The sequence below is a fragment of the Zingiber officinale genome, chromosome 4B (genome assembly GCF_018446385.1).
Source record: "Zingiber officinale cultivar Zhangliang chromosome 4B, Zo_v1.1, whole genome shotgun sequence".
NCBI lineage: Eukaryota > Viridiplantae > Streptophyta > Magnoliopsida > Zingiberales > Zingiberaceae > Zingiber > Zingiber officinale.
Genome location: NC_055993.1, coordinates 97471485 through 97615663, shown reverse-complemented (window position 1 = coordinate 97615663; position 144179 = coordinate 97471485). Strand labels below are relative to the sequence as shown.

General features: G+C 39.8%; 10 protein-coding genes across 16 annotated transcripts; 6 read left to right on the top strand and 4 right to left on the bottom strand.

The window, feature by feature from the left end:
- The first annotated feature begins 2510 nt into the window (after positions 1–2510).
- Positions 2511–5255, top strand: LOC121978430 (benzyl alcohol O-benzoyltransferase-like). Its single transcript, XM_042530778.1, has 2 exons — positions 2511–3833; positions 5214–5255. The coding sequence occupies exons 1-2, from the start codon at positions 2520–2522 to the stop codon at positions 5253–5255; spliced, it is 1356 nt and encodes a 451-aa protein (XP_042386712.1). The 5' UTR covers positions 2511–2519.
- A 44678-nt stretch (positions 5256–49933) lies between these two features.
- On the top strand, positions 49934–51436 carry LOC121977755 (benzyl alcohol O-benzoyltransferase-like). The gene has a single exon (XM_042530188.1). The coding sequence runs from the start codon at positions 49955–49957 to the stop codon at positions 51353–51355; it is 1401 nt and encodes a 466-aa protein (XP_042386122.1). The 5' UTR covers positions 49934–49954; the 3' UTR covers positions 51356–51436.
- Positions 51437–60762: 9326 nt separating this feature from the next.
- On the top strand, positions 60763–62286 carry LOC121977754 (benzyl alcohol O-benzoyltransferase-like). Its single transcript, XM_042530187.1, has one exon. The coding sequence runs from the start codon at positions 60805–60807 to the stop codon at positions 62179–62181; it is 1377 nt and encodes a 458-aa protein (XP_042386121.1). The 5' UTR covers positions 60763–60804; the 3' UTR covers positions 62182–62286.
- Positions 62287–70357: 8071 nt separating this feature from the next.
- LOC121978429 lies at positions 70358–70864 on the bottom strand. The gene has a single exon (XM_042530776.1). The coding sequence runs from the start codon at positions 70862–70864 to the stop codon at positions 70358–70360; it is 507 nt and encodes a 168-aa protein (XP_042386710.1).
- A 9488-nt stretch (positions 70865–80352) lies between these two features.
- On the bottom strand, positions 80353–82607 carry LOC121978427. The gene is made up of 2 exons (XM_042530775.1): positions 80469–82607; positions 80353–80400 (listed from the first exon to the last, which is right to left on the bottom strand). The coding sequence occupies exons 1-2, from the start codon at positions 82605–82607 to the stop codon at positions 80353–80355; spliced, it is 2187 nt and encodes a 728-aa protein (XP_042386709.1).
- Positions 82608–101244: 18637 nt separating this feature from the next.
- On the top strand, positions 101245–101762 carry LOC121978426 (probable transport accessory protein MmpS3). The gene is made up of 2 exons (XM_042530774.1): positions 101245–101344; positions 101398–101762. Exons 1-2 carry the CDS (start codon positions 101245–101247, stop codon positions 101760–101762), a joined length of 465 nt encoding a protein of 154 aa, XP_042386708.1.
- A 25915-nt stretch (positions 101763–127677) lies between these two features.
- LOC121975651 (nucleobase-ascorbate transporter 2-like) lies at positions 127678–131189 on the top strand. The gene is made up of 14 exons (XM_042527425.1): positions 127678–128165; positions 128231–128328; positions 128458–128634; positions 128727–128827; positions 128930–129005; positions 129248–129307; positions 129382–129566; positions 129636–129732; positions 129813–129899; positions 129987–130045; positions 130134–130225; positions 130310–130387; positions 130485–130645; positions 130801–131189. Exons 1-14 carry the CDS (start codon positions 128072–128074, stop codon positions 131011–131013), a joined length of 1578 nt encoding a protein of 525 aa, XP_042383359.1. The 5' UTR covers positions 127678–128071; the 3' UTR covers positions 131014–131189.
- Positions 131190–133608: 2419 nt separating this feature from the next.
- LOC121975648 (shaggy-related protein kinase GSK2-like) lies at positions 133609–136914 on the top strand. Of its 6 annotated transcripts, none has more exons than XM_042527423.1 (9): positions 133648–133769; positions 134258–134340; positions 134469–134531; positions 134619–134891; positions 134966–135040; positions 135117–135173; positions 135614–135708; positions 136282–136613; positions 136775–136914. In XM_042527423.1, the coding sequence occupies exons 1-7, from the start codon at positions 133670–133672 to the stop codon at positions 135650–135652; spliced, it is 690 nt and encodes a 229-aa protein (XP_042383357.1). In that variant the 5' UTR covers positions 133648–133669; the 3' UTR covers positions 135653–135708; positions 136282–136613; positions 136775–136914. The 6 variants fall into 6 exon arrangements, with proteins under 6 accessions (XP_042383356.1, XP_042383357.1, XP_042383354.1 ...); XM_042527420.1 differs by having other exon boundaries at positions 135117–135528; XM_042527421.1 differs by having other exon boundaries at positions 135117–135708; positions 136282–136365; positions 136519–136613.
- Positions 136915–137042: 128 nt separating this feature from the next.
- On the bottom strand, positions 137043–139864 carry LOC121975649 (cytochrome c oxidase assembly protein COX19-like). Its single transcript, XM_042527424.1, has 4 exons — positions 139458–139864; positions 137891–137979; positions 137692–137789; positions 137043–137343 (listed from the first exon to the last, which is right to left on the bottom strand). The coding sequence occupies exons 1-4, from the start codon at positions 139465–139467 to the stop codon at positions 137220–137222; spliced, it is 321 nt and encodes a 106-aa protein (XP_042383358.1). The 5' UTR covers positions 139468–139864; the 3' UTR covers positions 137043–137219.
- Positions 139865–140166: 302 nt separating this feature from the next.
- On the bottom strand, positions 140167–143492 carry LOC121975647. Of its 2 annotated transcripts, XM_042527416.1 has the most exons (6): positions 143220–143492; positions 141686–142195; positions 140986–141289; positions 140779–140856; positions 140536–140586; positions 140167–140390 (listed from the first exon to the last, which is right to left on the bottom strand). In XM_042527416.1, the coding sequence occupies exons 1-6, from the start codon at positions 143222–143224 to the stop codon at positions 140331–140333; spliced, it is 1008 nt and encodes a 335-aa protein (XP_042383350.1). In that variant the 5' UTR covers positions 143225–143492; the 3' UTR covers positions 140167–140330. The 2 variants fall into 2 exon arrangements, with proteins under 2 accessions (XP_042383350.1, XP_042383351.1); XM_042527417.1 differs by lacking the exon at positions 140536–140586.
- Between the last annotated feature and the right edge of the window lie 687 nt (positions 143493–144179).

Below are 144179 nucleotides of genomic sequence, written 5' to 3'. Positions count from 1 at the left end.
TTCTAGGCTCTCGTGCCATCCGGTAGAGTTACAAGCAAGGTTGCTCTCACACCCAAATTCTAGACTCTCGTGCCACCCGACGGAGATATAAGCGTGTTTGCTCATGTGCCTAAATCTCAGACTCTCATATTGTTCGGTCGAGTTGTAAGCGTGCTTGCTCATGCACCCAATGATCATTCAATCGGACGATCACTTGACTAATATTACCCAAATGAGTTGTCATAAACTAGTGTCGAATGGAAGATAATCTAGTCAAGCACTTCACGAATACATTAAGGTGGAAACCTTTTTGATCGGTCGAGGTAAGGCTTGCTCAAGTTAGCAACTGTTTAAACACTACTTACATGAATTGGTGTGCACATATTAACATAAGACCAAGGAAGAAATGTAAAGGCCGAGAAACACAAAACGACATGAATGTCTAGCCAGTCAAGCTTGTATCTTCCTTCGACTAGACTTAAAGGGGAGGCTTGTGATATGGCGGATTGTGGGGGGCCCAAGGATAATGTGGGGTCGATAGTCAAGGTGATATTGTAGTCAAAGTCAATGTAAAGTGGCAATCAGGGTGTGTGTAGTCGGATAGACCACTCATCTTTGGGACTTAGTTCCCCACCCCCAGCAAATGCCCAGTCAGTCCCAGAGCCGATCGGACCTACATGGCTCGGCTCCCCATACTTCAGGGGATCAGTGCCCAACATACATCTGCCCAGCCCTAGAGCTGGTTGGAACTCCAGACTTAGTTCCTCTACTCATGAGCGCATCTCCCAGCATATGTCGAGTCGGTCTCAGAGCCGGTCAAACCTATGGAGATCGACTCCCCATACTTTTGTGGCTCAGCGACCAACATACATCCGCTTGACCCCAAAGTCGGTTGAACCTTCAGACTCAATTCCTCTACTCATGAGAGCAGTTTCCAATATACACTCGGTTGGTGTCAGAGCCGATTGAACCCCAGACTTTGTTCTTCACTACTCATGAGCGTGACTCCCAGCATACATTCGCTCGGCCCTAGAGTCGATCAAACCTCCATCCTTAGTTCGTCACTACCCATGAGTGCAGCTCCCAGCATACATCCGGCCTGCCCTATAATTGATCAGACCTTCAGACTCAGTTCCTCACTACTCACGAGTGCGGCTCCCTGCATACATACGCCCGACCCTAGAGCCGATCGGATCTCCAAAGTTTAGTTCCTCACTTCTATTGGACGCAGCTCCTAACCTACATCCGCTTGATCCCAGAACTGGTCGGATCTCCTCTAGGAGACAACATTGTCAGAGAATTGCAATAACTTAACAGAGAATAACAACTACTCATCAACAAACATTCAACTATTCTGACATATACATACAACAAAACCTTTTGGGAGAGGGATGCAGTACACCCTCTGTTACCAACAATATTTTGACACTAGACATTCTCTTACACTTCATTATTATGGACGTTATGAGGATCAGTATAAAAAGGAGGTCATCTCCATTGGCCAGGTACACTCTCTTACGTGCACACACCCACACACGCATCCACATTACTATTCTATTGTTAATCTTTTTCTCCATTGAGCTACGTTTCTGACTTGAGCGTTGGGGTGTCTACGCTAGCTAGAGACTCCCTCCTTGATTCTCGTTCTAATGTTCTTGTTGGCTCTCTGTGTGGTGCGCACGCAGGCTTGCAGTCTCCAATCCCAAGTTCACCCGGCCACATTCTGCTTGTTCATAGTTTTCACATGATCAACATTAGAGCCACCTCGACGTCCCATGCCTAGTGCCCCCTTTCATCGATTTCAGATCGGATCAATTATCACATGTCTTTGAGATCGTGAATTTAAGTTGAAGAAATAATTTTTTTATACAATATAAGGTAAAACTGAGTTAATTAAATAGATTCACTGGCATCGCATCCTTCTCCTGAATCCATATTAACATAAGCTTCGGGATCCTTCTTAGGGAAAGTATGATTTCTTTTATAAATTTTGAAGTGATAAATGATTATTTAATTCCACTTTGTTAATCCTATCAAATGATAATTTCAGTTAATCTTATTGATTATCTCTAAGGTCATCGGTCCGATAATACGAAATATTTTCATCGGTCATCAAGATAAATTCGGAAATACACGTGATGGTCAATCCATACATTCAACAACTTTTGATTAAATCTTCATTTTGAGCAAAAATTTCTATAAATATATTATAATTGGGATTTAAATTTTAAGTACTTGAATGATAATTTGAGGCCCACCAGAGGATTGTTCATTGAATATAACTTTTCAACCGCCATTGCGCTCGATAATATTATAAATATCCCCACGAATAATCGAATTGAGATTTGTTAAATTATCACGTGAAAGCAGGGGTCGATTCTCCGAAGAAATAATCCCAGGATAAAATCACTCCCAGATATCGCAGGCATGAAGGGGTGAGCGTATCATTACTTTTTTTGGCCAATCGATAATATTATAAATACAGAGCATTCCCGTTTCATAGGCCAGATCATAGAGCAGAGTAACTTGTTTCTACTGCCATGGCATCCTCCTCCCTCACCTTCACCGTTCGCCGGCGAGAGGCCGTTCTGGTGGCTCCTGCAGAGACCACCCCTCGCGAGTTCAAGCGCCTCTCCGACGTGGATGACCAGGATGGGCTGCGCTTCCACGTCCCGGTCATCCAATTCTACCATGACCACCCTTCCATGGCAGGGCAAGACCCTTGCATGGTGATCCGGGAAGCCTTGGCCAGGGCTCTCGTCTTCTACTACCCCTTCGCCGGCCGGATCAGGGAGACGGAGGGAAGGAAGCTGGTGGTGGAGTGCACCGGTGAGGGCGTGCTGTTCATCGAGGCCGACGCTGATGTCCGTCTTGATCAGTTCGGCGATGCCCTGCAGCCGCAGTTCCCCTGTTTGGAGAAGCTCCTCTGGAACGTCCCTGGATCGGATGGCGTCCTCCATTGCCCGCTGCTGTTGATTCAGGTGACCCGGTTGCTGTGCGGCGGCTTCGTCTTCGCGCTCCGCCACAGCCACACCATGTCCGACGGTTCCGGCATCGTTCAGTTCATGAACGCCGTGGCGGAGCTGGCTCGAGGGGCGGCCAGCCCTTCCTTAGCTCCGGTCTGGTCGCGTGAGCTATTGGAGGCGAGACACCCTCCCCGAGTCACCTGCGTCCACCGAGAGTATGAAGACGTCCCCGGCACCATCGTCTCATTCGACGACATGGTACACCGTTCCTTCTTCTTCGGCAAGGCCGAGGTGGCTGCCCTTCGGCGCCGCGTTCCGGAGCACCTCCGGAACAGCTCCACCTTCGAGATCCTCACTGCCTTCCTCTGGAAGTGCCGCACCGTCGCCATCGGAGCCAACGCCGAGGAGGAGGTCCGGATCATCTTTGTCGTGAACGCTCGCGGCAAATCCGGCCTTGGCCTCCCGGCAGGGTACTACGGGAACGCATTCGCCTTCCCGGTGGCGGTGTCCACGGCGGGGAAGCTGTCCGGCAACCCCATCGGGTACGCGCTGGACCTGGTAAAGAAGGCCAAGTCGGCGGTGAGCGACGAGTACATGAGGTCGCTGGCGGACCTGATGGCGCTGCGCGGGCGGCCGCACTTCACGGTGGTGCGGTCGTACGTGGTCTCCGACGTGACTCGGTTAGGGTTCAGAGACGTTGATTTCGGGTGGGGGAAGGCGGCGTACGGAGGCCCAGCGAAGGGCGGAGTCGGAGCCATTCCTGGATTGTCAAGCTTCTACGTATCTATGAAAAATAGCAAGGGGGAGGAGGGGATCGTCGTCCCAGTGTGTTTACTGGCCCCTGCCATGGACAGGTTCACACAAGAAGTGCACAACCTGATGGAGGAGGTCGACGACAAGGACGCAACGGAGCAACAGTCACAGGGCGGGGCGCCAACATTGTCTCTAAAGTCTAAAATTTGATTTCCATATTAAATGATATTAATATGTAATATTTGAACTCACCAATAAAAATAAAGTTTAAGCTTGTTACTTTAAGAGCTTATTTCTCCCAACATCCCTTCCAATGGAGGATTCTTGAGATTGAGTGATATTTAAAGAAATATCCCCACTAATGATGCACTAAAAAATGACGAATTATAATTATTCTTATATTGTACGGTCAAAATTTAATAAATGAATGATTGCTTCCCAAGCTTATTAAAAATTAATACGATTGACTAACTTTAATGTACATTCTTCCATTTTGAGCATTTCTCATTTTAATCTATAATCTCATTTCTTTAAATTTCTATGCTCCCTCATTTCGATCTGCTCGTCCTTATCTTCCTAATTACTGCTACTGCCTTCTCATATTTCTATTATATTGACAACAAGTTTGATTTGATTTTTTATTGAAGATAGAACAGAATTTTTTCGAAATATCACAACCTGAATCTATAGAAAAAATTCCTGCAGGGCTCATGCATTATTTTTCAAAACGGGATTTCATCTACTTTATTTGCATATTCTACAAGCCAAATACCTACTTTGAAGGCGAATATTATTGCCCCCAGGGCGTAGCACAGACGGTGGGCGCATGGTATCTCTGGCGTAATGGTCAGGGGTCGATTCTCAGGAACTGACGACCTGGGGTTTACCCCGCCATGCGCCTATGGCCTGTGTACCTGCATGAACCTCCCTCCATATCCGTGGGGCCGGCACTAGGGGGGCCGCTAAGGTAGCGGATCTACCTTTTTTTGAAGGCGAATATTATAAGTTTGGGACAGCTAAATGCGGACATTCTTATCTGTTTGGATTTTTGGGATATTATTGATAACAACAAGTACAAAACCCAAATCAGCCACCATAAAGATTATGAAAAGTTACTAAAACAATAAAAAGCAAGACCCTAAATCACTACCTTACATTCAATAAAGAGTTGGGAAAACTATTTGTCCTCATATTTTTGATTTCATGAACACAAAAGAGGCATTGCAAATATATATTAAAGGAAGAATTTTAAGTAACGAAGAGGACTATTGCGGAGAGATTTTGATAATTTGAGAATGAAAGAATATAAGATTTTTCTTGATGGTCTCAAATATTGTCAATCAAATAAAAGGCTACGGAGATACGATTCAAGATAAAAGAATTATTGGAAAAAAAATACTTCAATCTTTGACATATGACAGAATTATGATTATCCTATGGACTATTAAAATCGTTGATTTAATATTAAAAGTAATCTTTTAAACGTGTTGATTCAGAAGCACTATAAAAAATTAGGGAAATAGCGACGAATTAATAGCGACGAAATATATATCGTAGCTAAATATAGATATTTGCGACTAAATATAGTATCGACGCAAACGTTTTCCTTTTTTTTTAAAAAATATATGTTTGCGACGAATCTAGCGGCGAATTAAGTCGCCGCTAAAATGTTTGCGACGACAAGTGTTTGTTTTCGCCGCAAATGGTTTTTTTAAAATAAAAAATATATGTTTGCGACGAATTGAGCGGCGAATTAATTCGCCGCTAAAATATTTGCGACGAAATTGTTTATTTCGTGGCTAAGTATTTGGGTAGCGACGAATTTAATGGTTTTGCCGCTAAGAAGTTTGCGGCGAGAATAACAAAATAGCAACGAATTTAATTGGTTTGCTGCTAAGATGTTAGCGACGAAACAATTAAATTCGTCGCTAACATAAATCTTAGCGACGAAATATTAAATTTCGTCGCTAATACTCGTTATAATCCCTAATCGACCCTTTCTTTTCTCCCGTGCGAGCCCCGACCCTTTCTTTCTCCCCCAACCCTTTCTTTCTCCCGTGCGAGCCCCGACCCTTTCTTTCTCCCGTCGCACGCGATTCTTCCTCCCTCATTCCTGCGCCCTCCCTCCTCCGACGAGACTCCCTCGACGCTGCACCGTCGCACGCGATTCTTCCTTCCTTCCGGCGAGGCGAATCTTCCCTCCTTCTTGCTCCTATTATTGCTGTGGATTTGTGTTCTTCCTCTTGAACGTGCTTCACATAAGTTCTTTCCACCAAATAGGTTTGTAATGTAGTGTTTATTATACTCGTGCCCATTTGTGTCAAAGCTTGCTCTTTTTCATTCAAGCCTGCACTGTTTTGCTTCTTGTTCCTTTAGTTTTTGATTTGATTCAAAACTACATAGTAGACATGAAACATCTAGGTTCAGTTAATTTCGCAGAAGGAGGACATAGTATAGAAGATAATGTTAATTTCGCAGAAGGAGACATGAAACTCGAAACCTTCTGTCAGTTGTGTTTTTCATTTTTATTCATCTTTTTGTGCTTCTGTCTAGTTTAGTTCTTTAGTCCTTGGTGATCTCTTGTCTACATTTTTGTTATCCCCGTCCACTCCTCATGTTTGTGTCAAATCTTAGCTTGGTAATTAAAATTAATCTTAGCTTTGTGTCAAATCTTGCCTACCTAGTTCACAATTGTAATATTTTTTTTGGTAATATAGTCATTTATAGTATAGATGATAATATCTAGTTTACTTCTTTATAGTATAGATGATAATGATAATGATAATATAGTCATTTTAGGCCACATGTGTATAAAATTTCTTAATCATCCAGCCTATCTTTAGATATAATGATAATTTTTTTATTTTAATGCTTAGATGATAATTTTAGGGTTCTTTTGATGCTATTAATTAATTTTAGGATTATTTTATTGAATAATATGATTTTTTATATTATTAATCAGGTTATAAATATGGATAAAAGTTGGATAATGATTGAGAATCGGATTGAGCCTGAATATATAAATGGACTAAATCAGTTTTTAAAGGCGGCAGAGAATTATATGATAAGTTTGAATTTATCTAAAATTCGTTGTCCATGTCGAAGGTGTGGCAATTTGTTTAAATATGAGTTGGATTATGTTCGAGGACATCTTTATAGGTGGGGATTTGATAAATTATACAAAGTTTGGAACTTTCACGGAGAAGCTACTACATCATCTATTAATATAAATATTGTCAATGAAGAGGAACATGATCAAGAGGATGATTTTGAAGATATGTTTACTGATTTAAGAAATGCAGAAAATATCAATACCAGTGGACCTCAATTAGATGATTTTAATGCAGATGATATTAGAGGAAGTTATACCTCAATGTTTGAAGAAGCACAAAAAGAGTTGTATCACACTTGTACTAATTTTTCTGCATTCAGTTTTTTGGTCAAGTTAATGCATGTGAAGGTGTTAAATGGGTGGAGCAATAAATCTTTTGATATGTTACTTCAGTTATTGCAAGAGGCATTTCCAAAACCGAATGTGATTCCAAACTCTCATTATGAAGCAAAAAAAATGTTAAAAGAGTTAGGATTGACATATGAGAAGATACATGCATGTAAGAATGATTGTATATTATTTTGGGGTGAGCACGAGAATAAAGATATATGTCCAGTGTGCAAGGAGCCCAGATACAAGTATGAAGGGATGAATAAGAAAAAGAATGCTCAGAAAATTCTTAGATATTTTCCTTTGAAGGCCAGACTTAAGCGGTTGTTTATTGCCAAACATACAACAAAAGATATGAGATGACATAAAGAAAAACGGGTTGAAACAGATGGTGTATTAAGACATCCAGCAGATAGTGAATCATGGAAAGAATTTGACACATCACATGAAATATTTGCTAGTGATCTAGGGTTGGCTACTGATGGTTTTAATCCATTTGGAAACATGTCAAATGCTTATAGTATGTGGCCTGTTATACTTGTAAATTATAATTTACCACCATGGAAAATGATGAAGCCATCATATTTGATAATGTCTCTTTTAATTCCTGGTCCTAAATCACCTGGGAAAGAGATAGATGTGTACTTACGACCTTTGATCAACGAACTAAAGGAGCTATGGGATGATGGGGTGGAAACATATGATGCATCGACTGAACAAGTATTTCAATTACATGCTGCTGTGATGTAGACCATTCATGACTTTCCAGCATATGGAACAGTATCTGGGTGGAGCACAAAGGGTTATAAAGCATGTCCAGTATGTCTTGATGAAACTAAATCCCAAAGATTACGGAGTAAAATATGCTATACATGCCACCGTCGATTCTTGAATGTACAACACCCATGGTGTAGAAATAAGAATTTCAATGGAAAGGTTGAACAAGAAGGACCACCACGAAGACTTAATGGTTATGAGATTTTAGCACAGTTAAATGCATTACCCCAAGTGACATTCAGTAAGGATCCTACATTCAGTAAAAAGCGGCAACGATCTTTGGATGAAACCAATTGGGTAAAAAAGTCTATATTTTTTGAGTTAAAGTATTGGCCAGATTTAAAGTTGAGACACAATTTAGATGTGATGCACATAGAAAAAAACATCTGCGATGCTTTGGTTGACACATTATTTAATATAGATGGAAAATCAAAGGATACATTTAAAGCAAGGTTGGACTTGCAGGATATGGGAATTAGAAGTGAATTGCATTTAAAGAAAGTTGGAGACAAATTTAGTAAACCATATGCAAGTTATACATTGACATTAGAAGAAAGACGTGAATTTTGTCAATTCTTAAAATCCGTGAAGTTTCCTGATGGATATGCTGCTAATATATCTAGAAATGTGAATACAAATGATGGAAAGTTACATGGACTAAAATCACATGATTGTCATGTTTTGTTGCAAAGAATACTTCCAGTGGCTGTACGAAAATTCTTTCCAAAAGACATATGCGGCACACTAATTGAGTTATGTGATTTTTTCAAAAAGCTAACTGCAAGAACTTTACACTTAGCGGACTTATGTAAAATGGAGGAGGAAATAATCTTCATATTATGTAAGATGGAACAAATATTTCCTCCAGCATTTTTTGACATTATGGTTCATTTGGCAGTTCATTTACCTCGTGAAGCTATGTCAGCTGGACCTGTTTCTTCACGATGGATGTATCCTTTTGAACGATATTTGGGCAGACTAAAAAAGTATGTATGTAATAAAGCAAGGCCTGAAGGATCTATTGCAGAAGGCTATATTGTAAATGAGGCATTGACTTTCAGTTCCTTATATATGAGTCAAATTGAGACAAGATTTAGTAGGCCAGAACGAAACCAAGATGTTCAACCAGTAACATGCAACTTAAGTGTTTTCTCACAACAAACAAGAGTATTTGGCAATCCACATAATCTGAAATTGCCTTTGACTTTGTATAAGAAAGCACATTGGTATATTCTCAACAATTGTAAGGAAGTTGACCAATATAGGAAGTAAGTTTTTACATTATGTAATTTTATGGTTTATATTTCATTATACAATTGTAAAATAATTATTTGTTTCTGCAGTGAACATCTACAACTTCTATCACATAAAGTTCATTCAAATCAACTTCTCCAATACCATGAGCGAGATTTTCCACAATGGTTTAGGGATAGAATGATAAAGTTAAAGAATTTAACAAATTCAGAAATCACAAATGAGTTATATTATTTAGCAATGGGACCTGATGTTGAAGTTCAACTGTATGATGCCTGCATTGTAAATGGTATTCGATACCATACAAGATCTCGTGATGCTCGCAGAACTACTCAGAATAGCGGGGTTAGCGTACCATCATCCGATGATGGTGACAATTTAGATTTTTTTGGAGTGTTGAAGGATGTTGTTCAACTATTTTACTCTTTCAGATATAAAGTACAATTATTTTGGTGTGAATGGTTTCAATGTAATCCGAAAAAAAAATCAATAGTTGAAGAGTTTGGTATGTTATCTATTGACACTTCTAAAACATGGTACGTTGATGACCCATTCATTTTGGCCAACCAAGCAAACCAAGTGTATTATTTAAATGATCTAAAGCGTGGAGGCCATTGGAAGGTAGTGCAAAAGGTTCAACACCGAGAAATATATGAAGTAACTGAAGTTGATGAAGTATCAGAAGAGATTGAATCCGGAAATAATTTCAATATTGAGACTAACCAAGATAATTCTTCTAATGAAGCAACTTTAGTAGTTGGTGAAGAATTAGAGATATCCCAACTTTGTAGATTAGATGTTGAGCATCAACATATAAATATGTCAAATGCACAAGTGGAGCTAACTAGGGATGCTCAAAGTTTGCTTAATGATGAGGATGAAGATACTGAAATTGATAGTGACACAGATGATCAATTATCTCTTTCAGATGATAGTGGTGATTAATTTTTATGAACATGGTAAATATGTTTTCCTTTATTTTTAATTCATTACTTGTAGATATCTATATATGTTGATACATATTTGTTGATCTATATATGATGAATATGTGACAGCCATGCCGTCTAAGAGGATTGAGCATTTACCAGTTTTGGAGACACCTGTAGATGATAGTTCTTCCAGTGGTTAGTTGTTTTGTATTTAATTTAGAAAAATTGTATTTAGCTATTTCATCTGTTGATTGTTAACACTATTGCATTTACAGGCCGACCGCTACATAGGGAGACACGTGGCACTCATTCTGATCGACTGCGACGCCAGATCAGTGCTCGGGGTAGATTGCCCGTTACTTTTCGTCAGAGCGATGGACATCCCATTGGCCCTAATGCAGCTTCATTTATGACCGAGTTAGGCCTCTCGGTAAAGAAGTTTGCACCATTACAAGCTAAGAGTTGGAAACACATCCCCGCTGAGAATAAAAAGATGATATACGATCGAATATCAGTAAGTATAAGTAATTCAACATATTTATAATGACTCTTTTATTACTAACCATTTTTTCAGGCTGCTTTTGATATAAGTTTTCCGGAGGGCTCATCGTCGGTCATGAAGGAGACCGACCGATTGATGAGCGCACGATATAGAGACAATAGATCTAAAATGCATAACCATTATAAGAAGCTATCTCACCTTCCTCCTGCTGAGCGTCGACAGCATATTCCGATTGAGTTATGTGAGACTCAAGACGATTGGGACTACATGTGTACTCTGTTTGAATCTGAGGCATTTCAGGTAACTCATTCTATAACAAATGTCTTATTTATATAAAAATTTAATTATTTGTTCCATAACTATTGTTTTGTTTATACAAAATTCTGTGTTATAGAAACGATCTGCAATAAATGTTGAAAATCGAAGAAAACTCCCATATAACCATCGTGGAGGTTCTAAATCATTCATCCAGTATAGTTACGACGGTGTAAGTGTTAATTTTATAATTATCTTATATTGTTTGTAGATTAAAATATTAACACATTATTTTTTTTTAGACTGATCAGTCACAAAGAAAAGATCGGATTACTCTCTTTAATGAAACTCATTATAGCTCGAAGAAAGGGTGGATTGGGGACACGACAAAAACTGCATATGTATATTATGATCTTATTTAATGGATTTGTTTTGAACTGTGCAAAATTATTTTTTAAACTATTTTTAACATATTTGCTTTTTCTAGGATGATATGGTGAGACTACGTGATGAGTGTATTCTATCACAAAATTCAGAAGATGTCATTGATGTATTCCAAATTGCATATACAGTTTATGATCAGGTCCGTGAAAATATATATGACATGTCGTCTCAATATTTTTATATGAAATGTTGCCCTCAGTGTCAAATTTATGATAATTTAATAACTAATTCCAATAATAAATAGCACATAGGATTCCTGTTAGTTAAGGCTGTCTCGAATCCATGATGATAACCAATTTGTTTGCAACACACTTATATTGCTCACTGCACAAAGAGAAAGCAAAGCCAAGCAATAACTCCACTACTCGGCAGGAACAAAGCTAATTTGTTTGCAACAAACTTATATTGCTCACTTATATTTCTGTGGCTTTGCTTGTGATATTTCTTCTTATCTTCATAAATACTAGTAGCTGCAAAGTCATCAGCGTTGCTTGTGATATTTCTGTGGCTTTGCTTGTGATATTTCTTCTTATATTGCTCACTTATATTTCTGTGGCTTTGCTTGTTGAAGTTCTGGTGGCAATGGATGAATTGGTGCTATTCGTGTCATGTTTGCTTCACATTGTCCATACTAGCAGTCCCATGCTTTTAGCTTATTATTGTAGTTAAATCATGCCACTTCTTTGACGGTCCATTTACCTCAGAGGTGGACAGAATAGGGAAAATAATTGAAAAATTGTTAATTGTGATTTGTGAAAAAGAAAGAGGAAAACTAGTAAAAAAAGGCAAATATTTCAGTTGGATCATGTCGTGAGCTATAATGTTGATGCTTGCCACTCACCTTCTTTCAAGCTCCCACTGATAGTAGTGTTCTATTTAAAGTATTTCATATAAACTAGTGATTAGATTGTTATATTTGGTTGTTATGCACTGTTGAGTTAAACTCTTATCCATATGCTCAATATATCATCATATCATATGTTTTATTATCTTCAAAATTTTGTATTAGGTCCTCAGTACTCGGTCTGGATACATCAGAGGACTTGGAAGTGGGCCGAAGCCAGTTAGGTCTATTTCTTCAGATGCCACATCCTCATCCAGATCAACTAATGCTGCATTGCGTGAAAGACTTGAATCGACCCAAGATGAGTTAGCGAGCACCAAAATTCAGCTAGCAAACATGCAAGATGAGTTAGCATCAATTAAATCAAGACAAGATAAGTTTGAACAAATACTTAACCGATTGGCACCTGGAGCATTAGATTCCTTGATCCATGCTTCTTCTTCAACTCCACCTCCTCCTCCTCCTCCTCCGTCTTAGGCTTTGACGTTATAGACTTTTGGATAGAAACATGATGTTCTGACTTGTTTTTAACTGGTTTGGATTTCTTGTTGTGAATTTGTTTGGATTGTTGGTTGTGAACATATTTTGAATTTGGTTTGTGAATATTGTTATTATATTTGTGATGAAGTATGTATAAGTTAATTGTTAGAGTATTTTTGAATCTGTTGTTATATTTTGTTTTAGTTGTGATGATTGATTTGTATGTATATAAATCTGTACACAGGAAACAAATAATTTTTTTTAAAATAAAATTAGTGGTTAGCGACGAATTAAATAAAATTCGTCACTAACCACCCTGCATTTCGGAAAACAGTGTTTAGCGACGAATATATATAAAATCGTAGGGAATATAGTAGCGACGAAATGGATAAATTCGTCGTTAATTATAACTTTAGCAACGTTACTACTTAAATCGTCGTTAAATATTTTACAGCGAAATAATTTACTTTAGCGACGCATTATTTAACGTCGCTAATATTTTTGCGACGATACACGAAATTTCGTCGCTAATGTAAGTTTACGACAAGCTTATAACGACGACTCTAACGACGAAATTTTATCGTCTCGAATATTTTTTAACGAGGGAAAAAAAGTATTAGCGACGAGAAAAATCGTCGCAAAATATCTATTTTCTTGTAGTGAAGAATATCAAAAAATAGGTAAATAAACAACACTAACAAAAATTATTATTAAACCTAAAACTTTACCCTAAACTTCAACTAATAAGACACTTATATAGATTCAAAATTCTAACTTGTAAGGAAAGAAATTTTTTTTAACAGACTCACAATTTTAAAATATCTAAACAGACTCAAAATCCAAAAATATAAAAGAGAAAAATTACCACAAAATACCTTAAATACAAAAAAACCTTAAAAAATACTATGAAAGATATTCGGATCCTCTTGCATCAGGGCTCGGGATTGGGAAAACTCGTCCTTGAGTTTAGAGTAGTGCTTCTACTAAGAGTTCCTCCAAGGTCAACTTGTTGGATATAATTATCCCTATTAGGTGAGTTTATTTGTAAGTTGCACACGTGAATACAATCCGAACCCTTTAAAGTGATTTAACTTATGTCTAGTGGGTTTCGGGTAATTGGATATAGATCTCATATGTGTAGAACCTATAGTCCCGTATCTATTATTATCGATGAGTTGATAATAGTTGTACACTATATAATTGGTTGGTCCCCAGAGGATCAGGGTAATCTTGAGATGTCTCTTCGTTCCCCATTGATGAAGAGAATTCGACGCCGTCAACCCTAACTCCTCCGGAAGGCCAACCTTCTTCTCCTTCTTCTTCCGCAGAATTGTTGGATCGACGAGCTCTACATGAAGAGCAATGATAATTTCGCTGCATTCAGGTTCTTTGTAATTACAGTATTTATTTTCTTATGTCATGTTCTCGATGAAACGAAGATCCATGCTCATATGTTCTTTTTTTTCTTATACGAATTCTTATTTTGATTGTCTAGAATTCATGCGGCTTAGGTTTTTACGAGAACCATCAATTGGTATCAGAGCACCAGGTTTTGTTTCATCGTTTTCATTAGCAATAAAGTTTAAGTTTTTCGTCAATTTATTATTTGTATGCTAGATCAAGTTTTTCTTGTTAATACAAATTTTTAATCGTCGAAAATCATATAAGAGAAAATTAAGATAGACTTGTTTTTTCGAATTTTTCGTATTTCTGAGAAGAATATGAAGAACGAAAAAAAATATCATTGTTTAATCTAATTTTAAGTAAAATTGTGATGATTTAATCAATTGCTTTGGTCGAGCAATCGATTGTCAAGTCTAAAATAAATTTTGAACAGAAATGATTGAAATTTTCAATCGATAAACAATCTTAAATTCGTGACTCCGTTAATTATCAATCAATTAGAATTATTTTTAATCAATTGATTGTTTACTGTTTTAATTAAGTTTTTTTTAAAAATTGATTCGATTAAATTTTCTGTTAATCGATTACACGGTTTCAACAAAACAGTGTTCGTTAAAAAAAAATATGTACTGTTTCAAACATGAAACAATTATTAAACAAACTGTTTTGTTGAAACAATAAAAATACTGTTTCATTGAAATTCTAAAAGCAAACAAAAAAATAAACTAATTATTTCATGCATAAAAAAATTACATTAAATATATATATTTTTTATAATGCACATGAATAATTAAAGATTAAATAGTATTAAATAATACTATTTAATTATAGAACTTAAAAAAAAATTTAACTTCCTAAAGAAAGATTCTATATATAATCATGTAGTCATATATAGTAGGCTTTCAAATCGATTGGGATAATCGATTGTATCATATCAATCGACTACTATAAGGTATCAATCGATTAATAAGCATAATTTTATATTATTAAGGCTGATTAAGTAATTTCTGTTCAAATTAAGTTCCTAGTATTTTCTTGGGTCAATCTACACAATATGCAACTAAGTTGAACTAATGTGTTGGCCCAAAGGAATATACACCTTAGGTAGGTTTAGTACATTTTGTGTTGGTAGACGTATATCTATGCTAAAAGTAATCGGCCTAAAGGAAGATTATTTTTATGCCAGATATATGCATAAGGTATCTTACAACTATAGAACAAAATATTATTTTGTTCAAATCATACACAAAATATGTCGGCCCAAAGGAAGACATATTATGTGGTCGATTAAGGTTGTTGTAAGCTATGAATCAAAATATAACTCATATAAAGTATCATATTATGCGCACAATGGGTCGGCCCAAAGAAAGACACATTGTGTGGTCAATTAAAGTTTGAGTTATATTAGATAGTATTGCTAACAAATAATATGTCGACCCAAAGGAAGGTACATTATGTTGTACTTGATATCTCATAAAGAGTCCATTTATATGCATTTAAAATTTTATTTTATTTGCATAATTTTATATTACTTATATGATTCTTGGCTTTAGTTAAATCGTGAGCTTAAATAAATTTTTTTCTTTAATTTTAGTGCAATCTGTAACTGTCAGCATTAATAACATCCCAACACTAACTGGTTCGAATTTTGCTGAATGGAAAGAATACACAACCATAGTCTTAGGCTGCATGGACTTAGACTATGCATTAATAACATCCCGTCTTACCGGAATTGCACATCCGGTCTTCATCCATCGAGAATCACACATCCTGAATTGTCGGAATCGCACATCCGAGCTTCACTAATCGGGAATCGAATATCCCGAAACTTGTATACTCGGTAAATGCATTAAATCATGATAGCACCAACTTAACTCACTTGTCATCCATCAAAACTTGAGCTAGACCATTAGTGCAAATTGCACCAACAGGGCCTACCTGCCCCATCATAGATTGACCCGTCTAACAGTTCTATTCCTGTGCTAGTTATCAACCTAACTCCACTTCAGCATGATGTCAGGTCCCATCAAGTCTTTCAATCCTTCACACTTGGTAAATAGATTAAAACACACAATGTCTAACTTTAATTATTTATCATATATCAAAATCTGAGTTTGATTATTAATACTAACTATACCAACACAATGTTTACATCCAGTTCAGGTCTTAACTTAGTATTCCCATAAACGGTACTAATTTGATCTTGCTCGCAAACATCGACAAGTGAATCATAGGTGAGTGGCTCTATCGCCAACTTGATTGTCAATCGCCTATTAACAACGAGGATGATGACATGCCGAGAACCTAGATAAAGGTAAACAAAAAGAAAAGAGTTAGAATGATAGTCAGGGAGTGCTTCTACCTCAAATCCCTCTTCTTCCCCTTTGCTAAATGATAAGTGTGTCTCCCGTGAAGTGGCCAAGTGAGGGATTTGAGGTAGGAGCACGATCCTCAAGATCAGATGGAGCCGATATCTGAAAATCTCCTTCATCAGTCTGCAAGTGATCATGTAGTACTAAACTAGCACCTGACACTGTCCACTACTCGTGATCCATATCTTTGTTTTGATAATCCATCCATCATATGACAATCCGTTTTCTTTCGCACAAAGCTCAACAATAATTTCATAACAGATCAGATTAAGGAAAACATCTACATAAGTTCAAAGTCAGCAAATTAGACCTTTCCCACTAGCATCTGTTGAACATAAATCTCTTTATATAATCTGCTAAAATTTGTAAATCTATCATCAACAAATTAGTGATACTTATAAGTGGTATTGCCTAGAAAAAGGTCATGTAACCTCATTGCCAATTAATACAACTAATTACAACTAGGTAATTTTTTTTGGAGAACAAATCAATATAAGATTTGGGGTGGGTTCTTCCCCATCACCTTTAAGTTTTTCTTTATGTTGTTTCTGCCGTGTCCAAAATTTACTAGTTTCTTATGCACACTTAGAGACTATTTGTGATTCGTATCCTCTTGTTTGTTCCTTTACTGAAATATGAACTTAATGGATGGTGAAGAATGGAAGGAACATGTATTAAATGTATAATAGATATTTTAATTTTAGACAATTCATTCTTTCGAGAAAATGATCATACTAAGAGATGAATTATGTGGATGTTTCTCATAGTGATTTAATACAATGCTATTGTGTTTTAATCCTAATATCATGGGCAATATGAGTTGGATTTTCATTTCCATTTCCATAATTTAAGTAACCATGATTTTCTCTATTTCATTTCTTGTACCAGTGCTGCAGGAACCTCAAGCATGTTGAGAAGCAATTCTCCACCAAATTCGCTGGCCCCTAGCACCTTCAGCTCAACAACAACCAACACACAAATTGAGCTTTGTAGGGTTTTTATTTTTATATAGACTTAACATGAATCTAAAGTTTGGAATTGTCTACATATTTTTTGTTTGAATTATATAACGCATTTCTGGTTCAATAGCAAGGAGATTGATCAGTTGTACTTTCATTCTATTTTAATTGGTGTTATTTATAAGAGTTTAATTAAGCAATTTATTATGTAAATATAATAGACAACAGTTTTGTAAATAGAAAAAAATAATACTTTTTATGTGTTGTAGAAGCATTGTCTTTATAAAAAAAATGACAATACTTTTTATGCATTGTAAAAACGTTGTCTTTAAGAAAAAGACAAATCTTTTTAGACATTGTCTTTTAATATACTTTTAACAACAATACTTTTAACAACACTTTACAATCACATAGACAATGTATAAAAAAAATTATCTTTCAGCTTTTCTCTTGTAATGTGTAATGAACTAATTATTAAATTAACTAGTCATGAAGATTAAACATGTTAACACATAGTATCTAGCTAGTGCATACATTGATAAAATATGAAGTTAAAAAGTATTCATACATAATGACAATTTCTTAAACCCATAAACAACGTTGCTTTAAACTAGATAGGATATCACTACTCTAATTAGGACACACTAGGATTGTAGTAGATAGGTTATTGCTACTCGCACTAGAAAAAATAGTAATTACCATAATCCCTATCTTTCTTGGCTTAGCTAGGGCATTCTTTGACAAACTGACTTTTTGATCCTCTGGATCCACACATGGATCCTGTTTTGGATCCACACATGGATCCTGTTTTGGATACTTCTTATTTCTTCGGGATCCTCATTTGAGGTGGTATATTTCTTGATCGACATGATGAAGTATATACATTACTGTGCATATGTGATACGCTCTTCGTGGAGCCCCCATATATGGCGCGCTACTTCATTGAGATGTATCAATACTGATCGAATCGAAGCCCAAATCTAGTAATTATCCAAGATTAGAAAATCTTGCTGCTCAAGACTTTCAATGTGCCCCTGACTCTACAAGAAAGATCATACACTATCTCTAGGTTCCCTCAGTTCATTTTGTGAGACATCACGATGAGTCATAGTGTATATTATCCATGACATTTGAAATTAAAAATAATAAAATTAGTACAATATTAACAAATCAGTAAAACAAAATAAAATTGGTTCATTGCAATTCAAAGTAGGCATAAAACCAATACACTAAGAATACAAAAATAATCCATAGGTACAGAAAAAATTTCATAAATATTTCAAACTCAAATACTAACCATTTTCCCTCATTTAAATTTATTTTTCAAAAAGAAAATTTTAATTTAAAAAATCCTTAAAAAATCAGAATATTAATTTGAACCGGCCCATGATCATATAATGCTGCCGAATAGTCTCAATGAAGGCATACTGCTCAAGTCGAAGCAGAGTCCGAGTTGATTCATCTCGGTGTCGACTCAGCTAGCGTACCCACTCGGCAGATCCGAATCATGCTGATAACCATTTAAGCAGGTTTAAAACACCCACTCAACATACCCGAATCACTCGGTCTAAGGTCAATGCCGACTCCATCATACAGTCGAGTCCGAATATTAGCATGGTTCTAATATAACTTCAAGCTCAAGCCAAGCCAAGCCCAATTAATTTCAACCAATATTGCATTAATTAAAATCATTATTATTTTTTACCCTGCTGTCCACGCCAACAGATGCAAAAAAAAAAAAAAAAAAAAAAAAAAAGCGCAAACCTAACATAATTCATTTTTTTTATAATTTTTTTTTGGTTAACACCCACGCAGCCATCGTTTACTCTTCGCCCGCCGCCAAAATGTCAACGGCAGCGGCAGGTCATGACAAGGACGCGATTTCACCTGTTGACGGCGGCAGATCACTACACATTCAAAATGTTGCACGGTGACAGCAGAAGCCGGTAATGGTAGAACACAATGGAGCAACTCCGTCGGCGATTCCTACGGCCTCAAATAGGTGTGCATTGAGGCATAGCGATTCTTTGACCGAATTTTGGCAACAAAATTGCATCGCAGAGGCATTTTTATGCATTCTACAATAGAGATGTTCATAATAAATTGCAATCGCATGCAATCATTTGATTCTTTTTCAAGAACGAACAGAATTTTCGAAGTGCACATTATCATTTGAAAGCATCATAACTCGAACATGGACTTGAAAGTATCATTTCGAAGTTAACAATATCATTAAAAAAATGCTCAGTGATCATAACTCGAACATGCATTTCAAAAATGCTTTGATACCATTGTTAATAAAAATGAATGAAACACAAAACCTAAAAACACTTAGAGCGATTCACAGCTAATGGTGGAGTCATGTTCAAGGCTACCCGGGCTATAGCTCAGGGCCCAATGATAGTAAAAAAAGGTGAAATCTTATATTTACCATAAGAGAAAGAAATGTTGAAATTTTTGGTGGAACTAGGATGAGGAAACAAGAATGTAGGAGACTTTGCAACAAAGAATGAGGATGAGAGAAAAACTCTATGAAAAGAAATGTTTACTAGCTACCTGCTTCATCATCATACAAGGTCCCTATTTATCCACTTAGATTCATACTTCTACATTCTTCTACAAGTACGTCACATCATTAAACACAAGATAATTATATTTTATTCTTTTATATAGTAATGACATTTGTCATAAAGAGTTTCATTGAACTTAGTAGGATAATTGAACTTTGCTTAGTTGATGAAAAGTCACATGAAGTCAAATTGATTTTGACAACTCCCTTGCATGGTTGATGAAGTCAAGTTGTTCTTAGCATTGTTCTTGCATTTGAAGAAGTCAATTTATCTTTGAAATAAGTTTATATGTCAACATCTGCCCCCCTTAAACTTGTTCCTCCTTGGACTCTCAGCAAATTCCTTAGGTATTGGAAGACTTATACTTTTAGAGGCTTTATAAATATATCAGCTACTTGATCGCTTGACTTCACATGGAGCAATTCTATTTCTTTTGACTTAACATACTCCCTTATGAAATGAAAGTGAATATCGATTTGCTTTGATCTTTCATAATGAACTGGGTTTTTGGCTAAAGTAATTGCTGATTTGTTATCCACATAGATCTTGGTTGTAGCTTTTTGTTGCAATCTAAGGTCCTAGAGTAATCTCCTTAGCCAAATAGCATGATAAACACAAGAGGCTATAACAATATATTCAGCTTCACAAGTTGATAGAGCAACAATTGATTGTGTCTTTGAAGACCAAGTGAATGCAATATTACCAATATAAAACACATATCCAGTAGTGCCCTTACGATCATCATAACATTCAGCCGAATCGCTGTCACTGAAACAAAAAAACTTAATATCTTTCGTTGATGAATAAAGAAACTCATAATCAATTGTCCCTTTGATATATCTAAGAATTCTCTTAGCTGCATATAAGTGAGAAATTTTTGGAGTTTCCATGTACCTACTTACCAAACCAACTCCAAATAATATATCAGGTCTTGTACGTGTCAAATACCTTAGGCAACTCACAAGACTCTTGTAATACGTTAGATTCACAAGTTTTCCTTCTCCATCTTTAGTCATTCTAATGCCATATTCAACTGGCGTATCCATAGCATAACAATCTTCCATTGAGAATTTCTTCAGAATCTCTTTAGCATATTTTTCTTGTGATACAAAGATTCTCTCTTCTCTTTGTTGTACTTCAATGGCAAGTAAGTATCTCATCAATTCTAGATCTATCATCTTAAACTCCTTCTCCATTGATTGCTTGAATTCTCTAATCATGGAGATATTATTACCTGTAAATATTAAATTATCCACATAAAGACATACTAGTATAATATGTCCATATGAGTTCGAACTCATATGGACACTTTGTGAAGCCTTCTTTTATAAAGTGCTCATCAATTCTTGAGTTCCAGGCTCTAAGGGCTTGCTTGAGTCCATAAAGAGCTTTTTTTAAAAAAAATTTGTATACCTTTTCTTCTTACCCTTTGATGATAAAATCAGGTGGTCGCTCAATATAAACCTCTTCTTCAAGATTTCCATTTAAGAATGTAGATTTTACGTTCATCTGATATATCTTCCATCTTCTTTGAGCTGTAAGAGAGATGAGTAGCCTTACTGTTTCAAGCCGGGTACTAGTACGAAGACTTCTTCATAGTCAATCCCATACTTTTGCTTGTATCCTTTAGCAACCAACCTTGCTTTATGCCTTTCAACTTCTCCTTTTACATTTGTCTTTGTTTTGAACACCCATTTGACTCCAATAGCTTTGTGTCGTTGCGGAAGTGAAGTGAACTCCCATGTATTATTTTTTTTATAGTATGAATCTCTTTTTCCATTGCTTTTCTCCAATTTGTATCCTTGGATGCTTCTTCATAAGTTATAGGATCATATCCTACAAATAGGCACAACTTATTAAGATCAAAGTCAACATCAATCACTTGCCTGGAGTCATATATATCTTGGATGCTCTTCATCTTTTTCACAATTGGACGGTTTGGATCATCACTTTTTGACTAAGTGTTAACTTGTTGGGTGATGATACTTCTTCACTCTCTTCTTGCTTGTCTTTCTTGTCTTTATAATCTTCTTCAAATGAGTCATGTCATCATTATTGTTGTTGTTTCAATTTCATGATAGTTCTTCATCAAATTCCACATCTCTTGATACCACAAGCTTTTGAGTTATGGGATTGTACAATTTGTACCCACTAGCATTCTCGCAATAGCCTAAGAGGATACACTTTTGACTTTTATCTTCAAGTTTTGTCCGCTTCTCTTCTTGTACTTTTGCATATGTTACACTCCTAAAAATACGAAGAGGATCCACCTTTGGTTTGTGTAAACTCCAAGCTTCCTCCAGAGTGATGTCTCCAATTCTTTTAGTAGGAAACTTGTTTAATAAATATACAACACAAGTAACAGTATCTTCCCAAAATTCTTTTGGGATATTTTTCTCTTTCAACATACATTGAACTATTTTAGAATAGTTCAATTTTTTCTTTCTGAAACACTATTTTGTTGTGATGTTTGAGGCATTGTGAGTTGATGAAGAATACCATTTTCTTTGCAAAAATTTTTAAACTCTAACGAGGTGCACTCACCTCCTTGAACAGTTTGTAGACATTTTATCTGATATCCACTTTATTTTTCAACCAAATTTTAAATTACTTAAATTTAGTGAAAACTTATTTCTTCTCTTTCAGCATATATACCCAAGTTTTTCCACTATAATCATCAGTACAAGTCAAAAAATACCTATTTCCTCAAAAAGAGATAAGTTTGATAAGTCCACAAAGATCGAAGTGCACAAGCTCAAGTTGTGAAGATGCTCGCCTCTGATTGTACTTTTTGAATGGCTTCCTTTACTGCTTTCCAACAATACATATTTCACATAGATGGTTGAAACTTTCAATCTTTAGCAATCCAAATACCATGTTATTTTTTGAAAGTAGCTTTAATGCTTCAAAGTTTAGATGCACATATCAAAGATGTCAAAGAGTGGAACTATCCATAGTGCTTGCCTTGAAGCAATTCTCTTCATTAATGGTTAACTTCAGTGGGAACATTCTATTTTTGCTCATTGTGACATGAGTAATAAGATTATTACTTTTATGATGAATACTAAGAGTCAAGTATTTCATTTGTATATCATATCCTTTCTCCAATAATTGACCAATGCTCAAAAGATTAATTTTTATACCAGAAACATAATAAACATCTAAGATCAATACCTTCTTTCTATTTTGCAATTCAAACAAAATGTCACCTTTTCCTTTAATTGGCCTTTGTGATAGATCTCCGAAGGTGATATTACCTATTGGCCTCTCATCAAACTTTGTGAACAACTCCTTTCTCCCACATATGTAGTTTGCTGCTCCTGTGTATAGGAACCATGTAATAGGTTGGACAGATTCTGGCCCATCGCATGCCATCAACAATATTTGTCCTTCATTGTCCACCTCCTTATTGACAAGGTCCATTTGTTCTTCTCCATTGTTAGTGTTATACCAACATTCATTATAGTGATGACCATACTTCTTGCAAATACAACATTGATATTTTGTTTTATCATACCTCCATCTAGTGTTTCTACCACGTCCACGGCCTTGACCTCGGCTTCCACCACGGCCTTTTCCATGTTCATGTTCTTTATTTCCATCATTCTGATTTTGAGTGTGCCAATTGGAGTTAGAAGTACGATCACCTCTTCCTCTCTATGTAGAAGCCCTTCCTCGTTGAGGACTTCCTCTTGATGATTCATTCTGCCTGAATGATACTTTGGTTTGGAGTGCTTGCTCCAAAGTCCTTCCTTAACTTTTCTTCAATATTCTTTGTTCATATTCTTGAAGGGATCCCATAAGCTCTTCCATAGCCATCACCTCCAAATATTTTGTTTCCTTGATCGCTATAACTATGAAATCAAACTTTGAGTCTAAAGACCTTAAGATCTTTTCAGCAACTCGAACATCTTTTAGCTCCTCACCATTTCTTCTCATTTGATGAATAATAGAGATAACTCGGGAGAAATAATCAGAAATTGTTTCTGAAGCCTCTGGTTGTAGTGCTTCAAACTGAGCTCGTAGGGCTTGTAGGCGAATCTTTTTTACTTTATCTACTCCATCATATGCTATCTTCAATATCTCCCAAGCCTCTTGTGAGGTTATTGTTGGTTGCTACTCGGAAAACCTAATGGTTCCCCTGTACAAAAATTTTGTAGAAGTCCTGAACCTTTCCTAGCTACCATGTGTTCTTTTAAATTAAACTTGAATCGCAAGCGGAACTTAACACTATTGATTCTAAGTTTAACTTATATGTTCTTATAGGTTTAGACTTGGATCGCTTGAGGAACTTAACACTTTTGATCCAAATCAACCCAGGTTTCAAAGTCGATTAAATTTTTATTTCTAAAATTAGCTTCCAGTACTGCATGGCGAGGCACTAGGCCTTCTTGGGTATGGGATCATCCACCACCGACTAGACAAAGCCTTTTAAAGAAATTCAATATTTAATCACCCTACAGAAACCCTAAGTTTAACGACTAAGAACAATCGAATCACAAGATTGAAAAAGAAAAGAAACACATATCGAAACATAAATTCGAAACCTAGAATCACATGCCTCTTGTATTTGGTATTCATACAAAGAAACCTAGTATGATGCGGAAAAGAATTACTAGTTATACCTTTCTTTGTAAGCAACGACCTCTAGATCTTCTATCGTATTCCTCTTCTTATCTCGGACATTGTGTGGGCAACGATCTACCAAGACGAGAACCACCAAGCCTTCTTCCACTAAACAAGTTTCGGCCACCAACTAAAAAAAACTCCAAGGGATGCAAGAGCAAAGCCTCCTTTCTCTCCTTCTTCTCCAAGCTAGAACCGGCCACCAAAACAAACTCCTAGAGGTTGATGAGTTTCGGCCACCAACAAGAGAAGAAGAGAAGAGAGGAAGAGAATATGGCCGGCCACACCAAGGAAGAGAGGAAAGAAAAATAGAATAGGGTTGTGTCTCATGAAGGCACCCCTACCATTTCTTTTATATCCTTGGTCATGCTAAATAAGGAAATTTAATTATAATTAACACCTCCTTATTTACCTTGTCTTTGATTAATAAGGAAAAATTAATTAAATTTCCCTTTTAATCCCTCTTGTGGCCGGCCCCTTCAAGAGCTCCAAATAAGGCAAGTTTCGAACATAAAATTAAAACTTCTTCCTTATTTGTTTCCAGAAATTTTTAAAATAAAAATTTCTCTTTTAAATCCCTTAATGGTTAGTTATAAAAGGAAATTTTATAATTTAAAAACTCTCCTTTAAACATGTGGATGATTTACTAAAAAGGAAAGTTTTCGCCAAAATTAAAATCTCCCTTTTAACTACAAATAAGGAAGAATATCAAACCCTTCTCTTAATCTTTTGTAAAAAACTATAAAAGGAAAGATTTAAATTTTTAACTCTCTTTTAAAATCATGTCTTCCACATAAGGAAAAATTTTAAATAAATAAAATCCTTTTTATTATGATGTGGTCGGCCACCTTGGCTTGGACTCCAAGCTATGGCCGGCCCCATCTAGCCATGGTTTGGCCGGCCCTAGCTTGGGCTCCAAGCTAGCTTGGCCGGCCACCTTGAGGTGGGTAAGAAAGTGGTAAAGGTGGGTATAATACTTTATAAATAAGAGGCTACGATAGGGACCGAGAGGAGTGTTAGGATCGTTCGTACTCGGCTAGAGAGGGGGGTGTGAATAGCCGACCCCAATTTCTCGTTTTTCTTCCTACAATTCGTTAGCGCAGCGGAAAAACAAACAAGGAAACAAAAACAAGAAGATCAAACCTCAACGCGTCGATGTAACGAGGTTCGGAGATTAGGGCTCCTACTCCTCGGCGTGTCCGTAAGGTGGACGAGTCCAGTCAATCCGTCGGTGGATGAGTCCCCGGAGAACCGGCTAATACAATATACTCCTTGTGGGTGGAGAAACCTCGCCACAATATTCTTGCAACAGCAAGAAAGGAATACAACAAGAAATACAAGAAGACAAGAACAATGAATGTAAAAACACAGGTTTTCTTGCCTCCTCGCCGACTGGATTTCGTTGAAGCAGCAGCTCCTCAGAACACCTACAACAGCAGGATATCCCAGTCGAGAAGCTCACGCGAAGCTTGCAAAGAAGAGCTCAACAAAGCTCAAGCACCAGAACAGCAGCTCTGTAGCAGAAGAGAAGAGGAAGAAGTAACAGTGCAGCAGCAGCTCTCGACCCCTTTATACCTGCGAAGAAGACAGCGAAGAAACTAGCCGTTGCGTCGCAACGGCTAGAACCCTGATCGGTCTGCAGACCGATCAGCCTAGGCGCATGAAGCTTCTGTTTGTTACCTGATCGGTCCCCAGACCGATCAGGTGTCGCGATCGAAGCCCTGATCGGTCCACAGACCGATCAGGCTTATGCCTGATCGGTCTTGCCGACCGATCAGGCCATGCGTGGATCGGTCAGCAGACCGATCCACGGCTTTCTTCTCGCGAGGTTGCGTTGCCTCCTGATCGGTCTCCAGACCGATCAGATTACAATCAGAGCCATCGATATGATTCGATCGGTCACCGCACCGATCGTGGCAAACAGATATCCGGATCGGTCACGCACCGATCCAAACTTCTCACCCTAGACCTAAGGCTTCCACACCAACATTCGGTCAACCTTGACCTGTTGGTACATCATTCCTAGCATCCGGTCACTCCCTTGACCTGCTAGCACTTCTCGCTAATTGTCCGGTCAATCCTTTTGACCCACTTAGACTTCTCCACACCAGATGTCCGATCACCCTTGATCCATCTGGATTTTTCCCTTGCCCGGCTTCACTCACCAGGACTTTCCACACTGCCTAACATCCCAGTTAGGACTTTCTCACCGCCCGGCTTCACCCCCCAGGACTTTCCCACTGCCTAACATCCCAGTTAGGACTTTCTCACTGCCTGGCTCCACTCACCAGGACTTTCCACACTGCCTAACATCCCAGTTAGGACTTTCCCACTGCCTGGATTCACTCACCAGGACTTTTCAACTGCCTAACATCCCAGTTAGGACTTTCCCGTGCCAAGTCTCCATACTTGGACTTTTCTAGTGCCAAGCTCCCTGCTTGGACTTTTCCGTTGCCAAGTCTCCATACTTGGACTTTTTCCCGAATCAGGTCAACCAGGTCAACCTTGACCTACGGTTGCCCCAATAATCTCCCAAACATCTATTCTTGTCCCATATCAAGAATACAACTCTTCCACGAGTGTCAAACATCAACATGCAACTCAACTAGGTCAACCTTGACCTAAGGTTGCACCGACAATCTTCCTAAGTCAAACATCAAAATACAACTCGAGTCAGGTCAACTCGAGTCAGGTCAACCAGGTCAACCTTGACCTAAGGTTGCACCAACAATCTCCCCTTTTTTAATGTTTGACAAAACCCATAATCAAGTTAGGTTAACCCGATAACCTAACTTAGGTTTTCCAACCATCTTCCAATGTCCAATGTTCTTTCCTTGAACATTCTCTAGACATTCTCCCCTTAGGTTAACCCGATAACCTAACTTGGGTTCTCCAATAATTCTCCCCCTTTTTGACACACATCAAAAAGAATTCCAATGTTCTTCCTCGAACATTCCTTGACATTCTTCCCCTAGCTTAGGTTAACCCGATAACCTAACTTGGGTTCTCCAATAATTCTCCAATGAACACTCTCCCCTTTTTGACACACATCAAAAGGAAAAGAGGGTATCAAGGTCAAGAGTTTCTTCCTAATGAAAGTCCCATACCTTTCATTGAAACTCTTAATTTCCCCTTGATACTAAACTCAACAATCAACTTAGTGATAATCCCATATCACTAATCCTCAAAGAGTAAAAACTCCCCCTAAAAGTCAACTCCCCCTTGACAATTAGGTAAAACTCCCCCTAAAGGTCAACTCCCCCTTGACCATTGCACCAACAATGTCTTTGTGAGTTCCAAACCTTTAGAAATCCACAAAACCCAACTTCCAGCTGAAATTTCAGACCAACAGCTGAAAATCAGAAACTGGCACGCTCTGATCGGTCCCCAGACCGATCAGAAACCCCATGGATCGGTCCCCAGACCGATCAGGCCTTCACCAGATCGCACCAAGCTCTCTGGTTCTTACTGGATCGGTCTGCAGACCGATCCACGCTTCACTGGATCGGTCCACAGACCGATCAGGACTTACCTGGATCGGTCCCCAGACCGATCCAGACTCTGATAGGCAGATTTTTGAAATTTCCTTCCCGAAATTCAGAAACTCCTAGAAAATTCCAGAAAATTCGAAAAATTGTGAAATTTTGAGGATACATTCCTCATAACATATACTATCATGGAAAAATAGTTTTCTATGAAAATAACTTCCATTTTTCAATCTTGATACAAAGTTCAAAAACTTTGAAATAGTTCAAGTTTAACTCAACTTTGTATCACAATGTTCAATGATGAATGCTATCACTAGGAAAGCTTCATCAAGGTTTTTCAAATCAATTTTAAAATGCTTTTAAAACCATTTGAATTTAGGACCATAATCTTAGGGCTAGATGTACATGACTTGTACACAAGCTTTCCCTATGATCCTTAATTTCTTGAATTAGGGTCATCTAGGTACAAGGACAATGCACCTTGATCCTAACTCATGATCCTAATATCTCACACACATCTAAGGTGTATCAAACCACATTCAAGTCAATTTGATGTGAGATATGGGTTTAGGTATCTTAGACTAAGTTCTCATGCATTTTCTAAACACAAATTTGATCTCAATATCAAAATGTGTTTTTCATCCTTAAATCAATTCAATTGATTATTAATGCAAGAGATGATGACATGGCATAAAATGGTATCATAAATGAAAACATGTGCCAATGTCATGATGTCATGGCATAAAGTTTGAAACTAAACTAACACATGACATATAATAACCTAAGCATTATCATGGCATTTCAAATGATCATAAATTAAATATGATGTCATGACATGGCATATGGCAAACAACCATGGTAAGTTAACACAAATAAAATACCTAGATTACCTATCTAAGTATCCTTAATCACTTAGCTAACTTAAATTCTAATCCTAGATTGCCCAAAGTGCTCCAAGAAAATGTCAAAACCCAAATTGACATTTCTTGATCTCTTGTTTGATTTATACCATTTAAAAATTCTACAAGAGTAGCACTTCTAAGTTAAGGCCCGGATTGCCTTGATTACCTAAGAGAATATCAAAATCCCAATTTGATATTTCTCTAGGTTTTTCCAAATTGTGTCAAATTAAAGTAAGATTAATATATTCTCACTTTGGCACACTTTACTCTTCCAAGGAGTGAATGATAAAGATTATTCCATTTCATTTTCAAAGGTTCCCAAAAACCTTGAAAATGCTCCTTGAGTGTCAATTTCCTCAAAGTTGGGTTAACTATCCTTCTTATTGGAGTTGACACTCTCTAACCCATTTATGGGGTAGAGAAGATGCTCCTAGGAACCCAATACCTATTTGAGCTCATTGGGTTCACTAAATATTCACTAGGGATGACTTCCCTAGCAACCCTCCTAATGACCCTCTTAGGCTTTGAAGCCTTGGTCATTTGGGTCTCGTCAAGGTCAACTATAGGGGTGACTCCTCTTGTAACCTTGGTAATGGTCTTCCTAGCCCTAGGTTTTGTTCCATAATCGAATGGAACATTGTGGTAAGTGGGCTTGACCATTTGGGACTTAGGTTTGTGACCCAAACCTTTCTTGTCCTTGGACTTGAGTTTTTGACTCTTAAACCCTAGAGATGACTTCTCCATGTTTTTAAGAGCCTTTTCTAAATTATCAAGTCTTGACCTCAAGACTTGATTTTCTCTCTCTAATACCTCAAGTTTTAATTTGTCATTTTCTCTTGAGATATTCCTAGGCATGTGTCTAGTCTTCTTGGGATTTCTACCTAGGTTTTCCTTAACTTTAGAAGCGTTAATCCTAGGGTTGATATTTCTAGTGTTATCCTTACCTAGGCTAACATGTTTAGCTCCTAAGCACATGTATTGGTTCCTAAAGTTAACATGCTTATCATTATTAACAATTGCAACAAAACTACTAGCATGAGTTTTATTAGAATTGCAATAATGAACCTTAGAGGTTACCTTAGGGTTTGCCTTAGCTCCCCCTATCGTTGTGCCCGGTCTCTTGCCCTTGTGAGGTTGCCTCCCCCTCGGACAATGGCTCCTATAGTGTCCCCTTTGCTTGCATTGGAAGCACACGATGTGCTCCTTGCCCTTGCGTTTCGGGACTCCGGCTTCCTTGACCTTTGGCGCCGGTGGAGTCTTTCTTACCCTCTTTGGACACTTACTCTTGTAATGTCCATGTTCCCTACACTCAAAGCACATAATGTGTAATTTAATTGAACTTAAATTGCTTGAGTTACCTAGGGTTGAGGGTGGAGATGAGCTTTCTTCTTCAACCCTTCCGGAGGTGAAAACTTCTTCTTCTTGCTCCGAACTTGAGCAAGAGGAACTCTCCTCCTCTTCTTCCTTGGATGTTGAGTAGCCCTCAACTCCCAATTCGCTCCCTCCATGATGTGAGCTACTTGACTCACTATGCTCCTCTTCATGGCTTGAAGTGGAGCTCTCCTCATGGTACTTGGCCAAGTTATCCCACAACTCCTTGGCATTGTTGTATTTACCTATCTTACACAAAATATTAGTAGGTAATGAAAATTCAATTGTTTTCGTTACCTCTTCGTTGATTTCGGATTTGTGAATTTGTTCTCTGGTCCACTCTTTCTTCTTAAGAGGTTTTCCTTCCCTATCCACCGGAGGAGAAAAGCCTTCTTGTACACAAAACCAATTCATTATGTTAGTCATAAGAAAGTACTTCATCCTTACCTTCCAATACGCGAAGTCGCCGCATTCGTAGAAGGGTGGAATGGTGACGTCTTCTCCATAGAGATCCATTCTCTAGCTTTGCTCCCACGGGTGTTGATCCGATGAAGAGCGACCTCGCTCTGATACCACTTGTTAGGATCGTTCGTACTCGGCTAGAGAGGGGGGTGTGAATAGCCGACCCCAATTTCTCGTTTTTCTTCCTACAATTCGTTAGCGCAGCGGAAAAACAAACAAGGAAACAAAAACAAGAAGATCAAACCTCAACGCGTCGATGTAACGAGGTTCGGAGATTAGGGCTCCTACTCCTCGGCGTGTCCGTAAGGTGGACGAGTCCAGTCAATCCGTCGGTGGATGAGTCCCCGGAGAACCGGCTAATACAATATACTCCTTGTGGGTAGAGAAACCTCGCCACAATATTCTTGCAACAGCAAGAAAGGAATACAACAAGAAATACAAGAAGACAAGAACAATGAATGTAAAAACACAGGTTTTCTTGCCTCCTCGCCGACTGGATTTCGTTGAAGCAGCAGCTCCTAACACCTACAACAGCAGGATATCCCATCGAGAAGCTCACGCGAAGCTTGCAAAGAAGAGCTCAACAAAGCTCAAGCACCGGAAAGCAGCTCTGTAGCAGAAGAGAAGAGGAAGAAGTAACAGTGCAGCAGCAGCCCTATACCTGCGAAGAAGACAATGAAGAAACTAGCCGTTGCGTCGAACGGCTAGAAACCCCGATCGGTCCGCAGACCGATCAGCCCAAGCGCATGAAGCTTCATTTGTTACCGATCGGTCCCCGCACCGATCGGTGTCGCGATCGAAGCCCCGATCGGTCCACGCCGATCAGCGATGCCGATCGGTCTTGCCGACCGATCAGCCATGCGTGGATCGGTGACCGATCCACGGCTTTCTTCGCGAGGTTGCGTTGCCTCGATCGGTCTCGCACCGATCAGATTACAATCGATGAGCCATCGATATGATTCGATCGGTCACGCACCGATCGTGGCAAACGCAGATCACCGGATCGGTCACCAGACCGATCCAAACTTCTCAGCCCTAGACCTAAGGCTTCCACACCAACATTCGGTCAACCTTGACCTGTTGGTACATCATTCCTAGCATCCGGTCACTCCCTTGACCTGCTAGCACTTCTCGCTAATTGTCCGGTCAATCCTTTTGACTCACTTAGACTTCTCCACACCAGATGTCCGATCACCCTTGATCCATCTGGATTTTTCCCTTGCCCGGCTTCACTCACCAGGACTTTCCACACTGCCTAACATCCCAGTTAGGACTTTCTCACTGCCTGACTTCACTCACCAGGACTTTCCAACTGCCTAACATCCCAGTTAGGACTTTCTCACTGCCTGGCTTCACTCACCAGGACTTTCCACACTGCCTAACATCCCAGTTAGGACTTTCCCACTGCCTGGATTCACTCACCAGGACTTTTCAACTGCCTAACATCCCAGTTAGGACTTTCCCGTGCCAAGTCTCCATACTTGGACTTTTCTAGTGCCAAGCTCCCTGCTTGGACTTTTCCGTTGCCAAGTCTCCATACTTGGACTTTTTCCCGAATCAGGTCAACCAGGTCAACCTTGACCTACGGTTGCCCCAATAATCTCCCAAACATCTATTCTTGTCCCATATCAAGAATACAACTCTTCCACGAGTGTCAAACATCAACATGCAACTCAACTAGGTCAACCTTGACCTAAGGTTGCACCGACAATCTTCCTAAGTCAAACATCAAAATACAACTCGAGTCAGGTCAACTCGAGTCAGGTCAACCAGGTCAACCTTGACCTAAGGTTGCACCAACAAGGAGGAATTGGTTTTGGTCTCCCGATGAAATTTAGCTTCCCGTATTCGCCCCGAACGCCCACCTTAATTTCATCAATAATAATTCATACCACTAAAGAATTATTATTGAACTACCGCACCAATCCCAAATTACATTTTGGGCTCCTTCTTATCATAAGTGTGTTAGTCTCCCTGTGTTTAAAATATCGAATGTTCATTAATTAAATGAGTCACTGACAACTCACTTAATTAATATCTAGCTCCAAGAGTAGTACCACTCAACCTTATAGTCATGTCGGACTAAGTCCACCTGTAGGGTTTACATGACAATCCTTATGAGATCCTCTTGGGGATATTATCAACCTAGATTATTAGGACACAGTTTCTTTCTATAATCAACAACACACACTATAAGTAATATCATTTTTCAACTTATCGGGCCTTTTGATTTATCGAACTAAATCTCACCCATTGATAAATTAAAGAAATAAATATTAAATATATGTGCTTGTCATTATATTAGGATTAAGAGCACACACTTCCATAATAACCGAGGTCTTGTTCTTTTATTTATTCAGTATAAAAAGAACTACCTCAAATGATCCTACTCAATACACTCTAAGTATACTAGTATAATTATATAGTTAAGATAAATTAATACCTAATTACACTACGATTGTTTTGATGGTTTGTTCCTTTCCATCTCGGTCGTGAGCTATTGTTTATAATTTATAAGGAACTGATAGCATGATCTTCTGTGTGTGACACCACATACCATGTTAACTACAATATAAATTAATTGAACAACTACACTTAACATATAAATGTAGACATTTGATCAATGTGATTCTTTATTTCAAAAATAAATGTTTACAAAAAACTAGGCTTTTAGTATACACTCTAACAGTTATTGCTAGAGCAATCAACTCAAAAGCGGCTTCATCTACACCTTGATAGATAGTGAATAAAGCCTTCTTCTCTCTTTTCTTCATCGCCTTAAGAGCTTGCTCATTCCCTTCGCTTGTTTCGGCTATAGCATAGCCGGTCTCCACAAGGTCCCATACATCAAGGGAACCTAATAGAGCCTCCATTTGTATACTCCGCATTCTATAGTTGTCTTTGGTTAACTTTGGCACTTGAAGGGAGCTCGCCGAAGACATTGGTGTATATGGCTCTGATGCCAGATTTGTTGAAATTTTTGGTGGAACTAAGATGAGGAAACAAGAATGTAGGAGAGACTTTGTAACAAAGTATGAGGATAAGAGAAAAACTCTATGAAGAGAAATATTTACTACATGCTTCATCATCATACAAGGTCCCTATTTATACACTTAGATTCATACTTCTACATTCTTCTACAATTACATCACACCATTAAACATAAGACAATTAGATTTTGTTCTTTTCTATACTAACGACTCTTGTCATAAAGAGTTTCATTGAACTTAGTAGGATAATTGAACTTTTCTTAGTTGACAAAAAGTCACATGAAGTCAAGTTGTTCTTATCATTGTTCTTGCATTAGAAGAAGTCAATTTATCTTTAAAATAAGTTTATATGCCAACAAGAAAGAAAACGCAAGAGGAGGAGGGAGTAGCCCGGGTGACAGTGTCGATGTAGCCCACGGCCAAGGTAGATCACTGGGTTAGCTCCGCCAATGTTCACAGCAAGTCTTGTTCTTCATTTTTATTATCGAAAGAACTATTATGAGATTGAACCCTTCTTAGTTCACAGCAACCTCCTTGCAGTTGCAGTGATTCTCTTCTCATCCACATCCTCACTTGATCCATGCATATATCATGCATTCAAATAGTTTGAGTTGTACTACGTGCAGTAACAGTGGTTGCAGTAACTGAACATCACACTAGTGCAATACTGTTAACATCGAGAAGTGCGCTAAAGGGGGGAGAATAACGCTCATGTTTTTTCTTCATTATTTCTAGCAAAGTGCTTGTAGTAACGAAACATAAAAGAACTTGAAGAAATGACAAATGATACAAAGATTTTACTTGATTCGTACCCCTAGTGTGCTAATCCAAGGTCTATGTATTTAGCATGAGTCCACTATATTCTTCTCTTTTTCAGACACTTTTTGAAAAACCACTTACACTTTACTAAGGTACAAGCACAAATAATAAATTAAAGATTAAAGCTTTAATAAAGAAACAAACTCATGTTTATGGTCTAAAGCCCTCAATGTCGCAACACTCCTCATGATACTTCCCAGATCACACAAACACAACTTAAAAGACTTCTTGAGCATTATAATGAATAGTGATACGGTGCATAAAGGTGGGGTCCGATAAGGCCAGGCAGTCAGAAGTCAAGGAAACGTGGTAGTCAGAAGTCAAGGAGACGTGACAGTCAGAAGTCAAGGGGACGTGATAGCCATGAGTCAAGGGGACGCAGCAGTTAGTAGTTAGGGGAAAGGAGTTAGGCCGCTTGATGTCATCAGCCGCATAATTCCCGGTCGGGTACTGACAGGTTAGGAGTCAGATCAGAGACATGAGACGTGGCTTGGAGTAAGGCCTAATCTTACCCGACTAGTCTGGTTTCCTCAACCTGATATGCATAGATAGGCCTGGTACTTTCAGCAAGACAACTCCCGATTAGCCCTTCAATACTCCAAGTGTGAAAGATGAGACCCTCGTCGCAGCTCGTCTTTCTCATCAAGACTCGGGCCAGGTGCCACACCATAACGGTCAACCTGAATGGCTCGTAGCTAAACCCTGGCGAGACAGAAGGCACTAAGCGACAACAGGGTCAGGGAATCGTAACCGCCTGTCAAGGAATAATCGTCATATGTAGGAAAATATTCCAATGGGTTGCTATCATCTATGAATAGAACCTTCTCTCAATCCATAAGAGGGCACCACATGTCCTCCATCACCCGACAGGCCTTGACACCAGACATTCTCTGATATTGGTCAGGCTCCAGAGGTATGCATGGTCATATAAAAAGGGAGGTCCTCTCCCTTGAGCAGGTACGCGAACACTAGCACTTATCTTCTACAGTTCTTTTTCCTTCGTACATTATTTCTTTGGGGAAAAGTACCTGATTTAAGCGTCGGAGGGCATGTGTCAAGGACTTTTTCCCTGGTGTTTGGTCTCTAACGTTTCATGTACTTTTTTAAGTGTGCGCAGAGCCTAAGTACCGCCGGTTATGTCATCGCCCTATTTTAGTTCCACGTGGGGGTATGTTTTCCAGTGCACATATGCCAGGTGTCTCCGAGTCGCCTCTCCGTCAACGCCGACGACACTTCAGCCGGCCTTTGTCGGACTTAGATTTTGGACTGGATCAATTTGGTACCGTCTGTGGGAACTTCCTTCTTCTGTTCTTGAGCATAAAGATGGAGGAAACTAGAAGAATCAACGTCACCATGACAACAGGGGAGTACAAACTGTTCAAGGAGGCCAAGAGGCGAGCGACTTCCGAAAAATAGACCACTGTTTCACACCCACACAAAATGTCCGTAGTTTCCAAAGACCCGACTCGTGTCTCAGATAGGGGATCTAAAAGAAAATAGCCTGAGAATTTCTCTCAAGTTTTCTATCAGGATCCCTGCCCAGCCTATTATAATAAGAAAGAGCAACGGCAGGCCTCTATAGCTGAGAGTTCCCCGCCTAGAGACTCAAAGAAGTGGAAGGTCATAGTTCTCTGGGAGGAGCCCAGGGAGTTTCCTGAGGAGCAGGTGTCCTTCTCTCTAAGGGTGCTCGAGGAGAAGTTATTGAAAGGGTACAAGCCCCTAGCTATTGGGGAGTATGATGGTAGCAAGGACCCGGAGGGTCACCTCTGAAAATTTCATAATGTTGCACTGCTGCACCAATACAGCAATGTCATTAAGTGCTGAGTGTTCTTAAACACTCTATCCGGCTTAGCACAGAAATGGTTCGATAGATTGTCGAATGGATCCATCACCTATTTCCAAGACTTCAAGATCACTTTCCTGCGCCATTTCACTAGTAGCAGGAAGTATCAGAAGACAGACCATTGTCTCTTTGCCCTCAAGCAAGGGTCCGCTGAGCCCTTGAGAAGCTATATCAAATGCTTCAATCAGGTAGCCAGGACGTCCTGTCCTCTATCTCAGAGATATTGATGAGCCCCTTCTCTCATGGTCTGGTGGAGGGGGTGTTCTTCCGGGCTCTCATCCGAGAGCCCGTACGGAACTTTGATGAGATGATGGGAAGGGCAGCTAACTATATCAATGTAGAAGAGGCTCAGGCGGCTCGGCGGAAGGTGGGCAAGGTGCCTGCTCCAGCCAACAAGCCAAAGAGAAGGCCGCCCCAACCTCCAGCTTAGCCTTTTCCCCGCTCCAAGGATGCTCGACCAGGATTCCTGCCCGATCAGGACTACAGGATGGCTCAACGGGTAGAAGTTGTCCAAGCCTCAAGACCCGGTCAGTGGGGGCCTCGCTATTGCACTTACCATAGGTCTCACACCCATGCCACGACGGATTGCATCCAGTTCGCTCATGACTCTTAGCACGTAGCTGAACTGGGCCTGTCTTCACCTAAGACCGCGCCTAAGCTTCAGAGGCTGTTGGCTAGCCAGCCTACTGCAACAAGTCAGTCAGGTAAATCCCTGCCCAAAAATACAGGTCAGGGAAGCCAGCAGCTAGGCCGAGGCAAGGATTCGGGGGAATCCCCGGAGGAGGACAACAGGGGAAATGCGGCTATCCAAGAGATCGACATGATCTTCAAAGGACCCACGGATGGAGATTCCGCTAGGGCTCGGAAATCTCATAAACGCCACTTAGAGATACATGCTTGGAGCTCCCGCACGATGATGCCCTAATAATCAAAGTCATCATAGTCAACAGTCGTATGTCCCGAGTTTTCGTTGAAACCGGAAGCTCTGTCAACGTGCTATTTAAGAATGTGTTTGAGGGCAAGCAAATCGATGCTAATGAGCTCTAGACCGTAGCCACTTCATTGTACGGGTTCACCGGCAATGAGGTAAGTCCAATGGGCCAAATCAAGTTAGCCATATCTCTAAGTAGTGAGCCCCTAGTGAGGATGCAGAGAAGTACTTTCATTGTGGTGGATTCACCATCCTCTTATTACGTCATCCTGGGAAGACAAACATTGCACGAGTTCCAGGCGACAGTCTCCACCTTCCATCAGAAGATTAAATTCCCGGTGGGAGTCCAGGTTGGGGAAGTCAGAGGCGAGCAACTGGTTTCTTGCAGGTGTTATATTGACATGGTGAAAGTAGAGTCCCGGAAGGCTCAAAGAACCCAGGATGGCGGAATCCACGTCATCCAAGACGAGCTTCTACTTATAGCAGAGGAACTTATCCCTCGGGAGGAGGTCTAGATCTATCCAGAGCGTCCAGAGAGCATCACCTGCATATCAGGTAATCTGCCGATTGAGATCAAGATAGATCTGGTCAAATGTCTGACATGCAATAGGGGCATCTTCTCCTGGTCCCCTGATGAGCTACCGGGAGTCAAACCTGAGGTAGTTGAGCACAAGCTACACCTCCTGCTTGATTCCTGGCCGGTCAAGCAGAAGAAGCGGAACTTCACGGCCGAACAAAATAAGATCATCTGAGCTGAAGTGGACAAGCTCTTGAAAAGCAGTAGTTCCCATCCTAGCTCTCTAACGTGGCCCTTGTGTCCAAGTCTAATAATAACTGGAAAGTCTGCTTGATTTCTTCAGACGCACCGAGCTCGTCGGCTCCCTTCCTGTGTCATCCTTCTCCCTAGCTGCGTCTTCTGCTCGACTTCCTGCGCTCCTAAGCTCTGGCACACTTAGACACAGGGATTAAAATCAAACAGGACCTAATCTAACTTAGTTGATCACATCAAAACAACCATAGGGTCCAACAGAAGCGTTAGATAAACAACTCATCTAGCTTTAGCCTATTTGTCATACATCCAAATCAGACTGTTAGTGCAACTTGCACCAACACAAATAAGTTTTCAAGAGTACATATCTCAAGGTCCTTAGAGATGTAGTAAGCATCTATTAAGGCTGGCCACTCTTGAGTTCTCGGAAAAGAGTTAAGTGTGTACCTTAAGGAGTCACGATTTGTTATCTTTTCTCCGAGGTTGTTGAGTTGGGTGATCAGGTCTTTGATCCTTGCATGGAGTTGGGCTACCTTCTCTCCCTTGTTCATCCGAAGGTTCATCAGTTAGCTTTGGAGGATGTCCCGCTTTGCCGATTTGGCTTCCGAAATACCTTCATGGAGCTCCAGAAGTTTCTCCAAGAGATCTTTGGTAGAGTCATAGATTTCGATCCGGCTGACCTCCTGGGGCGAAAAAACTCTAAGCAGATGGAACTCTACTTTTCCATTAGCCACGGAGTCAGCTTGCTCCTTTTTCGTCCATGTGTACTTTTTTTTCTCGGCTCTGTGCTGATCCGTAGGTGCTAAAAAATCGTATTTTATAATTAAAAGAATTTCGAAGTCGATTTTGAAAAAGACCTCTATGCACTTCTTTCATGTTGCAAAGTCTCCTTCAAATTTCGATGGGTAAATGCTGGATCCAGCCATTTTTTTTGTTTTGAATGGCGGTTAGTCCTTCTGAAGCGAGCTTGACTCTAATACCTCTTGATAGGACTCATGCGACCGGCAAGAGGGGTGAATTACCCTTTAAAAAGGAAATAGTGTTAGGACCTTCGGATGGCTAGAGAGGGGGGGTGTGAATAGCCGACCCTAAATTTTCGTTTCTTCCTACAATTTAGGTTAGCGCAGCAGAAATAAACGTAGAAACGATAATGGAAAAGGGCAAACCTCAAACGCAACGATATAACGAGGTTTGGAGATGATACTCCTACTCCTCGGCGTGTTCGTAAGGTGGACGAATCCTATCTATCCATCGGTGGATGAGACCCCGAAAAACCGGCTAATAAGAACTCCTTCTAGGTGGAGAAACCTCGCCACAATCTCTTTTGCAACAGCAATAAAGGAGTACAAGAAATAAAGCAAGAAACAATGGATAATATGAATGTAAATACACTCTACCAAGTTATCTTGCCTTCTTCTCGTTGACTGGAGTCCGTTGATGAAGCAGCAACTTCACGGATGATGCCAACAGCAGCTGATCAACCAGTCGAGGGAAGCTCACACGAAGCTTCAGCAAAGAGGAGCTCAGCAAAGCTCAAATCGCAGTAAGGAGGAAGAGCAAGAACTGTTCCTGTAGAGGCCCTCGACCTCGATATATATCCTGCACCTGCTGCACCTGTGAAGAAGACAAAGAGCAACACAGAAATCTAGCCGTTGTGTCGCAACGGCTAGGCCTGGACCGATCAGGCTCCACCTTGATCGGTCTGGAAGCCATCTGATCGGTATGTGGACCGATCAGGCCCTAGGCTGATCAGTCCCCAGACCGGTCAGCCATCTCTATGAGGGTTGGCTTTAAAGCCTGATCGGTCTGTGGACCGATCAGGCAACGATCAGTAGCTTCCTGATCATTTTATGATCGGTCTGTGGACCGATCAGATAACCTACAGCGAACCACTGTTTGATTACTGATCGGTTACCAGACCGATCCAATGCCTTAGAGCTTCCCAGCCCTAAATCCTAAAGCCTTCCCGGTCTAGAGAACGAGCTACCGAGCCCTCTCTGACCTAGTCCGGAGAACGAGCTGTCGAGCCCTCTCCGACTTCGTCTGGTCCAGAGAACGAGCTCCCGAGCCCTCTCTGACCTAGTCCGGAGAACGAGCTACCGAGCCCTCTCCGACTTCCCATGCCAAGCTTCCATACTTGGACTTCTCCCGTGCCAAGCTCCCTGCTTGGACTTTTCCGTGCAAGTCTCCATACTTGGACTTTTCCCCGTGTCAAGCTCCCTGCTTGGACTTTTCCGTGCCAAGTCTCCATACTTGGACTTTTCCCCGTGCCAAGCTCCCTGCTTGGACTTTTCCGTGCCAAGTCTACTCAAGTCGGGTCAACCTTGACCGAAGGTTGCACCCACAATCTCCCAAGTTTGTATTCTTGTCAAACATCAAGATACAACTTTTCTATTCTCATCAAACATCAAATACAACTCGAGTCAGGTCAACTCGAGTCGAGTCAACCAGGTCAACCTTGACCCAAGGTTGCACCAACAATCTCCCCCTTTTTGATGTTTGACAAAAACCATAATCAAGTTAGGTTAACCCGATAACCTAACTTAGGTTTTCCAATAGTTCTCCAATCAATGTTCTTCCTTGAACATTCTCCCCAAACTCCAATGTTCTTCCTTGAACATTCTCTAGACATTTCTCCTCCTTTTTGACACACATCAAAAAGAGTAAATCAAGGTTAAGAGTTTCTTCCTAATGAAAGTCTCATACCTTTCATTGAAACCCTTAATTTCCCCCTTGATACTAAAGACAATAATCAACTTAGTGATAATCCCATATCACTCATCCTCAGAAATCGAGTAAAAACTCCCCCTAAAAGTCAACTCCTCTTGACCAATAGGTAAAACTCTCCCTAAAGGTCAACTCCCCTTGACCATTGCACCAACAATGTCTTGGAGAGTTTCAACCTTTAGAAATCAAAAACCAACTTCCAAGGCTGAAATTTCAGACAACAATCGAAAATCAACATTTGCACGTTCGACCTGCTACTGCACGATCGACTCACCGATCGGTCACCGACCGATCCATTTCTTTGGATCGGTCCGACCGATCCAGACCTCGGACCGATCAGGATCCTCCGATCGATCCACAAATCTCGATAGGATTTCTAATTTTCTCCGAAATTGAAAACCCTAAAAATCACAGAAAATTTCAAAAATTGTAAAATTTTTAGGATACATTCTTCATAACATATATTATCATGGAAAAATAGTTTTCTATGAAAATAACTTCCATTTTTAAATCTTGATACAAAGTTCGAAAGACTTTGAAATAGCTCAAGGTTAATCCATCTTTGTGTCAACTTGATCAATGATGAATGCTATCATTAGAAAAGCTTCATCAAGGTTTTTCAAATCAATTTTGAAATGATTTTAAACCATTTAATTTAGGACCACAATCTTAGGGCTAAGTGTACATGACTTGTACGCAAGCTTTCCCTATGATCCTCAATTTCGAATTAGGCTCATCTAGGTACAAGAACTATGCACCTTGATCCTAACTCATAATCCTAATATCTCACACACATCTAAGGTGTATCAAACACATCCAAGTCAATTTTGATGTGAGATATGGGTTTAGGTCATCTTAAGCTAAGTTCTCATGCATTTTCTAAACAATAATTTGATCTCCATATTAAATTATGTTTTTATCCTTAAATCAATTTAATTGATCATATATGCAAGAGATGATGACATGGCATAAAATAATATCATAAGTGGAAACATGTGCCAATGTCACGATGTCATGGCATAAAGTATGAAACTTAAATAAGGCATGACATATAACTAACCTAAGCATTATCATGACATTTCAAATGATAGTAAATTAGATATGATGTCATGACATGGAATATGGCAAACAATATATGGCAAATAACATATAAAGGTATAGAAAATACCTAATTCTAGCTTTAGTTGTCATTTTTGATAATTTTGATCATTTTGCCATAACTTCTATATTCCTAAGTGTAATAGATCTAAAATCATATACTAAAGGTTTTTAGATCACTATGTGCCAATTAGATTGACTCTAGAAAATTCCTCAAGTGTGGTTGGCACATCCTAATCACCTTAGGAATGAGTAAAATTTTAAATTTCATTTTCAAGGCTTGATTACACCTTGAAAATTCCTAAAATGCCACATTTTGCCATGATTAGGTTAACTACCTATTCAATTAAGGTTGGCACACCCTAACCCATCTAGCGTGATGGAATCACGCTCCTAGGAACCCAAAACCTATTTGAGCTCATTGGGTTCACTAAATATTCACTAGGGATGACTTCCCTAGCAACCCTCCTAATGACCCTCCTAGGCTTTAAAGCCTTGGTCATTTGGGACTCATCAAGATCAACTCTAGGGGTGACTCCCCTTGTGACCTTGGTGATGGTCTTCCTAGCCCTAGGTCTTGTTCCATAATCGAATGGAACATTATGATAAGTGGGCTTGACCACTTGAGACTTAGGTTTGTGACTCAAACCTCTCATGTCCTTGGGCTTTTGTTTTTGACCCTTAGACCCTAGAGTTGACTTCTCCAAATTCTTAAGGGCCTTTTCTAAAGTGTCAAGTCTTGACCTTAAGACTTGATTTTCCTTCTCTAATACCTCAAGTTTTAATTTGTCATTTTTCTTTGAGGTATTCCTAGGCATATGTCTAGTTGTTTTGGGATTCCTATCTAGGTTTTCCTTAACCTTAGATGAATTAATTCTAGGGTTGGTACTTCTAGTATTATCCTTATTTAGACTAACATGTTTGGCACCTAAGCACATGTATCGGTTTCTATAGTTATCATGCTTATCATTATTGACAAATGTAATAAAGCTACTAGTATGTGTCTTATTAGAATTGCAAGGATATGCCTTAAAGGGTACCTTAGGGTTTGCCTTAGCTCCCCCCATAGATGTGCTTGGTCCCTTGTCCTTGTGAGGTTGCCTCCCCCTCGGACATTGACTCCTATAATGTCCCCTTTGCTTGCATTGGAAGCACACCACGTGCTCCTTGCCCTTGCGTAACGGGACTCCGGCTTCCTTGACTTTTGGTGCCGATGGAGTTTTCCTAATCCTCTTTGGACATTTACTTTTGTAATGCCCATATTCCCTACACTCAAAGTACATTATATGTAATTTACTTGAAATTAAGTTGCTTGAATTACCTAGGGTTGAGGATGGATATAAGCTCTCTCCTTCATCCCTTCCGGAGGTAGAGGCCTCTTCTTCTTGCTCCAGTCTTGAAGAAGAACTCTCCTCCTCTTCTTCCTTAGATGTTGAGTAGCCCTCAACTTCTAATTCCATACCTCCATGATGTGATCTACTTGGCTCACTTGACTCCTCTTCATTGTTGGAGCAATCCCAATGGTTCGTGGGACCATGTGTTTTGGTGTTTGAGCAAAGGGTTTAAGTTAGGTTTACCCTTGTTATTTAATATGTGTACTTGAGTTGTGCAGGACTGCAGGTGACACATGTGACTCAGGTTGACGGCTTCGGGTCCGGTGAAGGATGGAGCATCCGAGGGACCGTGGACAAGGCAGCAAGGACAAGGGCCGAGGGAAGCGACTTCGAGGCATACGCCAAGGATGGCATTGGGACGAGCCGCGGGCTTGGATGCATCCGAGGGACGAGAGCCAAAGGAAGTAGGCTTGAAGGCAAGAGGTCAAGGCTACAAAGAAGAGTCAAGTGAGTCGTGAGGGTCCGAGTGCGAGTGAAATGTACTCGGGATGGGAAACCCTAAGTTTAGGGTTGTACCAGTCGACTGGTACTGGAACCAGTCGACTGGTGGTGAGCACAGAAGCTTGCAAGTCGACCATACATCGATCTGTTGGATCACCGACACGGTCAGTACCATCTCGAGGACACTATCTACAAGAGATCCAGGTGATGGCTGGAGTCCTGGATCCGTTGTGAAACTACAGAAAGGATTTGTCCAAGCTCTATAAGAAGGAGCTTGGGATGGCCGGTCAACCTGACGAAATTAGACTTGGTTAAAGTCTAATTAGTAGTCACAAGAGTTCTCAAGTGTTTGTGGAATCCAAGAGGTCTTGGTGTGTTGTGGTGAGGTTTCTCCACCCACAAGGAGCGACTTGAGATAGCCGGAGTTTCCAGGGGCTAATCCACCGAAGGATCGGGATCGTCCACCTTACGGACAGCCGTGGAGTAGGAGCATCATCTCCGAACCACGTTACATTGACGTGTATTGGTTTGCTAGTTCTTTTCTTTGTCTTTAGCTTTCGTATTCATTGTTTTAGTATTTGTATTTCCGCTTGCGCACTAATGAATACGTAGGAAGCGAGGATTTGGGGGTGCCATCTATCCAACCCCCCTTCAAGCCGGCCGCAAGATCCTCCAACATTCATGACTTGAATTGGAGCTCACCTCATGGAACTTAGCCAAGTTGTTCCACAACTCCTTGGCATCGTTGTATCCACCTATCTTATGCAAGACATCATTAGGTAATGAAAATTCAAAGATTTTCGTTACCTCGTCGTGGATCATGGATCGGTGGATTTGTTCCTTCGTCCACTTCTTCTTCTCAAGAGGTTCTCCTTCTTTATCCACCGGAGGAATAAAACCTACTTGTACACAATTCCAATTTACTAGGTTAGTCATAAGAAAATACTTCATTCTTACCTTCCAATACGCGAAGTCGTCGCGATCGTAGAAGGGTGGAATCGTGATGTCTTCTCCAAGTCTATCCATTCTCTAGCTTGTGCTCCCCCGGGTGTTAATCCGTCGAAGAGCAACCTTGCTCTGATACCACTTGTTAGGACCTTCGGATGGCTAGAGAGGGGGGGTGTGAATAGCTGACCCCAAATTTTTGTTTCTTCCTACAATTTAGGTTAGCGCAGCAGAAATAAACGTAGAAACGATAATGGAAAAGGGCAAACCTCAAACGCAACGATATAACGAGGTTCGGAGATGATACTCCTACTCCTCGGCGTGTCTGTAAGGTGGACGAATCCTATCAATCCGTCGGTGGATGAGACCCCGGAAAACCGGCTAATAAGAACTCCTTCTAGGTGGAGAAACCTCGCCACAATCTCTTTTGCAATAGCAATAAAGGAGTACAAGAAATAAAGCAAGAAACAATGGATAATATGAATGTAAATACACTCTACCAAGTTTGTTTGCCTTCTTCTCGTCGACTGGAGTCCGTTGATGAAGTAGCAACTTCACGGATGATGCCAACAGCAGCTGATCAACCAGTCGAGGGAAGCTCACACGAAGCTTCAGCAAAGAGGAGCTCAGCAAAGCTTAAATCGCAGTAAGGAGGAAGAGCAAGAACTGTTCCTGTAGAGGCCCTCGACCTCGATATATATCCTGCACCTGCTGCACCTGAGAAGAAGACAAAGAGCAACACAGAAATCTAGCCGTTGTGTCGCAACGACTAGGCCTGGACCGATCAGGCTCCACCCTGATCGATCTAGGAGCCATCTGATCGGTCTATGGACCGATCAGGCCCTAGGCTGATCGGTCCCCAGACCGGTCAGCCATCTCTATGAGGGTTGGCTTTAAAGCCTGATCGGTCTGTGGACCGATCAGGCAACGATCAGTAACTTCCTGATCATTTTCTGATCGGTCTGTGGACCGATCAGATAATCTACAGCGAACCACTGTTTGGTTACTGATCGGTTACCAGACCGATCCAATGCCTTAGAGCTTCCCAGCCCTAAATCCTAAAGCCTTCCCGGTCTAGAGAACGAGCTACCGAGCCCTCTCTGACCTAGTCCGGAGAACGAGCTGCCGAGCCCTCTCCGACTTCGTCTGGTCCAGAGAACGAGCTCCCGAGCCTTCTGTGACCTAGTCCGGAGAACGAGCTGCCGAGCCCTCTCCGACTTCCCATGCCAAGCTTCCATACTTGGACTTCTTCCGTGCCAAGCTCCCTGCTTGGACTTTTCCGTGCCAAGTCTCCATACTTGGACTTTTCCCGTACCAAACTCCCTGCTTGGACTTTTCCGTGCCAAGTTTCCATACTTGGACTTTTCCCCGTGCCAAGCTCCCTGCTTGGACTTTTCCGTGCCAAGTCTACTCAAGTCGGGTCAACCTTGACCGAAGGTTGCACCCACAATCTCCCAAGTTTGTATTCTTGTCAAACATCAAGATACAACTTTTCTATTCTCATCAAACATCAAAATACAACTCGAGTCAGGTCAACTAGAGTCGAGTCAATCAGGTCAACCTTGACCCAAGGTTGCACCAACAAATAGAACCTTTCTCGATCTTTTGAAATAATAAGATATTTGTATACAAAGAATTTATACACTAAAAAAAATAAAGAGGCTACCGATTTTACTTGGTTACAACCGAGAATGTTATTAATCCAAGACTTTGAAGCACTAAACAAATTCTCCTTTCATTGTAGGCGGAGAAACCTCTTACTAGCATTGGAAGCACACAAAGTAGTATAACACTTAAAGAAACTTATGTACAAGCAATTCTAACCTACTGGGATCAGGGTTGTATTTATAGCCCTGATCGGGATGCCTGGAAGGGTTCCAGGAGCTTGGACATGGATAAAATTTTATCTAGGTCGCAACGGATCGCGACACGTTGAGTTTTGATAAACTTTCTATTTCGGGCACCCAGACCGTTGTGATTCGACCCCCGCTGGGCAAGGCGCCCCGGGGGTGCCCAGTTGATCCGAGCGCCTGACCAGGTCTGGGCGTCTGGACCTAAGTCAACTTCTCAGTTGACTTTTTGGTTTGGACTCTTGCTCCGGTTCCGTTCGCTTAGATGATTTTGGTCATCCGAAATAGGCTCACCCGAACCCATTTTTCGGCTTCTCATTCCTCGGAAAGCTGCACACTTGCTTCTCATCTGCCAGCGTACTCTTCCGCAGCGCCTTGTCCCTCGGACACACCGAGCCCATCGACTCTCTCTCATGACATCCTTCTCGCTAGCTGTGTCTTTCGCTCGATTTTCTGTGCTCCTAAGTTCCTACACACTCAGACACAGGGCATCAAAACATAATAAAACCTAACTCTAATTCGGTTGACCACATCAAAATTACCTCGGGGTACTAACAGGGAAGGCTTGTGATACGGTGATAAAGATGGACCCCCTTAAAAGTGGGTCAAAATAGTGAAGACTGGCTGACATGAAATTCAAAGTCAAACAGTCAAAGTCGTAGGGTTGGGTGGACTATGAAATTGCGAACTGTGGGTGGCCGAGCAAGCCTCTAGAAACTTTTGTTGTTTTTTCTTTTTTTTCCCCTTCTACTTCTCCCTCGGCAGGTGGTGATCGGTCGATGGAGGCAACCAGAGATGGATCTAGAAAAGTGGGCTATAGCCCAAGACAGTTCTTGCTTGGATTCGATTATGGATAGAAGTAGTAATGCAAAATAATATCAGTACCACTATATTTGTCTGACTAAATACGTTGGTCCGATCGATCGAAAACCTTGTTTTAGTTGACCCAACCTCTCACTACCCAGGGTTTATTCTCCGAGGATTTTTTTTCTTTGCCAATTATCTGATCAACCTTAATTTATGTGGATTTTTCTCTTACCAAATATTTGGTCAACCTTGAATTATTTAGACTTTTCTCTACTAAATATCTAATCATCTTTGATCTGCCTTGACTTGCAAACATTTGATCATCCTATAGTTACTTGGACTTTTCACATTTGATTAACCTTAATTTTTTTGGTTTTTTCCCTTGCCAAGTATATGATCACTCATGATTTGCTAGAACTTCTCATCTATTTGTCAATCATTTGATCAATATTGATCTGCTTGGATTTCTAACCAACTCATTTTTAAGCATCTAGTCAATTTTGACTTGCTTGGATAATCTCATTAACTTTGTCAATTTTAACCAAATTACTTGACCAATCAGACTCTACTAAATATATTATCATCTAAAGTTTGGAGGTCGATTGCCCTAACATTAGGATCGGACTTATAGTGTAACAAGTGAGACAAGTGCCTCATGCCTAAAAAAATTTGGGGCACAAATTTTTTTTAAAAAACTTATTAGTTTGATATGTTCATGAGCCTATTTTTAAGAAGTCCATAAGTAATAGTTGATAAATAAGTCATATCTTAATTTGTATCCTAAAAAATAGTCTATCTTCCTTTTAAATGTGATTATGTAAAAAAAATTGACATATTCAAAAAAAAATAAGAGAGAAGAAATCAACAAATTAATCAAATATTCACATGCTGAATAGAGAGAGGAGCTTATTTCTTTTCTCTAAGAGTTCAGAAAATCTAGATTTGATCAAATCTTGGTTGTAGTTGAACATATTGTAAGTGAAATAGGAATTGAACCTATTTTTTGATAAAAGCGCATCATTTAAAGAAAAAGACAATTTGATGAGATCAACAGTGAAAAAGTACCTCAATCTCCTAAAAAATCTTTTTGAGTTAATTACTTCATATTTATAATTGATCAAGCTCTTTCTTCACTTCAAATTTGGTTTGAGCAATTTCAAAAGTACAAAAAAACCTTTGGATTTTAATTTAGTTCGGAGAAGTTGTAATCTATTGATGATGATGGTCTCTTGAGCTCATGTGTCAATCTTTAAATTCATTAACACATGATGGGTGTTCCAATATTGATGAATCAGATCTATTTCTAGAAATAAAGTTATTAAGACAGTCATTACCTGGAGAAGCAAAAAGAGCGATTGGCGTGCTGAATTATTTGAAAATAATCGACGGTTGTTATCCAAATGGCTACATCGCTTATCGAGTTTTGCTAATTATACCAATTATAGTTGTGTCTAACGAAAGGAGTTTTTTCAAGTTAAAGTTAATTAAAATTTATCTTCGATCAATTATGTTGTAAGAAAGACTAAATGAGTTAGCTATATTATCTGTTTAGAAAATAATTATTGAGAAAGTTGATTATGTAAATTTAATCAATACTTTTAATTCAAAAAATGCGCGACAAATAATATTCAAGTGACTATGTATTGATTAAAACATGAATTTTATATTTTGTTTAGATTTTTTTTATTTTTTTAGTATTTACTTACGACATTATTTTTGATGATATAGTTTGTCTACATGTTATTTCTAGATTTCCTGTTACAAATATTATTATATTTATATTGATAAAAAAATATGAATATTAAGCTTTGAGGGGATCATATTTTGTGCTCGCCTCAAATCTTAAAATCTCAGGTCCGACACTAACTAACACCTTCCCCTATAATAATATAGATTTTGTCTTCTTTGACAAAGAGGATGAGAAATTATATTAGGATTAGATCATAAAATGAAGAAGAGTTTTGACGCAATAGTAAAGTTCTCGCGTGATTTTAAGATCAATCATGAAAATAACTTATTGTAAAATGTAAAGATAAAACTGCATTTTCCGTCCGGTCAAAATAAACTTAAGAGTGTTGATCATTTGAATGAGTCTCCATAAATATTTTCTGATTTACCATAATAATTATTATTTTTTTTTTTGAAATTCAATTAGTTAGTTTTAAAATTAATCCCTCACTACACAGTGTAAATAAAAAAACATCTGGACTTTTTGCAAAATTCAGACAGACGTTTCTGGCACCTAGCCTCCTCCTTGCGGTCAAGATGATCTCTTTAATAAATTTTGAAAAAATAAATAATGAATTAACCTACCAACGAAATGTTGTTTTTTTTGTTTTTTTTTTCCTTAGGGACTTGTTGACGGAGACGAGGGCGAGAGTCATAGGTCTTTCGACGACCGTTGCCACAGTGGGCTTGATAATATTCATCTGCATAATGCCTCCACGTAGGTATGAATACGATGTAGCGTTAACAGTAGATGCACAGATGCTCTAAACACAGAGCATTAATTCTTGTTTCAAAGGCCAGATCGTAGAGCAGAGTAACTTGTTTCTACTGCCATGGCATCCTCCTCCTCCCTCACCTTCACCGTTCGCCGGCGAGAGGCCGTTCTGGTGGCGCCTGCAGAGGCCACCCCTCGCGAGTTCAAGCGCCTCTCCGACGTGGACGACCAGGATGGGCTGCGCTTCCACGTCCCGGTCATCCAATTCTACCATGACCACCCATCCATGGCAGGGCAAGACCCTTGCATGGTGATCCGGGAAGCCTTGGCAAGGGCTCTCGTCTTCTACTACCCCTTCGCCGGCCGGCTCAGGGAGACGGAGGGAAGGAAGCTGGTGGTGGAGTGCACCGGGGAGGGCGTGTTGTTCATCGAGGCCGACGCTGACGTCCGTCTCGATCAGTTCGGCGACGCCCTGCAGCCGTTGTTCCCCGGTTTGGAGGAGCTCCTTTGGAACGTCCCTGGATCGGATGGCATCCTCCATTGCCCGTTGCTGTTGATTCAGGTGACTCGGTTGCTGTGCGGCGGATTCGTCTTCGCGCTCCGCTTCAACCACACCATGTCCGACGGTTCCGGCATCGTTCAGTTCATGAACGCCGTGGCGGAGCTGGCTCGAGGGGCGGCCAGCCCTTCCTTAGCTCCGGTCTGGTCGCGTGAGCTATTGGAGGCGCGACACCCTCCCCGAGTCACCTGCGTCCACCGAGAGTATGAAGACGTCCCCGGCACCATCGTCTCATTCGACGACATGGTACACCGTTCTTTCTTCTTCGGCAAGGCCGAGGTGGCCGCCCTCCGGCGCCGCGTTCCGGAGCACCTCTGGAACAGCTCCACCTTCGAGATCCTCACCGCCTTCCTCTGGAAGTGCCGCACCATCGCCATCGGAGCCAGCCCCGAGGAGGAGGTCCGGATCATCTTTGCCGTGAACGCTCGCGACAAATCCGGCCTGGGCCTCCCGGCAGGGTACTACGGGAACGCCTTCGCCTTCGCGGTGGCGGTGTCCACGGCGGGGAAGCTGTCCAGCTACCCCATCGGGTACGCGCTGGAACTGGTAAAGAAGGCCAAGTCTGCGGTGAGCGATGAGTACATGAGGTCGCTGGTGGACCTGATGGTGCTGCGCGGGCGACCGCACTTAACCGTGGTGCGGTCGTACGTGGTCTCCGACGTGACTCGGATGGGATTCAGGGACGTTGATTTCGGGTGGGGGAAGGCGGCATATGGAGGCCCGGCGAAGGGCGGAGTCGGAGCCATTCCCGGAGTGGTAAGCTTCTACGCATCTATGAAAAACAGAAAGGGGGAGGAGGGAATCGTCGTCCCAGTGTGTTTACTGGCCCCTGCCATGGACAAGTTCACACAAGAAGTGCACAACCTGATGGAGGAGGTCGACGACAAGGACGCAAAGCAGCAACAGCCACAAGGCGGGGCGCCAACAGCACCAACATTGTCTCTGAAGACTAAACTTTGATTTCCATATTAAATGATCTTACTATGTAACCTTTGAACTCACCAATAAAAATGAAGTTTGACCTTGTCATTCTAAGCTGCATAATTAAGAAAATGAAGAATTATAATTTTATTTTTATTTTTATTTTTTAAGCTGTCATCCGTTATCCAAACTTGCGCCAATTAATAAAGGGTGATAAACATGATCCGACAAAAGTTTTCTCCATCAAAATAAATTGAAAAACACTGATAGTAAAATTGATCAATCTAATATTTTTACAACATCTTTAATATTTTTGATCAATCGTCTATGAAAAAAATTTATTCATGGAATTGATTCATTCGTCAAAATTTAATAAACGAAGAATTGTTTCCGAAACTTTCAAAAATTAATATGATTGACTACCTTTAATTTACCATGTTCCATTTTACCAATTCTCATTTTAATCTATAATTTGATTTCTTTAAATTTCTGTGCTTCCTCACCAAACAAAGTTGATGTGGCAATTTACCAAAGAACATACTTAGATTTATAAATTGACCTTATACTTTAATATTTACTAAAGAGCACACTTAATTAAACTAATCTTCTCATTTTAACTTTGAATCATTGCTCAATCATTACTCTCTTTTCTTTCTCTCACATGTGTATAATTTCTCTTCTCTTTCCTCTAAAGGGATGAGATTTTCTGGTCTGCAAAGGCTAGATCAATCTCTAGTTTAGCCTTTACATTGGTGGTGGGCAATACTAGATTTAGTTTAGCCTAGTTTAGCCTTTTAGGTTAAGTTTAAAGTGGTTTTAGGCTAAGTTTAAAGTTAATTTTACTTTGAAGTTTTAAATTAGTTTTAGGTTAAGTTTTAAATTTAATTTTTATTTTAATTTATTTTATTTTATTTTTTAATTTAATTTAATTTTTAATTTTTAAATTTATTTTATATTAATTTAATTTAATTTAATTTAATATTAATTCATTTAATTTAAATTTAAATTTAATTTATTTTATTTTATTTTTTATTTACTTTTTGTATATTAATTTAATTAATTTATTTTAAAGTTTAGGTTCTAAATTTTTAATTTTGAATTAAGATCCTTAGTCATCTCACCCGATCTATATTTTTAATCAGAGAATCCTATAAGTTTGTGAGATGAGGTAAGTTGAATTTTAAGGTTGAGTTTAACTTTGTGTTAAATTCGAGTTTAACTTTGGGTTCAACAAATAGACATTTCTCGGATAAATTTCTAAGTTGTGGTGAGTCACCTAGACATTATTAGAGTAACCATACCTTCAAAAATTTTCAAATAGTCCTATTCGCTGAACTTAATAACAAAACTTTAGTCTAACCAGTTAGGATTCGTAAGGGGTAGATTCTGTTAGTTCCACTAAACCAAATGCACCAGGTCGAAGTCATATCTTCCTAGACATGCATAAGCAGAGTTTCCCTAACCTATTATCATCCAAAACTTCACCAGTACCGTTTATCAAGTTAAACTTTTATCCCTATTTATACTAGTCCTAATTACCCTCTTGGGTAAGTTATTGATTTTGAAGGTACCAGCTAGTTTGGAGCCTCCCTCTGAATTATTGAACGTTTATGTTTAAGTTTTGGTTTTGTGTTGATTTGTTTTATAGTTGTAGTATACTTGGTTATAGCTTGTGTTTAGATTGTATTTATTTAAGTTGGGTTTATTTAATTGAATTTTATTATTTGGATTTGTACTTAATTTTGGAGCTTTAATTTTAGAAATTAAGGGAGAGTAATTTGATTTAATTTTATTTATGTAATGAATTTTATCTTTTGGTATATAGTATTGATTGATTTCTACTTGCGTGGTTAACTACACTTTCGAAACCCAAACCTTAGTTGATTTTGTATTTTGAGTTAAATTTAAGAGTGATTTATATTTTATGTTGGGTTTGTATCTAAGTTCGGATTTATTGTACACCACTCTTTGGGATCCAAGCATCATCTTTAGGTACTTGATTCCTAAGGTAAACTTTTCCAACTAGCCTTTGAACTCGTTGACTTGACTTTCAGGATAGAGTTTTCTTCCTCAAGTTTTACAACTTGAGTTGAATCTTTGTTTTGAACTTGGCTAGTCACTGAGCTCATGTTCAGTTGTTCCTTAAGGAGATTATTTTCCTTTAGGAGTTGTTTAGCGTGTTCCTCGGTTTTATCTAATTTTTTATTTAGACAGACAATTATTTTGAACGAATTTACACTTATAAAGGAATTTACCTCAGGTCGGTCTGACCCGGATGAAGATTCGTAACTCGACTCATTTTCAGACTCGTCGTCTTGATCTGTTTCTCCTCCAGTTTCCATCAATGCGAGGTAGCTTGCTTGCTTCGGTTCGTTTGCTCCTGATCCGTCTGAAGAAGATTCATCCCAGGTCACCTTAAGGCTACGTTTGGTTGGGTGTAATGTAATCTAGCTTGTAATGTAATCAAATTTGTAATGTAATGTAATGTAATCTTGATTACATTACTACGTTTGGTAATGTAATGTATGTAATCTTTGATTACAAAGGTGATTACATTCTTTTGTTTGGTGTCCATTATTTTTTATAAGGAATGTAATTCATATTATTATAAAATGACAAAAATATCCGGTGACCTCTATCTGCGGTCGGCGACCGGCGGCCGACGGCCGGTGACCGGCGACCGGCGACCGGCGGCCGACGGCCGGTGACCGGCGGCCGACGGCCGGTGACCGGCGGCCGGCGACCGACAACAGACTAGGGATATATTCGGCATTTAAACTTTGGTGAAATAATGACCTCGTAATGTAATCAGATTACATAGCATTTGATTTGTAATCCAGATTACAAATCTTCACTACCTTTTGTAATCCAGATTACATTACATTACAAGTTTTAAATCAAACCAAACAAAATAATCGACTTTGTAATGTAATCTGGATTACATTACAAGGTAGATTACAGGCTACCAAACGCAGCCTTAGTGCTTTCTTCTGCTTCCTTTTGATTTGGTCTTCATTTGGGCATTCGTGTTTGAAGTGTCCCTTTTTGTTGCAACCATACCATGTGATGTTTGCCTTTGGGTTGTTGGATACTGATTTGGACGTCTTCTTCATGCCACATTGGTGAAGCTTTTCTTGAGCTTGGTGAACATTTTCCTTACCATGTTCACTAGTTGCTCTTCTTCACCTAATTTTGATTCAGCTTCAATTTCTGCTTTGGGTTTAGTTTCCTTTAAAGTGCTTATAAGAAAAGTAATTTCTTTCTCGACCTTTGGACCGTTAATCTGTTTATGTAATTCAAGCTCATAAAACAATTCATCTAATTTTAACTTGGAGAGGTTCCTTGAAACCTTATAGGCATCTACGATCGATGCCCATAATGAGTTTCGAGGGAATGAGTTCAGAGCGTACCTGATAACGTCGCGATTCTCGATTTGGTGTCCTATCATGTGCAGTCCATTGAGGATATCCTTGATCCTTACGTGTAGTTGGCTAGCGGGTTCTCCGTCCTGCATTTAATATTAAATAAAGAATTTAGGAGTATGTCATTACCTTTGAATCAGGAGTTCCTTCATATAGCTCGATAAGCTTGTCCTAAAGCTCCTTTGCGTTCTCGTATGGGCTGACTCAGTTGAGCTCTTCCTTTGTGAGTCCTCACTGGATCATGTTCAAAGCTTTGGAATCAGTTTGAGCTTTCTTTTTATCTTCCGGACTCCATCTTTCAGGATCGAGCGGTGCTTTTGTTACTTTGCCTACAAGTGCACGGTACCCTCATCAGATGATAAATCATTGCTCGATGTTTGTCTTTAATAAACCTCCATTCTTTTCTTCCAGTATGGAAAGTCATTTCTATTAAAAGGAGGAGGGCGAGTGGTGCTAAATCCCTCAAGTTGAGCCATTTGATTCTTGAAAAAGAAAACTAAAGAGAGGTACCAAGACTTGGTCTTGGATTAGTAGTGCTTGAAAAAATATTGATGACTCGAGTGGTGTTGCACCAATCTTCGAATAAAAATCGAACAAGAAAGAGTTATTTGAATAGGCAAAATTTATCGATTCAAATAAGGTATGAAAAGTTGAAATCCGAAAAGAAAGTAAGGCAATTCCCTCGGGCTTGATTGGTGGTTGCACCAATTCAAAGCAGAACCGGCTCTGATACCACTTGTTGGATATAGTTACACATGAGAGGGGGGGTGAATCATGTGATTTTTAAAAACTAGTTTTCTTCATTTTAAAGTATACGCAGCGGAGAATAAGTAAAACAATCAAAAATAGAAAACATCAGAAAAGCACAGGAGGTTTACTTGGTTCAGAGCCTATGCGACTCCTACTCCAAGATCCAGGTCCCGCAGACCTATCGATGGGTAATCCACTAAATGCTTCTTCCGGAACGACCGAAAGAGGTGATCGAGTACAAAAACAAGGATAATGTAACAACCTACACTTCCCTTTTAAAAACATTAATAATTAGAAATACAACACTTAATAAAAGGATACCAACAAGTTGGAGTACTCGACGTGTTGCAGTCGGTCTACCGGAGATGATCCGATGTCTCAGAAGCGTAGCTTGGTGGCAAGCAGACTTTCTGGAGCAGACGAAAGCTCAATCGGATGTGCAGTATCTCGTATCGAAGTTGTACATCAAAGTGTGGGCATGCACCTCTTTTATTGAGTGTGGAAGGCGCCTTCCAAGGCCTTGAAAGCGCCTCTAATGGGACAAATATAATCCCGAAACTTGCTGAAGCTTATCTCCGAGAAGGTCAAACTTTATCATGTGGAAGGCGCTTTCCATAACATTGAAGGCACCTTTCATAAACAGTGCGAAGGTGCCTTCCATCTCCTGGAAGGCACCTCGGGTGAACAGTACCCGAGACCTTTTGTGTTTTTCTTACCCTGCAAGATGTGTTACTCCAATAAACCTACAAGAAAAATATTAGCACAGTAATAAAGATTAGTAATTAGATTATGTCTCCCCGAGACTAAGATCTAGTCAAGGTCTCGATTTAGGTTTCCGAAATGGACATAAATCGGACCGACGCCTACTGTCCCTTCAAACGGGAACACGTCCTCACTTAGTTACTCTCCTTCAGTGACTTATCTCTACTCACCAGGTGTAGAGTTACCCTCCGGAATCACACATCCAGACTTCGGGAATCAAACATCCCGACCTACCAGAATCGCACATCCGATCTTCATCCATCGAGAATCGCACATCTCGACTTACCAGAATCGAACATCCGATTTTCACCCATCGGGAATCGCACATCCCGTCTTATCGGAATTGTACATCCGGTCTTCATCCATCGAGAATCGTACATACTGAATTGTCGGAATCACACATCCAAGTTTCAATAATCGGGAATCGAACATCCCAAAACCTGTATACTCGGTAAATGTATTAGATCACGATAGCACATAACTTAACTCACTTGCTATTCATCAAAATTTGAGCTAGACCGTTAGTGCAAATTGCACCAACAGGGTCGACCTGCCCTATCATAGGTTGACCCGTCTGACAGTTCTATTCCTGTGCTAGTTATCAACCTAACTCCACTTCAGCATGGTATCAGGTCTCATCAAGTCTTTCAATCCTTCACACTTGATAAATATATTAAAACACACAATATCTAACTTTAATCATTTGTCATATATCAAAACCTGAGTTTGATTATTAATACTAACTACACCAACACCATCTTTATATTCCAGTTCTGGTCTTACCTTTAATTTACCATGTTCCATTTTACCAATTCTCATTTTAATCTATAATTTGATTTCTTTAAATTTCTGTGCTTCATCACCAAACAAATTTGATGTGGCAATTTACCAAAGAACATACTTAGATTTATAAATTGACCTTATACTTTAATATTTACTAAAGAGTACACTTAATTAAACTAATCTTCTCATTTTAACCCTGAATCATTGCTCAATCATTACTCTCTTTTCTTTCTCTCACATGTGTATAATTTCTCTTCTCTTTCCTCTGACGGGATGGGATCTTCCGGTCTACAAAGGCTAGATCAATCTCTAGTTTAGCTTTTACATTGGTGGTGGGCAATACTCTTTCCTTTACCTAGTTTAGCCTGTTAGGATAAGTTGAAAGTGTTTTGAGGGTAAGTTTAAATTAATTATACATAAGTGAAAATTAAGAACAACAACGCTAACACAAAATCAATTTACTTGGTTCGGAGCCTTCGTCGACTCCTACTACAAGGCTCGCACTTGTTGAGTACTTTCGTTGGGCAATTTACTAGCAATTCGAAAAGATGATTATACAGTTTAAATTACAGGAATGCTAATAAATAAACAATACCGACAATAATAAGAAAAAGGAAAGACAACACTTGTCGGAGAGGCTTCGCAGCGTTGCAGGAGCACAACACAGCAGAGCAAGCGTTGGAAGATCTTGTTGTGAGTTGTTTTTTTGCTCCATGGCTCACCCTTCTTATATAGGAGACTCCAAGTGCCTGGATCCCTTCCGGGCGCCTGAAGTGTGACGTAGCCCAGCCAACCAGGGTGCTTCATGTGGCGTTGCACGTTTTGAGGGTAAAATTTGCACTCCAGGCGCCCAGAGCCTTCCGGGCGCCTGGACCTTCGGGCGCCCAGATCCCTTCCAGGCGCTTGGACCTCTGGGCGCCCAGATCCCTTCCAGGCGGTTGGACCTCCGGGCGCCCGGACCTTTGTTTTCCAGCAGTCTCCTTCTTGCAAGAAACCGTTAGTTCGAGGTAAATATAAATTATACTACCCTATAAAACAAAGTGTTAGCACAGTTTAAAGAAAGAACAGTAATTATATTCCGTCTCACCGAGACCGGAATCTAGTTACGATCTCAACTTAGATTTCCGAAATAGATCTAAGTTGGATCGACGCCTAAGTTCTCTTCCCGGGAACGCGTCCTCACAGTCACTCTCCTCCAATGACTTACCTTAACTCACCTGTCAGACGTCCGGTCAGCCCGTCGACCCGTTTGGACTTCGTGCCAGCTATCCGGTCGGCCCTTTGACCTAGCTGGACTTCGTGCCAGCTATCTAGTCGGCCCGTCGACCTAATTGGGTTTCGTGGCCAACATTTGGTTAGCCCGTCGACCTGTCTAGGCTTCGTGCCAGCTATCCGGTAGGTCCGTCGACCTAGCTGGGCTTCTCCTACACACTTGGTCAAAGTGTTAGATCACAAATGAAACTAACCTAACCTACTTTATCATTTATCAAAACTTAAGTTAGACCGTTAGTGCTAACCGCACCAACAATCTCCCCCTTTTTGATGCAATGACAACATGATTAAGTTAATGAAAAATATGCAATAAATAAACACTCACAAGCAATGATATGATTGTTAAGTTAGTCTTGTTTTATTTTTGGTAATATTGTTTCTAACTAACTTAAACCACCTTCCCTCCCCCTTTGACATTCATCAAAAATTAACATAAAAATGATAGATATAAATGACTACATAAAAATACAAGCTTAAGTCAGATTGTCTTGGGGGAGTTAAATTAGAAAACATAAAATATTTTTCTTTAAACTTTATCTTTTATCTTTTTCAAAAAATAGTCAACTTTATAAAGATAACTTTATAAATTTTAGAGTAATTTTAAAAGATAAACTTTGTAAAATTAATCTAATTTTCAAAAATAAGCTTGCAAACTTAATACACTTTGAAAAACTCAATTTTTAAAATTAAGTTTAAAAAAATCTAATTTTCAAAACTAAGTAAAATTCTATTTTTCAAAACTAAATTTGAAATTTTTAATTTTCAAAACTGAGTGAAATTTATTTTTCAAAACTAAGCTGGTAAAATTCAATTTTTTAAAACTTAGTTTATAAAATCTAATTTTCAAACCTAAGTTTGTAAAATCTAATTTTTAAAATTAAGTTTGAAAAATCTAATTTTCAAAACTAAGTTTGTAAAATCTAATTTTACAAAATCAATTTTCAAAACTAAGTTTAAAAGGAATCAACTTTTTAAGAACCAAATTTTTTAAAAAACTTAGTTTTATAAAAGTTAGTTTTAAAATAGATTTATCAAATTAGATTTGTAAAAATAATAAGTCATATTTTTTAAACAGACTTAAAATATTTTTAAGGAAATATTTTTCAAAAGCTAATTTCAAAATAAGTATGAAAACAATTAATCCTCCCCTGAACCACATGAATTTTTCAAAATATTAAATTTTAATTTTAATTTTAATTTTTTTTAAAAAAAAATGAGGTAGGATTTTCAAAAGAGATTTTAAAAACAGAGTAGTAATTTTTAAAGAGAAATCTATAATTTTTTAAGTAAAAAAAAATTTGAGTAACCAGGTTGGGAGATAACGGAGCGCCCTTACCGCTACACTATTTCCCCAGGGGTAAAATGAGTAACCAGGCTAGGTAACGTCGAGCCTAGGGTGACCAGCCTAGCCCTACGAAAGTTTTCCATCAACCATCAGGGTAAATCGGGAAGCATTTGTGCCGTAGCTGGGACTTGAACCTTGAGTGCGTGCCGCTGCACTATAGCCTCGGGACTCTTTCCTCTCCACTTAAAAAAAAAATGATTAACCGCGTTGTGTAACGTCGAGCCTGGGGTTACCGGATTGACCCCAAGAAAGTTTCCACCCGCCATTAAGATAAATCAGGAAGCACTTGCGATGAACGGTCAGAAGCCCAGCATCCCTGAGTTGTAAGTCCATTCGAAAGAATCTTATCCGTCCACTTATGTGGCAAATGATAATTCGCTTGTCCTAACGCTTTCGTCAACTGTCCCTAGGCCGACACAGAACTTACCTATTCACTTAGAAACCCGACAATGAAAAAGAACTGCACTAATCTTTTGGTAATCACACATAATTAGTTGCTTAGTGGTTGAATCATGTCAGACTTCAGTCATCTCAGTCTTTGTTTAACTTGTATTTCTTTTTCTTTATCAGTGCCCATGAGCCTTCGACCTTTGACCGAAGACAATTCTTTTCTTTTCTTATGACTTGGAAAATAAAAACTTAATTATATATATAATAATAGTGAGAAAAGAAAGACTTAAGTTCAAGCATCTGAAAGTTAAGTGCTTTTACGAATCAATTACAAGGAAAGGTTAGAAGACTCGGACGGAAGACTGAGCGAACTGTACTTTCTCCTTCCAACTCCAAGAATTTGTGGAAAATGGAAATTAAAGAGGAGGAGAAGTCAAGGAAGACCCCTGGTATTTGGCACAAGCCTTCTCAGTAATTCATATGAACTTTCCCCTACAATTGTACAGGTTTTGTGTCTTCTTTGACAAAGAGGATGAGAAACTATACATTTGATTAGATTGTAGAGTGGAGATGATTTCATTTATAAATTTTGAAGGGATAAATGATTATTTATTTCCACTCGATTAAATTGTTCATTGGATAGATCTTCCAACCATCATAACCACTGTCTGCTCTTTAAATACAGAGCATTCTTGTTTCAAAGGGCAGATCATAGAGCAGAGCAAATTTAGTAGCAGTTGCTTGGATCACTTGTTTCGACTGCCATGGCATCCTCCTCCCTGACCTTCACCGTCCGCCGGCAAGAGGCCGTTCTGGTGGCGCCTGCAGAGGCCACCCCTCGCGAGTTCAAGCGCCTCTCCGACGTGGACGACCAGGATGGGCTGCGCTTCCACATCCCGGTCATCCAATTCTACCGCGACCACCCTTCCATGGCAGGACAAGACCCCTGCAAGGTGATCCGGGAAGCCTTGGCCAGGGCTCTTGTCTTCTACTACCCCTTCGCCGGCCGGCTCATGGAGACAGAGGGAAGGAAGCTGGTGGTGGAGTGCACTGGGGAGGGCGTGCTGTTCATCGAGGCCGACGCTGACGTCCGTCTCGATCAGTTCGGCGACGCCCTGCAGCCGCCCTTCCCCGGTTTGGAGGAGCTCATCTGGAACGTCCCTGGATCGGATGGCGTTCTGCATTGCCCGTTGCTGTTGATTCAGGTGACGCGGTTGCTATGCGGCGGCTTCGTCTTCGCGCTCCGCCTCAACCACACCATGTCCGATGCTCCCGGCCTCGTCCAGTTCATGGACGCCGTGGCGGAGCTGGCTCGAGGGGCAGCCGCCCCTTCCTTGGCTCCGGTCTGGTCGCGTGAGGTATTGGAGGCGCGACACCCTCCCCGAGTCACCTGCGTCCACCGCGAGTACGAAGACGTCCTCGGCACCATCGTCCCATTCGACGACATGGTACACCGCTCCTTCTTCTTCGGCAAGGCCGAAGTGGCCGCCCTCCGGCTCCGCCTGCCGGAGCACCTCCGTAAAAGCTCCACCTTCGAGATCCTCACCGCCTGCCTCTGGAAGTGCCGCACCGTCGCCATCGGAGCCAACGCAGACGAGGAGGTCCGGATCATCTGCATCGTGAACGCCCGCGGCAAATCCGGCCTGGACCTCCCGGCGGGGTACTACGGAAACGCGTTCGCCTTCCCAGTGGCGGTGTCCACGGCGGGGAAGATATCCTGCAACCCCATCGGGTACGCGCTGGACCTGGTAAAGAAGGCGAAGTCGGCGGTGAGCGACGAGTACATGAGGTCGCTGGCGGACCTGATGGCGCTGCGCGGGAGGCCGCACTTCACAGTGGTGAGGTCGTACCTGGTCTCGGACGTGACTCGGGCGGGGTTCGGGGACGTGGATTTCGGGTGGGGGAAGGCGGCGTACGGAGGCCCGGCGAAGGGCGGCGTCGGAGCCATTCCTGGAGTGGCGAGCTTCTACATACCTTTGAAAAACAGCAAGGGCGAGGAGGGAATCGTCGTCCCAGTGTGTCTACCGGCCCCTGCCATGGACAAATTCACACATGAAATGCACAACCTAATGGAGGAGGAGGACGATAAGGACGCAAAGGAGGTTCAGCCACAGGGCGCCTTCGTTGTCTCTGCACTTTGAGCTCCATTACATATCGTTTACTGTATGAATCAATGATAGAAAAAGCCATTACCAACCTTTCTATTGTAAAAAATAAGAGAAGCAAAAATTAATCATATTATTAAATCCAAATTAAATTGATAAATAAAGAGTACAAAGTCTTATATAATTAATTACAAGAAAAAATTTAAACCATAAATTGAAAAGGTAAAAGACTATATCTAAATCCTAAACTAAAAAGGTAAAAGACCAAATTGCCCTCGAGGCTATAACAAATAATTCTAATAGATTATATAATCTAAATTATATAATCTAACATCCCCCTCAAACTCACGATGCTACAGCCAGAAGCATTGAGAGTTTGCCAGATAAAAATCGGAAGCGCGAAGCGGAATGAGCCTTGGTAAACATATCAACAATCTGCAGCTTTGAAAGAACAAAAGGCAATGTGATGGTGCTAATCTGAAGATAGTGACGAGTAATGTGACAATCAATTTCAATATGTTTAGTTCGCTCATGAAAAACTGAATTGCGCATAATTTGAATAGCACCCTGATTATCACAATATAACGGAGTAGGTTGAGGAAGAGAGATACCTATATCCGCAAGCAACCAACGTAACCAAACTATCTCACAAGTAGTTGACGCAATGACACGATACTCAGCTTCTGTGGAAGATCTAGAAATAACATCTTGCTTTTTACTCTTCCAAGAAATGAGGGAATCACCAAGAAAAACACAGAAGTCAGTGGTAGATTTGCGATCCGTAGGATCACCAGCCCAATCCGCATCAGAGTATGCACGCAGCTCAAGAGATGACGTAGAAGGAAATAAAAGGCTTTGAAATTGAGTGCCCCAAAGATATCTGAGAATACGAAGAACAACAGCCCAATGAACTGTAGCTGGTGCAGCAACAAATTGACTAACCACATGAACAGCATACGCAATATCTGGACGAGTCACGGTGAGATAAACTAAGCTTCCAACAATAGTTCTGTACAAACTAGGATCCGACAAAGGTGAGCCATCACATGGAGAATATCGAGCATTAGTCTCAATAGGAGTATCAACAACTCTATTATCAGTAAGACGAGCACGCTCAAACAAGTCAGATATATACTTTGACTGAGATAAAAGATAACCTTTCGGGGAATAAGCAACCTCAATGCCCAGAAAGTAGCGTAGTATACCCAATTCTTTCATAGCAAAACAATAAGCCAACTCATACTTCAAGGAAGCAATTCCATCAGAATCATTACCAGTAATAATCATGTCATCAACATATAATGATAAAAGAATACGACCTGCACTCATACATCTGATAAACAATGCTGAATCATGATTACTAGGATGAAAACCAAACGAAGTAATCACTGTAGAAAACTTTTCAAACCAAGCACGAGGTGCTTGTTTGAGATCATAAAGCGCTTTACGAAGCTTGCAAACTTCACCAGGTTTGTGTGAAATACCAGGAGGAGGTGTCATATAAACTTCTTCATGAAGATCACCATTTAGAAATGCATTCTTGACATCCATCTGAGCTATTCTCCATCGACAAACAGAATCAACAGCAATCAGAGTACGAACAGTTGTCATTTTTGCAACAGGAGCAAATGTTTCTTCATAATCCATGCCATACTCCTAAGAATATCCTTTAGCAACAAGACGAGCTTTGTATCGTTCGATAGATCCATCAGATTTAATTTTGATCTTATATACCCAACGAGAACCAATAGTATGTTTTCCTGGTGGCAATGGAACCATATCCCATGTATGACTCTGATGCAAAGCAGTTAGTTCCTCAGCTATAGCACTCTGCCAAAGTGGATTACAAACAATTTCTCTATAGGACTCAGGCTCAGAAAGACAATGAATAGATGCAACAAATGAAGCAAAAAAATGAGAATAACAAGAGTAAGCAAAATCTGGTAGTTTAGTAGACTTACGAACACGAGTGGATTGACGACGGTGGAGAGAAGGATCATCCGCAACCTCAGGAGATAATTGTGTAGTGGCAGAAGGAGGAACATGTGGAGCGGATATCTCGGGAACCAAAGTACCAGATTCAGTTGAACTACTAGTAGGATTTGTGGGTGAATCTTCCTCAGTATCAGTATTGAAATGATCAATGCAAAGTAGATCTGACTTTGTTATATTATGCGAACTAGCCGGAATATAAAAGAATGAAATATGCTCAAGAAACACAACATGAACATACAATTTTTGACTAACGGGATCAAAGCAACGATATCCTTTTTGACTAATACCGTAACCCAGAAAGACACAAAGAGCAGACCGAGAGGCTAACTTATTACGCTCTGCATGTGGACGAAGGACAAAGCAAGTACAACCCAAAACACGCAAAGAAGAATAGACAGGAGCATACCCATACAATTTTTCAAAAGGTGACAAACTTGAATTGTGTGACAAACCTGGATTGTGTGATTCCCACATTTCTTGGAAGAGTAAAAAGCAAGATCTTATTTCTAGATCTTCCACAGAAGCTGAGTATCATGCAAAGAAGAATAGACAGGAGCATACCCATGCAATTTTTCAAAAGGTGACAAACCTGAATTGTGTGATGTTGGAATTCTATTAATGACATGAGCAGCAGTAAGGATTGTTTCCCCCCCCCCCCCCCCCCAAAAGGCACTAGGAACACTGGCAGACAATAAAATTGAACGGGCTATTTCAACAAGATGTCTATGTTTTCGTTCAGCCACGTCATTTTATTCAGGAGTATCTCTACACGAGGTTTAATGAATAGTACCATCAGAAGCAAGTAAATGTGAAAATTGATTCGAAGTGTATTCACCCCCCAAATCACAACGAAAACACTTTATGACACTAGAATGTTGAGTTTTCACAAGTGCTCTAAAGTTGTTGAAAATTGTAAGATAATCAGACTTGTGTTTCATAAGATAGATCCAAGAGTAACGAGTGCAATCATCAATAAAAGAAACATAATACCTTGACCCCCCCTTTGTAAGAATAGGAGAAGGTCCCCACACATCAGAATGGATAAGATCAAATGGAGCAGAAGAAAAAGAAAGACTTTTAGAAAATAGTAAGACAGAAAATTTGGCCAGTTTACAACCACTATAATCAGAAATATCAGAACTTTTTAAAGGTCCTAATGCTCCTGTAGAGGCTAAAAACTGCAAACGAGACGCTAAAACATGACCTAAGCGAGAGTGCCACAAATAAAAATAAGAAGATGAATGATTTAGATGAAAAGACGATAAATCCACACTCGAAACACAAGCAACTCAAATCAATACATAATCACCATTGGTGCACAACCCCTGTACCACAGATCCATGTTCGAGGCTGACAATGCCTTACCTAACAATTCACGGCCGGAAATCTCACTGTTGAGGATGCCCCACCGGTGAGGTATGCTACTGGAGGTTCTACCCGAGTCTTGCACCGAGAGGCACTGCCAGGAAACAGCTCACATTACCTAATTCTCCCCACTGACCTCAAATTGCAGATCCCATAACTAAAAGAAAACCCTAATCGAAACCATACCTCAACCTTCCTTACTGCCCGGAACCACCACAAGCGATGGAGAGAAACCCGACTAGATCCACTCGGCCCTAGCCTCGGGAAGACGAGATAGTTGCCTCCTGTACAAGTTCTTGCTGATATTGAGCTCTGGAACCGGTGATACCTCCCTCAATGTCACCGGAGCTCAAATCTGCTCCCGCACTGAGATTTCTCGCGTGCCACTACTCCCCGGAGAAGTCTCCACCGCCGCGACCTCTGTTAAGGGGTTGAGAAGCTCGGAGGCTCGATCTGCGACAAGGCGCCGGCGATCGGGTGCGAGCGTGTGTCGAGGTCGAGTCCGTCGGCGAGATCGGGAGGAAATAACACGAAATGAGGGTGTCGGCGTTTAAGAGTTTGGCACTGTAGCTTCTCAAACGGGGTTTATAAAGGTAGGGTTTTATTAATCTAGATTGTTATTACTCCTCAAACGGTAATTTTCATAACCACCTTATGTTTAAAAATTTATCCCCTTAAACTCTTCCATAGGACCTCAAAATAAATCCAGAAAAATACCTAAAAATTCTTGAAAAATCCTACTAGGTTATTACCCTAATAACCCATATTATTGGATGGTTGGATTTTACATTCTCCCCCACTAATAAAAATTTGGTCCCCAAATTTATAACATAAATGCAATAAACGACCAACGACATGCGAAGTCAATCATTAAATGAAATAATTTACATACCTTCATCAAACAACCGTGGGTACCGTGCTCGGATCTCATCCTCCAGCTCCCAGGTTGCCTCGTCATCTGAATGATGCTCCCATCCAACCTTGACCAATCGGATTGTCTTGTTTCGCAGCTGGCGTTCCTTGCGATCCAATATCCGCACTGAAACCTCCTCATATGATACATCTGGCTGAAGGGTGATCGAGACATCTGTCAAAATATGCGTAGGATGTGGTACATATTTCCTCAGCATAGATACGTGAAATACATCATGCACCCCGGCAAGTGAAGGAGGCAGCGCCAGTCGATATGATTCCTCACCGATCTTCTCAAGTATCTGAAAGGGTCTGATGTAACGAGGAGCTAACTTCCCTTTTAATCCAAACCTTCTCACTCCCTTAGTAGGAGACACTCGCAGGAACACATGATCGTCCACAGAAAACTCTAAAGGTCTCCGTCTCCGATCTGCATAACTTTTTTGTCGGTCATGGGCTTCTGACATTCTGTGTCTGATGGTGCCAACCAACTCTGTATCTCGCTGAATACGCTGGGCCCCAAGACTGACGATTCTCCAACCTCGTCCCATAAAGTAGGAGATCTACATGCTCTGCCATATAACGCCTCGAATGGTGCCATCTGAATCGCTGAGTGGTAACTGTTATTGTATGCAAACTCCACCAAGTGCAAATGATCCTCCCAGCTACCGCCGAAGTCCAGAACACAAGATCTCAATAGATCCTCCAATGTCTGGATAGTACGCTCCGACTGCCCATCCGTCTGAGGGTGGAATGCAGTACTAAAACGGAGTTCCGTACCCATGGCCTGCTGGAGACTCCGCCAAAATCGAGAGGTAAATCGTGGATCTCTATCTGATATAATGCTCAGAGGTATACCATGCAATCTGGTGATCTCTCTGCAGTATAACTCTGCCAACTGATCCAACGAATCCGTCCGACGGATCGGTAAGAAGTGTGCAGATTTGGTTAACCGATCAACGATTACCCAAATCGCATCATGACCCTTCCGGGTCCGGGGTAGTCCTACCACAAAATCCATCGTGATATGCTCCCATTTCCATTCCGGTATTTCTATCTTCTGCAGTAACCCAGCTGGTCTTTGATGCTCTGCCTTAATTTGCTGACAAACTAAACACTGCGCCACAAATGTCGCAATATCCTTCTTCATACCATTCCACCAGTATGATCGTTTCAGATCCCTGTACATGCGAGTACCTCCTGGATGAATCGCAAATCTAGATCGATGTGCTTCCCGTAGTAAGTCCTCCTGGACAGGATGTGACTCAGGAACACATAATCTGCCGCGGAAATACAGAATTCCACTATCATCACAGGTAAACTCTGTCTGCTGTCCTGAGGTAACTCTGCTACGTAAAAACTGCAGATGCTGATCCGTAGCCTGAGCCTCTTTGATACGCTCCACTATAGGTGACTGAGCAACCATGGTGACTAGCAAGCCTCGCTCTGTCTGTGCTTGCTCCATCAACCCCAACTCAGAGAAGCTCTGCATCAACTCTGTAACCATCACTCGGTGGCATACCAAAATTCCACGGGATTTCCTGCTCAAAGCATCAGCCACCACGTTGGCTTTCCCCGGGTGATAGTTAATTGTGCAGTCATAGTCTTTCAAGAATTTCATCCATCTTCTCTGTCGCAAATTCAGTTCCTTCTGGGTAAACAGATATTTGAGAATTTTATGATCTGTATAAATCTCAAAAGTGATCCCATATAAATGATGTCGCCAAATCTTCAGTGCGAAGATGATAGCTGCCAACTCCAAATCATGGACTGGATAGTTCCTCTCATGATTCTTCAGCTGACGTGAGGCATATGACACCACACGATCACGCTGCATAAGTACGACACCCAATTCCTGATATGATGCATCCGTGAAAAGTACAAATCCATCCACGCCAGAGGGAAGTACTAACACTGGTGCAGTAACAAGCCTCTGCTTGAGCTCCTGGAAGCTCTGCTCACAAGATTCTGTCCAGCTAAACTTCTCTCCCTTCCGGGTCAATCGTGTCAATGGCAAGGCTATGCTGGAAAAGCCCTCAACAAATCTCCGATAATACCCAGCTAATCCCAAGAAGCTACGAATCTCCTGTACTGTCTTCGGCTGCTTCCAACTAGTGATGACCTCTATCTTCTGTGGATCTACAGATATACCTCTGCTGGAGACAACGTGTCCAAGAAAACCCACCGAAGGTAGCCAAAAGGCGCATTTACTAAACTTCGCATAGAGCTGTTCTCGCCGTAGCGTCTCCAAAACTATGCGAAGATGTCGCCTGTGTTCCTCCTCAGATCGGGAATATATCAGAATATCGTCGATGAACACAATGACGAACTGATCTAAGTACTCAAGGAACACTCTGTTCATCAGATCCATAAACACTGCTGGGGCATTGGTAAGACCAAATGGCATTACCAAGAACTCGTAATGACCATAACGAGTGCGAAATGCTGTCTTCGGAATGTCCGCATCTCCAACCCTGAGCTGATGATAGCCTGAGCGCAAATCAATCTTTGAATATACACAGGTATCCTTCAGCTGATCAAATAAATCCTCTATACGTGGCAGTGGATATTTGTTCTTGATAGTGACCGCATTTAACTGTCGGTAATCAATACATAATCTCAGTGATCCATCTTTCTTCTTAACGAAGAGTACTGGTGCTCCCCACGGAGAAACACTGGGACGGATAAATCCTCTGTCCAACAGCTCCTGCAACTGAGTCTTCAGCTCCTCTAACTTCTTGGGTGCCATGCGATAGGGGGTCTTGGATACCGGTGTAGTTCCCGGAACCAACTCAATCGTAAACTCGACTTGCCTTTTAGGAGGAAAACCGGGGAATCCGTCAGGGAACACATCTGGAAATTCTCGGACGATAGCAACATCCGAGAGCTGTGGTAATGCATTTGAACCAGCTTTAACCATGGACAGCAAATATCCCTGACAACCCTGTGCCAACAATCTCCTCGCTTGCATTGCTGATATGACTGTTATCCCATCACTTTTGGTTCCAAAGAATACCCAACATGGTAGACCGGGAGGTCGGAAAGTGACTACTCTAGCTCCGCAATCGACTGTGGCAAGGTTCATGGCCAACCAATCCATGCCTAATATAATATCAAATTCCACCATCTCTAATACCTGCAGATCCACCATAATAGTTTGACCATTGAAGTCTAAAGGACATCTTTTGACTTCCAGACTAATACTTAGTACCTCGCCAGATGGTAGAGATACTGTCAGCCCATGTGTCCGACGACTAGGCAATCTCCCGATTTTACCCAGAAATACCCGAGATATGAATGAATGGGAACTACCAGTATCTATCAACAAATCTGCAGTAAATGTATAAATTGAAATAGTACCTCGAAAAACCGATCCCTCAGCTCCCTGTGCCTCCTCCCGTGTAACAGCATAAACACGACCCACCTCTGAGCTCGGTTGTGGTATCCCTGAAGTGGTCTGCGCTGGCATCGTAGGTGCGGGAACCGACTACTGATACTGAGTCTGAGGCTGATATGCTGGATAAAGCTGAGGTGGATGAAAATCTGGCTGTACTGGAAGGGTCTGATGAGAAGACGTCGCAGTAGAATACTGTGTAGTCGCTGGTTCCTGACCCTGAATATGATATATCTGTCCCTGAGAAGACGGTGGTCGCTGCTGACGTGGAGCACCTTGACTCTTCTGTGATCCTTTCTGTGGTCGCATCTGTGAGGGCTGTCCCCCCTGTGATGTACCCTTAGTAGCCTCCAACTGTGCCTTCAACGTACAATCCCGACTCTCATGCCCTGGTTGTTTGCAATAATAACAAATGGGATGATCCAAGGGGCAATGAAATTTGGTATGGCTCTTGGAGCCACACTGGTAACATCTGGATCCCGTTCTATCTTTCTTCCAACCATGCTGAGGAGGACGAGATGTTCCATCAGATGTTCGTCCTGACTTCTACGGCCGAGAAGATCCTCCCGTGGTAGCCTGTGAACTCTGACATTTGTTCCCTCTCTTTTGTGACGACTGCTTATCATGGCCTTTCTCCTGATTTACCTGCTGCTGAGTCATCTCGATAAACAGTGCACGATCCAAAACTTCTCGGTAGGAGCTACCTGGAAATCCTGACATCCTGAGCCGAATATATGCTGCTAAACCCTGGGTGAACTGCTGCATCCGGTCATAATCCTGTGCCACCAAATGAGGGCAAAACTCAGCCAATCTACAGAATTCAGCGTTGTACTCCATCATCGATCGATCGCCCTGCTTGAGATTCAGATATTCCTGGCGACGAGCTAAACAGAATGTGGCTGGAAAATACTGGCGCTCAAAAGCATCCCGGATCATCACCCATGTGATGCGCTGTTCCCCAAAGATTGTCTTCTGCATCTCCCACCATGTGACTGCCTGATCCCGGAGATGATACGCAGCCAATTCCACTTTCTCTTCATCTGAACAACTCATGTATCCGAAAGTGCTTTCCAAATTCTTCAACTAGCTACGAGCAGTCCAGGGGTCTGCTCCGCCCTGGTATAGAGTAACCCTGTCCTTGACGGACCTTGCCAACAGTGGTATACGCGCTCTATCCCTCATCCAGTCAGTAGTAGCAGGAGTAGGAAATGCTGATGGTATCCCGGAGGGAATCCCCTGAGGATGAAATTCCCGATTTCTACCAGAAGGTATGACTGAAGGGATCTCCTGAGGCTGACGTCCCTGATCTCTAGGTGTCTGATGGGTCTGTCCCCGACTAACCGTCTCAACATCCGTTGGATCCTTAGAAGAATCCGCCTCCTGAGTCACTGGTTCTGGTTCCTCAGCCTCAATGGGTTGTTTCCGTGGTCGTCCCGGACCACGACGAGCACCGGCTACCGATCGACCACGTCTCATACCTGGTGTAAACCACTAATAAGTACTACAAACAATATAAGTTCGTACTTATAAAACTTACAGCCTATAACTTGGGGGTGTTCCGCCGCTGCCTGGTCCCAAATCCCAAAAAGTCACTTCGAGGAAAAATCACGAAAAAAAAAAATCCAAAACGTAAGAATCTAGCATCGTAAACCTGTAGCTCTGATACCAATAAATTGTCACGCCCCGAGAGTAAGGTTGTCCGACCAAAATCGGACAGCACCTCCCCTGTAGCAGTGACAAATGGAACCGGTATACATCACCAACAGATAATACATATGTAAATTAAATCACAACCACGCAGATAATATGTAGCCCACACGACTGTAAAATCAAACACAGCGGAAAACAAGAATAACAAGTATAAAGTAATGAAAACTCACCGCGGGCCAGCCCGGCTTGACTCCTCGACAAAACAACCAAATACAAAATAACAAGTCCACAGCTCAATTATTACAATGTTAAATTCAAAAGTTTAACTCACAATAAAATGAAAACCAAAACCATAAAACCGTCCTCGGAAGTGATGTGGGACCGACAGTCAGGATCCTCCTCCATGTGTACTAGTATCGCTATCAGCTACCTGGTGAAATTACCAATGTGGGTGGTGAGTATAAAGACTCAGCGGGTAATAGAATAGACAGTGCATGAGTATCATAAAGAACAGGAATGCAAAAGGATACAGTCTCGGAAAGATAAATAGCAGATACTACTGGGTAAACAAAGTATATATATATACCTGAAACCATATCCTAGGCTAACAGTGTAAGGTCTGAGATAAACAAACTGCTAGAGTACTACTCATAATCACCCAGATCACATGTAAGGTATACTGTCAAGGAAAACAGTGTCCAAGCATACATAACAAATATGTAGTATCAGAACAGCATAAGTAGACATATAACAGCAGAAGCAGGTATAATAGAACCAACGTATGCACGGATGGTCACCCCGCCCACCTCTCTTCACCATGACCCCTGTATGGTCGAGAGGTCGGATCGATGACAACTGTACAACACTCCAGCCGCCACTACTCTCGAGTGACCGAGTGGACAGTTAGCATAGTAGCTAAATAGCTACATAGCAATAGGGTCCCTACGGCTCACAACTCCAGCCGCTACTACCCATGAGTGACCGAGTGCAGCGCGACAGGACACGTGGCACGCTCCAACCACCACTACCCATGAGTGGCCGAGCGTGCGGCTTTGGCCAATAACCGTCTCAACCACAAGGGAGCCAAGGTCATCGGCGATGCATGCATGACATGATGCGTATAATGCAACAGTCATCATATACATACAAAAATCAGGTATGCTACATGAATCCGCATGCTCAATACTAAGCATAAATAAACAGTAGTCAAACAGGTAAACATGGCATATAGTATCTGCTAGTTATCATGAATAACAACGGGAGACTGTATAGATACGGGAGTGAGCATCTCGAAGATTGAGTGGATAAAGTATCAAGCACAAGAAATAAAATGAGTGGAGTCAAGATAAACTCTACTTTATCTGGGCTACTCATGCACCAAAAACAATAACTAAAGAAACAAGTAAAAGTACCCGCCTCAAATGTAGGCCGAATTCGACGTCAACCTCGTCACAATACCCGCCTCGATCAAAGTCCTGTATCAACGTACAAAATTTAACTAACTACATATGAAACTAAATAACTATACTAATGTACATGACAGGTGAATTTAATCCAAGTTTCATTCATTACCCCAATGAAACCATTCTGATCTACTAACACCCAATCCACAACCCTAACCGTATGCCTTCAGATCATAAAATTAGGATTCCCCCAAATCATGCATTTGTTCCCAATACACCAATGCACAAATACGTATTCAATTAAACTAAGTATCCAAAATTTAACGCTTACCTTACAGTAATCTCCCCCACTGATAACTCACTGCCGGAAGGTGCTACTGCCGGAGATGGAATCGCTGGCACAAGCGCACTAGTGCTGTCGACTGCCTAAATTACACAGATCAGGGCTCCTACAGTGCTACATACAGCACAAGCAACTCAAATCAATACATAATCACCATTGGTGCACAACCCCTGTACCACAGATCCATGTTCGAGGCTGACAATGCCTTACCTAACAATTCACGGCCGGAAATCTCATTGTTGAGGATGCCCCACCGGTGAGGTATGCTACTGGAGGTTCTACCCGAGTCTTGCACCGAGAGGCACTGCCAGGAAACAGCTCACATTACCTAATTCTCCCCACTGACCTCAAATTGCAGATCCCATAACTAAAAGAAAACCCTAATTGAAACCATACCTCAACCTTCCTTACTGCCCGGAACCACCACAAGCGACGGAGAGAAACCCGACCAGATCCACTCGACCCTAGCCTCGGGAAGACGAGATAGTTGCCTCATGTACAAGTTCTTGCTGCTATTGAGCTCTGGAACCGGCGATACCTCCCTCAATGTCACCGGAGCTCAAATCTGCTCCCGCATTGAGATTTCTCGCGTGCCACTACTCCCCGGAGAAGTCTCCACCGCCGCGACCTCTGTTAAGGGGTTGAGAAGCTCGGAGGCTCGATCTGCGACAAGGCGCCGGCGATCGGGTGCGAGCGTGTGTCGAGGTCGAGTCCGTCGACGAGATCGGGAGGAAATAACACGAAATGAGGGTGTCAGCGTTTAAGAGTTTGGCACTGTAGCTTCTCAAACGGGGTTTATAAAGGTAGGGTTTTATTAATCTAGATTGTTATTACTCAAACGGTAATTTTCATAACCACCTTATGTTTAAAAATTTATCCCCTTAAACTCTTCCATAGGACCTCAAAATAAATCCAGAAAAATACCTAAAAATTCCTGAAAAATCCTACTAGGTTATTATGTAATACCCACTAAGCTTGTAAGATAAATATATGAATGTGGGATTTTGCCTTAGAAAAATAATAGGAAGTGAGTTGAAGCAAAAAGAAAATAAAATGAAATAAAAAGAAGTGAATGTCAAGGATTGAACCTTGAACCTCTTATATTATTCATAAAATTAATTAGTAGAAACCAATTGGGATAGAGAGAAGATGTTGATAGCAAAGGAGGGAAATTCATGATAAGGGTGAGAGTAAAAGCTAGCCAAAAGAAGACAAGAAAAGAGCAAGAGAAAGGCAACTTGCCTTCCTTCCTTTCTCTCCCTCTTCCTCTTTGTTTTTTTGCCGAAAATTTAAAGAGGGAATTAAGAGGATTCAATCCCCCTTATTTCATCATGAATGGTAAGAATAAATGAATAAATAAAATAAATAGGAAATAGAAAAAAAAGACTAAGGGAGAAGGAAAACAAAAATCAATTTTGCTACCTCTTCCCCCTTAACATAAAAGGGAGCAAGAAAAGAGAAGTTTATTTTTCTCTCATTTTCTCTCATTCTTCCTCTCCCTCACCGAAACCATCAGTCCCCTCTCCTCCATATTCGGCCCCAAAACCAAGGTTTTTCCCCTAAGAAAGCCTAAGATACAAGGAGGACTTAGCAAGGGAATCAAGGGAAAGGAATTAGAAGAAGAGGCTACTTCTTCCATCACCATACCTTAGATCCACAAGCGAAAAGGATGTAAGCTTCCCCTCACCTGTGGTACAAGGCTTTTTATGTGATTTTCGGATTTTATGAGGATTAGAAAACCTAGGAAAGAATTTTAGAAAATTCGGCTAAAGAAAGGGTTTTCAAATCTAGGAAGGTTTAAACAAGTCTTTATTTCATGATATGTTTTCTATGCTATGTAGGAAGAATTTTCTTCATGTTTTTATACCTAATTGATGATTGATCAGAGGAGCGCCTAACCCTAGAATTTCGGCCAAAAATATTTTAGGGAGGTTAGGGAAAACATTGTGTAACCAAACTAGTACAAAATTCCCTCCATGAACTACTAAGGGTCTTTTATTGGTTTTCTTGCTTGAAAGTTACTTGGAACCAAAAGAAATCCATTTATATGTTTCGGCCAAGAAAAGGGCTTAGGGTTAGGAAGACCTTTAAATTTAAGTAACCATGTTTGTATGATAGAATATATAGTTGTCTTAAAGAATTGCATGTTGAACATTGCTAGAAATTCATGAACTCTTATTTTAGATTTTCGGCCATGATAAGATGGATAGTTTAGAAAAGCTTGAACAAAATTCTAATATGCTCAAGACCTCTGTGATATTATGATATGAAAGTTGTTTAATGCTCTCATGTTTAATTGGAGTATAGAAAATTAGTTACATGATATATGACATGTAAGATCACAAGGGTCCTAGCTTGTTTATGAACCAACTTTGTATATGATGTTCTTAGTAATTTTTACCATGAAACTTACTTAGGTTTTCCATGCTTTAGGCCACTTAAAACCTAATTTAAAGATTGGTAGGTTTCGGCCATGAGGAAAAATAAAAGAAAAAGGGAAAGAAACCTAGGAAGCCTAAGACACAATTCACATGTATGATTATTATGCTTGTCTTTATACATGCTATGAAACTTGTATGATTTCTTATGCTTTTACGCTATTTGAAGCAAGTTTATATACTGTTGAGTTTCGGCCAAGTAAGGTTTAAAAGACCTAGAGGCCTTAGAAATGAAACCAAATGTGCTAAAAGTGCTTCTTATGAAAATATGATAATGTGTTGATTGTGTCACATGCTTGTATAATTTTTCCATGACCTAAATGGACCATTGTATGTTTCGGACATGAAGGGATAGATGCCCTAGAGACCCTAGAACAAAAATTAAATATGCTTATGTCACTCTACATGAAATATGATAAGTAGAAAGACAAAGTTCCCATAAAATATGTCGTTTAATGACCTAATTGAGGCTAGGGTAAGTTTCGGCCATACATATTGTATAATGTCTTATTATGAATTTATACATGATGTTAGTTCAAATTCACATGCTTGTATGTTGTTTTTTTTTTTTAGCCCTAATGAACACTTGTTAAAAGCTTGACCATGACATATGTTAAGGGCTTGAAGGACTTAGGAACTAGCTCAATATGCTTACTATGTTACTTGGAAAAAATGCTATAAATGTGGTTTAAGGTTTCCATGCTTTCATGACATTTGGAACCTTGTTTCACACCTGATAGGGTTCGACCACATGGAGTTTAGGGACCTGGAGAACTTAGAAACCAAGTAAATCATACTTATAATGCTTCCTATGAAATTCATGTAATGATAATTTAGGTTCCACATATTTGGAGGTTATTTTTACCTAAATTAAGATCTAAGGGGGTTTGGCCATGATAAGAACCCAAGAGATTAGGAAGCTTAGAACTCAAGCTAACTATGTTACCATGTTTCTTATGATAGTATAATTACATGATACACCCTTATGCTTAAACATGTATGCTTGTGATTTATACTTTTCATGATATGATATGTGCTTAGAAATATGCATGTTTTGATGATATGTTATGTGCTTAAAATATGCATGCTTTTATGATATGTTATGTAGATAGAAATATGCATGCTTGGATGATATGCTATATGCTTAAAATATGCATGCTTTTGTGATATGCCATGTGGATAGAAATATGCATGCTTTGATGAAGTGATTATGTGCTTAAAATATGCATGCTTTTATGATATGCTATGTGGAAGGAAATATGCATACTTTGATGATATGCTATGTGCTTAAAATATGTATGCTTTTATGATATGCATGTTGATATGATGTATGCCTAAGTGATGCATACTTTTATATGATGTATGCCTAAGTGATGCATACTTTTATGACATGATGTATGCCTAAGTGATGCATACTTTTATATGATGTATGCCTAAGTGATGCATGCTTGTATGATGTATGATATGTATAAGTATGACATGTATTTTACTTTGAATGGCTTGTACCAAAAGGGTGGGCTCCTTATGCCCCTAGGTCGAACCTAGTAAAGGGTGGGCTCCTTACGTGCCCCTAGGTCGAGCTACGGGCCTAGTTTCCTAGTAGGTTCAAGACTAGCTACCTTGGATCTACTTAGGATGCGCGCATTATGTATGTATGTGGTACTAAGCCGGGATCCCCAATATGTTGATATTATGTTCAAGTATATATGTAAGAAGAAGAAATGATTTTAAAAGATCATGAGACATACACATGTTTTTCGGATACATGTTTTCAAAATCATATTGCATATAATTTATGATCATGTTGTGATGATGCTATGATTTATGATATGCCATGATTAGATATGATTATGTTATGTTTCATGCTATGCCTTAAGAGCTTGATATGCCATGTCACCTTATGATGATACTATGATATGCCATAATTAGATATGCTTAGGTTATGTTTCATGCTATGCTTTAAGAACTTGATATGCTACGCTACCTTAAGATGATACTATGATATGCCATGATTAGATATGATTATGTTATGTTTCATGCTATGCTGTAAGAGATAATATGCCATGACTAGTTATGATGTTGCTATGTTGCATGATATGCTTAAAGAGTATGATATGTTATGCTATGACTAGTTGAGATTATGTTATGTTGAGACATTCTTTGATTATGTGATGATTTTTGGTTTTAGTGAGTAGGAAAGGAACTTACTGAGCCATGAGTGCTCATAGCTTACTTTCCTTGTACCACAGATAAAGGAAAAAGCTGGATGAGATAAAGGAGCAGCAGGAGAGGCAAGGAGATGTGTGTGGCGGTGGCTAGACAACCAAATAAGAACCTGCTTTAAGAACCTTTTAAGAATTACGCTTTGGTTTCGTAAATTGTAGTACTATATGTGTGACTTGATGTTATGTTTTTATTTATCTTATTATCATGTTATGGAAACCATATTAGTGTAGTTCGGTTTTATTTAAACTAAGAAAATGTTTTTAAGTCTTCCGCTGTAGTATGTACGTAGAGTATCGTAGCCCCGTCCCTTAGGGTTAGCAGGGAGGGCGGGCGTTACATATTACCCTAATAACCAATATTATTGGATGGTTGGATTTTACATTCTCCCCCACTAATAAAAATTTGGTCCCCAAATTTATGACATAAATGCAATAAACGACCAACGACATGCGAAGTCAATCATTAAATGAAATAATTTACATACCTTCATCAAACAACCGTGGGTACCGCGCTCGGATCTCATCCTCCAGCTCCCAAGTTGCCTCGTCATCTGAATGATGCTCCCATCCAACCTTGACCAATCGGATTGTCTTGTTTCGCAGCTGGCGTTCCTTGCGATCCAATATCCGCACTGAAACCTCCTCATATGATACATCTGGCTGAAGGGTGATCGAGACATCTGTCAAAATATGCGTAGGATGTGGTACATATTTCCTCAGCATAGATACGTGAAATACATCATGCACCCCGGCAAGTGAAGGAGGCAGCGCCAGTCGATATGCTACCTCACCGATCCTCTTAAGTATCTGAAAGGGTCTGATGTAACGAGGAGCTAACTTCCCTTTTAATCCAAACCTTCTCACTCCCTTGGTAGGAGACACTCGCAGGAACACATGACCGTCCACAGAAAACTCTAAAGGTCTCCGTCTCCGATCTGCATAACTTTTCTGTCGGTCCTGGGCTTCTGACATTCTGTGTCTGATGGTGCCAACCAACTCTGTATCTCGCTGAATACGCTGGGGCCCCAAGACTGACGATTCTCCAACCTCGTCCCATAAAGTAGGAGATCTACATGCTCTGCCATATAACGCCTCGAATGGTGCCATCTGAATCGCTGAGTGGTAACTGTTATTGTATGCAAACTCCACCAAGTGCAAATGATCCTCCCAGCTACCGCCGAAGTCCAGAACACAAGATCTCAATAGATCCTCCAATGTCTGGATAGTACGCTCCGACTGCCCATCCGTCTGAGGGTGGAATGCAGTACTAAAACGGAGTTCCGTACCCATGGCCTGCTGGAGACTCCGCCAAAATCGAGAGGTAAATCGTGGATCTCTATCTGATATAATGCTCAGAGGTATACCATGCAATCTGGTGATCTCTCTGCAGTATAACTCTGCCAACTGATCCAACGAATCCGTCCGACGGATCGGTAAGAAGTGTGCAGATTTGGTTAACCGATCAACGATTACCCAAATCGCATCATGACCCTTCCGGGACCGGGGTAGTCCTACCACAAAATCCATCGTGATATGCTCCCATTTCCATTCCGGTATTTCTATCTTCTGCAGTAACCCAGCTGGTCTCTGATGCTCTGCCTTAATCTGCTGACAAACTAAACACTCCGCCACAAATGTCGCAATATCCTTCTTCATACCATTCCACCAGTATGATCGTTTCAGATCCCTGTACATGCGAGTACCTCCTGGATGAATCGCAAATCTAGATCGATGTGCTTCCCGTAGTGAGTCCTCCTGGACAGGATGTGACTCAGGAACACATAATCTGCCGCGGAAATACAGAATTCCACTATCATCACAGGTAAACTCTGTCTGCTGTCCTGAGGTAACTCTGCTACGTAAAAACTGCAGATGCTGATCCGTAGCCTGAGCCTCTTTGATATGCTCCACAATAGGTGACTGAGCAACCATGGTGACTAGCAAGCCTCGCTCTGTCTGTGCTTGCTCCATCAACCCCAACTCAAAGAAGCTCTGCATCAACTCTGTAACCATCACTCGGTGGCATACCAAAATTCCACGGGATTTCCTGCTCAAAGCATCAGCCACCACATTGGCTTTCCCCGGGTGATAGTTAATTGTGCAGTCATAGTCTTTCAAGAATTACATCCATCTTCTCTGTCGTAAATTCAGTTCCTTCTGGGTAAACAGATATTTGAGACTTTTATGATCTGTATAAATCTCAAAAGTGATCCCATATAAATGATGTCGCCAAATCTTCAGTGCGAAGATGATAGCTGCCAACTCCAAATCATGGACTGGATAGTTCCTCTCATGATTCTTCAGCTGACGTGAGGCATATGACACCACACGATCGCGCTGCATAAGTACGGCACCCAATTCCTGATATGATGCATCCGTGAAAAGTACAAATCCATCCACGCCAGAGGGAAGTACTAACACTGGTGCAGTAACAAGCCTCTGCTTGAGCTCCTGGAAGCTCTGCTCACAAGATTCTGTCCAGCTAAACTTCTCTCCCTTCCGGGTCAATCGTGTCAATGGCAAGGCTATGCTGGAAAAGCCCTCAACAAATCTCCGATAATACCCAGCTAATCCCAAGAAGCTACGAATCTCCTGTACTGTCTTCGGCTGCTCCCAACTAGTGATGGCCTCAATCTTCTGTGGATCTACATATATACCTCTGCTGGAGACAACGTGTCCAAGAAAACCCACCGAAGGTAGCCAAAAGGCGCATTTACTAAACTTCGCATAGAGCTGTTCTCGCCGTAGCGTCTCCAAAACTATGCGAAGATGTCGCCTGTGTTCCTCCTCAGATCGGGAATATATCAGAATATCGTCGATGAACACAATGACGAACTGATCTAAGTACTCAAGGAACACTCTGTTCATCAGATCCATAAACACTGCTGGGGCATTGGTAAGACCAAATGGCATTACCAAGAACTCGTAATGACCATAACGAGTGCGAAATGCTGTCTTCGGAATGTCCGCATCTCCAACCCTGAGCTGATGATAGCCTGAGCGCAAATCAATCTTTGAATATACACAGGTATCCTTCAGCTGATCAAATAAATCCTCTATACGTGGCAGTGGATATTTGTTCTTGATAGTGACCGCATTTAACTGTCGGTAATCAATACATAATCTCAGTGATCCATCTTTCTTCTTAACGAAGAGTACTGGTGCTCCCCACGGAGAAACACTGGGACGGATAAATCCTCTGTCCAACAGCTCCTGCAACTGAGTCTTCAGCTCCTCTAACTCCTTGGGTGCCATGCGATAGGGGGTCTTGGATACCGGTGCAGTTCTCGGAACCAACTCAATCGTAAACTCGACTTGCCTTTTAGGAGGCAAACCGGGGAATCCGTCAGGGAACACATCTGGAAATTCTCGGACGATAGCAACATCCGAGAGCTGTGGTAATGCATCTGAACCAGCTTTAACCATGGACAGCAAATATCCCTGACAACCTTGTGCCAACAATCTCCTCGCTTGCATTGCTGATATGACTGCTATCCCATCACTTTTGGTTCCAAAGAATACCCAACATGGTAGACCGGGAGGTCGGAAAGTGACTACTCTAGCTCCGCAATCGACTGTGGCATGGTTCATGGCCAACCAATCCATGCCTAATATAATATCAAATTCCACCATCTCTAATACCTGCAGATCCACCATAATAGTCTGACCATTGAAGTCTAAAGGACATCCTTTGACTTCCAGACTAATACTTAGTACCTCGCCAGATGGTAGAGATATTGTCAGCCCATGTGTCCGACGACTAGGCAATCTCCCGATTTTACCCAGAAATACCCGAGATATGAATGAATGGGAACTACCAGTATCTATCAACAAATCTGCAGTAAATGTATAAACTGAAATAGTACCTCGGAAAACCGATCCCTCAGCTCGCTGTGCCTCCTCCCGTGTAACAGCATAAACACGACCCACCTCTGAGCTCGGCTGTGGTATCCCTGAAGTGGTCTGCGCTGGCATCGTAGGTGCGGGAACCGGCTGCTGATACTGAGTCTGAGGCTGATATGCTGGATAAAGCTGAGGTGGATGAAAATCTGGCTGTACTATAAGGGCCTGATGAGAAGACGTCGCAGCAGAATACTGTGTAGTCGCTGGTTCCTGACCTTGAATATGATATATCTGTCCCTGAGAAGACGGTGGTCGCTGCTGACGTGGAGCACCTTGACTCTTCTGTGATCCTTTCTGTGGTCGCATCTGTGAGGGCTGTCCCCCCTGTGATGTACCCTTAGTAGCCTCCAACTGTGCCTTCAACGTACAATCCCGACTCTCATGCCCTGGTTGTTTGCAATAATAACAAATGGGATGATCCAAGGGGCAATGAAATTTGGTATGGTTCTTTGAGCCACACTGGTAACATCTGGATCCCGTTCTATCTTTCCTCCAACCATGCTGAGGAGGACGAGATGTTCCATCAGATGTCCGTCCTGACTTCTGCGGCCGAGAAGATCCTCCCGTGGTAGCCTGTGAACTCTGACCTTTGTTCCCTCTCTTTTGTGACGACTGCTTATCATGGCCTTTCTCCTGATTTACCTGCTGCTGAGTCATCTCGATAAACAGTGCACGATCCAAAACTTCTCGGTAGGAGCTACCTGGAAATCTTGACATCCTGAGCCGAATATATGCTGCTAAACCCTGGGTGAACTGCTGCATCCGGTCATAATCCTGTGCCACCAAATGAGGGCAAAACTCAGCCAATCTACAGAATTCAGCGTTGTACTCCATCACCGATCGATTGCCCTGCTTGAGATTCAGAAATTCCTGGCATCGAGCTAAACAGAATGTGGCTGGAAAATACTAGCGCTCAAAAGCATCCCGGAACATCACCCATGTGATGCGCTGTTCCCCAAAGATTGTCTTCTGCATCTCCCACCATGTGACTGCCTGATCCCGGAGATGATACGCAGCCAATTCCACTTTCTCTTCATCTGAACAACTCATGTATCCGAAAGTGCTTTCCAAATTCTTCAACCAGCTACGAGCAGCCCAGGGGTCTGCTCCGCCCTGGTATAGAGTAACCCTGTCCTTGACGGACCTTGCCAACAGTGGTATACGCGCTCTATCCCTCATCCAGTCAGTAGTAGCAGGAGTAGGAAATGCTGATGGTATCCCGGAGGGAATCCCCTTAGGCTGAAATTCCCGATTTCTACCAGAAGGTATGACTGAAGGGATCTCCTGAGGCTGATGTCCCTGATCTCAAGGAGTCTGATGGGTCTGTCCCCGACTAACCGTCTCAACATCCGTTGGATCCCTAGAAGAATCCGCCTCCTGAGTCACTGGTTCTGGTTCCTCAGCCTCAATGGGTTGTTTCCGTGGTCGTCCCGGACCACGACGAGCACCGGCTACCGATCGACCACGTCTCATACTTGGTGTAAACCACTAATAAGTACTACAAACAATATAAGTTTGTACTTATAAAACTTACAGCCTATAACTTGGGGGTGTTCCACCGCTGCCTGGTCCCAAATCCCAAAAAGTCACTTCGAGGAAAAATCACGAAAAAAAAAAATCCAAAACGTAAGAATCTAGCATCGTAAACCTGTAGCTCTGATACCAATAAATTGTCACGCCCCGAGAGTAAGGTTGTCCGACCAAAATCGGACAACACCTCCCCTATAGCAGTGACAAATCGAACCGGTATACATCACCAACAGATAATACATATGCAAATTAAATCACAATCACGCAGATAATATGCAGCCCACATGGCTGTAAAATCAAACACAGCGGAAAACAAGAATAACAAGTATAAAGTAATGAAAACTCACCGCGGGCCAGCCCGGCTTGACTCCTCGACAAAACAACCAAATACAAAATAACAAGTCCACAGCTCAATTATTACAATGATAAATTCAAAAGTTTAACTCACAATAAAATGAAAACCAAAACCATAAAACCGTCCTCGGAAGTGTTGTGGGACCGGCAGTCGGGATCCTCCTCCATGTGTACTAGTATCACTATCAGCTACCTGGTGAAATTACCAATGTGGGTGGTGAGTATAAAGACTCAGCGGGTAATAGAATAGACAGTGCATGAGTATCATAAAGAACAGGAATGCAAAAGGATACAGTCTCGGAAAGATAAATAGCAGATACTACTGGGTAAACAAAGTATATATCCATACATGAAACCATATCCTAGGCTAACAGTGTAAGGTCTGAGATAAAATAAACTGCTAGAGTACTACTCATAATTACCCAGATCACATGTAAGGTATACTGTCAAGGAAAATAGTGTCCAAGCATACATAACAAATATGTAGTATCAGAACAGCATAAGTAGACATATAACAGCAGAAGCAGGTATAATAGAACCAACGTATGCACGGATGGTCACCCCGCCCACCTCTTTGCACCACGACCCCTGTATGGTCGAGAGGCCGGATCGATGACAACTGTACAACACTCCAGCCGCCACTACTCTCGAGTGACCGAGTGGACAGTTAGCATAGTAGCTAAATAGCTACATAGCAATAGGGTCCCTGCGTCTCACAACTCCAGCCGCCACTACCCATGAGTGACCGAGTGCAGCGCGACAGGACACGCGGCACGCTCCATCTGCCACTACCCATGAGTGGCCGAGCGTGCGGCTTTGGCCAATAACCGTCTCAACCACAAGGGAGCCAAGGTCATCGGCGATGCATGCATGACATGATGCGTATAATGCAACAGTCATCATATATATACAAAAATCAGGTATGCTACATGAATCCGCATGCTCAATACTAAGCATAAATAAACAGTAGTCAAACAGGTAAACATGGCATATAGTATCTGCTAGTTATCATGAATAACAACGGGAGACTGTATAGATACGGGAGTGAGCATCTCGAAGATTGAGTGGATAAAGTATCAAGCACAAGAAATAAAATGAGTGGAGTCAAGATAAACTCTACTTTATCTGGGCTACTCATGCACAAAAAACAATAACTAAAGAAACAAGTAAAAGTACCCGCCTCAAATGTAGGCCGAATTCGACGTCAACCTCGTCACAATACCCGCCTCGATCAAAGTCCTGTATCAACGTACAAAATTTAACTAACTACATATGAAACTAAATAACTATACTAATGTACATGACAGGTGAATTTAATCCAAGTTTCATTCATTACCCCAATGAAACCATTCTGATCTGCTAACACCCAATCCACAACCCTAACCGTATGCCTTCAGATCATAAAATTAGGATTCCCCCAAATCATGCATTTGTTCCCAATACACCAATGCACAAATACATATTCAATTAAACTAAGTATCCAAAATCTAATGCTTACCTTACAGTAATCTCCCCCACTGATAACTCACTGCCGAAAGGTGCTACTGCCGGAGATGGAATCGCTGGCACAAGCGCACCAGTGCTGCCGACTGCCAAAATTACACAGATCAGGGCTCCTACAGTGCTACATACAGCACAAGCAACTCAAATCAATACATAATCACCATTGGTGCACAACCCCTGTACCACAGATCCATGTTCGAGGCTGACAATGCCTTACCTAACAATTCACAGCCGGAAATCTCACTGTTGAGGATGCCCCACCGGCGAGGTATGCTACTGGAGGTTCTACCCGAGTCTTGCACCGAGAGGCACTGCCAGGAAACAACTCACATTACCTAATTCTCCCCACTGACCTCAAATTGTAGATCCCATAACTAAAAGAAAACCCTAATCGAAACCATACCTCAACCTTCCTTACTGCCCGGAACCACCACAAGCGGCGGAGAGAAACCCGACCAGATCCACTCGGCCCTAGCCTCGGGAAGACGAGATAGTTGCCTCCTATACAAGTTCTTGCTGCTATTGAGCTCTGGAACCGGCGATACCTCCCTCAATGTCACCGGAGCTCAAATCTGCTCCCGCACTGAGATTTCTCGCGTGCCACTACTCCCCGGAGAAGTCTCCACCGCCGCGACCTCTATTAAGGGGTTGAGAAGCTCAGAGGCTCGATCTGCGACAAGGCGCCGGGGATCGGGTGCGAGCGTGTGTAGAGGTCGAGTCCGTCGGCGAGATCGGGAGGAAATAACACGAAATGAGGGTGTCGGCGTTTAAGAGTTTGGCACTGTAGCTTCTCAAACGGGGTTTATAAAGGTAGGGTTTTATTAATCTAGATTGTTATTACTCCTCAAACGGTAATTTTCATAACCACCTTATGTTTAAAAATTTATTCCCTTAAACTCTTCCATAGGACCTCAAAATAAATCCAGAAAAATACCTAAAAATTCCTGAAAAATCCTACTAGGTTATTACCCTAATAACCCATATTATTGGATGGTCGGATTTTACATAATTAACTTAAAATTATCTTTCAAACTTAATTAACTTAAATTATTTTTCAAACTTAATTAACTTAATTAAAATTATTTTTTCAAACTTAATTAACTTAAAATTATTTTTTCAAAATTAATTAACTTAATTTTTTTTGAAAATTAATTAACTTAAAATTAGTTTTTCAAAATTAATCAACTTAAATTATCATTTTTCAAAATTAATCAACTTAAATTATCATTCTTCAAAATTAATCAACCTAAATTATCATTTTTCAAAATTAATTAACTTAAGATCATTTTTCAAAATTAATTAACTTAAAATCATTTTTCAAAATTAACTTAAAAATTATTTTCTTAATCAAACTTAAAAATTATTTTTCAAATCAAATGGAATTTTTTTTTACCTTAAATATGTGTTACCTGAAAATTAATTAAATAATTAAAAAAAATGCAAATATTACACGTGGCGTCTATCGAAGGCGACCTCACGAGGGAGGCGCCCTCGAATGCGGGGGGGAAATTCCCGCCGTCTCAAGTTAAGGCGCCTTGGATTATCTCCGAGGCGCCTCCAAAAGAACTCTTAAGGCGCCTTAAGTCCCGGTTAAGGCGCCTTCAACCTTATTCTTTGCCACAAACAGAACCTTTCTGTTGTGTTTTTTCCGTCGAGTTTTCCCCCGAACCCGTAGCGATTTCTCGACGATTCACCTCATCTAAGGTGCCTTCAGCCTGAAACTCTTCCCTCTAAAACCTTACAATGCCTTCTAGGTATACTCTAAACTCTTCTCAATCATCTACTACATAAATTTCGTGCTAGTTTTGCTATTTTTCTTGTATAAAATGGGAAGCGTCGCATTGTGGATCCTATACCGGCTAGGGCCCCTTCCACGGACCCTAGATTCCCCTCGGAGCAACATAGGATAGATTTTGCTAGGTTCACCTTTGAGTCCATTAAATCTAGATATATTGGTAGGGAATTTTTATCTCAATTAATTCTGTCTACCCGCAATCCAGATGATAGACTACTATCATCTAGATAAACTGGTTGACTGCACCACTACAGTCAATCAAGACCTGTGTGTCCAGTTCTATCACAACCTTGAAAAGGTTGATGATAGCACCTATTCCACCAGAGTTGGTGGCACTGACCTTCAGTTTACTTCCTCCCTTCTTCGCACCAGCTTAGAGCTTAGGGAGTCCCAATGTACATTTTTGTGTTACCCGAGTAGGGACCTACCTTTCGGTGATCCCTATTCCCACATTACCTTAGATGACATCTACATGCATTTTTTTGGGGAGGAGAGACCCTTTGGCCTGACTGAGTTCAGGTCTACTCTTCTTCGAGTTCAGGACTATGTTATGTACAGAGTCCTGACAGCATGCATTCTACCCATCTCATCTCGAGACGTCTCGAAGATGCGATCATCCCACTCGTTCTTTTTGTACACACTCAGTCAGCGCCTAGATATAGATATAGCACTGCATATGTTTCATAACATCATTCTTGCATCTAGTACAGTTACATCTGGAGTGATTCATATGCCCTACTGGCATATCTTGACCCAGATATTCTCCGGCTCTAGGATAGACATTACCAGAGGGACACTCATCCCACTTACCATTTATGATGAGTTAGGTCAGCGTAGTCTTAGATTAGCGGGTGCAAAGGTCACTGCCGAGGGGATTCTGGCCTGGAAGGGCCGACCACCGCCAGTTGCTGCTCCTGGTGCTCCAAAGGCCGAGGACATACCAGGTGAGGGTGAGGATTGGTCCGACTTCCTGGCAGAGGACTTTTTCTCAGATCCTTCCACCTCTGCTGGACCCTCCACATCCGCTGGTCCTTCGACTTCGGCCCCTCCTTCCGTCGAGGACAGACTTCCTCAGCTCGAGATCCAATCCATTCAGACGCGACGGGCTGTGCTAGATAGTCATCGCTTCCTCCGATCTCTCCGATCCGAGATAGCTATAGGGTTCGCTTCTCTCCGAGGCGAGATCCGTCGCCAGGGATAGCCTCAGCATGCACCCGAGCAGCCCCTTGCACCACCCCCAGCCGATGATCCCTTAGCTGCCGATCCTCCAGCTGACGATCCGCCTGCTTGACTCCATCTTTTTAGATTGTCTGGATATGTCACTCACTTTTTGGACCTGTATCTTGAAGTTGGTTATCTTATATTTAGCTGACTTATGCTTTAATTCAACACTTATTTGTCACTTTTTCAAAATTGTGAGTATAATTTCAAAACCACTTTTAAATTGTTTTGAAAATTATAGGGAAAATATATTTTCAAAATTCTAATTTCTTAGAATTTTTCAAAAATATGGAATTAGCTTAAGCTCTACCCTAGAAATCATGTTCCCCTAGATTTAAGCCAAAGCATCTCACAAACACCTAGGTATACCTTGCTTGTGTTTGAAATACATAGAACGACGTGAGATGCATAGGGTACAGCCTGGACTCCAGTATGCTTATATTTGTGCATCATTATGAGTCTGGGCATTAAATACTTTATTAATAGTAATCAGTTTAAGTCATCCAGCCTTAGTCAAATCTAACTGGACAAAAAGACTTAACTTGACTAACCAAGTGAAAGCTGTTGCCCTCTAGGTAATCAGCAAGTAGCTAAAGGTTAGAAAGTTGGTGAAGGAAATGGAGATTGAGCATGCTTGTACTTTAGGGCTCTGATACCTGATCAAAACAATTTGGATAAGTTAACAACTATTTAACTTGACTCATGCTTGGACTTAAGGACCAACTAAATTTGATTAAATAACCTAAATTAAATATTTAGTTACTCCCTCTTCGTCCTAAAATTTAATAAATTCTTACTCCTATTTTTTTCAAAATTAAGTTTTTTAATTAAGCTAAGTACCTTTTTAAACTGAAACTACATCTTCAAAATTCAATGTTTGCAAAAGGCTTAGCTAAGTGATTCATATAGCAACTTTCAAACTTTCTCAAACTTAGCCACCTTTATAAATTTTTGCTAAAATACTTTTCTAAGTTACCTATTAGATTCATTCTATACTTAGCTAAAGGTATTAAAAAGCATATTTCTTTACTTGCAAAATTTATCTCATTACTTTCAAAAGATTTTTGCTAAGTAAAAGGAGACTTCAAATTTTTTTAAAAAATAATTTGGCTCCAAAAATTCTTTAAAATCTAGCTAAGTTTTTCAAAATTTTCTCTAAAAATAACTAAGTTTCAAAAGTGGCTAAAATCACTTCAAAGTCAACCACATATTAGCCTTTTAAACTTAGGTGAAAAATATTCCTTTTAAGTCCTCTTTCTCCCTTAGCTAACAATTTTCTTATAGTAAAATTTTATTATAAGCTAAGTGTTACACAAGCAGTTTTACCTTCTTTCAAAGCCTAATCTGTTTTCTAAAAACTTAAAACCTGCTTTCAACTGGCTTATTTTTTGATAAATGGCAAAGGGGGAGAGTAGGGAAATTCAAAAGTAAAAGTCTGATTCAAAAAGAAAATCCTGTATTAAGGGGGAGCTTCATAAAGTTTAAGTGTTAGCTTAAGTTATGCTTATATTTGAAATTTATATACTTAAGCTGGCTCACTTAAACCTTTTAAAAATATTTATGCATTTGTTTTACTTAACTTTGAATTTCAGTTGCCATAATCAAAAAGGGAGAGATTGTTGGTGCGGGAAGAATCCGACGATCGAACCTGTGTTTTGATAATGGAAAAGGATTCAAAGTTAAGGTGTGTGGCGATCTAACAGTCTGAATGAGATTGCAGGAAAGTCCTAAGTGTACTTAGGCAAAAGCCCTAACTGTGGTTAGGCAAGGTGAAAACCCTAGGGGTGGTAACCCTAGGTCAAAGGGGGCGGTAACCCTATGCGGAAAGTCTTGGTGGGTCGAGTGCTTCAGGCAAAAGTCCTAGGGGGGGTAACCCTAGGTGGAAAGTCCTGGTGTCGTGAACCAGGTGAAAGACTGGACCAGTCGGGAAGCGGAAGTCCAGCAGAAAGTTCGGAAGCATCGAGCGCCGAGTAAAAGTCCAGTCGATCTGGAGGATCGCACTGGCAACAGGTAAATCTCCTGAGTGGAGTAGGTGAGGACGCGTTCCCCATAGAGGGAACAGTAGGCGTTGGGTCGACCTAGGGTTTCCGGTCAGAAATCCGAAGTCAGACCCGGACAGTCCGGAGACTGTCAAACTTTCATATTCATACTATTATTGTGTACTAACTTTGTGTTGTAGGTATTTTGGGACTAACATGTTTGCAGATACCAAAAACACAAAGTACACCTCGGATGAACAGTGTCCGAGGCACCTCCATGGGGCTTGGAGGCACCTCGGCTGCAAAGCTAGAGCTGGCTGCGAAGCAAGCTTGAAGGCGCCTTGGACTGGTGGATGAAGGTGCCTTGGAGAGCATAGAAGGCGCCTTGTGTTGGTGCGGGGAGCATCCGACGATCGAACCTGAGTTTTGATAATGGCAAAGGATTCAAAGTTAAGGTTTGTGGTGATCTAACGTGCTGAATAAGTGTTTCAGGAAAGTCCTAGCTGCGGTTAGGCAAAGGGAAAATCCTAAGGGGTGGTAACCTTAGGTCCTAGGGGGTGGTAACCCTAGGTGGAGGAAAACCCTAAGGGGCGGCAACCTTAGGTCCTAGGGGGTGGTAACCCTAGGTGAGGGAAAACCCTAAGGGGTGGTAACCTTAGGTCCTAGGGGGCGGTAACCCTAGGTGGAGGAAAACCCTAAGGGGCGGTAACCTTAGGTCCTAGGGGGCGGTAACCCTAGGTGGAGGAAAACCCTAGGGGGCGGTAACCCTAGGTCCTAGGGGGTGGTAACCCTAGGCGGTAAGTCCAGTCGGTCTGGAGGACCAGACTGGCATCAGGTAATCTCTCCTGAGGGGAGTAGAGGGAACAGTAGGCGTCGGGTCGACCTAGGGTTTCCGGTTGGGAATCCAAAGTCAGACTCGGACAGTCCGAAGACTGTCAGTTATTCCTTACTGTGTTTTATCAGATTCTAACACTGTCTTGCAGGGTATTTGCTCGGACTAATCTTATTTTGCAGGTGAGGAACCTGCTGGAAAAAGGTGGTCCGGGTGCCTGGGATGGATCCGGGCGCATCCAGGCACCCGGAACCGCATATAAAAGGAGGGTTGAGGTGCTGCTTCAAGGAACAACACATTCTAAGCTTTCCTTTGTAGCAGCCAACGAGACGACCTTGAAGTGCTACTACTCGACGTCGACAACCCGAAGTTCAGACTCTTCGATCTTTTGTTGTCGGTATTAGTTTACTTATTGCATTAATTGTAATTCAAATTGTAATCTTTCCGATATATAGTCGTTGCCCACCGAAAGCGGTCAAGGACCGCGGGCCTTCGAGTAGGAGTCGCCATAGGCTCCGAACGAAGTAAAACACCTACGTCTCTGTGTGTTTGTGTTTACTTTCTGCTGCGTTTCTATTCTGTGTTTTAAATCGTTAAAATAGCCACGAGCGCTATTCACCCCCCCTCTAGCGCTTTCGATCCATCACCTTGAAGAGATAAGTCACGACCAGTTCAAGCTTGATCCACGCGGGCGACTCGGCTAGATTAAGGCGCCTTGGATGGGCTTTAGGGCGCCTTGAGCACTGTTTAAAAGGGGGTTTCGAGTAGCACCTTCAACAAATGAATTCCAAGCGATCCCTTTGCAATTAGCTGCTAACAAGACGACCTGGAAGTGCTGCGATTTGACACCGACGACCCGGAGCTCCGAATCTTCAGATTACTATACTGTTGTCGGTAGAACTATATTTTTCAATTGTACTTAATTGTAATATTTGTACTCTATTCGAGCTTATAGTTGTTGCCCACGGAAAGCGATCAAGGATCGCGGGCCTTCGAGTAGGAGTTGTCACAGGCTCCGAACGAAGTAAATTCCTTCGTGTCTGTGTGCTTGTTCTAATTTTCCGCTGCTTATTACTCTGTTAGTTTTTCATATGATTTACGAATTCGAAAAGTGAAAGCCACGAGCGCTATTCACCCCCCCTCTATCGCTTCTCGATCCAACAGATGTTGCACTGATTGTAGGCCTACCAGACAATGGAAAGATAGTTCATCTTGATTTAAATGAAACCTCCAGCTCATTGTACATGGAGTTTTTCCAAGAATTTGATTATTCTACTAAACATTTGGAGAAACTTATAAAGAAGTCAAGATCAAATGACAAGTTGTACTACCAGCTATATATCCTATATTTTTTGTAATTATTCTATTTTGTGGTAGTAGCAGCGTTCTTAGAATACTTGTGTTATCCCTAGCTAATTGATTACGTAGATCATTTTGACAACTTAGCTAGCTTTAACTGGTGCAATGTTGTATACAATTTCATGGCTCCTCAATTAGAAGCCATTGGTTTGTAACTTACATTGAGACTAGAACCACTTGTTGTTGATTCAACGGTCAAGGCCCCTTTGCTCAAGGGATTTCTAAATATTTTGTTTGTAAGTTAGATTATATTTATCTCATAATAATTGTTAAGAATAATATTACTTAATTTATAATCATATTGTAGGTATGAGTGTGTGAACACATCAGTATCATTGATCTAGACCATCCTGAATAATTTTCAAGAAGCAGTGGTGGAGTTGGCCTAACTATCATTTGGCATAATCAAAAAGTTGATAGACCATGTGGCTACAAATAAAATTGTTGTAGATTTAACTCCAGAAGAGTCAGAGTTTGATTTGCTACCACACTGGGATCCTCCAACTCAAGCCCTTGAGTTGGTTGTCCAAGAATCTTCACATCAAGCCAAAGAAGGTATACTGCAATGCCTATAGTGTTGGTGCAATCATGCCCTGGAAGTTTCAATGTGTTGACAATTATTTAAGTTTAGGTTAATACGTTGGAACTAACATGCATTGTGAGTTTGCAGGAGGAGTTTCTTGCAGGTCGGAAGACCAGATGCGAGAGAAGTCCAAGAAGGTCGAGGACTGGATTCTTGGTAAAAAGATTTCTTGCAGGTCAGAAGACCAGATGCAAGAGAAGTCCGAGAAGGTTGGGGACCAGATTCTTGGCAAAAGAAGCTCCTGCAGGTCACAAGATTATATGTGTGTTAGGCTCACTATCAGAGATCGATTGGTGAATCGATTCAGACATCGCTGTGAGGCAGAATGCCTTTGAATCGATCAGCCGATCGATTGAAGGTAAGTCAATCAATCGGCCAATCGATCGGCCGATCGATCGAAAAGGATCTGCGCGAAGCACAGAACCCTTCTGAATCGAACAGCCGATCGATTCAAGGTATTGAATCGATCGACCGATCGATCCGTGAACATTCTGTGTGAAGCACAGAATCATTCTGAATCGATCGGTCGATCGATCCGTGAACATTCTGTGCGAAGCACAGAATCATCCTGAATCGATCAACCGATCGATTCAAGGTATTGAATCGATCAACCGATCGATTCAAGGTATTGAATCGATCAACCGATCGATTCACAAAGCTGCGATTTCATGAGCAAGCGGCTGAATCGATTCAAAGTCTGCCCCAATCGATCCAAGTCAAATAAAAGAATATGCACCGTTGATCTTGACGCGATGGCTTCCAACGGATACTTGTGAATCGATTGGGACATAATCTCAATCGATTCACGGCGACAGCAGCGTGAGAAACGGCTAGTTTTCTTGATGTTTAAAACGCTGGAAGAAAGAGGAATAAGCACCGTTTAACGAAAAATACTGTTCTATTGCTCTGATGTGAAGTATCCTTAAAGTGCTAAAGATCTCTCAAGCGTTGGAAGTTAAAGCTCTCAATCTCTCCAAGCTTTCAAATCTCATGTCACAAGAAAGAAGCTATTTCAAGTTTGTAAATCTCTTCTCTTCCTCATTGTAGTGAGTGTGAGCTATTTCCTTTTGGAGAGGAAGTATTGTAAGTGTTGTAAGGTTTCTCCACCTTCGGTGTGATTCTGAGAAGGAGGGTTTTTGGATAGTGGAAGTGCAGTGAGTGGCGTGGATCCTTGGACTAGTCACCTCCTTGAGGAGGTGGATACCAAGTAAATACCGGAGTTAGCACTGGCTTCAAGTTTCCGCTGTGCAAAATCAAAGATCAAGAAAACGAAGTGAGCCATTCACCCCCCCCCCCCCCCTCTAGCTCAACCGATCCTAACAAGTGGTATCAGAGCATTGGTTTTCTTTTGAGGATTCATTGTCAATAAAGCACAAGTTAAAGAGCTACAAGATGTCAATGAAGGAGGGACATAGTACTTCACGACCACCATTCTATGAAGGCAGCAATTTAATCATGGAGGGATTCATGGCGCCAACTGAAAATGGAAAAATGCTTGAGTCATCAAGGTGGACTGTTGAACAAAAAATGAAGGCTCAAGCAAATGCAAAGGCAATTGTGACTCTTCAATGTGGATCAAGCTCGGAACAACTCAACAAAGTTGGACCTTTTAAGAGTGCCAAGGATTTGTGGGATAGGCTTATTGAACTAAATGAAGGCACCAAGGATTCGAGAATTGCAAAGAGAGATTTGTTGATAAATCAACTTCAAAACTTCACCATGAAGGATGGAGAAACGGTAAGCTCACTACATGGGAGATTCAAGGAACTCCTAAATGGTCTTCATTCAGTTGGAGAGAGTGTGGAGAACCGAGATCTCATAAGGTATGCTTTAAAATCTTTCCCAAGAAACTCTTTATGGTCATCCATGGTGGATGCTTATAAGGTTTCAAGGGATTTGTCAATAGTGAAATTGGATGAATTATTTTGTGAACTTGAATTGCATGAGCAAGCTAACACAAGCCATAAGGAGAAAGGTATAGCCTTGGTTGCAGGTGAAAAGAGCAAAAAGAAGCACAAGGAAAAGAAAAAGGAGAAGAAGGAGTCATCTTCAGAATCCGAACAAGATAGTGATAGTGATAGTGATGAAGAGCTATCATCAAGTGAAATGGCAAACTTCGTTCGAAGAATGATGAGACATTCAAGGAAGTTTGACAAGAAGGATGTTAACAAAATCTTTAATGATGAGAAGAGAAAAGGTAAATCTCTTGTGGATTCTAAGAATAAGACTGATGTAATTTGTTATGAATGTAAGAAAAAGGGGCACTACAAAACAGAGTGTCCAAAGTTGAAGAAGCAAGAGGAAAAGATCAAGAAAAAGAAGAAGGCGTTGAAAGCCACATGGGATGACTCATCATCAAGCTCATCGGAAGAAGATGAAATGAATAGCTCAAAGCACATGCCTCTCATGGCCTTAAGCCATGTAGAAGATAGTGAAGATGAACATAGTCATGGAGAATATGTGGATTCTTCAAGTGAGTCATCATCTAGTGATGATGAGGTAATTTCTCCCAAGCTTGATAAGATGTATGCCACCATTGCATGCTTAACCAATGCACTAGCTAAATCAAAAGGGAAGGTTAAAAGATTGCAAAATGAATTGAAATCACTCAAAAATGAAATTGTGCCATGTGAAAGTTGCATGCTTCATGAAAATGACAAAAATGATGTTGATGATCTTGAAAAAGAAAATGTATCATTGAAATCACAAGTTGATGATCTTAGATGTGCTCTAGAAAAATTTACTTCAAGCTCAAAATACTTAGACATGATTCTAGGAGCTCAAAGAGGCGTGTACAACAAAGCGGGACTAGGTTTTAAATCACAAGATAAGGAAGTTAAATTCATGTATCTAATTAGTAGAAACCATGCTTCAAGGGTTAAGGTTGTTCAAGCTTGGGTACCCAAGCAATTTGTTATTGATGCTACCAGACCCAAAGTGTGGATACCAAAACATTTGGTTCATCGTGTTTAAACAGGCATCCGCGAAGGGGGAGCATCCAACAACATGGTTCGTAGATAGTGGATGCTCTAAGCATATGACGGGGGACTCATCAAAATTTTCATCATTTAGACACAAAAGTAAAGGTACTGTTTCTTTTGGTAATAGTGGTGAGTTAAAAGTTATAGGAATAGGAGATATTAGAATTTCCAAAAAATTTGTAATAAAGAATGTGTTACTAGTAAAAGGCATGGCTTTTAATCTTTTGAGTGTTAGTCAACTATGTGACTCGGGGTATAGAGTTGAGTTCAACTCATCTCAATGCCTAGTCAAGCATAGTGAATTAAACACCAATGTTCTCATAGGCCATAGAAAAGAAAATATTTATCAAGTTGAACTATTTGGTGCTACTAATGTGTTTGCTAAGTGTCTCATGTCTAAAGAGGAGGAGACTTGGCTTTGGCACCGGAGACTTGCTCACACCAACATGAGGAATATAAAAAATCTTTCAAAGAAAGAGTTGGTGCAAGGATTGCCAAAGTTGAAGTTTCAAAAGGACAAAATATGTGATGCGTGTCAAATGGGTAAGCAAACCAAAGCTACTCATAAAGGTAAAAATATTGTAAGTACCTCAAATGCTTTGGAGCTTATTCACATGGATTTGTTTGATAGTAGTAGGTATACCTCCTTGAATGGTAGTAGATATTGCTTTGTGATTGTGGATGATTACACTAGATATACATGGGTTTTCTTCTTGAAACATAAGGATCAAACTCTAGATACTTTGATTGCCTTTTGTAATAGAGTAGAAAATGAAAAGGCTCATAAAATAAATAAGATAAGAAGTGATCATGGAGGTGAGTTTGAAAATGATAGATTCACAAGTTTTGTATGGAAAAAGGCTACAAACATGAGTTTTCAACCCCTAGAACACCTCAACAAAAATGGAGTTGTTGAGAGGAAAAATTGGGTTTTGCAAGAGGCCGCTAGGAGAATGTTAAATGAATATTCACTACATAGTTTCCTATGGGCCGAAGCAATTAATACAGCTTGTTATGTCCAAAATCGAACTTTAATACATAGGTTTATAGGAAAAACACCTCATGAATTGTGGTTTGGTAAACAACCTACAATTAAGCATCTTAGAGTATTTGGGTGTAAGGTCTATATTCTAAACACCAAGGATCACTTGGGAAAATTTTCCGCTAAGGCGGATGAGGGGATTCTTGTAGGTTACTCAAGTCATAGCAAGGCATACCGAATTTACAACAAAAGATCAAAACTAGTTGAAGAATCACTAAATGTTGTATTTGAATAAAATCCTTCTTTAAACTCTATAAGAACAAACGATGAAGAATTACAATTTGAGTTAGAGAAACTAACACTAAATGAGGTAAATCATCAAGGAGAAGAAAATCAAGAAAGTGATGGTGAGAAAAATGAACCTTTGCCACTTGAACCCGAAATTATAACAAATCAAGACTCAAGATCTATTAGGATTCATGTAAATCATCCCTTAGATCAAGTAGTAGGAGACATTACTCAAGGAGTGAGAACTCGATCTTACTTTAGAAATGAAGGAAGTCAAGTTGCCTTAATATCTCAAATAGAACCAAAAACCATTGATGATGCATTGTTTGATCCGGATTGGATTTTAGCAATGCAAGATGAATTATCTCAATTTGGGAGAAGTCAAGTTTGAGATTTAGTTCCTAGGCCTAACAACAAATCAATTATTGATACAAAATGGGTCTTTAGGAACAAACTTGATGATAAAGGGATAGTGGTGAGAAACAAAGCTAGATTGGTCGCTAGGGGTTTCAATCAAGTAGAAGGGTTGGACTATGATGAAACTTATGCACCCGTAGCAAGATTGGAGTCAATTAGAATGATGTTGGCCTTTGCCGCCCACAAGGGTTTCAAATTGTACCAAATAGATGTAAAATCAGCATTTTTAAATGGTGTTATAAAAGAAGAAGTATATGTTGAGAAACCACCAGGATTTGAGAATTTGGAGTGTCCAACCCATGTATATAAACTTAAAAATGCCTTATATAGACTAAAACAAGCTCCTCGGGCTTGGTATGAACGATTGTCAACATTTCTAGTATCAAAAGGGTTTCATATAGGAAAAATTTATCCTACTTTATTCTTGAAAAATAGTGGTAATGATATGTTTGTGGCCCAATTATATGTCGATGACATTATTTGTGGTTCCACAAATAAAGATTTTTTAAATGAATTCATTAATCACATGGAGAGTGAATTTGAAATGAGTTTGGTTGGTGAGTTGACATTTTTCATAGGATTACAAATTAAGCAAACAAAAGAAGGCATTTACATTCATCAATCCAAATATGTCAAAGAGCTATTTAAGAAATTTGGGATGAAAAATGCAAAGGAAATATCTACTCCCATGGCCACAAATACTAAATTGGATAAAGACATTGAGGGGAAAGAAGTTGACTCCAAGGTGTATCGTAGTGCTATAGGAAGTCTTCTCTATCTCACGGCTAGTAGACCCGATATACTTTTCGCCGTAGGTATATGTGCTAGGTATCAATCTTGTGCCAAGGAGTCACATTTGAGTGTCGTTAAGCGAATTCTTCGTTATCTCAAGGGGACTCAAAATGTTGGTCTTTGGTATCCTAGAACCGAAACTTTTGACCTAGTGGGCTATACCGATTCCGATTATGCCGGATGCAAATTGGATCGCAAAACCACTAGTGGTAGTTGTCAATTTCTAGGATCCTCTTTGGTAAGTTGGTCAAGTAGAAAATAACATTGTGTAGCTCTCTCCACGACCGAAGCGGAATATATTGCCATGGGAGAGTGTGTATCACAATTATTGTGGATGACTCATACTCTAGAAGACTATAAACTTACCTATAACAATGTTTAAGTTCTTTGTGATAATGTGAGTACAATCAACTTAACCAAAAATCCCGTTCATCATTCAAGAACGAAACACATAGAGGTTAAACATCATTTTATTCGTGATCATGTAACTCGAGGTGATATCATTTTAAATTATGTTGGATCAAAATCAAACTTAGCCGATATCTTCACTAAACCTCTTCCCGAAGTTAAATTTTGCTTTCTTAGAAGGGAATTGGGAATGTGTTGTATTGATTAAATTACATCCTCCATGATCACTTCATAGGTAGAGTTCTTTAAGTTTTATCCATCTTAACATTGCCTCTCCCAAGAACATAGGATTGTTCTCTTAATATGATTTAGATGGGGTGAGAGGTTAGGGACATTTATCTTGGTCATGATGCTTGTTATGATGCATTATTTTGGTCAAGAAAAGTGGTTTTCATATGAAACATTCATTTGTCCAATCATAGGGAAAGCACGTGTACAAATCATGTGCACGTTGCCCTACGATTATGATTGGAAATTTTTACACTCACCATATACACCATACTTATGTTTGAAACCTTGATAAAACTCACTCGAATCATTGATGTTTTCAACAATTTTTACTTTTGTGTAAATCTTGTCTAGAGAGTGTCGTTTTTTGTCAACCTTTATTTTTCCTTGATAATATGTGGCATAAATAGTGTTTACACCTAATTTCATGATTTTTAGAGGAATATACAATTCCTTGTGCGCTTCCAAAACTTGGATTTGAAAGGTTTTCAGAAATGCAGAAATATCAGACGTCCAAATCGATCGGTTGATCGATTGGGAGGTTCACCTTTCACTCCAGAACGCATCTGAATCGATCAATGGATTGATTCAGATCTTTTGGATCGATCAATGGATCGATTCCGAAGCAATTTCGTTTAACCACAGCAGCGTACTCAAGTTTTTCCAGAAGGCATCTGAATCGATCAATGGATCGATCGGACCGAGTTTTTTCATTTTTCCAGAAGGCATCTGAATCAATTGATGAATCGATTCAGAGAGGGTCAATCGATCGATGGATCGATTGGGCCGTTCTTTCAATTTTCACAGAAGGCTTTTTAATCGATCAATGGATCGATTCATCCCGGTTGAATCGATCGTTGGATCGATTGAGACGCCTGTACGAATTCTCACAGAAGCGTCGTTAATCGATCGACCGATCGATTCACTTGTTCTCAATCGATCGGTCGATCGATCGAGAACTTAAAACCCGTCTTAAACCCCTAAATCCGAATCGATCCACTTATTCTCATCACTTCCTCTTCTCTCTCTCGACCCTGTCTTGCCCTAGGCGACTTCCTAGGCAACTCTTTCGTCTGCCTCGATCGTTCACTCCAGCGTGCTTCTCCGGCGAAGGGGAGCTCTTCCACTTCTCTTCCAGTTCTACTCAACGTACTGGGCAGCCCTTCTTCCTCGTCACCGCGTCCTCACAAACCATGCAGTCTCAAAACCCTAACCCTAAGTAAATTTCTCTGCTCTCTTTTTTTCCCTTTTTTTTTGGTTTTTCTCCTATATTTGACCTAATCTATATGTATTTTGTGTGTCCTTCTGCATTATCCCTCATGCATTGCATTATCCCTCATGCATTGCATTATCTGCACTGTCCTTGCGTTTTTGCATCTCCTTTCCTGTTTGTGGTTCTGGTTCATTTTCTATCCCACAGAAAGAAACAAAAGGTTCATGAATCAGGCGAAGGATCATCTGTACCTTCCTCACGTCCTCAACCTCCCACTGATCCGAGATTTCTAAATGCTGCAATGCAACAATCCTTTAGCAAAAACACCTTCAAACTTATAACCCCTAGATCAGTTGATTTGCAATACTATAGGACATCTTGTTTTGATACCTATAATCGGTTCAAGCATTATAAACTTGACTCTTTGTTAACTTGTGAGAGGGACGTCAATGTAGCCCTTGTCTCCAAATTTTATAATAATTTGCACACTTCTGATGGTGTAAATTATCGCACTCGTGTTGCGAAACGGAGCTTGGACTTCTCCTATGAGATTCTTCAATCTTATCTCGAATATTTACCGTCAAACAATGATTTTGTCTTTTATCCCAATCTTCCCGATGAGCTACCTCCACCTTTTGAGCATATTAGCATTGCATCCATGCATCAGTTCCTCTTTGGTCATCCTCGTCCGGATGGGCCAAATGCTCAAATCACTAAATTCTCTTCACTTGAGTTGTCGGCCGAAAACAATGTCTTGTTTAAAGTGATCATCAACTGCCTTTTCCCCATTGTCTCTCGTGCCTTGGCCGCTCTCTGACCTCCTCACATGTTTGCTCTCTATGCCATTCATCATTCCCTTGACATCAACATCGCTCTGAACATCTTTCATTGCATCATTCATTTTACCCAGCCCGTGCAGCAGACGATGCATATGCCTTTCGGGCATCTTATCACAGATTAGCTGGAGTCCCAGAAGATAGATGTCTCCCGGGGACGACTGGAGCACATGACTGTGGCTTATTCTAGGATTTCTTCTCGCTCCTTCACGAAGACGGGCTTAGTTGGTGGTCCAGCTGGAGTTCGGTGGCGCGATGGACGTGCTTTTGGTGAGAGACCCAGGGCCGCCGGGGTGATGCACAGGCATTGGTTCCTGCGGCAGATGATGCTGAGGAGGATATCCCTGAGCCAGCTTCTCCGACATTCGAGGAGACTGTCGACACTCGCCTGGAGGAGCTGACTATGGAGGTAGCCGACCTGCGTTCTATGATGGAGACCATGGTCCATCGACAGACTTCGATGCAGGCGACTATAGATACCTTAGTGGATTTAGTGAGCTCTTGGGTGACGGGTAATCCGTCTCAGTCTGCTCCCTCCACAGCTCCCGTTCCCCAGGCTGAGGATGCTGCTGGTGCTGACACTGAGGCGGTTCCTGCTCCAGCTACTACTTCGGCTCCTCCTCCTGCTGCTGCTGCTGATCCCACTCCTCCGGGGGATGATCTTATTGAGTTCTTTGTCCCGCTATGACATGTTATTGTATGGATGGTTGTTGTTATGAAGTCCCTGTGTGAACTTCGTCTCTTTTTGAATGTATGATATACTCCTTATGATGTATTTCACTTTTTTTTTATATATATCTATATTTCAGTGTTGTTCTATTCTGTGGATATATGTGTTTTAGGGGGAGCACCCCTCGGATTTATCGTATTTGCCTCGTGCACTTATTGAGGGGGAGTTCTGTTTTTTTTCTTTTTTTTGATTTTTGACAAAGGGGAAGATATATGTTGAAGTTTACGCTTAAGATAATTAAAATCAAGCTTACTGCTTAAATATGTTCATGTTTATTGCTTATGTTTAATTTAGATGATTTTCAGCGTTGTTGCAATCATTATCTATCATTGTATCATTATGATATTTTGGAAGTTAGCCTAAACTTAAATAGATTGTCAAACATCAAAAAGGAGGAGATTGTTGGTGCAATCATGCCCTGGAAGTTTCAATGTGTTGACAATTATTTAAGTTTAGGTTAATACATTGGAACTAACATGCATTGTGAGTTTGTAGGAGGAGTTTCTTGCAGGTCGGAAGACCAGATGCGAGAGAAGCCAAGAAGGTCGAGGACTAGATTCTTGGTAAAAAGGTTTCTTGCAGGTCAGAAGACCATATGTAAGAGAAGTCCGAGAAGGTCGGGGACCGGATTCTTGGCAAAAGAAGCTCCTGTAGGTCACAAGATTATATGTGTGTTAGGCTCACTATCAGAGATCGATTGGTGAATCGATTCAGACATGGCTGTGAGGCAGAATGCCTTTGAATCGATCAGTCGATCGATTGAAGGTAAGTCAATCAATCGGCCAATCAATCGGAAAGGATCTTCTCGGACAATTATATGGAAAGTCAAACTTGACTCTTCCTCTCAAGTCAAGTCAAACTTGACCAAATCTCTTCCATGGTTGATCTAATCTAACCATTTGATTCAAGCCAACTTAATATAATGAATCTAATTCATTAAATTAAGTTGATTTAATGAGTCATAATCTAAATTAGACTCATTGAATACATGAATCAACTTGAGTCCAACTCAATTAGCCCAATTTGGATTACTCTTAATCCAATTTGATTCATCAAATGAATCTAATCCTCTTGGTTCATCATATGAACCTAATCTCCATATAATTGTCCTTAGTGTGTGACCCTATAGGTTCTTGTAACGTTGGCAATGCCCCTAAACCCATTTAGGAGCATAAGTAATGAGCGGTATCTAGCAACACATCATTACTACCCAATGTTACAAGAATGTTGAGATCCAACATCACCTTGTGACTACTAATTGTGACTCCTCATTATATATGACAAGTGTCCTTCTATCCTAGACATCTAGATTGATCAATATGAGGCATAGACCGTGTCATCCTCTGATCAATCTAAATCTTGAACTCCAAGTAGACTCACTAAATCAAATGAGCTCAATATCTTATATTGACTCATTTGGGTATAGTCATGCACTTCGTGGTCTCACTCTATCAAGAATATTGATGTCTCTCCCGTCATATAGGAGGGATAGATCCCATCTACATCACTCACATCCCTCCGCATAATTTGTTACATACCCAGTAATCGCCTTTATAGTCCACCCAGTTACGGGTGACGTTTGACGAAACCAAAGTACATAACTCCTTATGTACGGAACCATGGTGACTTCAGGTCTAAGGACTAGTAGTCATACTAATAGCCACATGAGAAAGTATATGACACTCATATAACGATCCATGATACTTTCTCATGGCGGGTCATTCAGTATACATTCTCTAATGCATACCCATGTGTCAACTTGATATCTCTATATCCATGACTTGTGAGATCAAGTCATCGAGTTGACATACATGCTAGTCTTATTGCATTAACATTGTCCTTGAATGTTAATACTCTACTAGGAATGATTAAGAGTAGTGTTCCCTATATCATCTCACTATCGGTTCAGCTAACCGATTGATATAGGTAAGAACCTTCTACTCAAGGACGTTATTATACTTAGTTTATTTTGCACCAATACAAGTAAGTATAATAACCAAAAACCAAACACCTTTATTTATATAGAATATGATACAACAAGTCCAAAATACAATCATCAAATGATTGGCTCTAGGGCTCTAGCTAACACTGTTTTCCTGTGCTCCTGCGACATTACGACGCTACTCCGACAAAGCTCTGCTCCTTTTTATTGTTTTATATTTGTCGGTATTTTCTTTCTATCAATTCCTATACTTTAATCTTGTAATTCTATTTTCGAATTGATAGTGATTGCCCATCAAAAGCACCCTCGTGTGTGGGCTTTGGAGTAGGAGTCGCCAAAGGCTCCGAACCAAGTAAATCCTTGTGTTCTCTTTGGCTTGTCCTTTATCTTTCCGCTGCGCTTACTCTTTACGAACGTTTTTCGATATTCACTCCCCCCCCCCTCTATCGATTCTTCACGATCCAACAAGTGGTATCAGAGCAAGTACCGCTCTGATTTGGTGCAACCACTAATCAGATAAAGGGGGGATCTGTTTTAAATTTTCATTTCTTTTCGTCTTTGGTTTTAAGTTTTTCGTATAATTCTAAACTGGTATTATTACCTTTTTGGAAATTTTTTCCGTTGCAATTAAATCTAAATTGGTGCAACACCAATTTAGTTCCTTTTTCATTATATCTTAATTCTTTCCGCACTACTAATCCAAGACCAAGTCTTGGGATATTTTGTCTAGTTGTTTACTTGTGTGCAGGATGTCTCAGATCGGAGATTTTAGTACGGTGCATCCTCCCCTATTCAACGGGGACGATTTTCCGTACTGGAAGAAAATGATGGAAGTCTATCTAAAGACAGACTTCGATCAATGGCTTAGCGTCACAAAAGCCTACAAACCGCCAGTTGACAACTCCGGAAATCTGCTTGATCCAGAACAATAGACAGCATACATAAAAAAGAAGGCGTCAACGGAGAACAAGGCGATCAATACATTACAATGCGGATTAACAAGAGAATAACTGAACCGGGTCGGACTGCATCAGAACGCTAAAGAGCTATGGGATAAATTGATCGAGTTGAACGAGGGAACTAGCGACGCTAAGGTAACAAAAAGGGATTTATTATTAAATAAAATATTTAATATAAAAATGCAGGAAGGAGAAACAGCGAGTCAGCTGCACGCGAAGATCAAGGATATCCTCAACGGGCTCCACGCGATAGGCCACCAGATGGACAACAGAGACCTAATCATGTATGCATTAAACGCGTTTCCATGCAATAGTTTGTGGGCATCCATCGTGGATGCCTACAAAATTTCTAAGAATTTAACTAAACTTAAATTAGATGAATTGTTTTGTGAATTGGAGTTACATGAGCAGACTAACGCTGGAGCCGAGAAAGGTGTTTCTTTATATGCAGGTTCCTCTAAGAAGAAAAAGCCTGAACCCGAAGAAGACTCTAACCAGAGCTCTGAAGATGAAAAGCACCTGGTGAACCTGGTAAGGAAGATGTTCACCAGGAGAAAGATAAGCTTCAGCAAGAAGGATCTACAAAACATCAGTTCTCTAGCCGATTCGAGGAACGTAACATGTTTCGGATGTAACAAAAAGGGGCACTACAAGAACGAGTGTCCAAGACTAAAGATCGACAAAACGAAGCCGACCAAAAAGAAGGCCCTCAAAGCGACGTGGGACGACTCCTCCTCGGACGAATCGGAGGCCGAAGATCAAAAGCACCAGAGCCACCTCGCGTTGATGGTCCGTGAAGCAGAGTAGGAAGACGAATCGGAAGACGGGTCCGAACCCGAATCAAGCCACGAGTCCGTACTCGTTTCCGAAGGTTCCGAAGAGGTACACCTAACCTTAAATCGGAAATTTTTTAAAATTATTTCTTGCTTGAATAGTAAATTAATTAAATTAGAAAGTGAAAAAAAAATACTCCTTGAGGAAAATCAAATCCTCAAGGAACAAATTGTAAATAATAATACAACTCAAGATCTAACACTTGAGGAGGAAAATTTATCACTAAAATTAGAAATTAATAACTTAAAAGAAATGTTAGAAAAATTTACAACAAGATCTAAAAACTTAGATCTAATTTTTAATAATCAAAAAGCATGTTATAATAAAACCGGACTCGGATATAAGTCAAACTCAAATAAAACTTTTAAATCATTAATAACCCAACACAAACCAACGTGTAAAGCCTGGGTTCTGAAAGCGTGTTTGACCACGCAAGTAGGACTTAACTAATATTACATACCTAAAGATAAAATATATTATCTAAAGTCAAATAAACCAAATCAAAAACCATAATACAAACCTAAACAAAAAAAATCAAAATCTAAATATTTTAAAACTCACCAAAACTTGGACTATCACCAAATAAATTATAACTATAAAAGAAATAGACATAAACCTAAAACTAAAAATTAAATTAACGACCAATAATTCAGGGGGAGGTTCCAGAATAGCTGGCACCTCCAAAACTAACCTACCCGACAGTGTAACCCTAACCAACCTACCCGACAGGGTAACCCTAATCAACCTACCCGATAGGGTAACTAGAACTAGTTAAAAAGGATCTAAGTTTAACTTGAAAAATGGTACTGGTGAAGTTTTGGATGATAGTACGTTAGGGAAGCTTAGTCTATGCATGTCTAGGAAGATATGGCTTCGACCTGGTGCATTTGGATAAGTGGAACTGACCGAAGCTACCCTTTATGGATCATAACTAGTTAGATCAAGGTTTTGTACTAAGTCCAGTGGATAGGACTATTTGAAAAACCTCGAAGGCATGGTTACTTTAATGATGTCCAAGTGACTCACCATAGCCCAGAAGTTTATCCAGAGAATGCCTATTTGTTGAACCCAAAGCTAAACCTGAATCTAACACAAGTTAAAAACAAACCCTAAAATTGAACCTAATTCATCTCACAAAATTATAGAATTCCCTGATTGAAAACATAAATCGGGTGAGATGATTAAGGACCTAAATTAAATTAAATTAAATTAAATTAAATTTAAATTAATTTAACTAAATTAAATTAAATCAATTAAATTAACATTTTAAAATTAAAATTATTTTTTAAAAAAACTTATTTTAAAAATAAACTTAAATTTCTTTTAACTTAAAAAATCTATTTTAAAAATTAAACTTAAATTTTTTTTAACTTAAAAAATTATTTTAAAAATTAAACTTAATTTTTTTTCTAACTTAAAAATTTATTTTAAAAATAAACTTAAATTTCTTTTAACTTAAAAAATTTATTTTAAAAATTAAACTTAAAAAAAATTTTAAAAAAAATATTTTAAAAATTAAACTTAAATTTTTAATTTAAAAATTTATTTTAAAAATAAACTTAAATTTTTTAACTTAAAAATTTATTTTAAAAATTAAACTTAATTTTTTTTAACTTAAAAAATTATTTTAAAAATTAAACTTAAATTTTTTTTAACTTAAAAAATTATTTTAAAAATTAAACTTAAAATTTTTTTTAACTTAAAAAAATTATTTTAAAAAAAACTAAACTTAAATTTTTAACTTAAAAATTTATTTTAAAAATAAACTTAAATTTTTTTTAACTTAAAAATTTATTTTAAAAATAAACTTAAATTTTTTAACAAAATTATTTTAAAAAATTAAACTTAAATTTTTTAACTTAAAAATTTATTTTAAAAATAAACTTAAATTTTTTTACAAAAATTATTTTAAACTTAAATTTTTTTAACTTAAAAAATTTATTTTAAAAATTAAACTTAAATTTTTTTTAACTTAAAAATTATTTTAAAAGTTAAACTTAAATTTTTTTAACCAAAAAAAAAATTAACTTAAACCTCTTAAAATATATATATTTTTTTAATCTTATTCAACTTGCTCTTATCATATCTAAAGAATAACTATAAGTCCAAAACTTTGACTAACCCCAAAGTTCCTACCCATTGTAGGAAACAAAATGGATCTTGGATAGTGGTTGCTCCAAACATATGACTGGAGATCACACCAAATTCACTCAACTTACCTACAAAGGTAGATCCGCTACCTTAGCGGCCCCCCTAGTGCCGGCCCCACGGATATGGAGGGAGGTTCATGCAGGTACACAGGCCATAGGCGCATGGCGGGGTAAACCCCAAGTCGTCAATTCCTGAGAATCAACCCCTGGCCATTACGCCAGAGATATCATGCGCCCACCGTCTGTGCTACGCCCTAGGGGCAACTCAACTTACCTACAAGAGCCTAAGAACAGTTGCCTTTGGAAACAACGGCAAACTCAAGGTAATTGGTATAGGTAATATCGAACTAAAAATTGACTTTATTATCACAAATGTTTTACTTGTTGAAAATTTCAAGTATAATCTCCTAAGCATTAGTCAATTGTGTGATACCAGATATAAGGTTAGGTTTTTATCTACAGAATGCCTAATCAAACATCTAGACAACCCTAACATAAGCCTAAGAGGGTTTAGAAAAGACAACATCTATGCAATCAACCTAACCACTTCTTCAATTAAGTATTACTTAACACAAAAAGAAGAAACTTGGTTATGGCATAGAAGAATGTCACACACAAATTTTAGAAACATAAGCAGACTAAATGGATTAGTTAGAGGACTACCAAAATTACCTAACTTAGATTCAATGATATGTAATGCTTGTCAACAAGATAAACAAACAAAATCTACCCACAAACCAACTAATCAATCACAAACCAATTCAATATTAGAACTTTTACACTTAGACCTATTTGACTCCCACGGAGTCATATCAATAAATGGAAACTTATATTGTCTAGTAATAATAGATGACTATTCTAGGTTCACTTGGGTCAAATTCTTAAAAAATAAAGATGAAACCTTTGAAATATTTACAAATTTTTGTAAACAAATTGAGAATGAAAAAGATATTAAAATTAAAAGAATTAGAAGCGACAATGGGGGAGAATTTAAAAACCATAATTTTAGTATATTTTGTCTTGAAAACGGATATCATCATGAATTTTCGTGTCCGAAAACCCCACAACAAAATGGAATTGTAGAAAGAAAAAATAGAACCCTACTTGAAGCTTCCAGAACGATGTTAAATGAGTATAATCTACCTAAGTATTTTTGGGCAGAAGCTGTTAGTACAGCCTGCTATGTGCAAAATAAAACAACACTAAATAAAACTCACAATAAAACCCCTTTTGAAATTTACTATAACAAACAACCCAATATAAAATATTTTAGAGTATTTGGGTGCCCAGTCTTCATCCTAAATACAAGAGAACATTTAGAAAAATTCACTTTTAAAGTAGAAAATGAAATCTTTGTAGGCTACTCCCTAAATAGTAGGGGTTACAGAGTTTATAATAAGGTTACCTTAAGAATTGAAGAGACTACCAATGTGAAATTTGAAGAATCCAATCAAAACCTAGAACAGACTCAACTACAACCAATTGAATTTATTCAAGAAAACAATTCTGAAGGAACCAACCAACCCCGAAGTCATGAAGAAGAAGATCAACCTCAAGAGAATCAACATCCTAGAACTATAAGAGTCAACCCTAATCATCCGACTAATCAAATAATTGGTGACTCAGACCTAAGGGTTCAAACTAGGTCATCCTTTAGAAATCTAAGTCAAATATCTTTAATCTCAAAAATTGAACCCAAACCCATAGCTGAATCCCTACTTGACCCAGACTGGGTCATAGCCATGCAAGAAGAGCTAGCTCAATTTGAAAGAAATGAAGTTTGGGATTTAGTGCCAACACCCAAAGATAAAAAGATAATAGAAACAAAATGGGTATTTAGAAATAAATTAAGTGAAAATGAGGAAATCACAAGAAATAAAGCTAGATTAGTGGTTAAAGGGTTCAGTCAAGTAGAGGGACTTGACTACGATAAAACTTATGCCCCAGTGGCTAGACTAGAGTCCATTAGAATGCTACTTAGTTATGCAGCCCACAAAGGATTTAAACTCTACCAAATGGACATTAAGTCAGTCTTCCTAAATGGACTAATAAAAGAATAAGTCTACGTAGGACAACCACCTAGATTTGAAAATCTAGAACACCCTGACCATGTCTATAAATTAAAAAGGTCTTATATGGACTTAAGCAAGCACCTAGGGTGTAACAACTCGGCCCTTTGGCCTCTTGGGCGGCCCTTACGGTGGCCCACTGGTGGTCCTTATGTCGTCGGCCCATTTGGCGACCTCTCATGTCGTCGACCGACGATCCTTGGCCGTGTCGTTACTCACTAGGACTTTCCACCCCTGGCCAATGGATTTTTGCCTCCCCCAGGATTCGAACTCTAGACCTCCAGGCTTAAGTACTAGAGTTTATGAATCCTGGTAGCTAAGTGAGCGCCACTCACTTGGCTACCAGGATTCATAAACTCTAGTACTTAAGCCTGGACATAAGGTCCACCAGTGGGCCGCCGCAAGGGCCGCCCAAGAGGCCAAATGGCCGGGTTGTTACAATAAAAAGGCGCCTTTTTATTGCAACGACCAGGCCCTTTGGCCTCTTGGGCGGCCCTTGTGGCGGCCCAACTAGCGGCCCTTATGTCGTCGGCCCATTTGGTGACGTCTCATGTCGTCGACCAACGACCCTTTGGTCATGCCGTTACTCACTAGGACTTTCCACCCCTGGTAGTGGATTTTTGCCTTCCCCAGGATTCGAACTCTAGATCTCCAGGCTTAAGTACTAGAGTTTATGAATTCTGGTAGCCAAGTGAGCGCCATGAAAGACTTACGTCATACCTAATTTCTAAAGGGTTCAACCAAGGTCAAATTGACCCAACCTTATTGTTGGAACCCCAAGGTATTTTGATGTGATCAAGCAAGCTAAGTTAGGTCCTGCGTTTGTTTAACCTTTGTGTCTAAGTGTGCAGGAGCTTAGGAATACAGGAAGTCGAGCGGAAGACGGGGCTAGCGAGAAGGACGGCACGGGAGAGAGCCGACTGGCTCGGTGCGTCCGAGGGATGAGGTGTCCATGGAAGAGTACACCGGTGGATGAGAAGAGCGTGCGCGGCGCTCAAGGGACGAGAAACCGGGAAGGAAGGCTGCTCGAGGAGAAGGCCGGAACATGGGTTCGGGTGAGCCCTATTCCGGAAGGCCGAGATCACCCAAGCTAACGGAGCCGGAGCGAACAGACTCGGACCGAAACGAGCTAAACCGGAGCAGTGGAACCGGACCACAAAAAGTCAACAAAGTTGACTTAAGAGGTCCGGGCGCCCGGAATCATTCCGGGCGCCCTGGCGCTAATGAGGGTCCGAGCACCGGAACCTCAGCGCGGAGCTGGTTGACCAGGATCGCGTCAAGCGATCGATCGTTGGGGATAAATTTTATCCCCCCCAGGCTCCTTCAGGCTTCCGGACCAAGCTTATAAATATAGTCTTGGTCAAACAAACTGTAATCCGGTGCTTTCATTTGTGTTATTTCTTTACGTGCTTTCAACGATCTACTCGCAGGAGAATCAATTAGTGCGCCTTCTTTGCCTTGGATTAGCAATCCTCTGATTGCAAACCAAGTAATTCCTCTGTGTCTACTTTCTGTTTTAATTAGTCTCTGCCTTTTTAATTACAAGTTTTTTTAAGTTAGTTGAATATCCGAGAAGGGTTGTTGGTTTTATTTTGTAGGGCAATTCACCCCTCCCCTCTTGCCGGCCTTCAAAGGGACCTACAAGTGGTATCAGAGCAAGGCGCGCTTCAGGAGGACTAACCGCCGATCGAAGCAACAAAGATGGTTGGACCAAGCATTGTTCCACCAAAATTCGAGGGGAACTTCGCAGACTGGAAGCGTCGTATGGAGGTATTCCTAAAAATAGATTTTGAAATTTGGTTTATTATGAAATATGGTTTTGTAGCTCCAATAGATAAAGAAGGAAAAGAAAAAGAAGAGAGCGATTGGACAAAGAAGGAGCAGAATGAGTCGGTAGCAAATAGCCGTGCGGAACATCACCTGCTGAGCGTGTTACCGCCTTAAGAGGTCAACCGCATCGGAAACTATTTATCTGCCAAAGAACTTTAGGAGAAGTTCTTGGAACTCCACGAAGGCACGTCCGAAGCAAAGCTCGCTAGAAGGGACATCCTCCGCAACAAACTGATGAACATCCGTCTGGAGAAAGGTGAGAAAGTAGCCGGTCTACATGCAAAGGTAAAAGAACTAGTTACTGGTCTCGAAAATCTTGGTGAAACGGTAACAAACCGGGACACTATACGCTACGCGCTCAACGCGTTTCCAAGAACTCCGGAGTGGACATCAATCGTCGATGCCTACTACATCTCAAAAGACCTGGAGGTAAGTACTTTAGAAGAGTTGTTTTCTACTCTTGAATTGCATGAAACCAGGTGTGCAGGAACGACAAAGGATACAACTCAGACTATGGCGCTGAACGTAACCCAGAAGGATGAACTCGAGTCAGACTCCGAAGACGATCAAGAAGCATACATGGTAAGAAATTTTAAAAAGTTTTTTAGATCTAATAAATTTAAAATGTAGAATAAAAAGAATCAAAAAGGTGGAAGAAAGGTGCGGTGCTACCAGTGTCAGAAGGAGGGACACCTAAGAGAAGACTGCCCAGAACTCAAAAAGGTCAAAAGGAAGTCTCCCAAGAAACACAACCTAAAAGCAACTTGGGACGACACTTCTTCATCCGAATCAGAAGCTCAAGAATATGCCGGGATAGCACTAATGGCAAGCTATGATAGACAAAGTATATCAGAACCTAGCATCGATGAAGGGGGAGCGACCTCGGATGAAAGCAATGAAGCAGGGGGAGATTCAGGCTTCAAGTCCGACATGGTAAGTGAGGTATGCCTCTTACCCCCTGATCAGCTTTACTCCGGTATCAAAGCTATGACTAAATCCATGTATAAATTAGAAAATGAAATTTTAGAAACAAAGAGAATTTTGGCAAAATCATGTCTTATAGAGGATTTTGAAAAATTAAAAATTGAAAATGAAAAACTAAAAGAAGAAATAGAAAGATTGAAAAAATCTAATGGTTCAAATATTCCTACTTTTAGAAATTATAGAGTTTTAAATTGGTATTATAGATTTCATCAAAGTCAAATTAGAAATATATCAAAAATCTATATACTTAGGAAATACTTAGTTAATCCTGTAGGTAGGAACCTCTACTGGGTTCCAAAAACCTGTTTAACTTAAAATTAAAGTCAGACTTAGCATTTTCAGCAAGGAAATTAAACAACTAATTTCTTTATGAGACTTTGTCTAAGGAAGTGGTTGTTGCTCCAATAACCAAGAAGGCCTAGTGCCTCGCCACGACCTGAAAGCCAAGTATCGATATGAAAAGTTTAATTGACTAACTGAAAAAGTATTAATTTAATACTTTAAAAGAGTTATTCAATTTGTGTTAGAAAATATTTAAAAAAATTTACTACTTAGAAATTTTTTTTGGAAATTTTTTTTAACTTAGAATTTTTTTTTAATGATAATATTGCCTTATCATTTTTCTTAAAATTGACTTAAAATTATTTCTTATGAATATTAACTTAGAATTTTTTAATTACAAATTTTTTTTAATGCTGAGATAAGTTTCAAACTTAATTTTTTTTAACACTTATGACTGTTTTTACCTGAAAAATGTTTTACTTAAATTTTTCTCGAAAGAAAAATTCTGAAGAGTGTCTTTAAAACTGACTTAGACATTTTTTACACTCAGAGTTTTTTTTTAATTTACCTTAGACTTGTTTATAACCCCAATTTTTTTTTATGTGATCAAAGGGGGAGAAGTATGTTAAGTCTAGGGGGAGGTAATATAATTTTTCATTTGAAAAATACTTGGACTTATTTGAATATAAATTGTTTTTATTGCATATGTTTACCCTAACTTAACTTGGGTTGCTCACATCAAAAAGGGGGAGATTGTTGGAACCCCAAGGTGTTTTGATGTGATCAAGCAAGCTAAGTTAGGTCCTGCGTTTGTTTAACCCTTGTGTCTAAGTGTGCAGGAGCTTAGGAACACAGGAAGTCGAGCGGAAGACGCGGCTAGCGAGAAGGACGGCACGGGAGAGAGCCGACGGGCTCGGTGTGTCCGAGGGACGAGGTGTCCGCGGAAGAGTACACCGGTGGACGAGAAGAGCGTGCGCGGCGCTCGAGGGACAAGAAACCGGGAAGGAAGGCTGCTCGAGGAGAAGGCCGGAACATGGGTTCGGGTGAGCCCTATTCCGGAAGGCCGAGATCACCCAAGCTAACGGAGCCGGAGCGAACAGACCCGGACCGAAACGAGCTAAACCGGAGCAGTGGAACCGGACCACAAAAAGTCAACAAAGTTGACTTAAGAGGTCCGGGCGCCCGGAATCATTCCGGGCGCCCTGGGCGCTAATGAGGGTCCAGGCGCCCTGAACCCCTCCGGGCGCCCGGAGCTGGATTTTGACCAGGATCGTGCCAAACGCGATCTGATCGTTGGGATAGAATTTTATCCCCTCCAGGGTGCCCGGAACTCCTTCCAGGCGCCCGGACCAGTACTATAAATATAGTACTGGTCTGCACATTCAGAACAACTACTTGTAATCCAGTGCTTTCATTTGTGTTATTTCTTTCTGTGCTTTCAACGCTGTAAGAGGCTACTCTGCCCAGAGGAGAATCAATTAGTGCGCCTTCTTTACCTTGGATTAGCAATCCTCTGATTGCAAACCAAGTAATTCCTCTGTGTCTACTTTCTGTTTTAATTAGTCTCTGCCTTTTTAATTACAAGTTCTTTTAAGTTAGTTGAATATCCAAGAAGGGTTGTTGGTTTTATTTTGTAGGGCAATTCACCCCTCCCCTCTTGCCGGCCTTCAAAGAGACCTACACTTATTGATATTTTCATAGCCCAAATCTACGTGGATGACATAATTTTTGGGTCAACAAATTCAAAATTTTTAAATGAATTTACAAGCCTAATAGAACCCGAGTTTGAAATGAGTCTAGTAGGTAAATTAACCTACAAATCAAACAAACGAATGAGAGAAATTACATTTATCAACAAAAATATACTAAAGAATTACTTAAGAGATTTAGAATGGAAAATACTAAAGAAATAAAAACACTCATGGCAATAAACACACTCTTAGATGATGACCCCAATGAAAATCAGTTAATTTAAAATACTATAGGAGTGCCATATGTAGCCTACTATACTTAACTGTAAGTCGACCAGATATTTTATTTGCAGTTAGTATGTGTGCTAGATACCAAACATGTGCTAAAGAATCTCATTTGACTCAAGTCAAAAGAATCTTTAGATACCTTAAAGGAACAACAGATGTAGGAATTTGGTATCCCAGAACCAATAACTTTGAATTGATAGGGTACTCTGACTCTGATTATGCCAGGTGCAAATTAGACCGCAAAAGCACAAGTGGTGGATGTCAACTACTGGGTCCATCACTTGTCAGCTGGTTCAGTAGAAAGCAACACTGTGTTGCTCTATCCACAACTGAGTCAGAATACATAGCTATAGGAGAGTGTGTTGCACAACTATTATGAATGATGCACGCCCTAAAAGATTTTAACTTGGACCTTACAAATGTGAAAGTTTTAATTGATAATATTAGTTCAATTAACCTAACAAAAAATTTAGTGCATCATTCCAGAACTAAACACATTGAAATTAGGCATCACTTTATCAGGGATCATGTTACTAAAGGAGATATTGAACTCAAATACATTGAGTTCAAGTCTAATTTAGCTAGCATATTCACAAAACCACTCCCTGAAAGTGAATTTAGCAATCTGCGTAGAAAATTAGGGATGTGTTTAATAGTCTAGGATTCTCAAAATTCAAAACTATCTTCAAAAATTATTGTTTTAAATTCTAAGGCAAAATACTTTCATGGTTTTCAAAAATTTCCTACTTTTAGAATTTCAAAATAATTTCAGCCTTAGATTAGAAAAATCCCTTAGAAATCATGTTCCCCTAGGACTAGTACTTGAGCATCTCACAAACACCCTAGGTTTACCTTGCTTGTGATTGACAAACATAGAAAGGGGTGAGATGCATAGGCCAGTTGCCTGGACTTAAGATGCTTATGTCAGTGCATCGATATAAGTCTAGGCGTTAAATACCGAACATATATTGATCAAGTTAAGATATTCAGTCTAGTCAAACGCTAACTGGTTACAATACACTTAACTTGACTAACCAAGTGAAATCTACTATATTCTAATAGTTAGTAAGTAACTAACTGGTTAGACAGATTGTGAATGTCAGTTTTAGGGGGAGGATTAAATGAACTTATTTTCTCAGATTTAAAAATAATGTCCTCTCTTAAAATTTCTTTTTAAAATCTAATCATTAGAAATCTAATTTGATATATCTATTTTTGAAAACTAGCTTTTATAAAACTAAGCTTTTAAACTGGATTTTATAAACTAAGTTTTTGAAAATTGAATCTTTTACAAGCTTAGTTTTGAAAGGTAGACTTTTCAAACTTAGTTTTGAAATGTTGGTTTTGAAAACTCATGTTTGAAAAATGTTTCAAAATTGAAACTTATTTTGAAAATTTAAACCTTGATCTTGAAATTTTCGTTTTAAAAACTCATGTTTGAAAAGTGTTTCAAAATTGAAACTTATTTTGAAAATTTAAACCTTGATCTTGAAATTTTGGTTTTGAAAACTCATGTTTGAAAAGTGTTTCAAAATTGAAACCTATTTTGAAAATTTAAACCTTGATCTTGAAACTTTGGTTTTGAAAACTCTTGTTTGTAAAGTGTTTCAAAGTTGAAACTTATCTTGAAAATTTTAAATTTTTTTTTAAAATTTGGAACTTAAACACTTTAGGTTTGAAAAATTAGACTATCTAAACTTAGCCTTCCTAAACTTATACTTGAAAATTAGCTTCTAAATTTTTCTTTAATTTGCAAATTCACTTAATTTTTTATTACTCAAAAAAAATTATTTTTTTTCAAAATTACTCAAAGTGTACTAAATACTAAGTTATGTTGCTAAATTAGCCAGTTTTTAAAACTTAGTTGTTTTACAAAAGTTAAGAAATAAAAGCTAAAATACTATGTGTTAAAATTTAAACTTCCCCAAGTTAACTTAACATCATTTCTTACAACTTTTACTTTATTTGTATTATGTGTTATTTGATTACTTGACTTATGTCCTGATTTGATGAATGCCAAAGGGGGAAGGATAGGTGGTTAAGTTAGAGCAACAAAATGTCAAATTTAAGAACTAACTTAAACCTTAAAAAACCATGCTTGTTTTTTTACTTGTATATTTTTTTCACTAACTTAACCAGGTTGTCATTCCATCAAAAAGGGGGAAATTGTTGGTGCGATTAGCACTAACGGTCTAACTCAGGTTTTGATGAATGACAAATTAGGTTAAGTTAGGTTTGTTGTTGTCTAAATACTCTGATCGAGTGTGCAGGCGAAGTCCAGACAGGTCGACGGGCTGACCGGATGTCTGGCACAAAACCCAGCTAGGTCAACGGGTCGACCAGATAGCTGGCGAGAAGTTCAAGCGAGTCGACGGGCTGACCAAAAGCTTGGCACAAAGTCCAGCTAGGTTGACGGGCTGACCGGATAGCTGGCGAGAAGTCCAGATGGGTCGAAGGGCTGGTCGGACGTCTGGCAAGTGAGTAAAGGTAAGTCAATGGAAGGGAGTGACTGTGAGGACGCATTCCCGGGAAGGGAATTTAAGCGCCGATCCAACTTAGAACCATTTTGGAACTTTAAGTCGAGATCTTGACTAGATTCCGGTCTCGGAAAGACAGAATCTAAGTCATACTCTAAACTGTGCTAACACTTTTTTTTGTAGGATATGCATTGCCTCGGACTAACTGTTGGAACCCCAAGGTTGTTTTGGTGTGATCAACAAGTTAAGTTAGGTCCTGCGTTGTTTTAACCTTGTGTCTAAGTGTGCAGGAGCTTAGGAGCACAGGTACTCGAGCGGAAGACGCAGCTAGCGAGAAGGACGGCACGCGGTGCGTCTGAGGGACGAGGCGCTGCGAAAGAGTACCCCGGTGGACGAGAAGGAAGCGTGCGGTGGTTCCGATGGACGAAAGCCGGAGCGAAAGATTGCTCGGGAGCAAGAGATGCAGCTAGCAAGAAGGTCGGCACGCGGTGTGACCGAGGGACGAAGACTGCGGATGACTACGCTGGTGGACGAGAAGGAAACACGCAGTGATTCCGAGGGACGAGAAGCCGGAGAGGAAGGCTGCTCGAGAAGACCGGAAGTTGGGTTCGGGTGAGCCCTTTTCCGGATGGCAGAGATCACCCAAGCGAGCGGATCCGGAGGAGAAGAACCGGACCGAGGCGGGACTGAACCAGAGAAGAAGTTCCGGACGAAAAAGTCAACAACTGTTGACTTTGGGCTCCGGGGCGCCCGGAGCGCCCAGAGCAGTCCGGGGCGCCCTGAGCAGTGAAATTGACCAGATCAAGTTTTGACTCAATCTGAACGTTGGGGGATAAGTTTTATCCCCCCTAGGGCACCCGGAACCCTTCCAGGCGCCCCGACCAAGCTATAAATATAGCCTTAGTCCAGAAGCTTTTAAATGAACTCACTGATTGTAAATTCAGTGCTTGCACGCTCTCTTTTAGTCTAAGCTTCTGTTTTCTGTGCTACATTGTTGTACGAGGCTTCTCCGCCTGAAGGAGATTTTTATTGAGCTTAATCTTCCTTGGATTAACAACCACATCGGTTGTAACCAAGTAAATACTTTTGCCTCGCTTTTTCTTTATGCTTTTAATTTACTGCTTAGTTTATTTATGCAAGTGTTAGCTTAAAGAGTTCGAGGAGGGTTTATTTTTATTTTTGTGTTAGCAGGATATCCAACAACCCCCTCCTAGCCGGCCCAACGGTCCCACAAGTGGTATCAGAGCTGAGACGCCTCAAAAGGACTAACCGCCGTCTGAAGCAACAAAACAATGGCCGGAGCTAGTGACTACCCACCAGCATTCGAGGGGGAGCTTGCTTCTTGGAAGCAACAAATGAGGTATTTCTTAACTCTGATATTGGTATTTCTCTAATAATGAAAACAGGTTATGAAGCACCAAAGACAACAAATGGAGAAAAACTCGATCTACGCCTATGGAACAAAAAGCAACGTGACGAGTCAATGGCAAACAGTCGGGCAGAGTTTCACATTTTAACCGCAATACCAAACGAAGACTTTGATAGAGTTGGCGAATACAACAGTACAAAAGAACTTTGGGAAAAGTTCTTAAAACTCTACGAAGAACCGATTGAAGCCGTCCCCTCAATAGACATCGAGCCATCATCAGAAGAATCCGAGATGGAAGAAATTACCGAGACAACCCCAACATCCGAAGTACATCCCGAGATCGATGAAGGGGGAGAATCTTCGGAAGAAATTAATTCAACAGGGGGAGAACCAACGGCCAACAAGGTAACTAAGGTATGGTCTCTACCTTCTGAACAACCGGTTAATTCAATAGAAAAATTGCCTGAAGATTCTTACGATTTAAAAATTGAATTACCGAAAAAGTTTTTTGAATTAGAAAATCAATTGTCAAATTTGTCTTGCAAATTAGAAATATTATCAAAATAAATTTGCAAATTAAAAAATATTTTGACAAAAGAATTATGCAAATTAGAAGAATTTTTCGAATTACAAATTACTCTCTCGAAAGAATTTTGCGATTTAGAAATTGAGTCACCAAAAAGGTGTTTCGGATTAAGAAATCTATTGTTAATAGATTCCTGTAAATTAGAATTTTTGTTGTTAAAAAATTCTTGCAAATTACAAAATATTCTTTCGAACGAATTTTGCACATTGCCGAAAGAATTTTTTATATTGTCAAAAAATTTTATCAAGTTAGAATCTATGCTATTTGAATATTTTTGTGAAGTTGAAATTCAAAAAATAATAGAAATTAACATGATACAAATTATTGCATGTTTAATATCTGTGGCTTTATATTTGAAAAAGTGTAATTTGAGAAGTTATGAAAAATTGAAATGGAAATTTAAAACTTGCTGATATAAGTATCAGTATAAAATAAATAAATAAATGCATAGAAAATTTTTTAATGCTATCAATTTTCTTAAATTTTCTTGCATAAATTTTTGGGCTTAGAAAGATTTATTTTTGGTGAAAACTTAGAAATTTTTCAAAAGTCATTCTTTGACTTAGAAATTTTTTTCCTTTAACTTGGAAATATTTTTTCTCCGAAAAACATTGAAATAGATTTCTATAATTTTTCTAAGTGTCAAACCCTTAGATTGTTTTTCTTGAAACCCCATTTTTATTGTGATCAAAGGGGGAGAAGGGAAAGTATAAGTCTAGGGGGAGGTAGAAAATTGAAAATTAAAATTTGAAAATTTTGAAATTTAATTTTTTCTATCATGTTGCATGTTATTGCAATAAATTGTTTTTATTCTATGTCTATTTTTAACCCTAGCTTAACTTGGGTTGATCACATCAAAAAGGGGGAGATTGTTGGAACCCCAAGGTTGTTTTGGTGTGATCAACAAGTTAAGTTAGGTCCTGCGTTGTTTTAACCTTGTGTCTAAGTGTGCAGGAGCTTAGGAGCACAGGTACTCGAGCGGAAGACGCAGCTAGCGAGAAGGACGGCACGCGGTGTGTCCGAGGGACGAGGCGCTGCGGAAGAGTACCCCGGTGGACGAGAAGAAAGCGTGCGGTGGTTCCGAGGGACGAAAGCCGGAGCGGAAGATTGCTCGGGGAGCAAGAGACGCAGCTAGCAAGAAGGTCGGCACGCGGTGCGACCGAGGGACGAAGACTGCGGATGAGTACGCTGATGGACGAGAAGGAAACACGCAGTGATTCCGAGGGACGAGAAGCCGGAGCGGAAGGCTGCTCGAGAAGACCGGAAGTTGGGTTCGGGTGAGCCCTTTTCCGGATGGCAGAGATCACCCAAGCGAGCGGATCAGGAGGAGAAGAACCGGACCGAGACGGGACTGAACCAGAGAAGAAGTCCCGGACGAAAAAGTCAACAACTGTTGACTTTGGGCTCCGGGGCGCTCGGAGCCCTCCAGGGCACCCAGAACCCTCCGGGGCGCCCTGAGCAGTGAAATTGACCAGATCGAGTTTTGACTCGATCTGAACGTTGGGGGATAAGTTTTATCCCCCCTAGGACGCCCGGAACCCTTCCAGGCACCCCGACCAAGGCTATAAATATAGCTTTGGTCCAGAAGCTTTTAAATGAACTCACTGATTGTAAATCCAGTGCTTGCACGCTCTCTTTTAGTCTAAGCTTCTGTTTTCTGTGCTACATTGCTGTACGAGGCTTCTCCGCCTGAAGGAGATTTTTATTGAGCTTAATCTTCCTTGGATTAACAACCACATCGGTTGTAACCAAGTAAATACTTTTGCCTCGCTTTTTCTTTATGCTTTTAATTTACTGCTTAGTTTATTTATGCAAGTGTTAGCTTAAAGAGTTCGAGGAGGGTTTGTTTTTATTTTTGTGTTAGCAGGATATCCAACAACCCCCTCCTAGCCGGCCCAACGGTCCAACACTAACCTTCTCTTTCAGGAAAAGGAGCTTCTAGAGAATGGGGGTCCGGGCGCCCGGAAGGGATCCGGGCGCCAGGAGGCAAGTTTTATCTAAGACGCGGCGTCGACACATAGAGCTCGCTGGTTGGGATTGCTACGTCACACCAGGGCGCCCGGAAGGGATCCAGGCACCCCGAGTATCCTATAAAAGGAGGGTCAAAGGCGGAGCTCAAGACACAACTTATAATTGACGATCTGCTCTCTTGTGCTCCTGCGACATTACGACGCTACTCCGACAAAGCTCTGTTCCTTTCTATTGTTTCATATTTTTTGGTATTTTCTTTCTATCAATTCCTGTACTTTAATCTTGTAATTCTATTTTCGAATTGATAGTAATTGCCCATCGAAAGCACCCTCGTGTGCAAGCCTTAAAGTAGGAGTCGCCAAAGGTTCCGAACCAAGTAAATCCTTGTGTTCTCTTTGGCTTGTCCTTTGTCTTTCCGCTGTGCTTACTCTTTACGAACGTTTTTCGATATTCACCCCCCCCCCTCTATCGATTCTTCACGATCCAATAGATATCATATCAAAATAAAGTTTTGATCAAGGAACAAAGTGGGCCTGATATGATCGAATATTAGGCCCAACGTGCTGATACATACCAGATCAACCGATCGTGACTGAGCAAGGTCTAGCTAAACTATAGCATCACAGTGGAGCATCTCACAAATCAATTAAGTAATGGAGGTTACCATATTACATGTGTTGTTCCATAATTCTTCCCTAGAAATCCATTAATACCATAAACATGATTTTTGTAATCACCTTTTACTACAAAAGTACACGTTTTTTTTATTACACTACAAACCATTTTTACAGTAGCAAATTGATATGTACATAGCTAAATCTATGTTTGTCTTCTTCTACCAATTTCACCCTTGCTTGAAACTTTTCCTTCAATGTCGATGTTCTTGAATGTTGTTGTCTTTTAAAGTCACCTCTTGAAATCCTTACGACAATATCTTACTCTAATTACCCTTTTGCAATCCTGCCAAACTGCAGGAGAAGGTTTGGTAACCGGAGGAGGCTGGTGATGGTTTCGTATTTATAAGAGAAGGAAGAAGGTATGGAAGGAGAGAAAGAGAGACCATGTGCATCCAAACCACAAAAACGATTTTAAAATAAAAATATGGTTTCGACGCCTTAGAAAATGGGGTGGGAAAGGGGAGGTTAGCGGGAGGGGTAGAAGAGGAATTTCACACTTTTTACTATGTCCTTTGGTAAATACAAAATCTTGATACTCCTTTGGATAAATTTGGAATTCCACGTATGTCATTTGGTAAATTGGAGAATAATAGATTTTTATATTATCGATGTGACATTGATATGATATATTGGGAATTACAAAAACCTTATTTAGAAGTTTAAACCTTGGAGATGCCCTAAAGAGAAGGGTAATGATTTGAAAATTGTGGATTCTTTCTTACTGATGAATGTGCACACTCAGTCGTCCATGGCAGTCATGCATGCTCAAGTGTGTGTGTGTGTATATATATATATATATATATTATTATTTTATTAAAAATCTCCCCCTTTACTAACTAACTGTGGTGAAGCCTAAAATGAATTTACGTTAATATCCTTTTTTCTATTCACACTAAAAATAATTCCAAGGTTTATTAGTAATTCCACAAGCGAAACCATCAGTGATCTAGAGTTCAAGACTCAGCTGCGGCGTATTATTATGAAATTTTCTCATCATTAATTTTTTCTAGTTGTTTTATATAAAAAAATATAGTTCTCTTTAGTCCCACATCTTAGAATTGACAACACTATGATCAAAGAAGCTTCTATAAATATTTTAGGACAACAATGTAAAAAAATATACTTTTCTTTGTTTTTTTTACTTTACTATTTTATTAAAAATCTCCCCCCCCCCCTTTACTAAGTAACTTTGGTGAAGCCTAAAATGAATTTACGTTAATATCCTTTTTCTATTCACACTAAAAATAATTCCAAGATTTATTAGTAATTCCACAAGCGAAACAATCAGTGATCTAGAGTTCGAGACTCAGCTGCAACATATTAGAATTTTTCTCATCACTAATTTTCTCTGGTTGTTTTATATAAAAAAAATATAGTTCTCTTTAGTCCCACATCTTAGAATTGATAACACTATGATCAAAGAAGCTTCTATAAATATTTTAGGTCGACAATGTAAAAAAATATACTTTTCTTAATTTTTTTTACTAAGATAAGTATAATATTAAATTAAATTAATTTTTTTCATAGGGAAGCCGTAAGGGTGATACTCGAAAATTCAAACACTTCGGATTTTCAAAAACCCAAATAATTCAGATTTTCAAAAGTTATGTACTTTATCCTAATGACTCTACTTAGTATTTTAATGCTAAAATACTTTAATTAATATAATTTCATTATAAAGGGTCAATGTAATTTCAATGTATTATATTACACACGTGACGCGTGCATGATCACTAGTATATATATATATATATATATATATATATATATATATATATACGCGCACAGTCACTGTGCGCGTTGTGTTGGAAATCAGTATTTTTTTTCTTTTTAATTTTTTTTTAAATTTTGAATTAAAAAATTCAAAATTGAAATAATAGATATTCATTATTTATTATTTTTACTTTTTTAAAATTTTGAATTAAAAAATTAATTAAAATATTTTTTTAAGATTTTATTTTAGGGTTCATGCATTCTAATTGGGTTATAATTTTCAAACTATTTTTTTTAGATTTTACCTCTAGAGTTTATGCATCTCAATTGGGTTATAGTGTTTAGTAAAAAGAAAAAATAAAAATAAAATATATTTAAATATTTATAGAGTATTATAATGTGTTTAGGTAAGGATTTATATATAGAAATATTGATTTTTTAATTCAAAATCTAAAAAAAATTAAAAAGGAAAAAAATACTGATTTCCTGCGCGACGCGCACAATCACACACTATGCGCATCGCGCATGATAACAAAACTCTCTCTATATATATAAAAGTCAAAAAGAGCATTTCTTTTCTAAATCATCAAACGATGCCCCACCTCATTATTCATTCATATACAATTACCCAATTCTCCTCAGTATTGTTTAATATTGTTCGCATTATTATCTCTCGTTTAAATCATGAGTCGATCAAACGAGATGTAGTAGTTACGATTTCGTAGTTGCTATCAATATTATAGTAGCTATGGTTTCATACCTGCTATAATGCATACTTAATATGTTCAAAAAGATGTAAATTGTAGCAACTATGGTTGCATAACTGCTACAACATGAATTCAACCTTGTTCACCTATTATTCACGTTGTACTAGTTACGAAATCGTTTCGTAGCTATTAAAATGTAAATTCCATTTACTTATACAACATTCATGTCATAATTGTGTCCCCTCAGGGCGGTGCGATGGTTAAGACATGGGGTGTTGCCACATGAGGTCTTGGGGTCGAAACTCGGCGTGACCGAGCATAACCTCCTCCATATCTTGGTCATTTGTATTAATGGCTAGTAGCCACCCATGATTTACCTCCTCCGTGTTGGCCTAGGGGCGTTGGGGGCGAATGATTCTGAAGGGCGATGGGGACGAATGAATCACCTTTTCTCACATTCATGTCCTAACTGCACAATCATAGCACTACAACATACGTAATAGTTATATTTTAGTAGATGTTACAATGTCTATGACCGGTTTAAAATTTAGACAAAAAATTTAAACTGAAAATAATGAAAATAATACTAGGTGAATATTGAAAGACAATTAATTAATTGTACATTATTAAATAGTAAAATGAGAATCCTTTCAATAAAAATTTAAAATAAGACGTGATGATTAATTAAAAAAAAACAGACGCTGTACTAAAAAAGAGCAATGGGGCCACTGCATCTCATGCTTTTGTTTGGAGCTGTGATGCTTTGTCTCTTCAGTGTTTTGCAGAATTTATGGATGTGAATGGAGAGAACAATAATGGGTGACAACCATAAACCAGGAGGAAGTATTCCCTTCCTGTAGCTGGAAAGTAGACTTTTGATTCAGGTAAAAAGGGAAATTTTATTTTACTCCCTTAAAATACTCCTATATTATTTATTTATTTTTTGGTGGTAGTGGTGGAAGGCATATTTCAACATAAAAAAAATACAAGTTTTCCTTAAAACCATCCTTTTTTGGTTAATTTACAAGTATGGTGAATTCATGTAAAATCTAGCATTCATTTAGTAATAGCAGTCGTTTTCTGAAGGGAAATTGATTTCCAGTAAATGAAATTTTCCCCGTGATTTCTTCTTGAACAAAAATAAAATAAAAAATTTTAAAATCCAACTACTGCCAACTTAGATATTTAAAATATATAATTATTAAATGGATACGGCCAAATCCAACAGAGATATGTGTTGTGCCAGCATCGCATTTATTTACTTAGTCTCCCTCGGCCAGTTCATTCAAACCAATTCGAATCCAGTCAATGGCGTGATGACGTTTTTCACGATGGCTTCTTCTTCACTTTTCATCATTTAATTTTTTTTTCCAGTTTGGTTGCTCTTTTATTTATAGAGATCCAAAGAGAGGAAGAAGAGTTCAGATTGAGGAGAAGAAGAAGGATCGATCCATGGTGACCGGAGGTTGGTTCCGGAAGCTAAGCGTCGGCGGCAGTGGACACCGCCGGCCGTGGAAGCTCCTCGGCCTCGCCGCCTCGTGGCGGTGGAAGCGGCCAGCTCTTTTCCGCTCGTCTCTCCTCGATGACCTCCTATTTAACGTCCTCTACTGCGTCGAAGGCGTCGTCCTCGTCGGCGCTCTCTGCCTCTTCTACCTCTGCTGCGGCTGCCACATTTAAATAATCTTCCTTTTCCATTCATTAAAAGATAATTTTTGATGACCCATTGTTGAAAATTTTCGTTCCTGAAGAAAAGATCAGATCTTGATCCTTTTGTGTTCTTGTTTGTGTTTCTTCTATGATGTTGTTGTTCATATAGCTCAGCCTTCTTCTCTAAAGCAGCGTAAACAGGTGAGCCACCCTTGATAGCCTTCATCCATGAATATGCTGTCGTCGAGCTGCCCGAACTGCAACACCACTGTCTCTTTGTCTCAAGCCCTGAGGCCACTGTGGCACGACCATGAAAGTAAAAGCACCAGCACTGCAAATGCTCATGCCGCTGAGGAGATTTCTTTTGCGAATCTTCTTCTAAACGATCAGGTGCCTTGGGAAGCTGAAGAGTACAGTTCGTCCTTCTTGGCCCTCCAGACCTGAGAAGGTTGAACTTATAGGAGATCTGTCCGATTTCAAAGTTACCAGAAGGGGCTTGAGGGCTGATTCGCTTGCTAGCAAAACGCCGCATCACTCTGCCTCTTGATTCCTTAGCAGCATTAGAGATGGTCGTTGGCCGTCGAAAACGGCGAAATTTGTACCCAAGAAATCAGATCTGCAAATGTGTTTGAGACATGCACAGATATAACGTCAGCGTGCTTTGGAGTAGCTAGGACACACAAGAGGAGAAAGATGAAAACCAATCGACAAACTACATTAGCTACGGCGTAAAAGTAATCGAAATTGCAATCTTACAGGCGAAAATTCAAACTTTTATGAGCCTCTCGCAAGAGATCCTTCTCCATTAGGAGATTAGGGCTCAAGGGGGCGAAATCCGGAATCCATCGACGAAGAAAGTTACCGCCTTGAAGAAAGAGGGCAAGGTGGTCTTTCCGGACTCGGGTAGTCATTTTCCTTCACGCACATTCTCTCCTAACAGTTTCAGAAGCATCCGCACGCATCTCTCCCCGTCCTCCTTCCCCGGCGACACCACCACCCCATCTAGATAGATCTCCCGCTTCGATCACATCCGCCGTCGCCGTCTCCGCCGCCCTCCCTAACGCAGAGACCGTCAATTCACATCGCTTTTTAAACGGACACGGACAACCTCGTATTGGTGACAACCACATCAGTGTCTTTAGTCCTTGTATTGGGCCGTAACAGCCCATTTGATTAAATGGGCTTCGTATCTATTGAATTTTCCAAAAGAGCTCCCATCATAAATTGGATTTGACAAAAACGCGCCCCTCGTAAATTATTCTTTTACAAAAAAGCATCCCAGTTCTCGTAAATTGTACATATTAAAAATAATGATCCTTACTTTGTTTTAGCAAATATAATATGTGAGTTTCTCATGGCAAAAACAAAAAAGGAGTACAAAGCAAATAATTCAAGAAAATAGATTGGAATCTACTTTGCTTACATTGGATTGTGCTCACAGGCTCACAGCCTTTTGAAAGTTGTATCCATCCTTTTGTTTCCACACACACTGCTCGATAAAGAAACAATGAAAAATCCCTGTCGCCCTTATTCTCAAACACTCCAGATGGGTGCTCTTTGATTTTTTTTTTTTTTCCAATAACCATTAATTCCTTTTCATATAAATGGCTGCCTTCGAATCTTTTCATACTGCGTCGACGCTGACTCAACAGAGACAACGATTCCATTTAATGAACTCAATTCACTGTGCAGAAGCTGCTCTTGGTCCCTCTGATGAACTGTCAGTGTACAGTCGATGGCGAAGTCTCGTCTTTTGCTAGTAATTTCTTGGAGATTATTTATGAACTTGCGAGTTTTGGAAACCGCTGCGGGCGATTGTAGGCAGCTGCAGTTATAAAGGGCAGGAGGAGGTAGGGAGAGAATAAAAAGCAGAACAGGATGAGGTCATTGAGTGGGTGGCGAAGTGTTCTTGTCTCAGCCTCACTGCGCCTCTTTTTTTCCTTTTTTTCCCACCAATAATTCGCCGTCTTTTCCTCTCAAGATCACTTTTTTTCTTTGGCGCCGGATTCCTCATCCGCTCCGCAGTCGGAAAAATCCCTTCTTGGCGAAACAACTGCAGAAGACAGTGTTTTGGGGAGTCCGGGGACAGACATGGCGGAACTGAAGCTGGAGGAGATGATCGTCCACCCGCCCATGGATCAACTCCAGGGGTTCGAGTACTGCATCGACTCCAATCCCTCTTGGGGTGCGCCCGCTCGACTTCTACTTGAGATTTCTGACTCGTGACCTGAAGCTTGAGATTTATTGCAGGCGAGGCGATTGCTTTAGGGTTTCAGCATTACATACTCTCGTTGGGCACCGCGGTGATGATTCCAACCCTACTTGTGCCATTGATGGGCGGAAGTGACGTAAGAATCGTATGCTTTACCAAAATCCCTTCCATTTCATAAAAATCAAATTTTTAAGGAGGGGAAGATAAGAAACAAGTTAACTAAGCAACTAAATGGGAGTGTTGATCATGGAGTCTATGGCTGCAGGGGGACAAGGTTAGGGTGGTTCAGACATTGCTATTTGTATCAGGAATAAACACGTTGATCCAAACCCTATTCGGGACTCGTCTTCCAACTATTATCAGTGGTTCTTATGCTTTTGTTATTCCAGCCATATCCATAATTCATGACTCTTCCCTGAATCGAATAACCGATGACCATGAAGTAAGTAGCCATCAAGTTGCAACGAGCTTCATTCCATTTGTTCTTCACTTGTTCAACTTGAATTCAACTGCTTTTCGCTTGAATGCACACAGAGGTTCCAGCAAACGATGAGAGCTATACAAGGAGCTTCAATCGTCTCATCTTGTATTCAAATTATTCTAGGTTACAGCCAATTGTGGGGTATCTGTTCCAGGTACAGTGAATTGTTAGCCAAATTGTTCTGCTATAAAATTTAGTTTAAGATGGAAATTTAATGGTCAGACCTAACATTAAAATGATGCCGTTTCTGGTTCAGATTTTTCAGTCCTCTAGGAATGGTTCCTGTGGTTTCTCTGGTAGGATTCGGTTTATTCGACAGAGGGTTCCCTGTGGTATTCTTCTTCTGCCTTTTATTCATTGATACACAATGTACTGATTGCTCATCCATATGCCCGATCTTTAAACTATTTATATTCACTTTTTTCCCCAATAAAACTCATTTAGAAAGCAGATGGTCGTTCTTGATAAAAGCATCATGTTCATCTTTGGCTATATTTCAATCCTTCAGTAACTGTCAGTAATGTGAAACACTTCTTCAGCATTATGTTTCATATTGAATCTTATCTTCTATTAGGTCGGGCGATGCGTAGAGATTGGTGTTCCGACACTCATCCTTTTCATTGCAGCTTCTCAGGTAAGAATGCATCCCTAGTCATTCGAGTCTAGAAGGCATGGATTGAATCTAATCACTTCAGAATCTTTGGTTAGTATCTGAAGCATGTATCTGTTCGGCGACTTCCCATATTAGAGAGATTCTCTCTTCTAATAACGATCACGATTGTATGGATTTACGCACATATTCTTACGGTCGGCGGTGCATATAAACACAGACCTGAGCGCACCCAACTCAATTGTCGCACGGATCGTGCCAATTTGATCTCCTCTGCTCCCTGGTACTTGTCCAACTTATATTGTTTCAGTCTTCCTCTATAGCATCTTGCATCTCACATAAATTCTTTCAGGATAAAGGTTCCTTATCCGTTGCAATGGGGCGCCCCAACCTTCGATGCCGGCCATTCTTTTGGGATGATGGCTGCTGTTCTGGTATCAATGGTTGAGGCAAGTAGTAGTCATGATACTAATTTCAACACTGGTTTGGCCTCATCAAGCTGAAGCTAATAGTTTGTTGTTTCAAGCAGTCGACAGGAGCTTACAAAGCCGCAGCACGGCTTGCTAGTGCAACACCACCTCCGGCTTATGTTCTAAGTCGAGGCATTGGGTGTCAGGTAAACTTTTTACCATTTACGATCATTCGACTTGAACATTTGAATCGACATTGTTTAACTTACCTGTGAAACTTCCAAATCTAACAGGGAATAGGCGTACTTTTTGACGGGTTGTTTGGCACTCTAACCGGTTCGTCCGTCTCAGTGTAAGTTCACATAATTCAATTGCTCTTTCTAACATGTGAACCTTCGGTGTCCTAATTTTGCTAAATTTGTGCATTGCCTACATGAGAGTGAGAATGTGGGGCTTCTTGGATCGACAAGAGTTGGGAGTCGCAGGGTCATTCAAATCTCAGCCGGCTTCATGATATTCTTCTCCGTCATGGGTGAGAGTTTCATTTGAGCAAATCGATTTCGAGCATTCTGACACAAGGAAATACTAAAGCAACTTCCTTTGCCTTCACATTTAGGGAAATTCGGAGCATTGTTTGCCTCCATTCCTTTCACAGTATTTGCAGCTATTTACTGCGTTCTCTTCGGGATCGTTGGTACTTTCTTTGGGCTGGCTAGTGTTTAAAAACCATGTTTGAATTTGATTGATAAATTAGGCATTGCCTAATAGTATTTTCCATTTTCTGTTCGCAGCTGCTGTTGGTCTGTCCATGTTGCAATTCACCAACATGAATTCGATGCGGAACCTCTTCATCGTAGGCGTATCGATCTTCCTTGGCTTGTCAGTTCCTCAGTACTTCTTCCGCTACACTACGAGTGCTCAACATGGCCCTGCTCACACCAATGCAGAATGGGTTAGCATTCATGCATTTTTTCGCCATCTTACAAACTAGATTTAACACAAATAGCTTTCGGATGATTCAATCGATCGAAACAAACATTTGATTCATGATGCTATCATGTGAACTCATAGAATTGTATCATATGCGACTCCATTTTGTTCTTGCAGTTCAATGACTACATCAACACAATCTTCTCCTCTCCACCCACTGTTGCATTGATTGTTGCAGTCTTCCTCGACAACACCCTCGACTTCCACGGTGCCGCTGCCGATCGGGGCATGGGGTGGTGGGACCGGTTTCGGAAATTCAAAGGCGATAGCCGGAATGAGGAGTTCTACACTCTTCCATTCAACCTCCATCGCTTCTTTCCCACCTCATGATGCTTGGAAGAACTCTTGTGAGGAAGAAGGAACATGGAAACCCTGAAGAGATTGTTGAGATGATAAAAGAGTACATAAACTGTAGTGTTTAGCTAAATTCATAGGACAAGAACAGAGGTTAATTGCTTATGTTGTAACTTAAGAATTCATTGAAACAGCGTCATTAAATATGATTAGCCGATTAGTATACAACACAGAAAGTAAAGGAGACGTAATTAAGAGTCATCACATTATTAGCATCATACATACCAACACTTGTGATTTTAATGGGCAAAAACATAAGGGTGTCCATTAAATATAAGGGTGTCCATTTTATTGGAATCAGTGTTTTTTTTTTATTTTAATTAAAGGGTGTCTCATATGTCCAACAATTCATATAAAAAATATAGTTGCATTTTTTTGTTACAATTCCATTAGCCAATTGTATTAATAGGGTGCTCCATCTGTCTGTGTTATAGTAGTTATAAAATTATAATTGTTATAATGTTTTTTTTTTATTTTTAATCAAAAGAGTGCTCCACCTCATCTACAACACATGTAAAATGACATAACTACTCTCTAGTTTTTCAACGTTATTATCTCTTACCACTTAGTCCCATCAACTAGTTGTATGAATAAAATAAGTCTATGTTGTATTAACTACAAAAACACAAATCGTGACTGTTACAACATAAATATTATTGAACAAGATAAGTTTGAGTTGTAATAACTATGATTTATAGCTCATATAATGTGAATGTTGTTGAATAGAGTAAGTCTGAGTTGTAGCAACTACGGTTTCATAGCTGCTACAACATAAATGTTAGATGAATAAATTAAAAATTCACGTTGTTTCAACTACAAAAGTGTAATTACTATAATATGAATATTTTTAAATAGATTAAATAGGTGTTATAGTAACTACGATTTAATAATTACTGTAACTCGAATATTTTTGAATAGATTAAAATACACGATAATATAAAATTATAATTGTTATAATATAAACTTATCCTTCTCATATAATTCATTTAATATAAAATAATATATAGAAAAAATTATTTTACATGAATTACTAGAGGGATAGTGGGATGGATTGCCCAGCTGATTAAAAATAAAAAACAAGGGTGTCTTTTAATTCCAATAAAAAGGCTAAAGAGGATGAAGATAAAGAAGTATCGGCGCCCCGAGTTATGCGTTTGACTGGAATAAATATATACAGTCACACAGTCACCTTTTTTTGTCAAAGGTACCCTTGTTGTTATTGGTCTCCTTGGGCTCTGCACAAGCTACCCAACATCGGCCATTGCCTGCATTTACAGTGGAAAACTTCAAGCTTGTCTCTACTCATCCATCCCCATGGAGTCTGCATGGGAACAGTCTCACTGTTTAGGAAACACACTCATATTCCATTAATGCAGCATGCACTTTTGACTCTTGACTAGCATTTGTACGATCTATTTTACGTGCCTGTGTGAAATCCCAAAATATCAAATTTAGAGCATCTTCAATAAGTTAAATCTCATTATAATTCTTTTTTTATAATTTTTAATATATCACATTAATATCACATAAAAATAAAAAAATTTACTATTCTTTTTACAATTAAAAAACCTCCATATAACTTTTTTATAGGTCCGACATTACAAATCACACATCTTTATTTATTATATTTTCATTTTATATCTCTATATAATTTTTACTTAATATTTTATTTAATTCTCATCTTTAATTTAATTGATTTATACTTTTTAATTAATAAATTAATGAACTTATGATTTTTAATTTAATTTATAATTTTTATTTAATATTTAATTAACTTATGAATTTTAATTTAATTATAACCATTTGTATTTTTTAAAATTTATCAAATATATTTATTTTCAAAAGAAAAATGTATAATTTAATATTAAATAAAATAATTAATGGTTTTAAAAAGTTAAATATGTAATATTAATTTTTCAATAATTAATGACTCCATCTTAAAAGAAAAAAAAAATAGACTTGAAGAATTAAACCTGTTTTTAAAATAAAAATCTTAAAATTTATCTTTCCATTTTAAAAACATTAAAATTTATCTTTCCATTCATTAGAGATTTTTTATTGAGTTTTTTTAATTTCACAAATCTTTTAGAATGTTTGCATTGGAGATGCTGTTATTTGCGTGTTTGTGCATCGTCGTAGGTTGCATGCAGCTATGACGTCAAGCTATGCAGGGGGTTTGGGGAAGCTAGTGCATTATAATGGAAGAGGAGGACAACTGTAGCTAGGTAGGACATGAGTTTGTGAGAATTGATGCAGCCTTTTTTAGGTTTTTATGAATGGCTATGATTAAATAAAACGAAATAGATCAATTAAAAAAATAGGTTAATCCCCTGCAACATTGTAAATGCATTAAGTAGATTGAATCAGCTAGATAAGTTGAGAGAATTCAATATTGCCTCAAGTAGTACATAAATCTAGCTAATAAGGTAAATCGAATGATCGAAGATAAATTTTTACATGCATATAAAAGTTTTGTTGTCACAATTTTATGTGTGCTAAAACCCTGAAAATTTTTTATTTATTTAAAAATATATATTTTGTGAAACAAATGGAACTTTACCTTTCATGGACGAGGATGAACAAGCAATTATCTCGACAAGATAACGGCGCTTCTGTTAGTTTCGTAGCCCAGATGCAAGGTAGCTCCTCCTCCACCGACTTCCTTGTTCGTCCCCCTTTCCACTGTCAGTTTCACCTCGTTCATTATCGGAAAAAGAGGAATTTTCAAGATGGTATCAGCTAACTTTTTCCGATTCCGTAGAGATGTACTGGATACCATCACCAATTTACCTTGAAAAATATCACGCACTTTGTGGAACTGCTTGTTGAGTTAGCTAAACCGCGTTAAATCATTTTTTTTTTTTTTGAGTTGAGTGGATGGATCAGAATGATTTTTGTTGCAGACTCGGTAAAGCTAGAGAAGCAATGACGGATTCACTTGTTTGTTCTGTTTGGTATCTGCTCATTCATCTTTGTTTGTGTTGGTGTTTGTCTTTAGAGTGTGAAGCTGCTAAGTTTTTTCTTGCCTCTTCAAGTTTGTCCTAGTTTAATATCAATTAATTTTGTTGAGTGCATTGATGAATTTTAGTTTTATTGTTTCCGTATTCTGTCAGTTTACATGTTCTTGCAATCTTCTCTGTGCTTAATTTTCAGTGGCACATATTTTTTTTCTTTCTTTTATCAATCTAAATATCCCTTTTTGTCTAACTGTTGCATCAAGCATCCTTTATGGAGGAGAGTGATCCAGTAAACGGTCATATCATTTCTACTACAATAGGAGGCAAGAATGGTGAACCCAAACAGGTTAGAACTTGAGAGCCACTAAACTTGTATTAGTAATGACGCCAAATGATTGCTATTGTACCACTATATTTGTGGGTTTGTGACTCCTTTACTTGTGTTGCAAACTGCTTCATTGACTTGTTTTGTAGACGACCATAAGCTACGTGGCTGAGCGTGTTGTTGGAACTGGTTCATTTGGAATTGTATTCCAGGTTAACTAGAAGCTTTCATTATGGAACTTCTCTTAAGTCATCTTTTCATATAGTATTTTGGTTTCATAGGCAATCCTTTTCTGGCAGGCAAAATGTTTGGAAGCAGGGGAGACTGTTGCCATAAAGAAGGTTTTGCAGGATCGGAAGTACAAAAACCGTGAGCTACAGCTGATGCGCTCGATGGATCATCCAAATGTGATCTCCCTGAGGCATTTTTTTTACTCCACCACTAGGAGAGATGAGCTTTTTCTTAACCTGGTTATGGAGTATGTGCCAGAAACTCTATATGGTGTTCTAAGGCATTACAGAAGTGTGAATCAGCGGATGCCACTGATCTATGTGAAGCTTTATACCTATCAGGTAAGGTTATATTCTCTCTTCTGTAGGTATATTTGTAGCCAGGTAACATGAGAGTTTACTTGGATTTTCTTCAGCTATTCAGGGGACTAGCTTATATTCATACAGTTCCTGGTGTTTGCCATAGAGATGTTAAGCCACAAAATGTTTTGGTAAGTTTTCTGGATGCAGTAACTGTATATTGTCTAGCTCTAATCTATTCTTTACGATGAACCACTCTCTTTTCAGGTAGATCCTCTCACTCACCAAGTCAAGCTATGTGATTTTGGAAGCGCAAAAGTATTGGTATGCTTCTATTGTTTGTGTATTTGTGTGCATATAACAAAAAAAAAATGTCATGCTACAAAGGAATTAGTACTTTGGCATCATGAAATGTTTGCCATTTTGAGGAAATGAAAATATATAAATGCAAGGTTAATTATTCTAGAAGCACATTGGAGAAAGAATTTTGTTTCTTCGTTATCATTTATCTCGCTATACGGGGTCTCGGAGAAAGATTCATTGTACACAGCCTTACCCTGCTTTTTACAAGAGGCTATTTCCAAAATTCGAACTCGTGACCTTTTGGTCACAAAGTAACAATTTTATCGTTGCGCCAAGGCTCCCCTTCTTGTTGGTCTAGCTTGTTGAGATAATAAAAGTATGCTTTCTTTTGTATCCAATTGTTCATATTATAGTAATAAAAGGATGTTGGAAAGTAATACTCTCTCCTGTTTCCCTTTAAGTCCTCGGTACTCCGACTCGTGAGGAGATTCGGTGCATGAATCCTAACTATACAGAGTTCAAGTTTCCACAGATTAAAGCCCATCCATGGCACAAGGTTTGTCCAATGAATTTATTCTTGTTGACTATGTTTTGTTTAATCTGTTTTTATTTTATTTTCTCTTTTCATTATGTTGCTGCCAAAAATGTTTCTTGAAAGTAAAAGCTAAAGTACCTACCTCAGCCATGATTTTCATCAAGTCTTGTTATGCAACTTAAGTGACTAGTTGAGGTTATGCAAAAGATACATTTTGGAGAGAGAGTATTAGCATTCACCATCTACAAATCTGATTCGCTGTTCATGTTTTCCTTCCATGTGTATCTTGCTGTTAATAACTTCATGGTTCATATTTTGCTCCATGTCAATTGTTTCTGCTTTCGAGTTTAACATCCTTGATGCCAAATCCGGAGAACCTACTGCAAGAATCACTTATGTTTCAATATCTGTCAAGACCATAAGAGGTGTGAGTAAGCACTTAGAGCAAAATGCTTGTAAGAGGATATAATTACACCTGCTCTCCATTGATCCAATATGTAATTAGGATTGAGTGTCTAGGAGTTATTATCAGCATATCCACAGTTTGTTCATATGAAAAATAAGATGTCTTATATTTAAGCTGTGATATTCCAGATATTCCATAAAAGAATGCCTCCAGAAGCGATAGACCTTACTTCACGCCTTCTCCAATATTCTCCAAGCTTTCGGTGCAGTGCTGTAAGTTTTGCTCCATCTCAAAAGAAGTTGATTGAGAGTGCTTTGGTAGAATAGAAAGTTGTAAGATGTAGTTGAATTGTCTAGGCTTTGTAAAATGTAGTTGAATTGTCTAGGCTTTGTAAAATGTAGTTGAATTCTATATTCATTTGGAAGCATGTGCTCATCCCTTCTTTGATGAGCTCCGAGATGCAAATACAAGGTTGCCAAATGGTCGTCCACTGCCTTCTCTTTTCAACTTCAAGCAAGAAGTAAGCAGAATAACCTCCAAAATCTGTCCATCACTTTTAGGTTCCTTGATTAGTTTATTTCCTCTTCGAATGAGAATATAAGCATTTGCATTCTTTGAATGGCATGGAAGCTTGAAAACTTTTTGATGCACAAGGATTAATCTTGGCTGCAATTTCTACAGCTGGCTGGTGCATCGCTGGAGATCATCGACAAGCTGATTCCAGACCATGTGAAGGGGCAACCCTAAACACATCAAGCATTGCCCTTGCATTTGACAAAAGAGAGCAACAAACTGCAGTTTTATTGTCAACGAGAAAGACTGATGAGTAACAGTGTTCAACTGGTGAAAGAAAAAGTGTGTCGAGTCCTATATGACAATCATGTGTCAATTTTTAAGAAAACATGATTTTGCAAAGCTACAAAGGATGACCAGAAATTTTCTACGCAGATTGATCCAGGAACATGAAGCCAGCTTCTTCCGGAGCTATCATTAAAGGAATGTGAGTGACATAATCTGATAATGGTGATTGTTACAAGACTAAGAATTTAGCCATCTTTATTATTTTGGAAAAAGCATCCTTACTCAAATTAAGAATAAAAAAATCCATTTGTCTAAGATCACAGCTTTAAGAAGTGGAAGTGCTCTTTCCAGGTGAACTGCCAGATTGATTGTTACTATTACTCTCGGATAAATCTGTTGTAGCATTGTGGAAACCAAGCTCTGATAGGTCTTGTTTCGCCATCAAATTTCTGGAAGCAAAATAAAGTCGTTAGTGTGTTTAAGAAAACAAAGATTTCTAATCTACTTGTTTGTCAAGCACCCAAGAGGTATGAGCTTCATAAAGACTAATAATTTGTGAATAAAGTCAACAGGAGATGAAGGACTAAGATTAAGGACATTTTCAAAGAGAAACAATTATAACATCAAGCAGAAGGAAAAATATAAAATTAAGTATTCTAATTATACAGTAGCCAGCAAAAGTGACACAATAGACTTCTTTCAAGACAACTAAGATATTAACAGACTTGTTTTATACTCATTTCTATCTCAAGGATGTTCCATTAAGAGGGAAAAAACTAAACTAGATGCAAGCTAACCTTTCCATTCGGCATTCCAAGTATTTCTTTGATAAGTGTCTGCATTTTTCTGATTGGTAACCAGAAGATTTGAGACAGGCAATGTACTCTTTTTTCGCCTGTGTAAAAATCATTGGAGAAATGTAATTCAGGATGTGCATGCATGAAAATAACTTAACGCAATTCTAATTGAATGTGACAAAGTTATAGTTTATCTTACTAAATCACACTCATGTAAGTGGTCTAATGGAAATATGCCTTTTTCAGGAGGAACAGGTCTTGCTCCTCTACTTCCACCAAATGATCCACCTATTAAAATCATAGAGAAACTCAATATAGACTCTCATTGCATTCATATATAATAAACCTACTTGAGAATCTGCATGAGTAATCAAATAAATATGAACAAATTTGTATAATGAACAACATACTTGCAATCTTCACATGGAAAAGAAGTCAGAGCAGTAATATTCAAGAGAATAAACAAGCATTTTGGGCGTGAAACTATGCTTTAGGAAATCACAATGACAAAACAAAAAAAAGCAAATATTTCATAATAGCATGTAACATTTTTGTACCATTTGAACCTTGTTGAGGTAATACCTTTAGTTAAAATAATACAGTTATCTAAAGGTACTGATTTTCACCATCAGGACAATATGAACTTACCAACATATTCAAAATAGGTCTCCTTTGTGAATGATTTGATGTTATGCTAGTTGATAAAGATTTAGATAGAATAAAATGGTGAATGTTGTTTGATATTATGCTAGCTGATGAGAGTTTTAATAGAATAAACATGAAGCTTGAATTTGGAGAAAATTTAGAAAATAAAGGTTTTGAACAAACATCATGGCATCAACAAGTAATGTCAATCTCAATAGTTTAAGGTTAGCTGTATGAAACTTGTACCTCTGTTAAACTTTATACATGACTATATCAATAGGACCACTCAAATCTCCTAAATTACTTCTAATTATGTTTCAGAAAAGACTATCATCAAGTAAAACATATATAAATTTCAGCCTGACTAGCCACTTCTTTTTCCACAAATAAAACTCCTACTATATGTGATATATAACCACCATAACACTAGCTAGAAGGGATTATCTGAACACAACATGATGTCCAAAACTGAAAGCTATCTTTAAATTATATCAGGGGTAGTATGACATCATGTGGGAAGGAAGCCTAATATAATAACAATGGTTATAAAATGATCAAAGAACATGCTCATGATTCAGTAACAAATCTTGATAATTTGATGTTTGTAAAGATTAAGATCGTAGGAACACCAACAAATTATGTTAATGTTCTATTTTTTTCACAGCTGAGATGAAGTCAAATTCTGCAATTACAATTACTAATTAACAAGCAAAATGTGAAATGATTATGATTGATCAACTAGATAAATAGATTATGAAAATACTATCAAAAGGACCAAGCTTTAAGTCAATATGGGAGTCTCCCTTGTAGTAGTCGACAAAGGTGGCATGATAGAGCAAATACCAACCTGCAAGCAACTGATTATGCTTAGCGCATTTCAATGCACTACTTTCCAATCGGGAATAGTTTCACAAGTTAGAGCAACAAGTTTAGGATCTACACGTTCACGAGAATGCAGATTCTTCAAAGAGTATTAACAGTGCATCAAGTCTGCACCTCCAGCCAAAATGTTGCTAAAGATGCGATTTTAAAATTTCCGTCAACTCTTCTTATTAAACAAACGATGTTTAATCGCAGGGAGACCGGATGAGAAACAATAACAATAATCGAAACGTACTAACCTGCGCTCATCTGTCGCAAAAGGTGTTTCTTCCGCTCGATGAGGGTTTCCGATTACTTGATCGAGCTCGAATGAGAACGACGACAGAAGACACAAAGCTCGTCTCTCCAAGAGTATGATCGTGCCGAGCAAAGGCTGAGTTGTCGCGTAGGCAGTAAGGCGATTAAGGCGAGAGAGGAGAAGTGGCGGATTTTAGTTGGAGCGGAGAGTTATCTACGTGAGGAAGGAGGCAGCACTCCAATGACGAGAGGAGTCAGTCCGCCGCCGCCGGCGAGATTTGCTGCTGGAATCAGCGTCTAAGACGCGTCGATCAGCGCCACCGCGTGAGGAGAAGCGGTGCCGCCGGCTGTTGAGGTGGGGGAGGTTCAAACGAAGGGAAAGGGCTGATGACCGGGATCCCTAGATATATTTTCTTTTCCTATTGTTTTTTTACAACACGACCCCGCTTGCTTTACAAATTATCTATTTATTTTTTTAATTGATACCCGATATTTGTTTTTTCGAATCGGCCCGGCCTGACCATAAAAGTTTGATAAATTGAAAATTCATAAATTCATTGCTTACTATAAGAAAATTCTTCTATAATGCGTCAACTATTTATTAGAGTAAAAATGATATTACTATCTTAAATGACTTAGCATCATTAATTCTACGTCAAAATATAAACAGATAAATAATATTTTACCTCAACATAGTTACAGACTTACTCATGGAGCTCCAACAATCTTTTATAATAGCGGAAAGAAAAAATATATATTTGTGAGGAACAGTTCGTACAACTACTCACATTAAAATTCAAATTCAGAAGAAAAAAAACTACATCAAAAAAAAAAGGGAGAAAAAAACAAAAGAAATTGTCCTTTCTTATTCCCCTTCACTCTGAATCCGAGTCCATACTCTCCATTCCCTTCAACCCTCTTCGTCTCTTTTTCTTCTGTTCAAAACCAATAAATAGATATTAAATAAATGTTTCTCAATAAAAAATATAATACCGATGTAATTGCTAGAATAGATATAGATATTTCACGATGATCAAGAGGGGGGAAAATGAACAATAAGTGGAGAGCGATCCACCGCACCAATGGAACATAACATACGTGGACCCACTCGAAAAGGCCAACAAAGACATGCTGCATTAAAGACATGTAACAATGAAGGAAAACCAACGAATATTGTCAAAATTAATAATAGAAGAAAATGATCGAATAGTATCATGCAGCAGTGAAAGCAATCAAAAGGTCGAAAATGTTGAAAATTAAGATGAAACAAATATCAGAACATGAGATTTAGAAGAATGGAAGCAAATGGACGGAAATGGATACCTTCCTCGTGCATTTCTTCTCCCTCACTTCATACCTTGCCCTTGTCAAATCTGTCAGCCACATACCTGGATAACAGTACTGGGATCCAAATTCACAACCATTAGGAAAATAAGGTTTGAATTTTGAGAAGAAAATGAGCAACAAGTTGTGATTTTGCTGAATCCAAAGAATGGAAGAATGTGGAAGTAGTGTGCTGTGTTTTGGTACCTGCAAGGTCCTGTCAATGTTCTTGGCCCTCTTCTTAGGGCGTTGGGGGAGCTTGGTGCCCTTCATAGCCATGAAATCATCCTCTTTCTCCTTTCTCGAGAGGGAGAGATGGATCCTGGGCCACTCGAAATGATCCAGATTGATTCTCTCCTTTGGCTTCAGATCGGGCGGCTGCTTTGGGTCTGGATTCATGGACCCATCAGCTGCCTCGCTGCCGGCGGCGGGGAAGGAGGGTTTTGGGTACTTCTCCAGCGAGCGGCGCTTCTCGGGTCGTGCTCGGCCCTCCGATCGCTCTTCGACGCTCCTGATCATGGCACGAGGTGGAGGAGAGAGGTCAGTGGGTGGGACTTTGGAGAGAAGAAGATACCATGGTCTGCAGATTCTAATACCGCTATGAATTAAGGTAAATGAGATGGAATGATCTTAATATATAAGAGAACACGCCACCACCTGCTACAACAACTTAAACCAAAGCAAGAGAAGAAATAATTATTATTCAGCCCAGGAAAAGGAGAAAAGTGATTTAAACGAGGTTAATTAGTCATCGTGTTAAAGGCGTCCATGAAAGAACAGATGAACGCAGGAAAAAAAAAAATCAATTTTTGTCGTCAAATTTTTTTGAGATCAAAAGAATGGTAGGAAAATTAATGGAGAAATTAGGTGAAATTGATTTGCAAGGAAGAAAAGAGGAGTTTTGTACCTATTGGCGAGAGAGGCCGTGGGACCGCGGACTGGGGCGCACGACAGCCACGTTCGGGTGGCGTACGGCCCGCCGGGTGGAGGCAAGGCTGCAGGCGTGGCCGTGTCCGCCGAGGACCGCCGCTGGAGTCTGGCTACCTGTCTCGAATGGGACGGGGGCTCGTCGCCTTCATCTGCTGCCGCCACTGCGGCCACCGTCGTGCGACCTTCGGCCCTCAGCCCTCGCGACCGCTTCCTGTGCCCCCACTGGAAGAGGACATTTTCCGGGCTCGTTCTGTTGACGGCGTCGGGTTCCGAGGAGGAGACGAGGAAGTGATCTCGGTTGGGGGACTGGAAGTCCGATACGGAGCTGGGTTTCACCCTAAGTAATTTGGGTTCCTGATGGGAGCAGTTTGGAAATCCGTGGTCGTCGGCAGCTCCGGCTCGGGCGCCGGATTCCTTGGAGGCATTCAAGCTGGGCTTTCTGCCATTGCTGAGGAGGATAACATCTAGGCTATTCAATCTCTGGAATCTGCCACATAGAAAAAGTTAAGGAATGGCGAAAAAAACAGATCAAACCTCAGACATCCGAGGAAGTACAGCTCGATCACTTGAAGGAAACTTCGGTCGAGAGAAAGAAATAAAGAACGACCGATCACTACTCTGCTAAAAAAAATGGCTACGGATCCATCTGGAACTCAATTAAGAATCACCAGTCTGCAATGCCTGAGAAATCCTAGGTGAGCAGAAATCAGAGAAAAAATCTGAGAAGACGCTGCTTTTGGTACGAAAGGGCAAAAACTACGCACAACCTAGCAAAACAACAAACGAGAAACAACGACGCATCAATGAGATTCAAATCACGAGTAGCTGCTTAGCAAAAAGGATGATTCCCTCACAATTTCCGACGGAAGAAACTGAAAATAGAAGAGGGAAAATAGGAAGTGTACACAATGAAGAAATAGAAGGAAATTTCGTCAATCCGTCGAGTAGCACTTGCCGTGAGGCCGTAGAAGATGCGAACGCTATCTCCTCACTGGAAAGCCTCGGAAGAACATAAACAACTGAAAAAAAAAAACTTCTTTGATCTGAAGTATCTGCAAAAAAACCCAGAATTCCAAAGCGATTAATTCGTGAAACTACCACGACCAGCGATTTGCAGCTAAGAGTTGTCGATTTGAGAAGGAAAAAAAATCCTAAAAGGAGACATAGACGACCGGGTGGATTTCTCTTCGGCTACTCTATAAAGGCACCATCAGAAATCAAACTTCCGCTGCTCGATGGAGGAGAAACTCCGAGATCAGGTCGTCGTCTTTAAAAACGGCGACAGCCAGAGGAAATCACCACAATCCACCGCCCTCGGAGCCATTGGCGACCATCAGCGAAAGAGAAATGGAAAGAAAACATACTCTTCAAATCAAGACCTTTCAAAACAAAAGGCAAAAGAAAACATCCATCGATCTCGTCGCACAAGGCCACTCGGACAAAAAAACACAAAATCACTGGAAAATCATAACCAATCAAAACCATAGAGATACAGGAAGGATTGCAGTAACCTCATCGTGCTCGACTTCAGGAGGATTCAAGGCCCATTTCCCCCCATTCTCCGCAGTTCAATCGTTCAACAGATCGCGTAGATTACAGACTTTTGCAGCAGAAGATTCGCACCTCTATATCGATTTCTTCCATGTATGGTTCTCCTGAGAAAGAATTGAAGAAGCATAAGCAATCAAATAGAGCTCGAGAGCGGTGAAAGAGATTGAAGCAGAGCGGATAGAAGAGAGAGCAGGGGAAGGGAGAAGGCGGAACCGGTTATAAAAGTACCATAACACCAGAGCTTCATCAACTTGACATACCCAATATAGCCCTACTCCGACCTGAGCGGCCTGGGATCACTTTGTAAATAAAGAAAGAATAAAGGTCTAAAGTAGATTAAAGAAAACTTAAGACGGACAGACACCCTCAATGGCATGGAAAAAAAATATATTAAATATTAATCAGTATTTTTACAGCTACCTAACTTTTAAAATGATCAACTCACTCTATATATATATATCCATTTTTATCCCTCTCATTTGCAGAGTATATAATTTTTTTTAAAAAATAAATAGATTTTTTTGTCAAAATTTATAGATGAAATTAGAAAACTTAGAATAACATATTCATGCCCTCTAATATTAATTTAGCATGATGATATAAGTAAAAATAATGATTTTTTTTAACATGAATGTGTCAATATATATATATATATAATTCATATTAAAAAAATAAAGGTTCTCATATGTTATGTTAAATTTATATTTAAAAATATATATATATATATAATTAGAAAAATTAGACGAACATATAAGATATAATTTTATGTAATTTTAAATTTTCTAGGTCCATCAGTCGATTTTGACTGAAATTGATAAATAGACTTAAAGAGCTTTGAATTGCATAAAACTCAATCGTATGTATTCATTTAGATCTTTTATTATATTTAATCCCGTCTAGAATCTAAGATAGATGGAAGG

Excerpts from the sequence above, each read along its gene's own strand:
- LOC121978430 (XM_042530778.1), top strand. The coding sequence starts at position 2,520 with ATGGCATCCTCCTCCCTCACCTTCACCGTTCGCCGGCGAGAGGCCGTT. Across the intron at positions 3,834-5,213 it reads TGCACAACCTGATGGAGGAG|GGAAATAGCGACGAATTAAT; the intron begins GTCGACGACAAG and ends ATAAAAAATTAG.
- LOC121977755 (XM_042530188.1), top strand. The coding sequence starts at position 49,955 with ATGGCATCCTCCTCCTCCCTCACCTTCACCGTTCGCCGGCGAGAGGCC.
- LOC121977754 (XM_042530187.1), top strand. The coding sequence starts at position 60,805 with ATGGCATCCTCCTCCCTGACCTTCACCGTCCGCCGGCAAGAGGCCGTT.
- LOC121978429 (XM_042530776.1), bottom strand. The coding sequence starts at position 70,864 with ATGAGTTGTTCAGATGAAGAGAAAGTGGAATTGGCTGCGTATCATCTC.
- LOC121978427 (XM_042530775.1), bottom strand. The coding sequence starts at position 82,607 with ATGGAGTACAACGCTGAATTCTGTAGATTGGCTGAGTTTTGCCCTCAT. Across the intron at positions 80,401-80,468 it reads GTTGGGAGCAGCCGAAGACA|CATAGCCTTGCCATTGACAC; the intron begins GTACAGGAGATT and ends GGGCTTTTCCAG.
- LOC121978426 (XM_042530774.1), top strand. The coding sequence starts at position 101,245 with ATGACTGTGGCTTATTCTAGGATTTCTTCTCGCTCCTTCACGAAGACG. Across the intron at positions 101,345-101,397 it reads GCGCGATGGACGTGCTTTTG|ATGATGCTGAGGAGGATATC; the intron begins GTGAGAGACCCA and ends TTCCTGCGGCAG.
- LOC121975651 (XM_042527425.1), top strand. The coding sequence starts at position 128,072 with ATGGCGGAACTGAAGCTGGAGGAGATGATCGTCCACCCGCCCATGGAT. Across the intron at positions 128,828-128,929 it reads TTGTGGGGTATCTGTTCCAG|ATTTTTCAGTCCTCTAGGAA; the intron begins GTACAGTGAATT and ends TTTCTGGTTCAG. Across the intron at positions 129,308-129,381 it reads TTTTCATTGCAGCTTCTCAG|TATCTGAAGCATGTATCTGT; the intron begins GTAAGAATGCAT and ends ATCTTTGGTTAG.
- LOC121975648 (XM_042527420.1), top strand. The coding sequence starts at position 133,670 with ATGCAAGGTAGCTCCTCCTCCACCGACTTCCTTGTTCGTCCCCCTTTC. Across the intron at positions 134,892-134,965 it reads TGAAGCTTTATACCTATCAG|CTATTCAGGGGACTAGCTTA; the intron begins GTAAGGTTATAT and ends GATTTTCTTCAG. Across the intron at positions 135,041-135,116 it reads TTAAGCCACAAAATGTTTTG|GTAGATCCTCTCACTCACCA; the intron begins GTAAGTTTTCTG and ends CTCTCTTTTCAG.
- LOC121975649 (XM_042527424.1), bottom strand. Across the intron at positions 137,790-137,890 it reads ACTTACATGAGTGTGATTTA|GCGAAAAAAGAGTACATTGC; the intron begins GTAAGATAAACT and ends ATTTTTACACAG. Across the intron at positions 137,344-137,691 it reads TTGGAATGCCGAATGGAAAG|AAATTTGATGGCGAAACAAG; the intron begins GTTAGCTTGCAT and ends TTTTGCTTCCAG.
- LOC121975647 (XM_042527416.1), bottom strand. Across the intron at positions 140,587-140,778 it reads AGAAGAAATGCACGAGGAAG|CATGTCTTTGTTGGCCTTTT; the intron begins GTATCCATTTCC and ends TCTTTAATGCAG. Across the intron at positions 140,391-140,535 it reads ACGTATGTTATGTTCCATTG|AAGAAAAAGAGACGAAGAGG; the intron begins GTGCGGTGGATC and ends GGTTTTGAACAG.